Source organism: Xyrauchen texanus, chromosome 25 (assembly GCF_025860055.1).
Source record: "Xyrauchen texanus isolate HMW12.3.18 chromosome 25, RBS_HiC_50CHRs, whole genome shotgun sequence".
Lineage (NCBI taxonomy): Eukaryota > Metazoa > Chordata > Actinopteri > Cypriniformes > Catostomidae > Xyrauchen > Xyrauchen texanus.
Genome location: NC_068300.1, coordinates 17,452,077 through 17,577,605, shown reverse-complemented (window position 1 = coordinate 17,577,605; position 125,529 = coordinate 17,452,077). Strand labels below are relative to the sequence as shown.

The following is a 125,529-nucleotide window of genomic DNA, read 5'->3' as shown; positions in this document are numbered from 1 at the left end:
CACACCTCGAAACATTGTTCAGATGATGTGATTCTAGACGTTTGTCAAGTTTTTGTCATTAAAACGCTCTTGTATGTAGGACTAATTTCTTACGCATCTAATCCCATGCCTCCGTTGCTAATTCCAAAGCGTCATTTTAGAGTTAGTAACGGAGGTTTGAGCCACTGACAGCAGACTAATGCAGTTATTAGTGTAGTTATTAGAGAGACAGAGGTTGCAATAATGAGACAGAAAATCATGATGCGTCATATTATTTAATTTATTTATTAATTCATACGTTATAATTCATTCGTTAATTCGAACGAATTTATTTATTAAAATTAAACTGCACGTTAAACACATTGACAGCCCAAGCTGTTGTTTTTTGGTGTTTTCTTCATGTTTTTCAGCCCTCGAGTCGGTCTAGCTGTTCTTCGCTGATTGTTTTATGTCTTTTGTTGTTGCCGGCTGCCTTTGATGTCCTCTTCCGTTTATTTGTTTTTTCATCTGAGCTATCCAATACTGCGGTCGCCCAGTTGTTAAAATGTTTATGTTCACCATAAATATTAAAATTTACTTCCGGAAAATCAAAATAGTCTGTCATTTTTTTCCTCTTGAAGTTGAAGTGGATTTGTCGCTGTCACTTCTTGTTATGAATTGTATCCTATTTTCCGTTATTACAGTTGACTACGCGAAGTGATATGGAACTGTAATGCGGTCAAGACCTGCCTGGAACTACTTTAGCCGTGCGTTTCCCTGAAAATAATTGCACACCTTAGAACGTTCTCAACCAATCAGAATCAAGCATTCAACAGCCCTGTAGTATCATGCATATTAATGCACCCGTATTGTAAAGTGTTCAATATTCAATATTGAATGTATTTATTTGAGAATGGCATCATTAGCTGAGAAATATGCTAACATCATACTCTATTGTAATCAATTGTGAGTCACCTTTGCACTTCATGTGAACATTCCAAATCACTTATTAGGATCCACATCCAGTTAGGATGCTACCTTACAAGGGAGCTGCTAATGAGGGCAATAGACAGCAAAGCAGCTAAATAAGGTTTAAATAGAGCTATAGGGTCAAAAATGAAAATTCTTTAATTACTGTCATAATTTCACTCTATGTTATTCCAAACCTGTATGTTTTCTTCCATGAAAAATAAAAGGAGATCTTAGGCAGAATATTAGCCTCAGATACAATTTACTTTTATTGCATCTTTTTTTATGGTAAATGGTGACTGAGGCTAACATTCTACCCTAAAATATCTGTTTGTGTTCCATAGAAGAAATTAAGTCATAGGGGTTTAGAACAATATGGCAGTGAGTGAATGATGACAGAATCTTAATTTGGGGGGAACCATCCCTTTAATGAGGCTGAGAAAAACAATACAATTATCTTTGTTGGATGTTTTAGTCACTGTTTGTGTGTATTTTTATGCTTATCCACCTTTTTCCTGAATTGGGAAATATTCCACGATTCGCCTGTTTTCCATTTCTCCAGTGTTTCCGCTCCCATCGGCATATACATAATGGTGGTGCTTGCACAACACGAGGCTCAGCGTCTCTCCAGTTTTTGCAAATTAGTTATTATTTACCTAGTTATTTTCAGCTCAGTTGTTCATTACAACTCTACACTAACTTCATACAGCCGCCACACACTATTGGACATCAAACTTTGCTGCACAAACACCACAGTGGATACAAAATCAGACCTCCATTTGCTACCTCCAGAGTTACTCCGGTCCCCGGACTCTAGTGAGTCACCCAGTCCGATAGGAAATGCCTGTCGCCGGTGCTGTGAGCGTAAACAAAGACGGGGTTAGCGGGGCGCCCTGTGTGCTAAGCTAAAGCTGAATCCACATCGCCCAGTGCTACCGAGCATCTTTCTCGCTAATGTACAGTCTCTGGCAAATAAGATCGACGAACTACGGCTTCGGATTACTCAGCGAATGTTTTTGGACTGCAAGGTTATGGAACGTTTTCACGTAAACTTGGCTCAATAGCAACATTCCAACCATCTATGCAAACAGAACTTGGTGCACCGATGCTGTTATTACCAAATCCCACTGTTCTGCTGATATTGAGTACCTCTTTATCAAGTGCAGACCCTTTTACCTGCCCTGTGAATTTACATCTACCATAATCGCTGCAGTATATGTACCCCCGGATGCTCATGCTAAGCTAGCCATGAAGGAACTCTCTTCTGTTGTTAGTAAACTACAAACAACGCATCCTGCCGGAGCTTTTATCATTGCTGGCAATTTCAATCATGCCAATTTGAGGACAGCACTCCCCAAATTTTATTAAAATGTTTTTTGCCCTACAAGAGGAGACAACACTCTTGATCATGTTTATACAAACATCTGTGATGCCTGCAAAGCCACCCCCTCCCCCATGTTGAACAATCTGATCACTTATCCCTGTTCCTATTCCCCAAATACACCCCCATCATCAAACGTGTGAAACCCACAGTGAGGACTGTAAAAGTGTGGCTGGAAGGAGCAGACTATTCACTACAGCATGAGTTCCAGAACACAGACTGGAATGTGTTTGCTTCTCAGGCCAACCTGGACTCCCACACTGACATTAACAGCTACACAAATTCTGATCTGCAACACATCAACAGGTGTGTTGACATGGTAACCACCCATAAAACAATTAAAACATACCCCAATCAAAAACCCTGGATGAACAAGGAAGTCTGAATCCTGCTGAAGGCATGTGATGCTGCTTTCAGATCTGGTGACCGGGAAGCCTACACTTTATCCAGGGCCAATCTGAAGAGGGGAATTAAAGCAGCCATATACAACTACAAACTGCGGATTGAGGACAATTTTACGAACAATGACCCCCGACGTATGTGGACAGGCATCCATGACCTCACAAACTACAAACCAGCAAACAACACCCCCCAACCAGTAATGCCACCCTCCCAGACAAACTGAACACCTTTTATGCTTGCTTTGATCATGGAAACACAGAACAACCCATTAAAGCTGAGCTACCACCTGATGATCTGACACTCACTTTTACCTAGAGTGATGTGTGCTCCACCCTGAGCAGAATGAATGCACATAAAGCTGCTGGCCCTGATGGCATCCCGGTCCGAGTGCTCAGGGCCTGTGCAGAAAAGCTGGCTATTGTCTTCACCAACATTTTCAACCTCTCCTTGGCCCAGGCCATTGTCCCCACCTGCTTCAAAACAGCCACCATTGTACCAGTACCAAAACATGCTGCTGCAGTGGCCCTCAACGTCTTCCACCCCGTTGCTCTTACTCCCCTCATAGCAAAGTGTTTTGAGAGGCTGGTCCTCTCCCACCTGAAAACATGTCTGCCCCCAACACTGGACCAATATCAGTTTGTCTACAAACCCAACAGGTCAACTGAGGATGCTATCGCCTCAGCTCTTCACCCCGCCCTGACTCGCTTGGACAAAAATAACACATATGTCAGGATGCTATTCATTGATTCAATACTGTGATCCCATCCAAGCTGATCTCCAAGCTCACTGATCTTGGCATCATCCCCTCCCTCTGCAACTGGACCTTGGACTTTCTCACTAACAGACCACAGTCTGTTAGGATCAGCAACCACAAATCCTCCACCCTCACTTTGAACACTGGTGCACCACAGGGCTGTGTGCTGAGTCCAATCCTCTACTCCCTCTTCACCCTCGACTGCATACCTGAGCATGGAAAGGACACTTCCTTAGGAAGCTAAGCAAAGCTCACCTGTCCCCCCACATCCTGCTGAACTGTTACCGCTGCACTATTGAAAGCGTCTTACACCTCATCACAGTGTGGTATGGCAACTGCACTGTCTCAGACCAGACAGCACTCCAGCGGGTGGTGAAAACTGCCCAATACATCACTGGGGTCCAGCTACTCTCCATCAAAGACATTCACAATAAACGCTGCCTAATTTATCAAAGACACCTCTCACTCCAACCACGGTCTGTTTACTCCTCTGCCATCTGGGAGACGCTATAGGAGTCTTTGCTGTCGTACCAGCAGACTCAGGAACCGTTTCTTTCCTTCAGCTGTCAGCCTACTGAACTCTAAGCTCAGACCAGAAGGCACTCCAGCGGGTGGTGAAAGACTGTGAATCTCTGCACGCAACATCGGTACATCCTGTGGTTGGACCACAGATTGCAAAATGCAAAAGGAAGTTTTAAATAGCCTTTTTTATTGCCGTTGTCCACTTTAGTGAGGAGTACCTCCGACCTCAATGCACAAAGAGTAAGGCACACACCAAGTGTTTGTGAGCTCCACATGGACCCCAGAGAGGAATGGTGTGCTCCTCCAGACCTTGGTCTGTTGACGACAGCCAGGTCATAAAAACCATTCATCAAGGCGAAAATATTCTGGCTCTTCTGGAGGGGACCAGTCAAGACCGAGGTCTTCAATTGCCCTCGCGAGGACGCGAAGAATCTTCTTGTCCATGGAATGTGCATGCTCTTCACCCCTGCTGGGGAAAGAGGCAGCAACATCTCTCATTCCTGAAGATGTGAGTGATACAGCATCATCCTCATCCTCATCAGGGCCGCCAATCGTAATGAGGCTGTGCAATCCAATAAAGTGCCAGAACTTATCACACTCATGTTGCAGAAGCAAGGACATTAGATCGGAAATTCGGGAGCCTTGCAGAGCTTGTGCCGGAACGAGATCCTCCTCTAAGACTTCCAGCTCAACCTCACTTCCCCGCTGTGCCTCCTCATATGATTCCTCGGGATTTAACACAGAAGAGGCAGGTGGGAGAGCACGAGAGGCTGGACCTTTCCTCAGAACGAGGTGGATCTTAGAGTGCAACATACGGAGATCGCAGTGAGGGCAGTCTATCTCCATGTGAACGGCTTGTGTGTGGGCACGGCCCAGACAGCAAACCATAGAAAACATTTGCAGAATGATTTCTTTAGAAAGGCGTGTATATATATATATATACATATATATATATATAAATGTATATGTAAGGATACAGGAACTCCAGCCGGAGCACTGTGGGAAGCAGGTAGAAGTCTCTGCTGAAGCACCGCACTGATAAATGATGAGTACCTGAAGAGAGGAACCTGTTCACTCCGAGAATGTCTTCGACAACGATGTGGAGAACTCTTCACCAGAACACACAGGGGAGCGGAAAGCCTCTCTGTGCAGGTGCTGTGCACAGGCGACGTGTCATCCTGTCCATGTCTTGCTGAGGAGTTCCGTCTGCTGTAAGTGTATATCGATGGCAAAGCAGAAAGTGTTCCAAGACGAAGACGAAGTTTGCAGTCTTGAAGGAAGAAATTTCTGAAGAAGTAGTGACTGAGCTCCCGCTTATTTAAGCATATTGCGCACCTAAATGGGAGGGGCTCAGACACCATTGCTAATCAGAGGATTGGCGTGATTGTATAAGGATTTCAAAAAGGTTGTGTAAGGACATTTCCCCCCACAGTGCAATGTTGAGTGAAAAGAATCGATAGGGAACTGTGCAATAGAGTATCATGTCATTAGATTTATTGATTGCTCAGTTATTTGCAATCTGATGTAACATCAATTTCAGCTTTCATAAATGTATATTGGGTCCTATTTTATAGCAAAAACAGCTTTGAGCTTAATTAATTTAGTATGTTAATTACGTTCAGTAATTAGTTATTAGTAATTTCACTGTGAGTAGTAGTTTGAGCAGCTTTGGAAGTAACATTGCAGACTTTTTATTATTAATAACCTAATTAATAAGAAAATTACATGATCAGTGGTTACAAGATGTCAGTCAGTGGACAGAGCATAGTCAGTTTGAGCAAGACTCTACAGTATAAAGTAAAAGCAAGAGAAGACAGTGATACATAGGAAAAAATGGAGTGAGGATGAAGAGACAGGGCTTGTCCAGCTGAAGTCCCCGGTGAGGTTTTAAGTCGCTTGGCCTCCTGTCACATCTGACAGCCTGAAGAAAACATTCCCCTCATCTTCCATTCTCCCCTCCGAAAAGCCCACCACCCCGCTGCTCTCCCGCTTGGCCTGGGACTCAACAGCAGCCCAGTTGTCTGACTGAGCCCATAGAGGCTTCAGAAGAGGATGGGAGGAATACTAAGAGAGGGAGCATAGATTTTCTGCTGAAATGGGGGGGTGAAGTGGAGATTGAGCACGGCTTCCCACATCAAACCCTCCTCTTCTTTTGCTTCTCCTTCTTCCTCAGCCTGCACTCTAGAGGGACCCTCTGTTTGTCAGCCAACCAGTCGAGCGTCTCCCCCTAAACCCCCCTATTTTCAGCCTCTTTCTCTCTCTTTCTCACTCCTCCTGCCTTCATTCTTGTTTCAGTTAACAGAGGAAACAGCCTGTTGATAAAGCAGTAATGGAAAGGGAGTGAGAGAGGTTGCTTTGTAAGACGTGATGGAAGCTAAAGGCTCCTTAACGGCGTGAGCATCATCACTGCTTTGCAGTGCAATATAGAAACAGAAATGGGTGAAACTAATTGCACCAAAGAGATGTTCCTAATAAGACAGACAAAGGGTGCGCAGAATTCCAATGAGGTGGGTGATAGGGAGAGAGTGAGAGGAAATAAACAGGAGGGGCAATGGTTTAGCAAAAAGTAAAGGCACAGTATATGCTGTAATACATTAGAATTTGTAGAAATGAGACAAAAATGAAAATTCTGTCATCATTTATTTACATTTATTCATTTGGCAGACGCTTTTATCCAAAGCGACTTACAAAAGAGGAAAACATCAGCGAATCATCTTAAGGAGACAGTGGTACGAAAAGTGCCATATTACAAAGTTTCACTATCAACAAGAAATGTAAAAAAAAAAAAATTATAATTAGTTTTTTTTTTTAGTGACCGGTTTGTCACTTTAGTGCTTTTGGAAAAGATGTGTTTTTAGCCATTTTTTGAAGATAGAGAGTGAGTTAGCTTCCCTGATTGAGTTGGGAAGGTCATTCCACCACCGTAGTATGATGAAACTGAAAGTCCAGGAAAGTGTTTTGGTGCCTCTTTGTTTTGGTACAACAAGGTCACGTTCCTTAGCCGACCGCAGGCTTCTGGTGGGAAGGTAGCTCTGCATAAATGTTTTTAGGTATGCTGGAGCAGACCCAGTGACTGTTTTGTATGCCAGCATCAGGGCCTTGAATTTAGTACGTGCATGAACCGGCAGCCAGTGGAGAGAGACAAAGAGTGGTGTAACATGTGCTCTCTTAGGTTAATTAAAGACCAGACGTGCTGCTGCATTCTGGATCATTTGGAGAGGTCTAATAGCACATGCAGGAAGGCCTGCAATGAGAGCGTTACAGTAGTCCAGTCTAGTTATGACAAGTGACTGAATGAGCAGTTGTGTGGCATGTACAGAGAGGAAGGGTCTTATCTTCCTGATATTGTAGAGTGTAAATCTACATGATCTTGCAGTCTTTGAAATGTGGTCTGTGAAATTTAGCTCATCATCAATGGTTACCCCTAGATTTCTGACCGTTTTGGAAGGTGAAACTGTAGTTGGACCCAGCTGCACGGTGATTGTATACAGTCAATTGCAAATATTCCATTATAGTAAATAAGATGTTTTGCCAGTTACTGATTTTTATTGGAGGACTCCTAAATCTATTCAAATGTGCACAGTAAGAACTGGAAGGTATATTAAGTAATTATAACCGGTAAAGGACGGGCAAGGAGAAGGCGGGAACTGGCAGTCAACGTAACTTTTAAATGTCAAACATAACATTAAAACAACATAAAACATAAGATGAACACACACAGCCCGGCCGCGTGTCTCTCTCTCTCTCTCTCTCCCGACCCAGTGTCTCTGGCTGCCCCTTATCTCGCTCTCCTGCTGATCAGCTGATTCATTGCTGGCCATGCCCAATCACGGCCCGGCCATGCCCTCCTTCTCGTCACATTAATTAAATAGGATAAATCTTGATTTGTTGACATGTTGCTTTAAAGGGATGGTTCACCCAAAATTGAAAATTCTCTCATCATTTACTCACACTCATCCTAGATGTGTATGAATTTCTTTCTTCTGCTGAACACAAATTAAGATATTTTTGTAGAATATCTCCACTCTGTATGTCCTCACAATGCAATTTAATGGGTACCAAAATTCTGAAGGTCCAAAAAGTACATAGGCAGTGTTAAAGTTGTCCATATGATTCCAGTGGTTAAATCCATGTATTCAGAAGCTACACTGATCAGCCACAAGATTAAAACCACTGACAGGTGAAGTGAATAACATTGATTACATCGTTACTATGGCACCTGTCAAGGGGTGGGATATATTAGGCAGCAAGTGAACAGTCAGTTCTTGAATTTCATGTGTTGGAAGCAGGAAAAATGGGCAAACGTTAGAATCTGAGCGACTTTGACAAGGGCCAAATTGTGATGGCTAGATGACTGGGTCAGAGCATCTCCAAAATGGCAGGTCTTGTGAGGTGTTTCCGGTATGTAGTGGTTAGTACCTACCAAAAGTGGTCCAAGGAAAGACAACCAGTGAACCGGCGACAGGGTCATGGGTGCCCAAGGCTCATTAATGTGCATGGGGAGCGAAAGCTAGCCCATCTGGTCCGATCCCACAGAAGAGCTTCTGTAGCACAAATTGCTGAAAAACGTAATGCTGACTATGATAGAAAGGTGTCAGAACACACAGTGCATCGCAACATGCTGCGTATGGGGCTGCATAGCCGTAGACCGGTCAGAGTGCCCATGCTGAACCCTAGCCACTGGACCTTGCAGCAATGGAAGAAGGTGAGATCTATGGGATGTGCTGGACCAGCAAGTCCGATCCATGGAGGCCCCACCTCTCAAATGACAAGACTTAAAGGATCTGCTGCTAACGTCTTGGAGCCAGATACCACAGGACACCTTCAGAGGTCTTGTATGCCTCGACAGGTCAGAGCTTTTTTGGCGGCACGAGGGGGACCTACACAATATTTGGGAGGTGGTTATAATGTTGTAGCTGATCGGTATATATGATAAGTGTGGGAGATAAACAGATCAATATTTAAGTCCTTTTTTACTATAAATCTCCACTTTCACTTTCACATTCTTCTTTTGTTTTTTGGCGATTCACATTCTTTGTGCATATCCCCACATACTGGGCAGGGAGGAGAATTTATAGTAAAAAAGGACTTAAATAATGATCTGTTTCTCACTCACACCTATCATATTGCTTAAACCACTGGAATCTTATGTATATGTTTTACACTATGTGCTATTTAGAGCTTCAGAATGTTGGTACCTATTCACTTGCAATGTGAGGACCTACAGAGCAGAGATATTCTTCTAAAAATCTTCTTTTGTGTTCTGCAGGAGAAAGTTATACTCATCTGGGATGTCATGAGGGTGAGAGAATGATGAGAGAATTCTTGTTTTTGGGTGAACTATCCCTTTAATTTGGGAATTTTATCATCATGGATTAAACGTGTGTTCTGACACCTTAGGACACTGCACAATGACACTGATATGGGTTTTTTAATGGTTGCTTATTAAATTATTATAGGTCCCACAAAATCCTGAATCATCCTTGCTCTCAGCCTTATTTCAAGTTGCCTGTTCTGTTTCTCTGCTTTCCTCAACCTAGCATCTATCTTCTACCCTCCCTCTCTGGCTGATGCTCTAAACTGAGCATAAACGTGAATACCAATGCATCGGTACATACACATGTGTAGTAAATTATGGATCTGCACGGCTCTAAGACTCTGAGGTAATGCTTCAATGCCACTCCTTATTTATCTCTAACCAAAGTAATACATGCTCAGTATCAACTCAAATCAAGTCCACTGTTTTGTTGTGCACATTCACAAGTTTAAAGATTTACTGACTTCTGGCTAAATGTTTATTCTGAGTATTAGAAAGTCTGCAGTGTTCTTCCTAAATTGAAAACATAGGTGAAATCCAGATAAATCAATGATGTTACAGATGCTTTGGCTCAAAATGTACTTTACGCAACTCTATGTGTATACTATACAGTATGTTGATTTTGTGCACTGTTACCTTCCAAAATGTGTCAGACTACAAATTATCACTCAAAAATGCAGATCTGTTATAATGTAAACAGACTCCTGTTATGTCCTGTTTTCTGTTTTAAGGTTAACTGCTGTCATGGTGCAAATGTTGGTGCAAATCTGGTCACCATTCTTTTGCAGTGTATGGACAAACACACAACATATCTCCATTAAAATATCTTTCTTTGAGTTCTGTGGAAGAAAGAAAGTCATACTAGTTTGAGATGACATAAATGTTCATTCTTGAGTGAATTATTCCTTTAAGTGCTGAGGTTTATAACCACCAATGTATGTGTGCATCTTAAGTATGTTCAGCAGTGCTTAAATGCTTGTATGTGCTGGCATTTGTTTGTTTATCCACAATATTCCTGAGTCCCATGATGCTTTGCAGGCGGAACTTCCAGTTAAGCGTAAACAATCACTATGTTATGTACTAAAGCAGCAGTAAAAATGACAGAAACTTGAGAACAAATGATCACAGAATTATAGTGAGGAGATATTGTTCTTATCTGTTCATGGTTTGAGGGTGATGGCCAAATATCACAAGTAGAAACATTTTAGTCCTTTTGTTGAGTCTTTATCCATCGATGGGAGAACCTTTGCAGACTAACCCGAAAAGCTATGTAGCCTATTAGCACCTTCATAACTGTAGATTTGAACATGTTTTGATAACTGTAGATAATTATGTTTATTTGAAAGCATATATTGAGTCTAGTCAGAACCTGAAGAGTTTGTTTTACTGTACTTACTGCAGATACAGGGTGGTCCAGACAGCTGGATGCCTATTGCAGGACTCAGTCGATGATACTGTCATGCTGCTGTTTTTAGGATCAAATTATTTTGTGGGAGATGACTATGTAGTCAGCTCAATCTATCTTTATAATTGTTAGTTTCCATACATAATATCTGTATATAAATGCTATAACCTACATGAAATGTTTTAGTGTTGACTGAATAACTGATATTATAGATAGATTGAATTTATTGTTTTTGTGTAGGAAATAACGATGTATTAGCAGCCACACAATAAACTGTACCATACAAAAATAACTACATGCAATACAATTAAACATATTTATTTGGACATACATTATAAACTTTGTACACAAAAGTAAAATTTTCTCTGTAAAGCAACTGTAATACAACATGTATTATTAAAATCACTAGCTGTACAAATATGATTTAATTTATTCTGAATTAATGTCCACACTGTTTTCCAAATCACCTCTTCCCTTTAAGGGACGACAAGCACATTCTCCAAAGACACTCAAAAGAAAGTGAATTGTAGGCAGGAAAAATTTAGGGCAGAGGAAAATCAGAATACAGTTAATTTCAAACATGATAAAACATCTCACTACTGTGCATGTCTTACCTAATAATTATGGTCTTTAACTGTAGAATTTATCAATTTAGCATCACAGCATGAAAAGAGTTTTAAACATGGTCACTGCTCACAGACAGTTCAGGAAAAATACAGTTCCCTTTTATACTCAGTAATAATGCCATTTCAAAACATGTGAAGCATTCACACAAAAAAAGAAAAAAAAGATGCTAAATAGAAATGAACAAACTCTCAAAATATCTAATGAACTTTAAGCACATGTACACACACCTGTTAGCACAAAAAATGCTCTAGTTTATATGTAATTCATTGAGCTCAGTTTCTGGATGTCTATCATAGCCGAGCCATAATGGGGGATAACATAAGTAATCCCCACTGTTGACTTCCCAATAAAGTGAAAATAGCACACAAACCAATTATTCTAAAGCTTTTTCAAACAGATGTTCCTAAGTCAATCCTTCTGTAAGCAGCCGCTGGAAGAAGCGGCTTCTAGGACTGGAGCACTTTGCGTGAGGTTTCTGATCATAACATTGCTGTTTTAGATCAAACTTTAGTTTCTCTTGGTTATTAGGATAACCATTAATTGTCCAGGAAAATTTTAAGACATTTAAAAAGCAAGAATTTAACATGACATGACACGCAAACAAGCAGTGACCGGCTACACACATAACGCCAACCAATCGCACTTCCTCTAGCCAACCGGAAATTCCGCCCACCTTGTGAAATACAGTGGACTCACTGAGAATATTGTGGATATGGGTCCCCATTAGCTGCTAAGCTATTGCTGTTCCTGAGGGCTTCACATTTAAATCTCTTTGCTATCAGTTATTATTAGTTAAGGAAATTTGACAGACATGACTGTTTGAGAAGATTTTTGCTACATTATTATGAAGGCATTGAGGGATCAGGCATTCTTAAGGTAAAACCTGAGCAGTATGATCAAGGCCCGATATTTGTCATGAATTTCAAATTGAACCATTGGAATTCTGTCATGGTTTGATAAGCCACAGAACAGGCTTACTTGAGCCTGGTCCTTGAGGGTAGGAGTGTCTTAAGATTTTTCCTCCAGCAAATCTGCACACCACAGAGATCAATCAAAAATAATTTGGATAATACAACTCATCTAGCTGCATCTCCTTTTACACACAATATGAGACCTGTGACGTTGGTGGCATGGAAGTTTGAGAAGAGTGTGAATGCATGTGAAAGATCAAATATCTGCGTTCCTCACTGCCTTTAATACTGCCTTCAAGATTTGTCATAAATATCATAATTACGAGTTATATATATAAGTCAAGTCAATTTTATTTGTATAGCACCTTTCACAACACACATTATTTTAAAGCAGCTTTACAGAAGATAAAACTGTAATGTTTATAATGTCGATGAATCAATGTTCGATGAATAAAATACCATTGTTAATCGTGTTTAAAAATAAGTAATTAAATAATAATTGTATTAATAACCCCAGTGAGCAAGCTGAAGGTGACTGTGGCAAGGAACCAGGAATGATGGTTAATGGAGTAAAATAACCTTGGGAGAAACCAGGCTCACTGTGGGGGCCAGTTCCCTTCTAACATCATGAATATAATGCCAATATTACTTATGTATAGTGAAAGTCATGGATTAAAATTATAAAACTAAGTAAGTGTTAATGGTCAGTGTTTAAACATAGATTTTGTATGATAGCACATGATTGACCAAGCAAATTCATATTTAGAAACTGGACATTTTCAATAATACCAAGTTGTGACAATAAAAAGGAAGTATCCACCAGAAAGACAGTGGAAAGCAAGCCGTAGATGGTACAGTAGTCAAATTTAGATATTTTTTCTTTTAGTGCAATATATCAATAATATTAAGGTGTTGTGTATGACAGCGCTTATAGTTAAGCTAATAATATACCATTTGCAGTTTGCTTTGTGTAAATTAATTACTTGTTATATTGGCAATGCCAACAGGCATCTATTTTCAGTCATATAAGTACAGCTTAACTTACCTATTTCCACTAATATCAAAAAGATCTGACAACAATAAAAACCACTTGACTTGACTTTACTTGAAACAGTGGTACCATAATAATATATATATAAAAAAAACTAATTACTCCTGATTTTATGTGTTATGATTTTGAGATTTACATTATACACGTATATATATATATATATATATATATATATATATATATATATATATATATATATATATATATGCTGATCACTTTATTAAGAACAACTGTTCATCTACATATTTATGCAATTATCTAATCAGCCAATCATGTGGCAGCAGCGCAACGCATACATGCAGATGTGGGTCAGGAGCGTCAGTTAATGTTCACATCAACATCTAAATGGGGGGAAATTGGGATTGCAACGATTTCGACCAATTGGCGTTTCTGTCTGCAGAGCTGCCACTCACAGGATGTTTTTTTGTTTTTGGCACCATTCTGAGGAATGTTGTTCATGAAAATCCCAAGAGATCAGCAGTTACAGAAATACTCAAACCAGCCTATCTGGCACCAACAAGCATGCCACAGAAGTCAAAGGAGAATGGCCAGACTGGTTTGAGCTGACAGAAAGGCTACAGTAACTCAGATAACCACTCTGTACTATTGTAATGAGCAGAATAGCTTCTCAGAATACACAACATGTCGAACCTTGAGGCAGATGGGCTACAACAGCAGAAGACCATGTCGAGCACTTTAATAAAACCATAGTGTATCTAATAAAGTGCTAAGTGAGTGTATATAAACATTCTGTATACATTTCTCTAGAAACTCCTCACTCAATCATTGTTTTGAGGAATGAAGGCTATACGATGCTTGAAATTGCTAAAAAATTGATTTTCACACAAAGGTGTACACTACAGTTTTCAAACACAAAGGACAACTGGCTCTAACAAGGACAGAAAGAGATGTTGAAGGCCAGATGTACAACCAAACAAGAGGATAAGTACATCAGAGTCACTAGTTTGGGAAATAGAGACCACACATGTCCTCAGCTGACAGCTTCATCGAGTTCTACCCACTCAACACCAGTTTCATTTACAACAGTAAAGAGAAGACTCAGGGGTGCAAGTCTTATGGGAAGAATTGCAAAGAAAAAGACAGAGGGGAGCTCCCGTCAGGACATAGCAGAGTGGGCAGTGGGAGGGTTCCAGGGAGGCAAACAGGTCTACCTGTGCCTGGCCGAATCGACTCCAAATCGTGCAAGTTGCGACATTGGATGGGAGTGTAAACCGCCTTGGTGGTCAATTGATGCATAGCTACATATTTTACACACATTTTGAGGTCTTGACCACCAAAAAAGCTTTGAACATTTTCACCACTCATGTCCAAGAAAAGAAGAAACAGTTCATCGAACAAACCTTGACCCAATGACGGGGCATATTATCACACTATATGTGTTAAGTCCTCAAAATGGATAAAGCCACTAAACCAATGCCATATTTTTCATGTGAACATTGGGGGATGACGTGGGAATGTATCCCCACCATTAAAAAAATCTATGGCTCTATTTAAATAATATTTAAATATTTAAAGCCTGAATCTATACCCGAGTAGTTTGTTTATGTTCGCTTGTTTACCCAAGAGCTATTATAAAAATATGATGATAGTGAAATTTTACTTTGGAGGGTAGGATTCACAATAATGATTCAAATTTAAGATGGTATTTAAACTAGGTTTTTGAATCAAACATACAAAACTTCTGCTAGAGAAAAAACACATTTGTTCAATTTTACTTTTCACTCCAAATCTTATCATTACAAAGATATAGCTTTTGTGACAAATTCCCCATTTGACAACTAGCCCCAGTCTCGATATACAGACACATACTGTAATCATAACACAAACATGTTAAGCAATATGAATTCTCCCATTCATATATATACAGGTGTTCTGTCTCCTCCCCTTATAATGTCTCTGGTAAAAAAAAATATATAGGTCTATTCACTTCCCTTTTGCCATTGTTTATTATTAATTTATTTTGGCTACTTCTGTATTTTGTTTCCAAATTAAATGTGCGGCAGTGCCTAACACAAAAGTCTGAGCTTCCTAGATGCACTTGAAGGCAACAGCACATGCACATTGATTTCTCTAACACACTTTGCATTTGCAAGGTTTATATATTCAAATCTTCTCCTGTGGTCCCTCTCTCCCCATCAGCCTCACAGTTTCTCTGACAGGTTCTGTCCAAACCACAGGCACACACTGCCAACCTCCACCTTACTTCCACTCCCCTTCTCCAATCCAGCAACCCCTCCTGTCCATCTCTATTTCTCTCTCTCCCTCTCTCTCTCTCTCTCTCTCTCTCTCTCTCCTCCATACTTTCAGAGGCTGCGGGCTGTGTCCAGCCGCCCACTGCTCGCTCTACACATGTGTGTTTGGGGGGTGGGGGATTAGAGGCCTCGATCGATATCTGGAGCTGTTATATGACAAGTCAGGTCTCAGCACTGCCTGTTTACAGCATATTCGCAGCAAGCCTTCTCACTTCCAGCAATATCAGACAAATTGTTTGGTGTGTGTGTGTTTACCTTTGCTTCAAGGCATGCAAGTGTATTTTCACATTTAAAACCTGCTCTCCAAGGTTTAAGAATATTGCAGAATGTTTCAGATTTGTTATTTTACCTCTAATTGTGGCCAGTAAATAACTTCTGTGTTGTACCTGTGAGAATACAGCTAGACTTGAATTATGGTTATTTGCACATATGTGATTTGGAGGGGGTGAAGCACATGCCACCAGATTGGATTGGGTATGAGAACATACAGTTTGTGTTTTAAAGGAGTAGTGTGCAACAGGGCTATTTTAGCAAAAGCAGAGCGTCTTGAGGGACCCCAAAAGAAGCTTCTAGAGGCGTCCCCCAACTGTAGCAGGTGGATCATGGCAAGGGTGGTGGGGGCTTAATGTTATTTTTTCTCAAGCGTGCCTAGCTTGAGACCTGCTGCCATTACCCATACGCAACCCCCCACATACACCATTGTTTGAAGTGCCACAGCACTGAGACGTCAGCCAGACCGCTTTGGTGAAGATTAGAACTGACAATGTAGCTTACCCCTCTGCCTTGATCAATCAGCCAGTCAACAGATCAGATCTAATTCAGACTGAATGGCGTTGGCTTGAGTGAGTTGTTTGTACCATTCTTGTGGCAAAGGCACTCTGTTGTAAAAAGAATGCCTTTGCATACTCTGATTGAGAACATTAATCCTTTAATTTTGCATTAATTGTTTTATGCTCCCGCTTTTCCATTATTCATACTTAAAAAGGCCATGGGTAAACAAGCAATTAAAAAGTGGTGACAGATTAAAGGGAACCATTACAAAACCTTTTGGCATATTTCTCAGCCCATAGCACATCTGAATTGGAAAACTATAGCTGGACTGCAAGAGAGGAAGATCAGTCCTTTATTTCTACAATAACTTTCCCTCTTTCCTGCTGGCAGTCAAGTCAAGTCAAGTCAAGGCAGTGTGTTTTGCTCTCCACACACATCTGTTTTTCCAGCTCCTCACTGGGACTTACATGTAAAGTGCTTTTGATTGTCTGATTATCCTTATCAAAGTTGCCATGAATCTGTCATTGCAAATTTACCTTTGATCATTATAGCCCATATTCATAGTATTGTCATGATTGTTAGGGATGCACTCGCTGAGCACTTTATTAGGAACACCTTATTTATGTGATTATCTAATCAACCAATCTTCTGATAGCAGTGCAATGCATAAAATCATGCAAATACTGCTAGGGAGCTTCAGTTAATGTTCACATCAACCGTCAGAATGGGGAACATTTTTATTTTGTCCATGGCATGATTGTTGGTGCCATACAGGCTGGTTTGAGCATTTCTGTAACTGCTGATCTCCTGGGATTTTCACAAACAACACTCTGTAGATTTTACTTAGTATGGTGCCAAAAACAAAAAAACATCCAGTGAGTGGCAGTTCCGCGGAGTGAAAAGCCTTGCCTTAACTATTTAAGTAGACTAATCTCAAATGGTGATATCACATGAAACATCTATTTGCAAAAACAAAACAAAACATGAATAATACTACAAAAAAATCTTAATAACAAATATTAAATTCCTCCATTAGTAATCAATCATTTGCGTTATTAACACAAACACAAGTCTATGGATTTTTATGATAAATACGTTCAAGGAGTATTGATATTTGAGTTGAGAGCCCAAAAATTGTAATTTCAAGTGATTTTTCTAGTAATGACAGCATTAGTGTTTACAGTGTTAGATTTCAGGTCTGTTTATGGACTTTATGCATGATTTGATTTGAGAGTGAATAACCATCCATCCATCCATCCATCTTCAACCGCTTATCCGAAGTCGGGTTGCGGGGGCAGCTGCTCCAGCAGGGGGCCCCAAACTTCCCTATCCCGAGCTACATTAACCAACTCTGACTGGGGGACCCCGAGGCGTTCCCAGGCCAGTGTGGAGATGTAATCTCTCCACCTAGTCCTGGGTCTTCCCCGAGGCCTCCTCCCAGCTGGACATGCCTGAAACACCTCCCTAGGGAGGCGGCCAGGGGGCATCCTTACCAGATGCCCAAACCACCTCAACTGACTCCTTTCAACGCAAAGGAGCAGCGGCTCTACACCGAGCTCCTCACGGATGACTGAGCTCCTCACCCTATCTCTAAGGGAGAAGCCCGCCACCCTTCTGAGGAAGCCCATTTCGGCCGCTTGTACTCGCGACCTAGTTCTTTCGGTCATGACCCAACCTTCATGACCATAGGTGAGGGTAGGAACAAAAATTGACCGGTAGATCGAGAGCTTTGCCTTTTGGCTCAGCTCTCTTTTCGTGAAAACGGTGCGATAGAGCGAGTGCAATACCGCCCCCGCTGCCCCAATTTTCCGGCCAACCTCCTGCTCCATTGTCCCCTCACTCGTGAACAAGACCCCGAGGTACTTGAACTCCTTCACTTGGGGCAAAACCTCATTCCCTACCTGGAGTACGCACTCCATCGGTTTCCTGCTGAGAACCATGGCCTCAGATTTAGAGGTGCTAATCCTCATCCCAGCTGCTTCACACTCGACTGCCAAGCGATCCAGTGAGAGCTGAAGGTCACGGACCGTGAATAACCAGTTATTTATTATGTTTAAATTATGGTGTCTTTGTCTTACAAAGTGATTATATGCCTTCACAAGACTTGGTTTATGATGCATGAATCACATGGGCTACTTTTATGACACTCCTGAATGCTTGATTTAGCATTAGTTTAGCATTAGTCACTTTGTACTGCCATCGTACTGAATTCAGCCAATGGGACATTCAATCAATTATTTCCTTTAGTGTCATGACATGAAGTTGAGGAAATAATTACATAATTTTGGGGTGGACTACTCCTTTAAATGTGGCGCTACTCTTACTAAAGTCCATTGACCACAATAGTGACCTCCCACTTTTTAATTCCTTTTCTCTTTAGGGATTTTAAAAAGATCTTAAAAAAAGAGTTCTTGAACCAAACCAAAATGCATTTATCGTACGCAGAAGCATATATCATCATTTAACAACCACAAAGCTCATGATAAGTTTGTCTTGAAATGTTTATAACTAATAGTCACTTCCTGCACCCTACTGTACTGCTCTATTCTCTATTCTCGACATGAGCATATCAGTGAGGCCTGGTTTTATTCACAGCCAGTTCTACACCATCACTGGAGCTTACCAACTTATGGAATGGCTTCTGTCCCTCGCTTCAAGATCCCACACTACAGGATCAGAATAGATAATGTATTTGGATGGAGTGAAAAAAAAGCTCTCTATGCCTCTTAGTGTCCATCATGTGTCATGGCTGCTCCTGGGTTATATGTTCTGTCTGGCTAAATATCCTGCTCCAGTGGTTGCAGTTGCCTCTATGTACCTCAGAGGCAAAATGCTCCATAGCATTTTCAGTCCAGTTGTGCTCAGACCTACTTTTCTCCTGACACCTAACTCACCTCTCTTTTGTTGTCTCTCCTCTTGCAGGGCTCAGGTGTGGTTGAATGACATCTGTCCAGATCAGAGATGCCCAGAGGTGTTTGGACATGAGGTAGACATCTAACCTGAGAAGACCTCATCTTTTGTTTACTATTTTGAATGTGTTTTGTTTTTGGAATATATATATATATATATCCCTACTGTCAAACAATGGTTTGATATTTTTGTATGATTAAAAAATGACCTATTTATTCATAATTGTTTTTGTTTAATTTAGTTTTTCTGAATAGCCATTAAATAACCTCTGATACATTTTTAATATATATATAAACTGACAGCTAGAATGCCAAGAATCTGCAAAGCTATCATTGCTGCACATGGATGATTTCTTTGATGAGAACTCTTTAAAATAGTTTAAGAAGTAATTTAAAAAAAAGTCAAATTGTAATAGTTAGTTTTCATGTTATTAATGTCTTGACTATACTTTGTGATCAGTTGAATGCCACCTTCTGAATAAAGGTACTAATTTCTTTCTATAAGAGCAAAATCTGCACATTATTCCAAACTTTTGGCTGCCAGTGTATACTGTAAAATACGATACAGAAAGTGACTCCCAAAAATAACCCCACATATAAATACACTTTATTTCACACCAAACCTCACAGCCTTAAATTCACAGCTTAACACAATCCACTCAGTCTGGGCCCCTTTATTAAACTTGCAGTTAGCTTGCAGGCTTGTCCTAAATGTTATGCTATTGCTGACATTAAAATGGACACATTTGATATCTCTGGCTTGTTTGATTACCATGGGAACCAGCAAATTCAGACCGGCCCCTAAACAACCAGAGGCTGATGAAGACAAATGTGCAAACTCAGGTTGGCAGAATTGCTTTCTCGGTGAGTGTGATCGGCCACGCTCGAGAAGGCGGAACCAGGAGTTGTGATTTATCGTTTCGTGTTGTCCCCAGACCACCACTGTCTGCTACCTCTCCATGCCTTAATTACCCCAACCGTGTTTATTAGAATAGTCACACTACCTATAATACATCATCGACACTGAGGGGAGTGAGACAGGAAATAGCACTTCTCTGTGTGGTCTTTATATGCAAGCCGGGCAGCTATTTTGAATTTTAGACTAAAGGATACCAGAAGAGCAGATGTCAAAAGTAATAACAGTGAAAGTTCCACCTAAGTTCATGGGAGATGCTTGTTTTCATTGGCACGCATGTTCACGCAAGAACTTGCATTGTTTTTGAGCACATTTATGATTATATTGGGCCTGTTTTAAGCTTTAAACTGAGTCACCGGCATTGTATTGAAAAGACTGAGTGGGATATACACACAATGAGTACTTTATTAGGAACACTATGGTCCAAATAAAATGCCTGACGTGGTCACGTGCTGTTGTAGCCCATCCGCTTCAAGGTTCAACGTGTTGTGCATTCTGAGATGCTATTCGGATTACTACAATTGTTCAGAGTGGCTATCTGAGTTACCGTAGCTTTTCTGTCAGCTCAATCCAGTCTGGGCATTCACCATTGACCTTTCTCATCAACAAGGCATTTTCGTCTGTAGAACTGCCGCTCACTGGATGTTTTTTGTTTTTGGCACCATTCAGAGTAAATTCTAAAGTCTGTTGTGCATGAAAATCCCAGGAGATCAGCAGTTACAGAAATACCCAAACCAGCCCGTCTGGCACCAACCATCAAGTCATGGTCGAAATCACTGAGATCAAATTTTTCCCCATTCTGATGGTTGATGTGAACATTAACTGAAGCTCCTGATCTGTATCTGCATGAATTTTTGCATTGAACTGCTGCCACACAATTGCCTGATTAGATAACTGCATGAATAAGTAGGTGGACAGATGTTCCTAATAAAGTGATCAGTTAGAGTATATTAAAATTAATTTGTGTTCTGTGTAAGAATGAAAATCAACGGGGTTGAACGGCATGAGTAAATTATGACAGATTTTTCCCTTTTGGGTAAACTATTCCTTTAAACCTGCTACTTTTAACACATGTAATATTGATTATCAGTTAGCATTAGCATTACTCATTAATACAAACAAACTGAAAACACACATTAAAAAATATGACAATGTCAGTCTTTGAGGTGCACAGAATGGGGGCAGCAGGGGTGCAATTATTAAAACCTCGTAATAATCTCACGATAACAGTAATAATTTTTTTATGATGTTTCTTTGTAAATCGCGGGGTATTAAAGAATATTAAGTGGAGGTGCCTTTAACAGCGCACACAACAGTAGACCGGGGCGATGCCAGATTCCAATAGCAAGTGATCCTCCCTATGCCCTACTCACTCCAAAGTGCAGACCCCTTGAAGTATCTGAAGGGAACACGGAATTACTGTATGAATGTGACCTTCGTCTTGTGGAAGGGCCCATCCATTTTCTCACTTTCGTTTGGAACGAGCTTTCGAGTGGCGTCCCCTCCCGCAGAAGTGCCCTTTGAGGGGCAAAAACGTCGTTTTGAATTCGCCCCAAAGCATTGAAGTGGTGTCACGCATCAGCTGTTTTTTAATTCTGTTTGTGTTTCATGAGTTACAAGCGAAACACGACAGAAGATATCTGTTTACAGCATATAAACTCTAAAAGCTTTTTTCTCCAGGCCATTACATGATACTAATTTAATATGTGAGTGAAATAATATGTTGTTTTCTATTCGCAAACCTTCCGATTGGCACAAAGATTTGTACGTATGTTTGACAGTTTATGTAGAGTAATCTTATTTCTTAAGTTATGGAAACAGATCACTTCCAATTTGCAGACAAATTAAAAAGCATCTGGTAAGAATTTATTATATTGCCTAGGCCTGCATTGTACAGACTTTAAAACGACATCAATCTGGTGTTATTGGGGCCAGTAGTTATTCATTATTTTGATGATTTCTTTTTCAGCACGAAACGTCAAAAGTATGCCAAAACATGTTTATGTTTATTATTATTTAAGCGACTCAAGCATACAGTAATTTCCTCATTCATTTTTGGAGATATGAATAATAAATAATATGTAACTAAACGTGTTTACATAATTTGAACTCATTTTTAATGCTACAGTAATTTAATAAATATTTTGAATCCAGAAATGGCTTTTGTTTATTTATGAAACAGCATTGTGGCTGTGTACTCACAGAATGACGCAGACACATCAATGCAGAAATATATATGCAAACCAACACAGGTTAGATAAAATGTCCACTCAAGGCCCAGTTGTGTTGTAAGATCATCAACAGATTAATACTCGATTGCTACCGCATTTCCGACTTCACATGGCACACCTGCAGTGTAGACAGCATTATTATTTCTAATAATATACCTATATGCATAATGACCCCTATATGCATATTTATTTATCTTATTTAGCATTTACCGGTATCAAAATCAGTCAAAAGCACCGAGTGCTTATAGGGCGTAAGTAGTCTTACCGTGATATCTTTAGTAACTAAGAATGCAGTTGACACTTAGAAAGTAGGGTTCGAATGAACAGATATTTCCTTGTCAAATAAATAAAAATTGGTATCGCAAAGAAGCCATTTCATTAACATACACACTAGTAGTGCCCTCTGCTGTTCATAATTATATATATAAAAAATATATAAAAAATCAGCAGCTAATTCTGTTTTATTATGAATAGGAATACACATTAAATTAATAGTTCACCCAAAAATGAACAAAATATTTTCTCAGCCTCTTGTCACCCCAAACCTGCTTGTTAAGGAGATGTTAGGCAGAATGTTAGAATCAGTCACCATTCACAGTTATTATATGGAAAAAAAGATGCAATGAAAGTGAACAGTGACTGAGGCTAGCATTCTGCCTAACATATACTTTTGTAAGTAATACAGGTTTTGAACAACATGAGGGTGAGTAAATGATGACAGAATTTACAGGATGAACTATACTTTTAAGCCACCATAGCCTTATTGTTGAAGTTTAAACCATCTGTTTAACAGAAAGTTTTTTTCCACCAAATTTACATCCTGCAATTTTTTAAACAGCAATTTAAATTAGATTGACTTTTTGCAATAAAAACATTGAACTCAAACAACAAACAAAACAAAATGCATGTGCGACAAGTCCACATTGCCGTAAAATGCTTGACTTGTTTAAATTGCACAATAAGTAACCATCACAGTGTTTCTTTGTAGCTCTATTTGTCTCCACAGGAACAGCTGTCCTCTTTCCATTGGGCACTTACAACTATTGCAAAGGTATCTTTTTTCTTTTCATTTTTATATCACCACTTTAACAATATGTGAAAATACTGCCGGAATGTGACATCAGAACACTCAAGAGTTCAGTGGTCTGCACAGTATTAATAGTCCCTTTAGGAGATGGCAAAAGTTCCCAGCCCAGATATCGAAAGTGGCTTTTTTCGTCAAGGTGCCAATTTCAGTTAGTATTAATTATCTAGCTAGAGGTCAATGATGTGGTTGATATCTCGTTGACACTAATTGGCCTAGTTGAAGAGAGCTTTCATTATGCAACTTTCATTAAGAGTGGAGGGGTCAGGGAATGAGGTGGGCCATGGCAAACAGAGACAAAGACTAAATTACGATGGAGAGCAAAGCATACCGATAATATGTGTGGAGACAACTGCATGAGATGCAGAGGAAATAGGGTTGTGTACACAGAGCTCAGCTTATTAAAATCAGGCTGATGCAGCATCTTGGCTGAAGTTGTTTTATTTATTGGTATGGTTTATTTAAGTTGGGACAAGTAGTTGGATTATTTATTAGAGGATATGAGGGAATTTTTGTGGAAATGGAGGTATTGATTTTGTTAAAGAAAATCAGGATTCACAAACAGGTGCCACCAGAGTAGAAAGGAAGTTCTTCAGATTCTTTTACTAATACACAGAGTTAAATTGCAGGTCCTTGCATTTAAAGTAAGTATTACAAAACAGTGTCAAATATCATCCTGATAATCTTAATTTCAGAAAATATTCAGAAAATTCTAAACAGGCTTCCCAAAAACATTTGTGGCTAAATGTTGATAACCACCAAAAATAAATAAAACATCCACAAGCTAAAGCAAAGCAAAATTTGAGGTTATAGTGAGGCAGTTACAATGGAAGCGAATGGGGCCAATTTTTGTGTTTAAAGACAGAAATGTGAATCTTAATCATTCTGTTAAAACTTGAGTATTATTTGATCTGTATGGTTGTTTAAATCATAATTTTTGCAGTCGTTTTAGGGTTTACAGTGTTACGTCATCATGACACCGAACATTGTAAAATTGGATATTTCTTTACACAGAGAAATGTAAGCAATTTTATCACACTAAAATCATGTTTATACAAATATTGTTTACATCTTGTAGCTATACTTTTTAAATAATGAGTATTTAAAAAAATTAATTGGCCCCATTCACTTCCATTGTAAGTGACTCACTGTAACCCAGACTTGTCCTTTTTTAAAGAAAAGGAGGAACAAGTCAAAATATATTTTTCTAATAATCAACATTATGCGACAAATGCTGCCGATTGAGCTTAACTTGAGCTTAACCCCGGAATATTCTTTTGACATCAGACAAATAACGTACTTTAACTTTAAATAAATGGACCTTCCAAAGTCCTGTGACTCATTTTAAAATGAAGTTTCCTTTGCATATCAGTCCAGTAAATAATATAAACTGTTCTGTAGGTTTTTGAGTGGCTGGCCACCTGAAATGAGTAATGACTATTCACAGCTAAGCTTGTGTGCCAATGCATACTAATAATGTCGTCATGAATAACATTCAGTCATCTTAAAAGATACTTTCCCACTTATGGTGTGTAACCTGACAGATATTGAGCAAAAAGAAAATGATACATAGCAAGAAGAGACGAAAAGAAAAACAGTACATGTAAAACATTAGTCTACAATGTTTTCACAGTGAAGTAATTTTTTTATGAAAACCTTAATGATTTGTGTCATTCTAGACACTTTACTTTTATTGGTTTTAAACTAAATCAGAGCGAGTGTGTGTGTGTGTGTGTGTGTGTGTGTGTGTGTGTGTGTGTGTGTGTGTGTGTGTGTGTGTGTGTGTGTGTGTGTGTGTGTGTGTAGTCCAGTTGAAGTCAGCAGTGCTCAGTTCACAATGTACCTGAGGCTCACTGACATATCACTCTTGTGAAGAACTAACTTCTCTTGGCAGTTCTACAGCATGTCATTGGGCACCTTGATGTAGTGTTAATGGAAGTGCTTTTATCACATTTCTTTATTTAAACCCTTAAAAAATTGGCCCCATCCACTTCCGTTGTAAGTGCCTCAGCCCAAATATTTGCTTTTTTTTAAAAGAAAAGGAGGGACTAGACAAAATAATGTTTGTGCTAATGGTAAATGGTCTGCACTTATATAGCGCTTTTTTTAACCTTAGAGGTTACCAAAGCTCTTTGCACTGTGTCCCAATCACCCATTCATGCACACATTCACATTCACACACCAATGGCGGCAGAGCTGCCATGCAAGGCGCTAGCCTGCCATTGGGAGCAACTTGGGGTTCAGTGTCTTGCCCAAGGACACTTCGGCATGTGGAGTCATGTGGACCAGAAATCGAACCACAGGGATTGGCAGCCGACCCACTCTACCACCTGAGCCACAGCCACCCCAAATACCACAAATGCTGTTAATTGAGCTTAACTTGTATTGAACCAGGTGAATGCACTTAAACATGTACATGAAAATTTGTCTGTGCTTGTAATTTCCAGATGTTGTGGATTAAAATGTATGTGCAATCTGCCAAACAATGTGAAGTATGAATGCTATTTAATAGTGTATTACAACAACATGCTGTGTGTCATTGTATTAAAACACTTTTAAGGTGATGTTTTGTTGTAATGACGACCAGCTTAAACCACAGCAATACTCAGACCTAACCTCCTAATAGATGAGAGCAGTCTCTTTGTGTTGGGGCTATACTGGCAAACCAAAACATGTTAGCATGAAAGATTTTAAGTCAAATATATCTCAAGAATCTGATGGCATGATATACTGTATGTTTTACTTAAGTATAAAATGCTTTAATACATCATAAAAAGAACAAAATATGACACTAATAAAAACAGTGATTTAAAAAAAAAAAAAACTACAGCTACATAAAAAGATGTCAAAGATAATAATTGAGAAGCATCCAAAGAAGCACAATGTAAATGCTCAGAGAATCTGGTTTATTGTGCCAGTAAAATGTATCATGTTTCACGTTACATATCGGCCATGGCAGGACAATATTCATTGCCCCTACAGCAAATAAGGAGGAAGGGATGCAGAAACACTCACAGAGGTTTCCTCTTGCATCCCAACACTACTATAAAAAGGATCATCTCATACAGTGCTGAAATCACACTGGAATGTATAGTGAACAGAGAAACAATGATTACAAAAAGTTAAGACGCATGCTCATCTAAATTCAGAAATCAGTTTATGTACCATTGATATGCAAAGTTACAAATTGACTGTTCTAATAACACTTTCAAAGGTATATCTCAGCTGAGCAGAATCTGTAGAGAACAGCTCTCAAATGCCTTCAACTCTTTTTTACATTATCTGACATTAAGTGGGTATGTGTGGAGAAACAGAATTTGCTCAGTGATAGATATTTTATATTTATGACACCTGGTATGTATCTTTCACAAAACAGGAGACTCATGAGACGATGAAAGTTGCAGCCTACTGACCTACAGAAGCCAAAGATCCACCAGTAGATACTGCAGGCCCATTACTCAAACAGTAAGAACAGAGCCACAGAGTCACTGGCATGACACCCAATGGCTGCAAAGTTGCAGTAAAAAAAGAGAAAATCACTTCAAGGAGCTTCCCGTAGCAGTTACAAGTGTCATATCATAAACATTAAAACAACATTCAGTAACGACAAACTGCTAGCAAGTGTCATGGTCAGACATAAAAATGTCACTGGTAATGATTGTATTGATTAAAACTGCTCACAATTATTTATAGGCTAATGAAAGTAAAGCTATCAAGCAAGTCTGCTTTGCTATCGAATGACATCTATTGATTGAGTCTGCATTAATGATGACCACAGATAAGGATACACAGAAGGGCTTGATTGTTGTTGAACATAGAGACATTGGACTACAAAGAAAACATCTCCTTACCATTGTCCTCAACTGCATGGTATGAATGTTATTTGAATGTTGATTCACGCTCAGGTCCTAAAGACAAGCCAGAAGTCTGCTTGTCACTGGCATGTGAGGCTGAGGAAGACAGAAGAGGAAGAAACTAAAACAAAACAATAATGTAAATTATTTAACAATAGCTGTGATTAGAACAGACAGTGCAGAATATCTACAGGCTAACAACCCAGAATTGGGTCAGACAGGATCACATGCAATGCTGTGAGGTCTGTGACCATGCTGTAGCTGTACCACCCAAAGCTTCTGGTTTGATTGTGTGTTTTTGTGACGAATGTTGCGCATCATGAAAGCAATAACCTAAACACGCCAGTAAACTATTCAGTTGTTTCACCGCATAAACAATATTATCAAGTTGTAAACAAATGTATTGTATGAAGTCAAGTAAGTAACGAAGCGATATCGAGATAGCATTGTTAGCTAATCCTATGAAAACATGATCTAATCCTTAAAAAGCATATTTTTTACTTTAATTTACACTTGTGTAAATGAATAGCAATTGCAATAGGTGTATGCCTTTAAGAGAACGTGACTAGGTGGCAGATGTTCAGCTCCTGAGAAAGCGTTGTTGTTGTTGTCTGTGCTCCTTAAGAATATATGTTACTCTGTTCAGACCAGTGGTGTTCATCAGGATTATTACATGTGTCAGAAGCACTTGATAAGCACACAGCCTCGAAAGAATGGCTAAATATACTCCCCCTGAGTTTTTCAAAATTAGACAAAGACGGTGATGTTCAGGTCAGTTAATAAATAAATACCATGGGAAATGAAGCCGAACTCATTCAAATCATTCACTTTTAATGAGGAAGAAATTCGACGATGTGTTAAGAAAATACGATGAGTATTTCTTCCCCAAACGAAATGTGATTCACGAACGAGCCTGTTTCAGCGCCCTGTTGAAAAGGCTGAAACCATTATTAGAGCTCTATATGACTTATCAGAACACTGAGACTTTGGTGAACGCAGAGATGAACACATTCGGGATCGGATAGTTGTGGGCATACTTGATAGAGAACTGTCAGTTGATGTCTGATCTTACATAGCCCCAAACTATTCAGAGTGTACGTCAGTGTGAGGAGGTAGCGCTTCAAGTTCACCAGCAGGGGGAGGCGTGCGCTGCAGTACAGTAGGTAGCACAAGGAAAAGCAGCAGAAAGAAGGAAACCGAAATGGAATCCTAAAAGAAATAATGACAAGGAGCAATATCCAAAATGTGGAAGATGTGGGAAAATCAAACAGGAAATATGCCCAGCAATGAAATCCACATGCAATAAATGTAAAAAAAAAAAGTGGGTCACTGGGAAAAATTCACTATTACAAATTCACACAGAGATAATGAGCAATGGACTATTCAAATTTCCGTTGGAGAAACACCAGCCAATTTTAAAATTGATACTGATGCTGATGCAAACATCATGTGTGATCAAACATTCAGCATGCTAAATCCTGAGAGAGTGTTAGAGCAGTCAAATGTCACATTATGTAGTACTGGAGGTCGACTGGATTGCTTGGGAAAGTTTCAAGCCAGAACAAGATACAAAGGAAATTTGTACACATTCCCAGTTTATGTCATATGTTGACAAAGTGTGAACAATTTAATAAGCCGAACCACTCCAACCTCAATGGGGCTGGTTAAACGCATTGAAGAAGTTCACAATGCATTTGGTAAGCATGGAACTCTTAAAAAAGAGCCTGTTAAAATCCAGCTAAAGGACAATGCTCAGCCATACACGGTGCACACAGTGCGCAGAATTTCCTTGCCTCTCATACAAAAGGCAAAGGAGGAGCGGCAGCACATTGAAGAGAATGGGGTCATTGAGCCAATGACAGACCCGGACTGGTGTGCACCCATGGTGCCAGTGCCTAAACAGAATGGCAGGTTACACATCTGTGTGGACCATAAAAAGTTAAATGAAGCTGTAAAAAGAGAGAGGTATGTTCTTCAAACTATAGAGGAAATAATTGGAAAGCTGAGTGGTGCAACACTGTTTTCATCTTTGGATGCTGCCTCAGGCTTTTGGCAGATACCTTTACACCCAGAAAGTAGCAAATTGACCACATTAATATCACCTTTTGGAAGATACTCTTTTAAACATCTTACCTTTGGCATCACAAGTGCCCCAGAAATATTTCAGCGAAATATGACAGAAACTCTAAAATGGCTTGATGGAGTATCAGTGTACATGGATGATATATTGGTGTATGGAGACACCGTGGAACAACATGACCAGTGGCTTACCAAGGTATTGGAGAGGATTGAGTCTTCGGGTTTAAAGTTAAACTGTGAGAAGTGTCTGCTGAGACAAAGCCAACTCCACTTCCTTGGTCACCTAATTGACAAATCAGGTGTGAGACCCGATCCTGAAAAGGTCAAGGCTGTCCATGAGCTCCCACCACCATATAATGTTCAGGAGTTAAAACGTGTACTCGGAATGTTTAATTTCCTGGGAAAGTACATTCCTAACCTGTCAACAGTGGGCAAACCTTTGTATGACTTGCTGAAGTCGACAACTGTGTGGACATGGGCCCATCCTCAGGAGGAGGCATTTCAGTGTATCAAAGACATTCTTTCAACTTCTCCGGTCTTAAAGTTCTACAATGTGGCTCTACCTACTGCTGTTTCAGTTGATGCTAGCAGTTATGGCATAGGTGGCATTTTATTGCAGCTGCATGAAGGAGACTGGAAACCGGTGGCGTATTGCTCACGTACTCTATCTGAGGCTGAGACCAGATACATCCAGATTGAAAAAGAGTGTCTGGCGAGTGTCTGGGCTTGTGAAAAGTTTGAAAAGTACCTGATCGGCCTTGAGAACTTCAAATTAGTCACAGATCACAAACATCTAGTGCCCCTTATGAATAAGAAGTACTTGGACAATGTTCCATTGCATTGTCAGAGACTACTTATGAGGCTTATGAGATTCAAACTGACTGCAGAATATGCTCCAGGCAAGACTTTGCTGGTGGCTGGTACTCTATCACGAAGTCTACTAGCATGCAAGGAAAATTACATGAACACACTCAAATGTTGAGTGTTATATTGCAGCTGTGGTTGATGGTATGCCTGCAAGCTCACAACATGTGCCACGTTCATCTGATACCATTTGAATGTCTGCAAAAAGTGAAGGTTCATAAATTGTGCGTGCACGTCTGAAGTGTCTGCAGTGCGCATGCGTGAATCTGAGAGCTGCTGCTTCTTCTTCTATTTTACTCTTTTATGGTGGTTGCAATTGGTGCATTTTCCATCCCTACTGGTATGCAGTGTGGAGCATTGATATTATGGTAAATTAATGGTAAATATGGTAAAACGATAACCCTAACCCTATTATTAAATCCTGTTTTTCACATTGTCTTCAAATTTATTAGTAAAAATCTATATACTCATCAATCCATATTTAGTACACGTTTCAGTGAAAGCTGAGTAATATCAATAGATTTAATTGCTTCTATAAGCTTTGATCTTTCAATCTTATATGACAAACATTTTATTAGGACATGTTCAAATTCAGGAAGACCACATCTTATGCAACGACCAGATTCATGTTTGCCAATACCGAAAAGTAGGGCTGGGCGATATGGCCAAAACTGTTATCACGATAATCTTTTTCATATTGTTCGATATCGATATTTATCACAATATACATTTACACATTGCACTTTATTTTTTTTTATTTAAAAGATGACGGAAGAAAAGAAGAAAAATATGTATTCTAAACAGTCAAAATAGTCTCTACAGAACTGCACAGGGGGTCCAGAGACAGCCAAAGCAGTGGGGTCTGCAGGATCTTTTACCAATTTTACCGTCTTTTACCGTTTATCTATTGAAAATGAATGTAAAATGATCATGTGTTTGTTCTGAAACATTAACACAGCTAGCATTAGCAAGTTCATCCAGTCTGACTCTACGTTACCACTGGCGCTTTGTGAGCGAAGCTGAGAGCGTTTTCAATTAATTCCTATGAAAGCCGAGCGCCATGCTCGCAAGGTGGATCGTAGGATTGGCAGCGGTGCGGAGCAAGCTCTCTCCTAGCGGTGTGAGCGCCTTTGAGCGGATTTCGTCCGCCCCAGTGGAAACGCAGCCTGAGAAAGCAGAACTGCTTGTGTTTAAATATCGAAAATTCCTCAAAAGTTTATCATGGATTTTCTTTATCGTGATGTATATCGATATCGTTTTATCGCCCAGCCCTACCGAAAAGTGATTGATTTAATAAGGAATCCCCAATTCTGAGTAGAGATATTATGGTATCATCTCTTCTGTTTCCATAACTATTCCTCTCAAATCCAACAGCTCTTTGGATATTATATAAATTATGCCCCTTTATCTCTCGATCCCACTGACCTTGCCACATTTTTACTACAGCTGTTTTGATTATTCCTTTTACTTCCATATTACTCAATGATACACTAAAGTCTATATCATGATGTCTTACAGCTTGTTTAGCTATCTGTTCAACTTCCTAATTTCCTTCCACCCCCACATGAGCAGGTACCCTTAAAAAGGAAATTACTTCTTAATTACTGATGTATTACTTAATTACTGATGTATCCTATTCAGACTTTGAAGTATATCTAATAAAATATCCTGCCTTGAAGATGATTTTCCACTTTTTAAACTTGATAGAGCTGAGTATGAGTCAGAACATACCACCACTTCAGCTGGATGAACCTCTTCAACCCAATGAAGACCAGTTATTATAGCAAGCATTGCCTTAGTGTAAACTGATAGATGATTTGATGTTCTTGTTGCTATTTTGTTCTTGAAATAGCATTATCATTATCATTATATTGAAAAAAAAAAAAGGGACTACAAACACTACCTTGAGGAGTTCCATTGTCAATATTTTATATCTTAGAAAAGGAGGACTCCACTCTTACTTGAATAGTTCGATTAGCTAAAAAAAATCCATTAACCAACTGTATATTTTCCCATTAATAACCAGATTCTGAGAGAGCACGTGTCTGCGAGTGAGAGTGCATCTGCAGTCTGACCTTACTGCTTTATGTCGACATCTACTGGCAGGAGCTGCCCCCTCACGCCGACTTGTTTTTGTATGTTCTTGTAATGGAGATGAGGGCTTATGCCGTTTATGATTCATATTGCTGTCTGTGAATTTTTTGCTTGTCTGTGACAATAATAATGAAAGAGTAAACTTGTTTAAAAGTTTGTTTTTTTGTTTTTACTTGTTTAAAAGGTCAATTTAATATCTTGCCTCGAACTGTCCTCATTTTCCAAAAAAAACTATTTCTTTTAAAAACTGCAGCTCCATCTACTGGACTAGATCAACGACTACATGCCAAACTTGGATTCTCACTGGTATGCCTCCAACTGTGTTCTTTGTGGCAGATACACGAAGCACTCTGTATAATTTGTGATCATTTAAGTACAGAGAAAAAGAATACAAACTGTGAAAAGATGAACAATTCAACGCTGTTCAGCCTTTAACATGGAAATGAATTGAACTGTCACAGTTTAAAACATTGAGGCCCTTTGATCCAAAGGCTTTCTTAAAGGAATATTCCGGGTTCAGTAAAAGTTAAGCTCAGCATTTGTGGCATAATGTTGATAACCACAAAAAATAATTTCGACTTGTATGTCTTTTTCAAAGAAAAAAATTGAAGTAACTGTGCGGCACTTACAATGGAAGTAAATGGGGCTGATTTTTGGAGGGTTTAAAGAGCTTATATTAATTCTTCTGTTAAAACTAATTTGAGCTGTAAAGTTTTTAAATCATAATTTTTACAGTCATTTTAGGGTTTGTTGACTACATCATCACGGCAACAAAAAAGTTGTTATAAGCATTTTTTTCACACTAAAATCATGTGAACACACATATTGTTTATGTCTTGTGGTACTTTATCATTTATGGATTAGCCCCTTCCATTGACTTCCATTGTATGTACCTCACTGGAACCCAGGTTTTTTGTTTTTTTCAAAGAAAAGGAGAAGCAAGACCAAATACATTTTTGTAGTATATTACACTCTCAGAAAAAAAGGTTCCACATTTTACCTTTTTCGTTGCTGGGGTACAATATAGGGAACTGTTTTTTCATTTAGTTAATTTTTAAATGGTTGGGTACATACTGTTATTGTACCTATAAGGAACTATTGTGCATCTTAAAAGTACGATTGTGTATTTTTAAGGTGCATTTGTGTATTGTGTTCCTCTGGGAACAAAACTGTGTCTTAAAGATACACAATTGTTCCTTATAGGTACAATTATGTACTCAAAACGAGTTGAAAACTCTAATTAGAGGTACAAAAATGTCCCCTTATTGAGGGTACCAACTCAGCGACAGAAAAGGTACAGTTTGGAAACTTTTTTTCTGAGTGTGATTGCAGCAAATGCAGTCTGTTGAGCTTAACTTGTATTGAACCTGGAATACTCGTATAATTGCTTGGAATGATTTTTAGAAATGAATAAGATGTATATATGCATTTCTTTACAAATTAAACCCACAAAAAGAGCCTACAACAAGTGCCTAGCATATAATAATAATAATGTATTTATGTTGTTATTGTTATTATTATCTATGTAAATAATTGCATTTTTCTATAGCGCCTTTCTAAATCTCAAGGTCACTTTACAGATCCATAAAATGGGTAATCCTTCAAAATTGTTGGAAAAACACCCCAGGTGGCACCTCACATAGTCCTAGTTGATTAAGAGAATGCAAATTGTGTTCAAGACTGTGAAGCAAACTAGCTGTTTGCTAGTAAAATATAAGACCGTTTTAATTTGATAAACACATTTTGGCACTGCATAAACCCCATACTTCTATTTGTTTTGATGAGTTTACTATTATTCTAAAATGTGGAAAATAATAAATAATCAAAAAATAGGGTGTTTGTGTCCAAATTTTGACTGTATGGCCAAATGTTAAATGTCTTGTACCAAGTCCACTGTCTGACAAGCCTACAATATTATTTTTTAAACAATACAGCCATAACACTTTATGGAAAAGTACTTCTGAATACTACTAAATACTTAGATGCTGACTTATCAATTGCAAGCAATATGGACAGAATACATAGCTGGCTCTGGGGCTGTCTGAGGGTGAATCTCATCCTCTTCTTACAACTCACTGTCAGACTCAGAATTTAGACATTGGGTAGGCTAGGGCTAACAGAAAACACCTTAAGGAAAATTTTCTTTTTTTCTGGTCACAAAGTGCATTAAGATTTTTTTTAAATACATGTATTTTTATTGTTTAAAGATGTAGCAACATAATTAGCTTGAAAATAAATAACAATGGAAGGTTGTTTTGATAAAAAATAAAAATTAATGGTGGCAAGGGTGCCTTTTACCACACACCTTATAGTGATATTGTGCAAATATATTGGGAAAATAGTTATTGGACACAATTTGTCAACTTAGGCAAATAATTTTGAGAGGGCAGTTTGCTTTTTTGAGTGACAAATTAAGATAATGCTTATTAAAAATAACTACTTCAGAACAGGGTTAACCATTTTCTGTTAATTTCACATTTGGCATTTTATAACATCTTAAGTATTTAAAACGAACAAATTCCCACTGTGATTGTATCAGTAAATGTGACAACTGTGAACATTCTTCATAACAAACCTAACCCTCCTCACTATGGGCCGTTAGCCACTGCAACAGGAGGGCTTTATCTTTTCACTAATTGGATTTAATCTCCTTGAACAAAACTGAACATGACAAATAAGTATTGTGGCTCAAAATAATCTTGATAATTTCCAGGATTGTCTTTAGCTACATGAATTTGCAAGATTTAAAAAAAATATTCTATATTAGATCAAATTACCTCAAAATCTTTTATTTTTATTTTTTATTTAATTTATTATGAGTTACAAAAATTAGTCAGATACATACACAACACAAACAGAATTCAAAAAATTAACACATTTCTCATATCACAAACATATAAGTATAAAAAAAAATATATAAAGTATAAAGCATCTATCTATCTATCTATCTATCTATCTATCTATCTATCTATCTATCTATCTATCTATCTATCTATCTATCTATCTATCTATCTATCTATCTATCTATCTATCTATCTATCTGTCTATCTATCTATAGATAGATAGATAGATAGATAGATAGATAGATATCACATAAGCATACATATACAGTACAATTATTCAAGATAGATGAAATAAAAAAATAAAAAAAAATAAAAATAATTACCTCAAAATCAAACTTTAGACATTGCACGCAGTGATCTCATGGATCAGGAACATTTTGCAGTACATAATGTGCACTCAATAAAAGTGTGTTCTTTTACATGTTCTTAACAGATAAGGCAAGACCAATTAATTTCAGGTTGAACAAATCATTCATTGTATCACTATTCTCTCAGTTAACACTGAAAATTGGTCCCACAGACCCGAAACACCACACATAGGTTAAAGCTTTTGGTGTATCTGAAGCTTCAAGAGATCCACAAGGGGATTCGTGTCGGATCGAAAATGGATTGTACTCAATTGTATTCGATTATTCCGATGATATTTTTAGGATTCTGTCTGGGAACATATCACTCAAGGGGCCGGTCTGCGTGTCTGCAGCAGGTTACTATTGGTGAAGAGGAACCATACTGAAATATCGCGAGATGTACATCCCCACTCGCTGCTGTAAGATGGAGAAGTTATGTTGAGGCGCAATCGAGGTAAGAGCTTAAATTAGTCTTTGTTTGGCGTAGACGCATGTGGCTGACCCAGAGTGACCGTAAACAGAAACATACGGGTTTACTTGTGACTTGTGCGTGAACACTGTGGGTAAAATTAGTGTTTTGGTCGCAAAGACCGGGCACTTCACTGAAATAAACCGCCATTTTTAATTTGCGGTCGGACTGACGAGCATTGTGATGTGAGTGTCTATCCGCGCGCATCGATAATACACCAATGTATGGACATTATGTATGCAGGATCACTGTAAAAATGATAGATATGTATTGAGCGTGCGTGAAATTACATCTTAACACGGACTATAGGGGAAAGCGTTTTCCATCATGAGATCGCGACGTAAGAACAAGTGTGATAGCTGTGTGATAGCATGTGCTTATATGAAATGTAAAATCTCAGATTTTCTGCTGCATGTATGTGGTCGTATGATTGTGAGTTTTCAATCATCACGGCTCCAAAACCTTGAATGAGACCGTTATCTGTACTGATGCTCATACATATGCTTATGCTGGGTCGTCAAGTGAAGCATACTATAAAAGTCTTGACAAATCAATTCTTTTTATTTCGCTGTTTGGAATTAAAGACATTAGGTGGAAATGTAACGTGTACCCATTCTAATCTGTTTGGGACATAAATATAGGCCTACAGTATTCCGCGAGGGAAGAATTAGTTTTTTAGGATGTAAATGCACTCCCAGACAACTCATTTGCTTAGCATTTTTAATGCTATATTATGATAATATGGGTCTGTGTGGCTAAAATGGCCTAAAATGTAAACTAAACAAAGATTATAATGATGCTTCAGTTGTAAAACATTTTAGTGTCCACTTGAACAAAAGTCTCAGTAGTATTATCATAATAAAAATAGATTTCTCTACAGGTCTAATGATCTGGTTAAAGTAAAATTGGTAAAATTCTCTCATTTATTCACCCCATATCATCTAAGATGTGTATGACTTCCTTCTGCAGAACACAGACAAATATTTTTTAGAAGAACACCTCAGTGCTTTAGGTCAATGCAAGTGAATGGCACCAAATTTGGAAATGCATAAACTTTTCTTCTTTATCAGATCAGCTTAAGTTTATTCTATCATGTATAAACTTAAAACCCAAACATCAATAACTCTCATTTACTTATTTGGATTGATACTGGACAGATTATACAATATCAGTACGCATAAATACAGATTTTTCTCAATAAAGTAGACATCATGTGTGACGCCACGTTCGCCCCCAAATGTTGCTACGCACAATTGCAGCAGTAAAAAGTGAGAAATCGAGCCGTCTACTGGAAGTCAGTGTTAAGGTAGGCCCTAGTGGAGAATGATTCAGCGAGATATTCTGCGTTTCTCAGCTAACCCACCAAACCAGCGCATGCACCGCATTCTTATCACCCGCCGGCACTGTGCGCATCACCAGCTACATTTCATCCAGACAAATGCGTTGGCTGAAAATGCGTGAATAATACACGGTACAGTTGTGTCAGTGTGCGCGCGCTGTGACAGACGCAGTTTTTCTGAGCCGGAGATCTGAGCGGGTTTCCTGGAGCAGGCCGGTCTGAGCCGCGCTCTAGATTAGACCAGAGCATGTGTGCAGCCTTGAGGTAAAATATGGATCAGTGTAGCTTCGTTCCTGACATATACTTTGTCGGTCCATGGTTATATTAAGGACTTGGTGAATGTTTGTTTCAAGAAATGCTTTGGGTAAATGTTTTTTAACTGTGAGTTTAGGTTGTGCTGGTTTGTGTTGACATGTTGAACGGAATTGTGTGTTGCTCCTCAAAACTGTGTAGCTTCGCGAACTCCGAATCAAAGATGTCGCACGAGCGTCTAACGGTCAAATGTCCTCACTCAGCTTGGTGTTATTTATTTACATATTCGAAGACTGGCGACCGTTGTTTTATTCGTGCTATTTAAAAAAAAGTTCAAATATGTTTGTCCGCAATGACAGTGTTTATCTGCAAACCATAGCTTTGCTGACTGAGGTAGCTCATTAGCAAGGAAAAACTAGCTAGCATGTTAGCTGCATGTTGCCCTCCGTTTCTGTCGTGTTGTTATTAAAAGCAGTTGATTCATGTATTTTAATGGGTTTGTTGGTTGTTTTTACACTCACTCCCAGGGCATTGTTATTTGTTTACTGTATTGTACTTTCGTTAATGGGGAAAGATCTGGTTGGCTAATGTTATTGTAATTTTTGATATTCGGTAAGTAGCTGCTCAGTTAATGGCCATTGTGTTGATCTGTCGTTTGCATTATATTTAGGTTCTCTGCTAACAACTTAATTGTTGTGCTTGCACTAACATTATAAATGTAGAGCTAGATAAAGTTTTTGTTTAGGCTTTGTAATTTTAACGTGGCTTGTGTTCATTTTCCATGTCAGCTTCCTTGGTCACAGGCCAGTGCTTCTCATTGACCGGGTTCAAGGTCCTAAATCAATTTGGTTTCTCAGGATTAAACGTAACATTAACAGCTTGTTCCAGAAGGAGCAATTTAATTGTTTCGATTAACTAAGAACATGCTTGAGAAGAGAGATTGCGTGTGCCCAGTATCTGAACTAATGTGGGTTGTTCGTACCCAAGCTGTCATTATTCTTTGGCTCTTTGTCGGTCTTTACTTGGATTTCCCTAAGCCAGACTTAATTTTTAATTTGACTACTCCTTAGTGTAAAACTGTAGAGCATGTGTGTTTTCTTTGAGTTCTTCTGTTTACTGTTGGGGATCATTTCACTTTCATCTTTCTCTTTTGTTTTAGGTTTTGCACATGAAAAATGCCGTTAAGTTGGAATTGCCAAATCATATACAGTGAGTTCTTTTTTTAAATATTTTTGTGTTTTCAGGTTACCTTCCTAAACACATCGCACTGATGTATGTTTAGTGTGACATCAGTGTGTTTTCATTTGGGCCTAAATTTGGCTCCTTGTTTATTCATGATTGTGTAATTATTCCATGTTAGGCAGTGCTAAATTTGATTAAATGTCATGTGGTATGTCATTGAATATTATTCACTGTTCAGTTGACTAAGCTTGTATTATTCACATACACTAATTTCTGTTTTTCTCACAGGAACAGAGTGTAGAAATTGACCATGAAGGTCGACAGAAGCAAATTAAAGAAAACCCCTACTGAAGCGGTCAGTATGCAGGAATATCTACAGTGTATACATAGTGTTTGATTTTGTTTGTGTGCGTGCTGAAGGTTTTCGTCATTGTTGACATGCTCTTGTGCTCCTCCCTCCCAGCCTGCAGACTGTAGGACTCTCATAGAGAAGCTGAAGGGATGTAGCGATGAACAGTTGTTGCTGGAACTGCAGCAAATCAAGACATGGAACATTGGCAAGGTGAGAAATAAGACCATACAGTAGACCATACATCTGTGTCATCTTGGTACATTTTAGATCTCTTATTGCTGCTTATTTCTCTTGGCAGTGTGAGCTATACCACTGGGTGGACCTGCTGGACCGCTTTGATGGCATCCTCTGTGATGCGGGTCAGACAGTGGAGAACATGTCGTGGTTGTTGGTGTGCGACCGGCCAGAGAATGGGCAGCTGAAAGCCTTATTGCTGGCGGTGCTCAACTTCACTGCACTTTTGATCGAATACAGCTTTTCTAGACACCTGTACAGCTCTATAGAGGTACCACAACCCCATTCACTTCTGTTAGCCTTTAATGCTGCTTCAGGAGTTGACTGACCATTTCTTTTTTCTTTTGTGGCTGTAGCATTTGACCACCCTTCTAGCATCATGTGACATGCAGGTGGTTCTGTCTGTGCTGAATCTCCTGTATGTGTTCAGCAAACGTTCCAACTACATCACCAGACTGGGCTCAGATAAAAGGAGTCCATTGCTTGCTCGTCTGCAACATTTGGCTGAGGTATGAGAGATCTACTTATAGTCATGGCAAGTTTCGATCAATGAAGATTTAAAGATACTTGAAGGTGATTGATCTACCAGTTCAAAAAGCAGCTGCTAAATAAGAGGCTTTTGATATAAATTTTCTGTGACCACGTGCATATTTAAAAACACCCATTCTCATCTTTTGTCTAGTTGTCAGTTGTGATGTTTAAAGAATGGCATCTTTAATTTGAGTGTGCACTTTTGAGTTATTGTTGCAATTGTTTTAAGTGTTTTGAAGTGTTCTACCTGAAGCAGCAAAATTGACCTGGTTCTGTACAGACAGGTGCACTCATGATTTTAGTTAGGGATGTCCCGATCAAATTTTTGGCTCCTGATCTGATATTTAAATATTAAATATCTGCCGATACCGAGTCCCGATCCGATACTTGTATTTGCCTAGATAATGGAGCTGCAGACTGTTTTTTATTTGTTTACAAAAATAACTAAGTAAACAAATTAAAAGATGTCTTCAGCTTAATGCATTTAACTTATTTCAGCTTGCATTATTATAAAACTCACATATAAAATCAACTTCTACTTGGAATGGTGTAATAGCTTATTTTAACTTTAATATTTAGGTACAAAAATAAATCACAAATCCACTGAGTTCTGTATAGATGAATAGAAATCTTGCATACGCTTACAAATGGTGTAAACACCATTCACCATATCAATGACTTGAATAGTCACAACAAAAAAAATTATTCCGTTAAAAGGTATTCCAAATTTTGCAATTCCACTTAAACGTGGTGTAAACAGTTACACTTGAACAGGTTAGACAATAACGAAGTTAATAATTAATATCAAAATGCCATTGTGACATACTGACAACCAGTAAAAACCATGAACGCATCACACACCGCAGAGATGCATTAAAAAAAATAAACTCTAAAACTGCTTCAGTGAAAAACCATTAATATCTTTGGTCTGTTAGCTGTATTTGAGTTTTGCTGTAATACAAATCACTAATTATTAGGCAAATGCATGAAGACGCGGTGTCGTTATTGAAGTTTAAACGATTATATTTATTATTAGTGGTATTGTGACCAACTTTAATCTGATTTAAATTGGGATGAGTGACTGATGAAAGAGTGCTCATGTTAAAGAGAGTAACGCTAAAAGTGGTCATGATTGCTCAAACAGTCTCTATCACTTAACACAACGTCTGATTGTCACAACTTGTGTATCATGTATTTGCTTGTTTATTTGTTTTTAAATCTGTTAGCAGCCTCTGTCCTCTTCCTGTTCACTGTGGAACGAGTCAGAATAACTACCGTAACGACTCTAGAAAATGGGCAAATTAATGTTCTTACACATTTTTAAAAACAAACCAGCATATTCATCTCAATTAGATCATGTCTGAAAGTTTAATTTTGTGAATGCTTAGAATTGCCAACAACTCATCCTCCATAGTCCATTCTGTCATGCTTCAAGAGCTGAGAAAGCACAAATTCATTAGAGGAGCAGTGTATGTGTAATTGCCTGCATGCTGCAAAAAAGATCGGTCCTAAATATAGGCACGATCGGCCGATCACGGATTTAAGACTAATATCGGCCGATTTTGATCAGCAGCTGATCGATCAGGACATCTCTAATTTTAGTTCAGTGGCATATCAAGGCTGAGGGTTGTTGTCTTTCATTCTACACCTTTTCCTGATTCTTTTTTCCCTCTTTTAGAGCTGGGGTGGGAAAGAGAATGGCTTTGGTCTTGCTGAGTGCTGCAGAGACCTGCCGTTGTCGGTATGCTATTACTATTATATAAAATTCTCATTTATCCTGCTATGTAATTGTGTGAATGGGGGGGGGGGGGGAGGCTTGTTAGATTTACAGCTACTTTAACTATTTATGTCTTTTTTTTTTTAAAAGGGTTAGTTCACCCAAAAAAGAAAATTCTCACCATTTACTCACCCTCATGCCATCCCAGATGTGTGACTTTCTTCTGTAGAACACAAACAAAGATATTTAGAAGAATATCTCAGTTCTGTAGGTAGAAGTCTGCACGGCCCTTAAAATGAAACCGAACCCGACCTGTACCCGAGACCGTGTGGCCCGAATGAGACGAACGTCAGATTTTAAGCCAGAACCAAACCCGAAATTAACTATCTAATTTATTCCTAGACAGTATTGTTGCAATAGGCTATATTTTAAGTAAGCTTGTAGGCAACATTAATAAGAGAAACCGTAAACGGGTGCAAATATCAAAGACATTCATCCAGAATGTGTTTACATAGGGAATGGGAAAACAGAACAGACACGTGCAAAAACACATTTTGTGTGAAAAGCCCCTATCTCGTCCGTTCACGTGTCTGTGAGTGAGAGGGCGTGGCAATACAAATTCGGTAAGCCTGTTTATTTTTGCATTCATTACAAAAACTATCCAGACCCGAAGTCAAACTCCAGTGATTTAATTAATGTCTTCTGAAGCGAGCCATTTGGTTTTGGGTGAGAACGGACCAAAATGTACTTAAAAAAAATAAATAAAAAATAAATCATGATCGTGCCTAGAGACTGCAATGGCAAGATGCACAGTGAAAAGTACATCGATATTTTGGCCTGTTCTCACCCAAAGCCAACTGGATCACTTCAGAAGGCATTGATTAAACACCTGGGGTCTGATGGATTATGTTTATGCTGACTTTATCTCCTTTTTGGATCTTCAAAGGCCTGATCACATTCACTTGCATTGTATGGACCTATAGAGCTGAAATATTCTTCTAAAAATCTTTTAGTAGAAGAAAGTATTGAGGATGGCATGAGGGTGAGGAAATCAGTGAATTTTCATTTTTTAGTGAACTATCCCTTTAAGCCATTTCTAGTGTGTTTCTTCATTCTGTGATGACTCTTTGTTTATGCTGTGCAGAAGTATCCACCTAGTGCCACAACATTGCACTTTGAGTTCTATGCAGAACCCAACTCGGAGGTCAAAGTTGAGAAGAAAGTATGCATTGAGTCACTCTTCCCTTTATTTGAACACACTTTTTGGTTAAACAAAACAATTGTTTTTGTTCTAAGTTGTCTTTGTGTACTGCCTTCTAAACTTTTTGTTGTTGTAATTTCCCTCTCAACAGGCATGCAGCAACACACTACACTACATTCATATCGAACAACTTGATAAGGTGGGTTCTGGTGGTTGTTTTCATTGTGGAATAGTTAATAGAAGCACATTGGTCTTTAATAGTTATTGATTACACTTGAATCTAATTTGTGCTTTTTCCCGGTGCACTCTTAGATTTCAGAGAGTCCTTCTGAGATCATGCAGTCTCTGACGGCCATGTACAACATCCCTAAAGACAAACAAATATTGCTTTTCACACATATTCGTCTGGCCCATGGCTTCTCCAACCACAAGAGGAGGCTGCAGGCCGTGCAAGCCAGGCTACATGCCATCTCCATACTCGGTGAGTGGCTCCTGAGTTAGTGGCCAAAATTAGGACAGGCAGTTATTTTCATAAAACAGCCCTAGCTTATTACTGTCTATCTGCTGAGGGTGGTGTTTTTTGTAGATTTTATTTGTTTCTTTTTTTTTTTTTTTTTTTTTTGCAGTGTACTCCAATGCCCTCCAGGAGTCAGCCAACAGCATACTCTATAACGGGCTTATAGAGGAGCTAGTGGATGTGCTTCAGATCACAGACAGACAGCTGGTGGTGGGTAGTTTCTTCTCTGTTCTTCTCACTCTAGCACTATAATAAGGGCGGCTGTGGCTCAGGTGGTAGAGCGGGTCGGCTGCCAATCGCAGGGTTGGCGGTTCGAATCCCGGCCCACACCACTCCACATGCCGAAGTGTCCTTGGGCAAGACACTGAACCCCAAGTTGCTCCCAATGGTAGGCTAGCGCCTTGGTGAATGAATGTGTGTGTGAATGGGTGATTGGGACACAGTGTAAAGCGCTTTGGTAACCTCTGAGGTTAGAAAAAAGCGCTATATAAAAGCGCAGACCATTTACCATTTACCATTTATAATGCCATCTATAATTCCTGTTTATTGTTTAGAGTGCTTGCAAAGTTTACATTCACTTAAGTATTAATCATTCCTATGTACACTTCCCATAAAATCATAAAAATATGCATTAGATATGACTTTAATCTAATTGTACAAGTGCAGAGCCAATGAAATACAGTGGTAACATTTTAGATAATGTTTTTTAAAAATGAGAAAAGATGCTTTTAGATAAAATATTTTATTTTAAACCCAGTATGTTTTTGATGACCTCTCAAACATATTACATTGCAGGACATCAAGGCCGCATCTTTACGCACTTTGACGTCCATAGTCCACCTGGAGAGGACACCAAAGCTCTCTAACATTATCGATTGTACAGGAACAGCATCCTACCATGGATTTTTACCTGTGCTTGTCCGTAACTGTATACAGGCCATGATTGGTGAGAAAATATATTTTAGCTCTGTTTGATTCTGTTGTAATTAGCTCTTATCTTGGGTTTCTTGGTTTGTGACATTCTCATGTTTGATGGGGATTTCAGACCCACTGATGGAGCCGTATCCACACCAGTTTGCCACGGCCCTCTTCTCCTTCCTCTATCATCTGGCCAGTTATGATGCAGGTGGAGAGGCTTTAGTATCTTGTGGTATGATGGAGGCGTTGCTAAAGGTTGGTGCTTGCCTGTTTCTTCTCCACCTTCTGTATTTCCTCATTTATGCATCTGGATTCAGAGTCAGTGTTCTGTGAGGATATACCTTAAACCATATCACTTCCACTTTAGGTGATCAAGTTCCTTGGGGACGAGCAGGACCAGATCACCTTTGTAACAAGGGCAGTGAGAGTTGTGGATCTCATCACCAATCTGGACATGGCTGCTTTTCAGTCCCACAGCGGCCTCTCAATCTTTATCTGCAGACTAGAGGTACTGAAAGCCCCTACAGTACAGCTTGTTCAGTCACATGTTCATGCATAGACAATTCAGCTCTTTGCCCTCTGCCCTTTTGTTGATGGAATGTGATCCCAATGTTTTCTCTGCAGCATGAGGTTGACCTCTCCAGAAAAGAGTGCCCTTTTGTAATCAAACCAAAGATCCAGAGGCCCAACACAGCTAATGAGACAGAGGACATGGACACCGATATGGACAGTTAGTATCACCTCTGTCATGTTAACTACTTGTTGTACTGTTTAAAGTTATAGGAATAGTTCACCCAAAAAGAAAAATTATGTAATTGTTTACTCACCCTCGCGTATTTCCATACCTGCTGAACACAAAAAGAAAAAAATTGTCCTGCGTTGCTCTTTTCTATACTATAAAATAATGAATGGTGTCTGGAATGTCGAGCTTCAAAATGGTACAAATAAAGTATTCTGTAAGGCTCTTAATTTACTTTATATTAAGTGAAACCATGCAATCGCTTTTGCGAGGAACGGACCAGAATTTAAATGAATGAAAATTATTATCCGCTGAAAGTCTTTTTCTCCATTTTACCTCTTCAATCTCATTTGCACTATCATGTTCAAACTTGATGCATCATGTTCTATGAGCCGTATTTGAAGATATGCGAACAATTGGAATGGCATGAGGATGAGTAAATGAGGACAGAATTGTAACTTTTGTATGTTTTAAAATAATTTAATTTAGTTGTATTAAAGACATTGTATATGAGTAGACAGACTGTGTATGTGAATGGAGATTGAATTTGTTAATGTTTCAAAATGTAAATATTTTATATGATAATGCTGTTTGATATGAAAAGAAGCATGATCACTATGGCTATTAGGCTATTATTATCAGAGCTGTTCAGCTGCAGGTGAATATTTGAAACGGGTCTACTTCATATCATGCTCAAAGACCTGTTACATGTCTAATTTCTGGACCATACAGGTGTTTTTTTTTTTCTTTGTATATCAGTCAGTGTTGGTCTTGTTTGGGTTTTCTGACTAACTGTATTCCATGTGCTTATATGAGCAGGACAAAACAATATAAAAACTTGCACACCTTGACTGCTGAGACTTTAGTCTAATTTCTATGAAAGCTGCACAACTGATTACATCGAAACTGAAATCGTGGTATGATGTTGGATAGTTTATTCAAAATGATTGTGCTCCATTGCAATTGGTTTGACACAGAGGTGCGTGCTTGCTTGCTCAGTGTTTAACTGAGACTTGCTTGTGGTAAGAACAAACAGTTTTGCGAAATATGTAGCTAATTTTGAATTCATAACCTGTTTACATTATAAAACATAGTAAATAGCAGTGAAATGTAAGTAATGCGCTTGATAGAAACCACTCTCACACATCAAACAGCAGAAGCACTCTGTCAATGGTCCTGATGCAGCAACTGGTCCTCATTAAACTTATTATGATAGTGTTATAAAGTGCTCTCTTGTGCTGGACGGCTTGGGTTGTGTTTTTTCCGCTTCAAATTCAACCATTGTTTTTCAAGCGAGTTTCATATTGCAACACATTTTTCACTTGGCTGTGAAGTGTTGTCACTGATGGGGCTTCTCCGTGGTTACCGAAAATATCTAACTAATCGATAATCACATTTGTTTTTGTTTTCCATTATTGATATTTATTGAGTAGATGTTGCAGCCCTAGTTTAATGTAGTCACACTTAAAATATTTTGAAAGCTTACATATTTTATCCTGCATGTCTGTTACTTGCTGAAGTTATTCATAAATGCTCTTGTCACTGTAGTGTCAGAGGTTGCCATGGAGAGCAGTCCTGGCCCCTCCACTTCCTCTGGTTCCAGATCAGAGACAGACTCTAGAGCACAGAGCAATGCAGCCAGCACCCCTAGATCAGGTACAACAATTACACTTCCTTGCAAGTCTGTTATAATGTTATATACTTTTATATGTCATAATATACCTATTATAGGAAAAACTGGACTATTGGATGATAAAAATGTTTCTCTCGTGACAGGAGTGCAGTGCATCCCTCAGAGGGCAGCTCTGTTGAAATCTATGTTGAACTTCTTGAAGAAAGCCATTCAGGACCCTGCATTCTCTGACGGCATTCGTCATGGTATAAAACTCATAGTTGTTAATAGTACTATAATGGTCAAATATTGGTTAGCAGTGAGGTTTTTTTTTTCCATTTACTGAAATTAATCATGATGTTCATTGCCTCTGCACTCTCTTAATAGTAATGGATGGGTCCCTCCCTACCTCTCTGAAACACATCATCAGTAATGCAGAGTATTATGGACCCTCACTGTTTCTCCTTGGTAAGTACAAACAGAACAGTTGTTGCTGAAATAAGCTGTACTCCATATTAGGGTTAAAAAATATCATGTTATACGGTACTACACAATTACTATTATCAGTGAAAACAGAAGTTTTTTTTTTTTTTTTGAGCAAACACTTTATTATAATTGAAACTTGAAACCATTTATTTTAAGTATGTGTAAAAAAAAGTCTCCCTTTTGAAAATAAAATAAATGCTGACAGAATTATAACAATAAATTGAATTATAAACTTGATAAAAAAATAGCATGTAACTATAACATGTTATATAACTAAAGCATGTTAGTTTATATGATAAATTAACTACTAAATGAAAAATAACATCAGCTGTGTGAGCTTTTGAAGTAATGTCCTATGATTATTAACAGTTAACATATATTGTAAGCGCACGACAGCACAGCCAGACTACTCCTGTCTGTGGCTTTAACTCAGTGGTGCTCAACTGGTTTTGCTTCAGGACAGATTTTACATTGGACATCAAGTGGCGACCTGCCATAGATTAAAAATAACCTGTATTTAATGTATCTTGGGTTGCATTTCCTTTTATGTTGCATAGTTTTGTTAATGGATTTCCAGTACAAGGACATGCATCATGACATTATTTTTGTTGTTGATGTCAACGTTTGACTTTCATCACACAACTGAATAACACAGACTGCATGACTATGATAAATTAATACTGCAAGAATTAGATTAACATACAGGCGCGAAGGGACTTCAACATTTCTAAATTTCACAAAAAATAAATGCATATACTTATTTGTCTCTGGCTTGATTTTGCTCGCATGTCAATGATTACTCCTCCATGTGTCAATGATGCCGAGATCTACTTTTATCACTGAGAAGGTATTCCTGCAAAATTAGTTGCACCAAACATCACAAGCAGCCTAAAAAATGGACACCGTAGCTGTATAACACTTTTCCTTGAGCAGAATATTGCACTACAGATCGCTAAGTTTGTTCAAAGGGGAAAGCCAGATAGAAATAGCACACTCACATGCATGGTTGCCAGATTGCACAAAATAAGTATAACATTAGGCGGAATATTTCCATTTTGCGCAAGTATAAATCTCAAACTGGGGGTGTATCGTCTCTTATCTGCAACCATGAGCATGTTAAATGCTTGTGGAGACGCATGGCGTCCCAATGCAAGTTAACTGAAATATCCAATGAAAAATAAAAACGCTTTTTACGATAAATGAGCCTGATAAATTAGGCTGTAAATTTCCCATGTCTGCTTTAGCTGTTTGCGAGATTATCATTAAATCTGCTTCGGCAGTCTTAAATAGTCTATCACTGCCGAAATATCTTCAATGGGAGAACCATGGCATTGCTCTTTCCCTGCTGTCCGCAACCCAGACCGAATAAACCTGTGTGTGTGTGTGTGTGTGTGTGTGTGTGTGTGTGTGTGTGTGTGTGTGTGTGTGTGTGTGTGTGTCGCAAGTTGACAGGCAGACAAGGAGTAAAGGAGATGTGCGTGTGAGATTCTCTGTCTGGTTGCATTTTTTTTTCTCAATACCGTAGATAAGCAAATGTACATGGTATGATAACCGTCAATTTTCAAACCGTGGTATACCATGAAACCGGTATACCGCTGCAACCCTACTCCATATGTACAAACTTGTTTGGAACTACTTGCATAGTAGATGAATAGACAGCCACAAGAGCAGTGTTGATAGAACAGCCTTTTGAAATATTGTTCCAGTTACTTTACTCATAATTTTGTCTGATTTCTTTGCCTATTCTGTATACCTCTTTCTCATTTTCTCTCTCTCTCTTTCTCTTTTTTTAATTTTTTTAATTTTCTTTCAGCAACGGAGGTAGTGACAGTGTTTGTGTTCCAAGAGCCCTCTCTACTGTCCTCTTTGCAGGACAATGGTCTCACTGATGTCATGCTACACGCACTACTCATCAAAGATGTGAGTCTGCCATAACACCCCTCCCAATCTAATATACCTAGGGCCTTTCGCTTTCTCTCTTGCAATCTCAATATCTCTTTTAATTTAGTTTCATTTTTCACTTATGCCCACGCATGCTTTCCATTCAAAACTCATTTATTTTCTCTTTCAAGGACTGTTCTAGCATACATCATCTCTCACCACCCCCAGTTCTGTCCTGCTAGACCCTCTATGCCCCTTTTTCCTAATGTTCTTCTAATAACTTCTCCATTGCTCCCTCTTTCATAAACTGCCGTTTTTAGACTTCACCCTGTGCACACTTTAGTCTCCCTTGCTACTGTTATCTCCTTCCATTGCTGTACCATAATGATTTGTTTTGCTCAATTATTTTGTTTCTGCAGGTCCCTGCCACCAGAGAGGTGCTGGGATCCCTGCCTAATGTCTTCAGTGCCCTGTGTCTAAATGCACGGGGTCTGCACTCCTTTGTGCAATGCCAGCCCTTCGAGCGGCTGTTCAAGGTGCTGCTCTCACCAGATTACCTGCCCGCCATGCGCCGTAGACGTAGCTCTGACCCACTTGGTGAGTGGCCCCTGTGGGTGTACCTGTTGCTCTTCACAGCAATAACAAAAAATATTGCAAGCACATATGACTTATTTCTGTTGATCACGGGAGATGTTTAGCAGAATGCCCAAGCTCTTCAATACAATGAAAGTGAAAAGTGACCAGGGATAGCCTTGGTCACCATTCACTTTCATTGCATAGAAAAGTGTAGCTTAGACATTTTGCTAGATAAAACTTTTTGTGTTGCACAGATGAAGTTTGAAAGTTCCTTATAGCATTTGTGTTTGAAGATAATAGGAATGTGTTCAAAACAGTCAATGTGTTTATGTAACAGGTGACACTGCCTCTAACTTGGGCAGTGCTGTTGACGAGCTAATGCGACACCAGCCCACGCTGAAAACCGATGCTACAACAGCCATCATCAAGGTAAAGTGGCTAATGCTGAAACATTTTTCCATAATGTCTTTCTTATGCAATGTTATTTGCAATTTTTTAAATTACCTTTTAATTTCGTGTCCTAGAATTTGATTACTGTATTATTTTGAACTTCTAACAGTTGCTGGAGGAGATTTGCAACTTGGGCAGGTCGCCAGAGTACATCTGCCAGAAACCCTCCATACAGAAAGCAGATGGGACTGTCACTGTGCCTCCAGCTCGCTCCAACCATGCTGCAGAGGAGGCATCCAGTGAGGATGAGGAGGAGGAAGAGGCTCTACATACGTTTAGCCAACAGCAGGGCGAGCCAGAAAGCAACAGGCAGTTAGTCCATTCAACTATCTTATATATCTCGTAGATTTAACAAGGTGGTCAATGAAACATAATGTTCCTTGCTATCACTGTGTAATTTAGGAAGCTAAGCTGTTCTTATCTAAATGTGTGTGTGTGTGATCTATATTGATTCAGATGTTAGTAATTAGATTATATCTTTAACAAATTAATGTTTTTTACAGAGTTGTGGGCACAGAGGAGCGAATTCCCATCCCTCTTATGGATTACATCCTCAATGTGGTATGTGCTGACTCAAGTCCTCTGCATCCTGCTTCATTTATACACCGTCTTATCATTATTATGCCTCATTTATTACATTATTAGGAATTCAGGCTGGTTTCATTCCCAAGAACTAGAGTTCAAATAAAGTGTGTGTATATGTTTGCTCTAGATGAAATTTGTGGAGTCCATTCTGAGTAATAACACAACAGATGACCACTGTCAGGAGTTTGTCAATCAGAAAGGCCTCCTACCACTGGTGTCAATCCTTGGGCTGCCCAACTTGCCCATAGACTTCCCCACCTCTGCTGCCTGCCAAGCTGTAGCAGGTGTCTGCAAATCTATATTGGTGAGATAAATTGCAGTTTTGTCCTAAACATATCACTGACACTATAGAAAAATACCCTGGCAAATATATATCCTAGTTTTATTCACTTGATTTCTACCTGATTGATTTAAAGAACTTCAAAAGCCTTTTTTTTCTCACTGTGGTTTAGACTTTGTCCCATGAGCCGAAGGTTCTCCAGGAGGGTCTTTGTCAGTTGGACAGCATACTGTCTGCATTGGAGCCTCTCCATCGTCCCATTGAGGTCCCTGGTGGCTCTGTACTACTCAGAGAGCTTGCCAACGCTGGCCACGTCACAGATGCAACTCTGTCAGCTCGTGCCACCCCGCTGCTACATGCCCTCACTGCGGCACATGCGTACATCCTTATGTTTGTACATACCTGCAGAGTTGGACAGGTAAACAGGCTGCTATTTGTGAATATTCATAAGGTTTAAGTACAGAGTAGAGTCTGGAGGTGTAAATTGTCAGAGTGTGAGTAATAACAGTGACGATGACAGTGCCTCTCATTCCTCCTCTCTCAGAGTGAGATTCGTGCTATCTCAGTGAACCAGTGGGGCTCTCAGCTGGGTCTTAGTGTTCTGAACAAACTAAGTCAGCTCTACTGCTCTCTGGTGTGGGAGAGCACTGTGCTGCTCTCCCTCTGTACACCAAACAGGTTAGTACTGCTCTCATCTTACACCTAAAGCTGTTTTGGAAGGAAATTGGTACTTTAATTCACCAAAGTGGCATTCAGCTGATAACAAAGTATAGTCAGGACATTACTGATGTAAAAAAACAGCACCATCACAATTTGATAAATGAAATTTTTGATCAAATCTAGACAGACCCCATTTCCAGCAGCCATCACTCCAACACCTTATCCTTAAGTAATCATACTAAATAGCTAATTTGATACAAGAAATGTGCTTGCCATTATATTAAACACAGTTGAAAGCTATTTGGTTCATTAAATTAAGCTTAACATTATCTTTCTGTATTTGAGTTGCCACAGTATGCAACTGGCATGTCTTAAGGTCAATATTATGTCAAAAATGGCATAAAAGAAACTCTACAGTCAATCATTGTTTTAAAGAATTTAGGCTATACAATGTTTGAAACTGCCAAAAGAGAAGATTCATACAATTGGGTACGCTACAGTCTTCATAGACCAAGTTTTGGAAGACCAGATATACAACTATACAAGAGGATAAGTACATCAGAGTCTCTAGTTTGAGAAATAAATGCCACACATGTCTTCAGCTGACAGCTTCATTGAATTCTACCCACTCAACACCAGTTTCATGTAAAACAGTAAAGAGAAAACTCACGAGTGCAGGCCTTATGGGAAGAATTGCAGTGGGAAAAGAAACAGACATTGCACAACAGATAATTGGAAAAGTGTTATGGATCTTAAACCATTGAGGATGGGATCAGCTAGACTGTAAGGTGTGTGAGTAGTGATCGACATGACAGCCACATCTATGACAAGTGAAAGAAGAAAGCATGGTGTGAAATGTCACCTGAGCATCTGCACAAACTGACAGCATATATCATAATATCTATATATATGTCCATATGCATTTCTTATCATGAAGAAAAATGGCAAAATGCAGCTTTATTAATAAGAGAGCAGTTTGGAAATTGTTTTTTATTCATTCTATTGTATGCTTGTTTATTTAGGTTTTGTTTTTTAGTACTTGGTAAAAATTTAAATTAAAAGTTGCAAAAGTTGAAGCAAATCTTATAGAAGTGTTCAAAAATATTTTAAGCATACATTGTTCAGTTATGATTTGTTATAAATAGAAAATTATATATATAAATTAAAGTGTTGCTCAATGGCATATTTTTGTTCTTAGTTCTGCTGCTTATGTTTTGTTAACTTTGTTAATTAAGAGTGTTTTTCAGTAACCTGTTTTTGTGTTTTGCTTTGGTACCGAAAATGGTATCGAGTACCGTGAAATTTCACTGGTATTGGTACCGACTACGGAAATTTTGGTACCGTGACAACACTAGTCCTGACTATACATTGTGATCAGTTAAATGCCACTTTAATGAATAAAAGTAAAAATTTCTTTCCATAAGAGCAAAATCTGTAAATTATTCCAAACTTTTGGCTGTAAATTTGACATACACCTCATTATTGGTCTTTACAAATCCATTCCATGGTTAAAATAAAACTTTCAGAATTTGTACAGTACTGTACAGAATTAGGCCAAGTCTACGAAGCTGGTTGTCTTTGCTAATTGATACAGAATGTTCTTGTTCTTATTTGTGATATGTTTGTGTCTGTTTTGCAGTTTGCCTCCTGGCTGTGAGTTTGGTCAGGCTGACATGCAGAAACTTGTGCCCAAGGAGGACAAACCATCCAGCAGCACAGCAGCAGCTACTGGCAGAAGAACTGGTAAGAAAATAATTCTGCACTGTGTCAATTTTCTTAACATCTTTAGAAGACACTTTCTTTACCCTTTATTTGAAATAAGAAATGTACCTAACAAATTCTCTATTTAATTTGCGTGTTACTCCTCAGTGCCTTCTACAAGAACTTGTATGTCATGTCTTTTTTCCACTGGTGTGAAATGTTTTCTTCTCTAAACCCTTCTTTTTCTCCATCAGCTGAGACCGAGACCCTGTCTGTGTCTGTGGACCCCTCTGCTCAGGGTTTGCTAGAGGGAATGGGACTGGATGGAGACTCCCTCGCTCCCATGGAGACTGATGAGCCAACTGCCACTGACCCGAAATCCAAGTCCAAACTCACCCCTGCCATGGCAACACGCATAAAGCAAATCAAGCCTCTGCTCTCAGGTCAGAGCCAGTGTCTTAATTAAGCTTGAGAAAATGTATTAGCCACTATAGTTATTAAGAATACAAGAATATACAAGAATTAAGAACAATTATAATTTGTTAATTTTACAAAAATAAATTACAGTAATAAAATAATGAAGCTGATATTATTTTTTTTCTTTTTATATTTGGTTTGTCTCTTTCTCCCTGCAGCCTCATCTCGTTTGGGCAGGGCTTTGGCAGAGCTTTTTGGGCTACTGGTGAAACTTTGCGTGGGCTCACCTGTCCGTCAGCGACGCTCTCACCATACAACCAATACGGGCACCGCCCCAACACCGGCTGCTCGGGCCACCGCTTCTTCCCTTACTAAACTCCTCACAAAGGGCTTGAGCTGGCAGCCACCTCCTTACACGCCTACACCACGCTTCAGGTATGTTTTACCTGCAGCTTAATACCAAAGAGCTCTCTATAATGTAGATACTGTCTCGTAAGTATATTTAATGACGGTTTAGGAAATGTAGCTGCTATCAGGCTAGTGTAAACAGACATTTTAACTGAGCCCTGTCTTTACTGGAGGTTTATGAGAGTAATAAATATGAATGTCCTTTTCTTCCTTTATTCAGGTTGACATTCTTTATCTGCTCTGTCGGCTTCACCTCACCCATGCTGTTTGATGAGAGGAAGTATCCATACCATCTAATGCTGCAGAAGTTCTTCTGTTCTGGTGGCCATGATGCTTTGTTTGAGTGAGTGGAAAGGAGCCTATTTACTGTTTACTGGTACAGTGCATGATCATGGAAAAACCTGCAAAATTTATGGAATTTTACATTTTAAAGTTTTTGGCCTGAAAAAGCCATGTGAACTAATGAAAGCTTATCAAGACATGGAAACATCATGGAAATTTCTACATTGAGCAAAGTATTTCATTGGCATTGCTCCAAGTAAATAGTATACTTATTACAGTGTAATACAAAATAATTTGTGAAATTCATAACTCTGTTTCCCAATAATATTCTTTGTTTATCAGGACGTTTAACTGGGCGCTGTCCATGGGAGGAAAGGTGCCTGTGTCAGAGGGTCTGGAACATCTTGAACTGCCTGATGGGACAGGAGAGTTCCTAGATGCCTGGCTGATGTTGGTGGAGAAGATGGTGAACCCCAGCACAGTGCTGGACTCCCCACACTCTCTGCCTGCAAAAGTGCCTGGAGCAACTCTCAACACCCCACAATTCAGCGCCTTGCGCTTCCTCATCGTCACTCAGAAGGTACGAATGTAATTTGGTATCAGTCTAAATTACATATTGTAGTGATGCAGTTTTAACCAATTCAATGCAGTTGAATTATAACTTTTCCATGTCTTATTTAGGCTGCATTCACCTGTATCCGTAACCTGTGGAACCGTAAGCCCTTGAAGGTCTATGGTGGGCGCATGGCCGAATCCATGCTGGCCATTCTGTGCCACATCCTGCGAGGAGAACCCATCATCCAGGAGCGCCTGGCCAAAGAGAGGGAGGGCACTGCTCGACCTGATGAAGAAGGCAGCTCTTCTAGTGCTGGAGGAGCTACCGTGCCCTCCGTAACAGGGGGTGTAGTTGGAGAAGGAGTGTCTGCAGTTGCTAATGGAAGCACTGCAGGAGGCTCTGCAGAGGAGGTCACCAACTCGACAACCCGCAGAGAGCCACAAGTCAACCAGGCCCAGCTCACTCAGGTACCATCACGTCCTGTTGTTATCTGACAAGCCTTATTTGAGGTTAAAGAAATGGTACACTCTAAAATGAAAATTCTCATAATTTACTTACCCTTGTGTCATTCCAAAAGCACATGCTGTTCATTTTCCCTGGATCACAAAGAAAAGTATAATTACATACATGACAGTTCATTGTGACCACAGGCTGTCAAGTTCCAAAAAGGCCAAAAAAAGTCTATAAGACTGCACTATATATGGAGCTATACCACAGATTATTTGTTGTGAACAGACTATATATATATATATATATATATATATATATATATAATATTATTATTATTATTATTATTATTATTTTTTAACTGATAATCTTACATTCTGCTGCAGCTCTCAAATAAAAAACGGCACATGCAGGTTTTACATCATGACGTTTAAATACTTTTTATTTTTATTCTATGGCTTAAGAAGACATGGAATATAGCAAACAAGCCATTTAGACTACTTTGGGTCATTAAAAGGTATTAAATCAATTTGGTGAAAAATAAGGCTATTAAAAAGTTTTAAATTACAATACCTAGGTATTAATATTTTTTTTGTTTGAACTTTTCCCTCCTTGTGTCATAAGGTTGAATGGAAACCTTATGAATGAAAACCTTTCACGCCTTGCAGATAGCAGAGAATAGAATAAGCATGCGGTTTTCACATGTATGTTCAGTGCTTAAGTCTTTCTAGCAAGTCAGTCCACTGTTGGCCATTTTTGGAATGGTCTCAGGAGGCTATTTCCAGTCATGCCAGTGAAGCTCCCATCTACTTGAATGGAGAAAGACCGAAATCTCAGAAAGGTTTGGTCAAGATTACGATCAAAGAACATTTAAAATCAGCAATAAAATCTGACAATAATGGTATCATTAATTGTGATTCTTTACCTAAGATTACGCTAAAATAATTTTTATGAACTTGTATAACTAATGCGCATGTGCGTTTTAGAGTAGATTGACAGGTGATTTCTGTATCTAAAAGTTGTTTGGCTCTTTTAATTAAGGCGGGACTTCCTTTCTACATTTGTTGACCATTGGGTGCTCAGAGATCATTGGTTGAGTGTTTCAATTTGTCACATTCCTTTTAATAGAAGTTGTCCATCTCTGGTTCAGTTTTGGGGCTGCACGATTTGGGGAAAATGTCATATTGCAATTATTGAGGTTAATATTGCGATATGCGATTGCGATATAATAAACAAATAGTATCATGAGTCAACTTGCTTGGTTGTCAAGGAAAATGCACAAATAGATTACTGATAATGCTGAAATGTACAAACTAGCAACAACAACAACAACTATAAATGCACAGTATTTTCAAATTAAAATAGATTACAAAATTAAATAATATCTTTGCATTACTGCAAACTTGTTATTTTCTCAATATTACACCTAAATAAAATAGAAAAATAAATAAGAACATATACATTTTCACTAAAATAAGATTGTCCAAACAAACAGGGACATTTAAACAGGTTGTAAGATTTACTTTGTAGAAACTCTTTTGAAAAGGAAACTGGATATAAAAGTGTGGTTCACTCAAACCACTAAAACAGTTGTTGTATATATATATATATATATATATATATATATATATATATATATATATATATATATATATACACACACACACTCACCTAAAGGATTATTAGGAACACCATACTAATACTGTGTTTGACCCCTTTCAGCCTTCAGAACTGCCTTAATTCTACGTGGCATTGATTCAACAAGGTGCTGAAAGCATTCTTTAGAAATGTTGGCGCATATTGATAGGATAGCATCTTGCAGTTGATGGAGATTTGTGGGATGCACATCCAGGGCACGAAGCTCCCGTTCCACCACATCCCAAAGATGCTCTATTGGGTTGAGATCTGGTGACTGTGGGGGCAATTTTAGTACAGTGAACTTATTGTCATGTTCAAGAAACCAATTTGAAATGATTCGAGCTTTGTGACATGGTGCATTATCCTGCTGGAAGTAGCCATCAGAGGAGGGGTACATGGTGGCCATAAAGGGATGGACATGGTCAGAAACAATGCCCAGGTAGGCCGTGGCGGCATTTAAACAATGCCCAGGTAGGCCTTGGCATTTAAACAATGCCCAATTGGCACTAAGGGGCCTAAAGTGTGCCAAGAAAACATCCCCCACACCATTACACCACCACCACCTGCCTGCACAGTGGTAACAAGGCATGATGGATCCATGTTCTCATTCTGTTTACGCCAAATTCTGACTCTACCATCTGAATGTCTCAACAGAAATCGAGACTCATCAGACCAAGCAACATTTTTCCAGTCTTCAACTGTCCAATTTTGGTGAGCTCTTGCAAATTGTAGCCTCTTTTTCCTATTTGTAGTGGAGATGAGTGGTACCCGGTGGGGTCTTCTGCTGTGGTAGCCCATCCGCCTCAAGGTTGTGCGTGTTGTTGCTTCACAAATGCTTTGCTGCATACCTCGGTTGTAACGAGTGGTTATTTCAGGCAAAGTTGCTCTTCTATCAGCTTGAATCAGTCGGCCCATTCTCCTCTGACCTCTAGCATCAACAAGGCATTTTCGGCCACAGGACTGCCGCACACTGGATGTTTTTCCTTTTTCACACCATTCTTTGTAAACCCTAGAAATGGTTGTGCGTGAAAATCCTAGTAACTGAGCAGATTGTGAAATACTCAGACCGGCCCGTCTGGCACCAACAACCATGCCACGCTCAAAATTGCTTTAAATCACCTTTCTTTCCCATTCTGACATTCAATTTGGAGTTCAGGAGATTGTCTTGACCAGAACCACACCCCTAAATGCATTGAAGCAACTGCCATGTGATTGGTTGATTAGATAATTGCATTTATGAGAAATTGAACAGGCGTTCCTAATAATCCTTTAGGTGAGCATGTATGTGTGTGTGTGTGTGTGTGTGTATATATATATATATATATATATATAAAAACACACATTTTATTGTTGTTGTAATTTTAATGTTATTTTTCACATAAGATTGATCTTATGATTATTTCATCAATGATGCAAGCTGCAGACAGTGGGGGTGAGAGACTAGGGTTAAAGTTCCGCCGGTGCATCAGCCGGCGGAACTTTAAATCTCTCCCGGTCTCAACTCCCTCTCAGATTTGGTCTCTTCTGCGACTGGCTGAAGCGGCTCTGACTGCACAGAGAAAACAGACAGTTTTGGAGTTTGTGTTTATTTACATGTCACACTCCCATATTATATGAACTTTATTGATGAAATAAAGACAATTAGCCAAGCTGTGATCTGTGTTTCTGTGATATTTTTTTCTGACCACCAGTTCAGTGTCGGTCTGCTCTGCATCCATCTTCACCTGATTTCCACACTGCACACCGGAAACTCACATGACCACACGTGCCACTCCCTAAACTGAGACTGACTGGTCATCTTTTTATTAGCGGTGTAGAAAATGGGCAAACATCTCTCGGAGAGAATGGGCTGTCACGTCCACACATGCACTTAATTATTTAATAAAATCGCAGCATTTGCCGTCATATAATCGCACAGGCTGACATTGTGATTACGATATGATTAATTGTGCAGCACTATTCAGTATACATATGCGCTGGTCCTGTGAGTGCTACGCCGGGGCCTGAAATATTCCCCATTCATTTTCTCAATTGTCTGTTCAACATTAGCAGACTGGGCTATTAAATGAGAGGAGACACATTTCAGTAATGTTGTGCCGTATAGAGTTTCATTCATGTTTTTTCATGCTATAAGTTGGAGAGAAAGAGTGTTGTTCCCCTCTCTGTTTGAATGGCCAGCTACTGCAATCTGTCACAGGCAACATTTAAAGAGTATAAATACAACATTTATTGTTTGAATTTTGAGATAACAGTGACATCATTTAAAGCTTAAACTAAAATCGTGTTTCTCCCAAAAATTACATCTGACTCAAATAATGGAGCATGCCACATTTTGTGCATTTGTAGCTGTAACCGGCACTCTACTGTGCTTTCAATCTGCATTGGTTTGTGTGTGGATGAGGAGGAGATGCCGGTGACATAAGTTTTCAAAATAAAAGTCCCACGTTGAATTAGAGATGTCTTGATCGATCGGCCGCCGATCAAAATCGGCGTGCCTAGATTTAGGGCCGATCTTTTTTGCAGCATGCAGGCAATCACACATACACTGCTCCTCTAACGTATTAGTGCTTTCTCAGCCCTTGAAGCATGACAGAATGGCCTTTGGAGGGGGAGATGTTGGTAGTACTAAGCATTGACTAATTTAAACTTTCAGACGTGATGTATTTGAGATGAATATGCTAGTTTGAGTTCATACACATGTGTATGAATATTAATTTGCTCATTTTCTAGAGTCGTTACGGTAGTTATTCGGACTCGTTGCACAGTGAACAGGAAGAGGACATAAAGGCTGCTAACAGGTTTAAAAACAAATTAAACAACAAAGAAACATGCAAATACATGAGGTGAGTTGAGACAATCAGATGTTGTGTTGAGTGATAGAGACTAGTTTGAGCTATTATGAACGCTTTTAGCTTTACTCTCTTTAACATGAGCGCTCCGTGTCAATCAAAGACGTGCATTCTTCAGGTGCTCTCAATATATCATCATCAGTCACTCATCCCAATTTAAATCAGATTAATGTTGGTCACAACCTTCAATAACGACACTACGTCTTCATGCATTTGCTAAATAATTAGTGATTTGTGTTACAGAAAAACTCAAATACACTTAACAGACAAAAGATATTAATGATTTTTCACTGAAGCAGTTTGAGCTTGTTATGAATATATTTTTCTTATTTTTGAATTCATCTCTGCGGTGTGTGATGCTTTCATGGTTTTTACTGGTTGTCAGTATGTCACAATGGCATTTTGATATTGACAACAGAACTATTAATAACGGTTTCATTATTGTTGAACATGGGCCTGTTCAAGTGTAACTGTTTACGCCACTTAAGTGGAATTGGGAAATTTTTAATGAGTTTTTATAGAATACATTTTTTGTTGTGACTATTGTAGGGTATCTAGGTTCAGGTTTGGGGAATGTACGACTAATATTAATGATCGTAATCAATGATTAATCATACGGTTTTGACTAGATAACGATACATACAAAAACGCCCCAAAAAGGGCTTATATAGTCCAAGAGTCTGCTTCAAATATATAAAGATAATTAAACACACCGAATTATAATTAATTAGGAATATACATCATATGCAGACAGGCTATATTAATTTTAATAACACCTTAATGGAATTGACCCGTAGGCTATCGCAACCAACCAGTTCGTCCAGCGAACCTCTTTGCTAAATACTCTTTGATCAATTCTCAAGAAGATTTATTCTTAGTTAAAAGCTTACTCATCAAAGCACGTTAACTTACTTTGATAATATCAGCTCGTAGCTTTAGATCGCACATTAACCCTCTGGGGTCTGAGGGTGTTTTGGGCCCTGGAGAAGTTTTGACATGCCTTGACAATTGTGCTTTTTTCAGTTGCTTAAAAACATATTAATGGCTAAAGTCTGATAACACTGTATTCAGCACAAACTGGGCTACAATAATATGTGAGCAACATGTATGTACAGGTTTGTATTTTTGAGAAAATAACGTTTATGCATGGTTTTTGAAAAAACGAAAATTTTAAGTCACTGAAATAAGGCCGTATAACACATACTAAACATTTGTCCACAAGACTTTTGAGAACTGGATCTTGTAGCCTAGAGTTTTTGCTACAAAATGATGTGAAAAATCATCCTGATCACTCATTCATACAAAACAATATAGTCATTTAACTTTTGTGTGACAATTTCAGTGCTGAATGGTAATATGCGAGGAGGCGTGAACTATCATGAATATTTATGTGATTCACACCTGAGGACACAAAGACCACTCCCCTGGGCCTATCAATGAGGAATGTGACAAAGAGAATGAATGTGAGGAGATTTAATGATCAAAATCAAGTTTTAAGTTAAAAGAAGTAATCTGACTATATATTTTCTTTACATATAAAGACTTTACTTAATTTTAGACCTACACTACCATTAACCCTTTCCCCGCCAAACACGGAATTTTCCGTGTTTTATGAAAAAACGCTTCCCCGCCAAACACGGAATTTTCCGTGTTTCCGTGTTTTAGGTGTTATACGGTAAGGAAGACCCCTGCGCATGTTTTGAAAGAGTACGCAACTCTTTGATCAAAGAAACAGACTGCGATCGTCTCAAACATGAAGAAGTGGAGTATGAGAAGCTCAAAATATCAGACATAAACATGCCTTTTTCTCAGCTTTTTGTCTGAAATGTTGTTTTTTGACAAAACCTACCTCTGTTCAAGTCGCAATAAAAAAAGAACAAATGAAGATAAAATAAAATCTTTTTTTTTGCCTAAAAGCAGAGGCCCAGATCTTTATTTTGATAGCATCTTCATATATTCATGGAAGAAAATATTCTGCGGGCCATTAAAGTTTAGCGAAAATCGTCAAAAACCCTGGCGGTGGCTGGCAACTTTTTTTTAAAAACGCTGGCGGGGAAAGAGTTAAAAGAAGTCTCTTCTGCTCACCAAGACTGCATTTATTTGATCCAAAATACATATGATAATATGCTGATTTTCTAATATGGGCATATTTAAAGTGTATTTTACTCATTTAACCTAAACACATATTTGCAAGCACAAGCTTTGTTGATGATAACGAGGCAGCATAAACACATTAAAATATAATCTAACATTCATATTATTTTTATATCATATTACATATCATATTTATATCATACAGCATACAATGTAAATAACAACATTTACATGTAACTAAAACTTGCATATTAGGACATGTCAGTACTTTGAATGTCAAATGTCAGTACTTTGAATCCTGTCTGGAAACAGTCCCACTAGTAAAATATGTACTTGTTTATATAAAATAGCATGTCAGCTAATGAAAACTAAATTACTTACTCGTCTGAAATTGTATCCTCTGCTGGATCAAGTCTCTCTTCAAAATACAAATGTTCATCGGAGTCCCGCTCTTCTGAAAAATGTTAACTCATTCTTACATCCAGGAGTATCATTACAAACGTGCTGAAAAGTTGAGTTGTGTTGTGTTTACATCAAATCTCGCAGTCGGGGGCGTTTACCATTTACCTTGATCGCCTCAGCACATTAGCGTATGAATGGCGCGCTCTGCTGGTGGGTGGGATCACATTAGAGATAATGAAGCTGTGCCAGGAAAACCGTACATCGCTTTGTTTCATACAGATTACATTGCAGGACAATATTTGTTTAAATTTGAATTGTTTTATTTAAAAGTAGACATTTTAAGCATTCTTTAGACATATGTTTCATGTTTGTGTGAGAAGAATTCGCGGAGTTTAAGTTAATTTTAGTGACGTGTTTCTGAAATATGATCGTGAACACAGAGACTGCTGAAAGCTCAACCTTTTTATTTTATTTATTTAAAAAAAAAAACAAGGTTTTGATGTTAATATGAGTGTGCACAAAAAAAGAAGACCCTCTATAGTTTATAATCATGTATTGATTTTATTTATATGACCATAAATGACGGAGTATTTTAAGTCTATGTTGCTGCTATGTGAAAAAAAAACAGCAAAACGCGCCGGCGCGTTTGCCGACCCCAGAGGGTTAAAGAGGCTTTGTTTTATGACCAAAAAACACAGACAATCAAGCGTATAATTGGGTTTAATACAAGGAACTAGGATATATCACTACACTTAACAAACACACATTTAACATAGAACAAACATAAAATAAACAAAGTACACACAGTAAGGGACAATAAAGAATTAGAGGTATAGCAAACTATTTCAACAGTTAACCCTTGAGAGCCAGCACGGAAGTTACACACTGTAACGCATTTGAATTTCAATGAAATAATACTTGCACAATGGACCTTTGTGTCGCTGAGCAAGACTGCGTGTATGTCGTGTCCTCGTGGCGTCCGTGAGATGGGCTTTCTGTCGGTGCTCCCAGAGCTCCCAGAGGGTTGCTCGCGGGGAGTTCAAAGCGTCTTAGAGGGTAACTGTTGAAGAGTCGACGGGTGTTCCGGAGGGTTGCAGGGTGTTCAGGGGAGTCCGAGGGAGGGGAAGAGAGAGAGTTGAAGGGTTGTTCCGAAGAGGTCCAGAAGAACGGGGGAAGAGTGCAGAAGAGAAGAGAGGGTCAAGAGATGCAAGAGGCCGATTCAATGCTGGGGCCGGACTTTTATGGTAGAGAGGTCACCCCTCCTTTTGGAGAAGTGACCCAATGAGACTCCTCCATTTTGGGCGCGAGTTTGCTCCCTTTGTCTTGTCAAGGCTCATTTGCATATCATTTGCATAATTTATGACTCGGTCAGGACTTTGGTTGAATTACTCAAAAGGCAGTAAAAACCTAGCAGAATACAATTTTAAAGTAATCTTATATTTATATTCAGCTAGGACAAGTCGTAAGGTTTAATTTGATACCAAGAAACGTGTATTTAGTACACTTAAAAGTGGATATACATACTCAGGCTTTTATTTAAAGCTTCAGAGTTTAACTAACACAACTAAACAAATTTTAACTAGTTTGAAGTCAATCAGAAATACACAAACATACGGGGATTAAACATATTTCCTTAAAAATAAGCACTTCTAGGTTTTAAATGAAAGACACACATTTTTACGTTCAAAGTCTCCCCTTCCTTTTCCACATGGTAAGGCACGAGGGTGTAGATTTGAGTCACATGGGTAGGGGGTTTTGGAAGGCACGAGGATTCTCTGTCAATAGCGCATTGTACTTCACAGAGTAGCTGGCGCCATTTCAGTGATCTTACAGGGGTTCTTTGTATTCAGAATCGATGAGTCCACTGATTCTCCGTCATACTTTACACTATTCAAGTCCAATCTGTTTATACCATTTGTAAGTGCATGTAAGATTCCTATTCGTCCATACAGTGGATTTGTGATTTATTTTTGTACCTAAATTTTAAAGTTAAAATAAGCTATTACACCATTCCAAGTAGAAGTTTTATTTGTGAGTTTTATAAAAATGCTAGCTGCACCAAGTTAAATGCATTAAGCTGAAGATATCTTTTAATTTGTTTACTTATTTATTCTTGTAAACAAACCAAAAAAAAAAAAAAAAAACAGTCTGCTGCTCCATTATATATATCTATCCATTATTATTAATATTTAAATATCGGATTGGGGGCCAAAAATGCTGATCGGGACATCCCTAGTTGAAATAACAAATTTTTAAATGAATTACATACATGAATTAATGGAAAAAGATTGGAAAATATTTTACAAAACAGATTATTTTAGGATATCACACGATATGGTGAAATTAACTGTATATTCATAAGCTTTTTATAAAAAAAATACAAATAATAAAGATTAGTATTAATATCAGTTACATAGATAATGGTAAAACTGTACATATTAAAGTCTATATGCCATTTGGAAGAAAATACAGCCATGTTTGTGATATCTGGAGAATATATCTGATATCTGGTGGACCGAGATTATGAATGATCTGAAGAGCGACTTTGTTACCCGTTGCATTGGATCCACCAGGTGTCGCTCATTCTTAGATGGCAGGGATCGAGAGGGTACATAGACCTGGAGGAGTGAATTAAAGAGGGGTGCTGTTCCATTGGCTGTTCTGAAGGCCAGTGTCAAAGCCAAGTTATTATACAAATCCAAAAATGTGATGCTGTATCACAAAAAAGATGACATCGTTTAACAAGATTTAAAATGAGGAACAATGTAAACTGAAATAAACACTGCCCTAGTCGTGAAAAAAAAAAAAAAAAAAGCTGCCAAAATAAAATACTACAGAAATATATTGCTATTGTATAAAAACAAACATAATCCTCAATTATAATAATTCCATTTTATATTATAATAAAAAACTTGAAAGTAACAAAATGATAATATTATTAATAATATAATAAAATAATATTCAAATTGTTTCCAAAGTGAGTGAAATTGTACTGCAATTTTTGCAAGTAAATACTACTTTTTATTAGGCCACCTGAATTGCTGTATTGGTGCAAACAAATAAACAGCAACTTATTAATTGCAGTCTGAAGTTATGTGGTGTTTCAGAACAGTGGTAAAGCACCACTCATTCAGGTTGAATGAAGATATTTGCCAGCTTTTTCAAGCAATGTTCCCCAATATAGCAAAATATAGCTCCGATAAAGCAAAAAGTTTCACGTGTGGCATGACAGTATAATTTGATTTGGCCTAGTTCAAGGAGAAGTTTGTTCGTAGTGTCAAAATGCAGGGCCATTTGTGCTCATGTTTTGGAAGAGCCTCAATGAGTGCACTGAAAAATAAAAACAAATGGATATTTATGTAAGATTTTTGGAGTGAGTACCTTGTGTATAGTACTGAACATAAGCATAAGTAATTAACTTTAATAACTTCTGGAAATACTCTCTTTACTCTCGCATTAGCAACGTGGCATTTTAATTTGCGACTTCACATTGCATCTAGTTTTGAGTAATTATATGCATTAACCCTGATAGTGATTGATATAACTAGCAAGTCTCAAATATTTTTGAAAATGGTATTAAGTATTAAATTGGATGAGCTGATACCTTTTAGATAACTCTATAAATGCACCATAAATTATAGGGTTTTTCATTACCCCATGGTCACTATTGTCCAGTGTTTCCTGCACTGCTGTTTATCGCTGAACCTATAGCATCGTTGTATGGAAAAGATTCTTCAAAATTCTCAATTTGTGTTCCACAGTAAAGAAAATTCATAAAACATTTGCAGGATCAATAATGACTTTTTTTTTTTTTTTTTTTTATCATTTTTTGGGTGAACTTTTTCTTTTAGGTCCTTGTTTTGTTACTATCAAATGAACCAATATTGTCCACTGAGATTGTCTTTGTCCCCTTTGCAGCTAATGGACATGGGCTTTTCCAGAGAGCATGCGATGGAAGCTCTGCTGAACACCAGTACTATGGAACAGGCCACAGAGTACCTGCTCACGCACCCTCCACCACTGCTCAGCGCAGCTGTCAGGGTAAGAGCTTAACAGAGTCGCAGTCTAGTCTGTTGGCAAAACTCTCACACGCACCCACACACAGTCAGGATACACACAAGTAGGCCCTGAAGGAATCTCGATACTTGTTTCCCTTTATCTGTTGATTTTAAGGGAAAATCTGTGGAATTCTGAGTAAGGATCTAAATATGGTATAATAGGTTGAACGGAGAGTGCCCCAAAAAATTATGAAATAAACTTAAGGTGTTGGGTAATGTCGAACTTTAGCTTGGATTTTGTAGGCACAGATTTTGTTCAGGCCTAGTTATGAGCTAGTGTAGTCACTGTGAGCTTTGTTTCTGTAGGAGTTCACCATGTCTGAAGAAGACCAGATGATGCGGGCCATTGCCATGTCTCTAGGTCAAGAAGTTAGCATGGAGCAGCGCTCAGACTCACCTGAGGTGGGCAAACAAACACACCTTTTTCTTGCACACCGAAGCAGGATTTACCGAGTAGCACAGTATAGGTCTAATCTCGCCTGTCTACTTCACATCTTAGACAGAAGTTCTCTGGTCTTTCTGTGGACCCATGAGTGACCCCCTTGTTGCTTTGTGTCTGCAGGAAGCAGCTCGCCGACGTGAGGAAGATGAGAGGAGAGCGAGGGAGCGGGTAGAAGAGGAAGAGGCACGCTGTCTGGAGCGCTTCTTGGAAGCTGAGCCTCTTGACACCACAGAGTTACATGCCTTCACAGACTCTATGCTTCCTGGCTGCTTCCACCTGCTGGATGAGTTGCCAGACACTGTCTACCGTCTCTGTGATCTACTTATGACTGCCATCAAAAGAAATGGCTCTGAATACAGAGACCTCATCCTTAGACAAGTGGTCAATCAGGTCAGTACACCAGCCTTCATTTCTGCCCTGACCGCTAATTGTTATCATGATAGACTAAGGGTGGCTTGCACCAATAAGGATTAAATTAAGCAGAGTTTGGAGCTAATCCAGAGTTTGTTGATCCAAGTTTTAATTAAAGTTGTATTGCGCCACTTAATTTTAAATTCGGTTTAACAAATCAGAGATTAAGCTTTAAACCTGTCATTTAAAACGGTCACCTGTGATACATTTTGTCCACCATGATGGATTCTGAATTTAGCAGCTTTAGATCAGCTGGAAGTTTAAAGTTAATCCCAAACTGAGATTTAAATAAGAGTTTAAAATATTGGAGCTACAGGATTAAAGTTAATTCAGATTTACTTTAAAAATGTACATCAGGATCAAATCGATGATTAAAATGTAACCCTGATTATTTTTAAACAAGGTTTAAAATTTGGTGCAACAAAATGATCAGATAAACCTTGATTTAATCAAAATTTAAGATTAATCCTTGTCGGTGCAACCCACCCTAAGACTAAGATTACTAAAAGTTACTCAAAATGTATTCTGTTCCTGAAAGCTGATTAGTGTGAATACAGCATTCCACCCATGTTTAAAGGAATATTCCATGTTAAATACAAGTTATAGGGTTAATTTTTTCTGAAAATTCTCTGTTTACTCACCCCCATGCCATCCCAGATGTGTATGACTTTTTCACCTGCAGAACACAAATACAGATTTTTTAGAAGAATGTTTCGAGTTCTGTAGGTCCACACAATGCAAGTAAACGTGATCAGGCCTTTGAAGCTCTAAAAAGGAGATAAAGTTACCCACAAAACTCCAATGGATTAATATATTTCTTCTCAAGCACTCCAGTTTGTTTTGGGTGAGAACAGACCAAAATATAACTTCTTTTTCACTGTACATCTTGCCTTTGCAGGAGAAAGTCATACACATCTGGGATGGCATGAGGGTGAATAAATGTGTGGTATTATGTTGATTACCGCAAAAAATAATTTTGCCTTATCCCTCATTTTCTTTTTGATAAAAGGGTTTCTCATTTTAGGGTTTGTTAACATTACACGTCATGGCAACAAAGTTGTAAAATTGGCTATAAGTTTACACAGAAAAGGTTAAGTGCTTTTATCACACTGAAATTATGCAGTGTGTTTGTGTCTTGTGGCTATACTTTTGAAATTTTAACATTTATGGTTTGGTCCAATTAACTTCCATTGTAAGTGCCTAGCTGTAAACCAGATTTCTGCTTTTTTTTTTTTTTTAAGGAGATGCAAGTCAAAATAAATGTTTGCAATAATCAAAATTATGCTACAAATGCTGTCGATTGAGCTTAACTTAAATGCTGTCGATTGAGCTTAACTTGTGTTGAACCTGTAATATTCCTTTAAATACATGATATACAAGAGTACAAGTATATCATATACAGGTCCTTCTCAAAAAATTAGCATATTGTGATAAAGGTCATTATTTTCCATAATGTAATGATAAAAATTAAACTTTCATATATTTTAGATTCATTGCACACCAACTGAAATATTTCAGGTCTTTTATTGTTTTAATACTGATGATTTTGGCATACAGCTCATGAAAACCCAAAATTCCTATCTCAAAAAATTAGCATATCATGAAAAGGGTCTCTAAACGAGCTATTAACCTAATCATCTGAATCAACTAATTAACTCTAAACACCTGCAAAAGATTCCTGAGGCTTTTAAAAACTCCCAGCCTGTTTCATTACTCAAAACCGCAATCATGGGTAAGACTGCTCGACCTGACTGCTGTCCAGAAGGCCATCATTGACACCCTCAAGCAAGAGGGTAAGACACAAAGAAATTTCTGAACAAATAGGCTGTTCCCAGAGTGCTGTATCAAGGCACCTCAGTGGGAAGTCTGTGGGAAGGAAAAAGTGTGGCAAAAACGCTGCACAACGAGAAGAGGTGACCGGACCCTGAGGAAGATTGTGGAGAAGGACCGATTCCAGACCTTGGGGACCTGCGGAAGCAGTGGACTGAGTCTGGAGTAGAAACATCCAGAGCCACCGTGCACAGGCGTGTGCAGGAAATGGGCTACAGGTGCCGCATTCCCCAGGTCAAGCCACTTTTGAACCAGAAACTGCGGCAGAAGCGCCTGACCTGGGCTACAGAGAAGCAGCACTGGACTGTTGCTCAGTGGTCCAAAGTACTTTTTTCGGATCTAAAGCAAATTTTGCATGTCATTCGAAATCAAGGTGCCAGAGTCTGGAGGAAGACTGGGGAGAAGGAAATGCCAAAATGCCTGAAGTCCAGTGTCAAGTACCCACAGTCAGTGATGGTCTGGGGTGCCATGTCAGCTGCTGGTGTTGGTCCACTGTGTTTTATCAAGGGCAGGGTCAATGCAGCTAGCTACCAGGAGATTTTGGAGCACTTCATGCTTCCATCTGCTGAAAAGCTTCATGGAGATGAAGATTTCATTTTTCAGCACGACCTGGCACCTGCTCACAGTGCCAAAACCACTGGTAAATGGTTTACTGACCATGGTATTGCTGTGCTCAATTGGCCTGCCAACTCTCCTGACCTGAACCCCATAGAGAATCTGTGGGATATTGTGAAGAGAAAGTTGAGAGACGCAAGACCCAACACTCTGGATGAGCTTAACACTCTGGCCGCTATCGAAGCATCCTGGGCCTCCATAACACCTCAGCAGTGCCACAGGCTGATTGCCTCCATGCCACGCCGCATTGAAGCAGTCATTTCTGCAAAAGGATTCCCGACCAAGTATTGAGTGCATAACTGAACATAATTATTTGAAGGTTGACTTTTTTTGTATTAAAAACACTTCTTTTATTGGTCGGATGAAATATGCAAATTTTTTGAGATAGGAATTTTGGGTTTTCATGAGCTGTATGCCAAAATCATCAGTATTAAAACAATAAAAGACCTGAAATATTTCAGTTGGTGTGCAATGAATCTAAAATATATGAAAGTTTAATTTTTATCATTACATTATGGAAAATAATGACCTTTATCACAATATGCTAATTTTTTGAGAAGGACCTGTACGTTCAAATTAGGGTTGGAAACTTTACGAAACGTTCTAAATCCCCGATTGTTAACGTTAATGAATGAAAATAGATTAATCATTAACCAAATTCCTTATTGTTGAAGGAAACGTGAAAACATGAAACATCCACTGAAGTATCTGTATGTAGCCTACTGTTTAAATATAATTTAAATGAATTAGAGGTCGACTCAGCCGATTTTTTTTGCATTTTTTACATAATCGGCATCGGCCAATATCCACGCATGTCAAGCCGATTATTAGGCAGGCACATCTGTGGGCAGCCTAGTGTTGTTGTGGAACATGTGTTCGACGCACACTGCCCCTAGAGTCATTTTCCAGCAGAGTGAGCAGACCTAAGGAAGGAGCTAAGTTCCTTGGAGAAAACAGTAAGGGTTAAATTTGTATAACTTCTTTAGATTTAATTAAAAACTTTTGATATGTTACTGCCAACTTCAAGAAAAAACATGACAAACACGATAGTTGACATGACGTTCGGCTACTTTGGATATTGATAGCGTAGTTGAAGTTGCATTATCACAGCAGAAGGGTTGCTATCATGTCACAATAAGTAAGCAAGAATTTTGCAATTACAGACAGTGAATCTGAGACTTTTATTTGTTCTGTTTGTGTGTCTTATATTTGAGAGTGTTGTCACTCAATGCAGAGAAATAAGTAATAAAAATATACCAACACCGTATAGGCTATTGAAGGACTGGCTTTGGTAAGCTCGGACGTTATCGGTTCTGCTGTCGGTACTGGAGAAATTAAGAAAATACATTCTTTATTGCTATAAAGAGAAAGTTATTTTATCTCGCCAGCCATTTCTATGTATAATAATATGAAACCATTTGTCTGTGATGCAATTGAGCTATTCGCAGTGAGAGAGAGAGAGAGAGAGAACTCGCTCACGCGGTGCCACAGCGAGCACAAAACGAGCCCTGTTAATGAGTGACGACGGAGGACAGAACTAAACATTCAGACATAGCCTGGTTTAGATCTGTGATTATTAGTCTGATTTTATTTTAGATTTCGCCTTCCAAAGATTACAAAAAGAATAGTTATACATAAGCCCCATTCTGTCTAGCACAACTTCCTTCCCTTCACAGCGGTGCACTGACATTTCTCCCTAAAACTCAAACTTAACGTCAGAATCACCACGATCGGTGATTGTTGTAAAATGCTACTGTTGCTAAATTGCGGGACGCGTTTAATAATAAAAAGAGCGCAAGAGAAACCGTTCCCAAGGCAGCGCACGCTCTGAAACACACCGCAACGAGACAAGCAAAGTATAGGCTACTTTGGGTTTCATGTGCCCGTCTAAACGATCAAATATACACAAAAATATGTCAAAACGACCGGCTTGGAGATTCACTTAAACACAGTTTATGTCTTAAATGGACGTAGTTATGGAAATAGTTGGGGAGAAAATATGCTGCATCAGGAGCCTATTTGATCTGAACTCGGTCTTAAAGGGGAAGCTGTCTATTAAACATGTGACGATTGAGCCATTACTGCGAATCAAACAACAAAAGGCAAAGAGAAAACCACTTACAGCTCTTGAATGAATAACTTAAGCATTAATCTATCTATGATAAACTATGCAGTGTTATTTTACAATTGATTACTTTATTAGATTTCTTTTTAGACCACACCTGAACAGTAATGTTAGTAGACCTTCCTGAAATTAAATCACTGTGCCTATATAACGTTATATTTGTGTAATATATATATATATATATATATAACAAAAAGAACTGTTAAGAATACCGTTAAAGTACCGGATCGATAAACAGTATCGGTAAGATGGTAATACCATTAAAACCTTAACGATACCCATCCCTAGTTATGCCTGTGCTTCTCTTGGATGCTCTGAATATTGGATTACGTGTCTGGATTGCCCCTTAATTAAAGCTGCATTTGGATCTCAACCTATGTGTCTCGGAGCAGTTCGTAACACCTGCTTTGTTTATGTAATATATTTGTTATACATTATTTATACAATATGTTTTTACATTTATACATTTTTAATTTTAAGTGTACAAGTGCAGATTGGTCAAGTGTTCAATAAATGTATTTGTTGAGAAATGTTGTCTATCTTAAGTAATTATTTGTGTTACATTTTATCTTTCAAATAAAAGGTTCAAATAAGAGGTTAAAAACAAGCACATATCGGCCAAATATCGGCCAAAATAAATCGGAAGCATTAATCGGCCGGCCCGGATTTCAAAAGATCGGCATCGGCCTGAAAAAACCAATATCGGTCGACCTCTAAAATGAATACTCGGAGCATCCTGTGCTTCTCTTGGATGCTCTGAATATTGGATTACGTGTCTGGATTGCCCCTTAATTAAAGCTGCATTTGGATCTCAACCTACGTGTCTCGGAGCAGTTTGTAACACCTGCTTTGTTTATTTAATATATTTGTTATACATTATTTATACAATATGTTTTTACATTTATACATTTTTAATTTTAAGTGTACAAGTGCAGATTGGTCAAGTGTTCAATAAATGTATTTGTTGAGAAATGTTGTCTATCTTAAGTAATTATTTGTGTTACATTTTATCTTTCAAATAAAAGGTTCAAAGAAGAGGTTAAAAACAAGCACATATCGGCCAAAATAAATCGGCAGCATTAATCGGCCGGCCCGGATTTCAAAAGATCGGCATCGGCCTGAAAAAAACAATATCGGTCGACCTCTAAAATGAATACACTTAAGAAATGCATGAATGTGTGAAGAGTTTACTGTTAGTAATAACTTGAATATTAGGCACAGTTTTGAGTTCATTAACTTCACATTAAAACTTTTTTATTTTAAATTAAGTCAAATAATAAAACGCTGTGTGAATACAGTTAACAACATATGCATCGTGCCCTCTAGTGGCGGATGACTATGTAGACAGTCTTTTCTAGCTGCTTACTAAATGCATTTGTGCTAAAATGAATTAATCCATAATCTAAGTTTAATCGATAAATTATTATTGATAAATAATCCATCGTTTATTCATGAACATCCAAAGTACAAATAATTGGTATACAAGAGTAAAGATTGCACTTAATAAATTTGCTTAAATTAAGTTTATTGAAAAGTTGTGTCCTTAATATTGCATTATGTAGAAATATTTTATTATATAGGAAAGGCAATGCTGCACTCTATATATTGAGTATAGTCACAGCTGAAGGGGATAAAAGCACTCAAATTAGAGTTGTTTCTGACAACACCTGTTAAACATGGCTATATTTAGAATAGGTCACGAATAAATGTTGAACTAAGCATTTGAATGTGGCCATAAAGGCTGTCTAGGTCATGTACGTTTTCAGATACAGCCATGGTGTGCTTTAGACTCTATCTTCAACTGTATATATGTTTTTTGTATTTACCAGGTGTGGGAGGCAGCAGATGTGTTGATAAAGGCTGCTGTGCCGCTTACCACCAGCGACACAAAGACTGTGTCTGAGTGGACCAGACAGATGGCCACCCTCCCCCAGGCTTCCAACCTAGCCACCCGCATCCTGCTGCTCACGCTGATCTTTGAGGTACACAGTCTTCCAGAGCTTATTGATACACACTCTAAAAGTACTTGAATATATCATCCCAGCTCTGCATATATAAGACACCCACTGAGTCGCTCTGATGGAAGTGCGTCTTGCTCTGTTCTGCAGGAGCTGAAGCTCTCATGTGCGCGGGTGGTGGAGAGCAGTGGCGTCTTGACTGTGCTGATTAAGCTGCTGGAGGTGGTTCAGCCCTGTCTGCAGGCTGCCAAAGAGCAGAAGGACATCCAGACACCCAAGTGAGTCGCTGTCCTTCCCCTGCCTGCATGACTGATCAGTCACTGAGTTCACTCTAAGACATCAGCATTCCTAGAAAGCACTGCTGACTCTAGCATTGTAGAAACTACAATAGTGTGTGTGTGTGTGTACACACACAGTACTGTGCAAAAGTTTTCGGCACTTGTGAAAAATGTTGCATAGTGAGGTCTTCAAAAATAAATGCATAAATAGTTTTCATTTGTCAATTAACATCATACAAAGTCCAGTTAACATAAAATAGCTAAATCAATATTTGGTGTGGCCACCTTTGCCTCTAAAACAGCCCCAATTCTCCTAGGTACACCTGGACACAGTTTTTTCTGGTTATTGGCAGATAGGATGTACCAAGCTTCTTGGAGAATTCAACACAGTTCTGTCTATTTAGGCTGTCTTAATTGCTTCTGTCTCTTCATCCCAGACTGACTCGATGTTTAGTGGGGGGGGGGCTCTGTGGGGGCAATGCCTTCTCTTGCAGAGTGCCCTGTTCTTCTATTCTAAAGTTTTCTATTTGCAAAAGTAATGTTTGGGAGTCTAAAAGTATTTTTAGACCGATTGCCACTGGTTTCCCACTGACTTGTAAGCTGTGCCCTAATAATCTCATGACGTGTTTGGGTGTTCAACATCTGAGAGAGGCTCTCACAGACCCGTGTCTGCACTGCAGTCTTTTACCTATGTCGGAACGGTGGCTCCGTCTTGCTGAAATATACCCCAATTCAGCGGTGAAACTCGCAGTTGGACATTGCCCCTTCTCGCACTTTCGTCTGCGGCAGCCGGCGCTCCCCTTCCATCTAAGAGGAGGGCCACATCGCTATGTGATGAACATTCGAGGACAATTCACTTTCTAAGACTTTTTCTGTGCTTTCTTCAGGCGGAGCAGAAACGCCTGCTTCACTTGCTTCAGCCTGTCACATCTGCTACACCTGTGAAGATGACACAGGAGGATGAGAATGTTCAGAATCGTGGAACTGGGGCAAAGTCTCTTGATTCCCCTCATTTTTCACATTTGACTTGCATGTGCTTTCTACGATTGCTTCTGATTATTTTTTTCATGATCATGGGAATGCTGTGGATGTTGCGGCACAACCATCACCTCAGGATGTTTTCACTGGTTTTCCATCAGCAGAGGGGCCTAGTCATTTGGACAGGCCCAGCTCTCTTCTGATGATACTTTGGCTGTGCTTTTGAATGGCACTTGCTCGTCTAGGACTTGATGAGTCACCTGTCCAATCTGCCCAAACCAATGTCTTTTTCAGGCAGACCACAGCTGCGAATTTTTTTGCCATGCCACCATGTAAAGATTTTGTAGCTGAATTTTCAAATGCCCTCACAGGTTCTGGTCTGCCTAAACCCTCCCCTCTGGCGGTCATCCGGAATTCACAGAACCACAGTTACATGTGTAACTAACATTCTGGCATGTTGTTTAGGACATCTACTTTGTGCATGACACTAGTAATTTTTCAAAAAATTGTATCACTTCTAATTGACTATCACAATTCCATTGAGTCAGAAGTTTATATACACCAAGTTAACTGTTCCTTTAGCAGCTTGGAAAATTCCAGAAAATGTCAAGCCTTTAACCTGTTGATACGCAATTCCCCCACACACATTGGTGACGTCACTCTGCTTACATTTAATATATAATTTACCGTCTATAAATGTAATTCATGTTAACAAATTATAAATCTTTTCAAAAGTCTATGTGTTCAGCATTGATATCCGATCTCCGTTTCATGATAGCAATGCTCCAGAAACAGCAATTTAGTTATTTGTGCCAGGAGTACAAATGAAAACATGCAATATCAAAACGGGACTTCATACCTTTGATATGAAAACACTATCGCCAGATGAATCCAGTTCTCCACACTTGGGTCAATTGTCCATGACAAGCGTTCATTGAAAAATATCCAATAGCACTTTTTGTCCATAAAAGTGATAAATCTGAGAGATATTGATATATTTTCAATTTTTTTACATGAGATCTCACCTGAAAGAATTACCCTTTGTCATCGTTCTTCAACAAACTATGCAATCTGAGCAGCATTTATGTTGTAAAACTGTATATTATCTTATATATTAGAGTCTTGTAAACAAAATTAGCCTGTCTCCAAAGTCTATTTTTAAAGATGGGGCATAGATTTATTCATAATAGACAAGCAGTGCAGTCAGATTTTGTGCATCTGCTGTCAGTAAATACAACCATTTAAGTAAAAAATAAATTTAAAAAAAGTGTAATTGCGTGCTTATACATCTCCGGGAAAAATTAAGAGACCACTGTACAGTTTCTCTGGACTTTTTGTGTGGGTTTAAGTAAAATTAATATTATAGAGCATTTGCAGAAAATGAAAACTGGTCAAAATATCAGTGTTTTCAGACCTCAAATAATGCAAAGACAACAAGTTCATATTCATTTTTACACAACACAATAATATGTTTTAACTTGGGTAGAGTTCAGAAATCAGTATTTGTTGGAATAAACCTGGTTTTCGATCACAGCTTTCATGCGTCTAGGCATGCTCTCTACCAGTCTTTCACATTACTGTTTTGTGATTTTTGCCACTCCTTGCACAACAATTCAAGCAGCTCAGCTTTGATTGATGGCTTGTGGCCATCCATCTTCCTCTTGATCACATTCCAGAGGTTTTCAATGGGGCTCAGGGCTGGAGATTGGGCTGGCCATGGCAAGATCTTGATCCAGTAGTCCTCCATCTACACTTTGATTGACCTGGCTGTGTGGCATGGAGCATTGTCCTGCTGGAAAAATCCTCAGAGTTGGGGAACATTGTCAGAGCAGTGGCTTGAATCATGCGTCCTTCACATAGACCAATCTGCCTGATTCCAGCCTTGCTGAAGCACACCCAGATCATCACTGATCCTCCATGATCAGGGTTATTCCACCAAATTTATATTTCTGAACTCTTCCTAAGTTAAAACATTAGTAATGTGTTGTTTAAAAATGAATATGAGCTTGTTTTCTTTTGCATTATTTGAGGTTTGAAAACACTGCATCTTTTTTTGTTATTTGTTGTCTTTTTCTGCAAGAAATGCTCTAAATGACTTTATTTGGAAGAAATGTTGTCAGTACTTTATAGAATAAAACAAATGTTAATTTTACTCAAACCATACATAAATCCAGAGAAACTGATACTTTTGCTGTGGTCACTTTTTTTGTGTGTGTGCGCGCTGGGTTTTTCCTTGCTCAAAATGAGGCAGAGGTGGTACCATCCTGATCATGTGCACACACACTTGTACCATGCCTTCCACTGTCTGAAACAAACACTTACAAGCAACATATTTTAGGTGTTCTAATAATTAGATGATTGAAAAAAAATGAAAATTATTAACTTATAGCATATTTAATTAAAAAAGCTAACCTGTTCTATATGAAATTAATCAAAAACCACATAACAGTTAATGTGTTCATTTATAGCTAACAAACAGCAAACTTGATTAACCTCTTAAACCAATAATAAAATAATCTCTGATATCAGGAATATGGGTGGGTATGGTGAGAAGGGACGACGTGTAGAGACCAATTGGCCACTCTTTTTACAGGTTGGATTGGACTGATTGCTTGGATTGACAGGTCTTGATTTACCATGCGCACAACTTAAACAGTTCTGGACCTTATTAATTGTTACTTATTTCATGTAATTATGTGTCTGGTTTATTGTGGCATTTATAAAAGTAGTTCTTGGGTTCAGTAAAACCCTGAGATCACTTATTTGGAGAGTTTTTTGGATTTTTTTACCTTGGTTCTGAATGCCATAACTTGTTTTAAGATAACAATAAACATTTTGCCCAGGTAGAGTTGACATGATTTTAGTTATCATGTCAAGCATGAATAATTAACTAAATGAATAAATAAACTGCATCACTTTCTCAGCAGTGTTGTAACATGTATTTTTGAGAAAATCAAGATTATGCATGGTTGGTAATTTTAAAGTCACTGAAATGAGGACATGAAACAAACAATAGATTTTGTACAGCTGTGGCCAAAAGTATTGGCAGTGACATACATGCTTCAGTTGGTGTGGTGTTTATTCATATTGTTTCTAGACTATTGTGCAGAGTGATCAGATGCATTTTAAATAATTGCAAAAAGCAACTATCACAAAAACCCAAATTTCACTGTTTTTGGCCCTGGCACAAATGACCAGCTAAAATAATTTCACTAATCATATCAGCAGCACCTGGGAAAGTGCGAACAAGTGCTAGTCAGGTGAGATCACTCTGTCATTCTTATTGGATTATAAGAGCAGACTTATTGCTGTAAAAGGAGGGAATGTGTGCTTCCAAGCATTGTGTTCTTGTTAGCAATGTTTACCTCTAAAGAAAGATGTGCAGCCATCATTGCTTTGCATCACAATGGTCTCACACGCAAGGAAATTGCTGCAAAGAATATTGCACCTGAAAGAACCATTTACCGGATCATCAAGAACTTCAAGGAGAGAGGTTCAACTGCAGTGAAGAAGGCTTCAGAATGTCCCAGAGTGTCCAGCAATTGCCAGGACCATCTCCTCCTGAGTCGGCTACGGAATCGTGTCACCACCAGTGCAGAGCTTGCTCAATATTGGCAGCAGGTTGGTGTGAGTGCATCTGCACGGACAGTGAGGCAAAGACTTTTGGACAATGGCCTAGTTGTCAAGAAGGGCAGCAAAGAAGCCACTTCTCTCCAAGAAAAACATCAAGGACAGAATGAAATTCTTCAGGAAGTACAAGGATTGGACAGCAGAAGACTGGTGCAAAGTTATTTTCTCTGATAAAGCCCCCTTCTGACTGTTTGGGACATCTGGAAAATCGATAGTCTGAAAAGGTGGTCGCTACCATGAGTCCTGTGTCGTGCTAAAAGTGAAGCATGCTGTGTCCTGTGTCGCGCTAACAGTGAAGCATGCTGAGACCATCCTTGTGTGGGGTTTATTTTCATCCAATGGAGTGGGCTCTCTCACAATTCTGCCCAAAACACTGCCATGAATAAAGAATGCTATCAAAACGTCCTGCAAGAGCAACTTCTCTCAACAATCCAGGAGCAATTTGGTGATGATCCGTGCATTTTCCAGCATGATGGAGCACCATGTCACAAGGCAAGAGTGATAATGAGGTGGCACGGAGATCATTACATTGAAATTTTGGATCCGTGGCCAGGCAACTCCCCGCATCTTAATCCCATAGAGAACCTGTGGTCAGTCCTCAAAAGGCGAGTGGACAAGCAGAAGCCCACAAATTGTGATAAACTCCAAGCACTAATAAGGCAAGAATGGATCGTCATCAGTTAGGATTTGACCCAGAAGCTGATATCCAGCATGCCAGAGCAAATTACAGAAGTTATGAAGAACAAGGGTCAACACTGTAAATATTGACTCTTTGCATATATTGAATGTTTTTACCAATAAAAGCCTTTCAAACTTATGAAATGCTTATCATTATTTTCCAGTATACCATAGAAACATGTCCATATCAGATCGCGTGTCGTCTTCCAAAAACGACAATGAGCTCAAACGGTAAAGACTGTACCTCTCGTTAATTTAATATGGATTACACTATCAGAGAATATTTGTTTTCTATTTAAATTGGTTCATTTAAATGTAGACAATTCAAGCTTTCTGTAGACATATTTCTCATGTCAGCGAGGAAGTATACGCTGAGTTTTGGTTCATTTTCTTGACGCGCTCCAGACAGAAGTTCATGGAGACCAAGGTGGCAGAAAGCGCATCCTGTATGATTTCTTTATTTTACAAAACCACAATGTTTTGCTGTTATTGTGAGTGTACACAAATAAAAGTAAACCCTTTATGGTTTCGAATGGGTTACTAAAATTATGGAGTATTTCTTTCTGATGTTATCAGAGAAAAAGTCACCAGTGCCTCCGGTGACCACAGAGAATTTACTATGTAATCAATAAAAAAAAACAACTCAAACAGGAACAAATCAAATACTGAGCCAACACTGCCTTTTAGGGCAGTGGTGGCTCAATGGTCTTTTAGGGCAGTGGTGGCTCAGCGGTTAAGGCTCTGGGTTACTGACCAGATGGTCAAAGGTTCAAGCCCCAACACCACCAAGACACCCCTGTTGGACCCTTGAGCAAGGCCCTTGAACCTATCTGCTCCAGGGGCGCCGTATCATGGCTGACCCTTCACTCTGACCCCAGCTTAGCTGGGATATGTGAAAAATAAATAATTTCACCATGTATATGCAGAAATGTATGTATAATGTGTGACAATTGATCAATTTATTTATTTATTTTATTGAATTTTGGGAGCATTTCCGACCCTGCACGACGCTATTTTGAGCCAATGCCTGATTCGCTTGCTTTTTGTGAAGCTTAATGGAGGGCTAATGCCTAAATTCTTCTGGCACTATGGAGATTTTGTTATAGTGGTTTAATTTCAAAGTAGTGGCAAACATTATCCTTAACTGGCTGTCACAAATGAAGGCTGGTCAGGTTAGGTAGACTTCGATGTTGCTCCTCAGGTCGCTCGTTCTGCGTGCGTTAACTGTGTGGAAGCTGTGACAAAGAATGTCAAAGAGGGTGAGGGGCAGGGGAAGACTAAGGTGGGAGATTAAATATGTGCATGTTAAAGTGTGTCTACATAGTAGATTGAACTCATTTAAAAAGGATGTCATTTTCCATGATATATCTCCAACATTACCCTGTTGTGTTTTTTCTTTAGATGGATAACTCCTGTGCTCCTGCTTATTGACTTCTATGAGAAAATGGCTGTTTCATCCAAACGAAGGGCCCAGATGAACAAGGTTGATAATCTGCTGCAATCCTATACTGTGAATATGGCAGTGTAGACATTGAATATGACATTCTGTATCTTAACAGAATCTTTTTAACATAATTCTCATTTTCATTTTAGTACCTGCAGCCTAATGGGAATAATTGGCGCTGGTTTGATGACCGTTCTGGCCGATGGTGTAGCTATAGTGCTAGCAACAACAGTACAATAGACTCCGCCTGGAGGGCAGGAGAGACCAGTGTCCGCTTCACTGCTGGCCGAAGGAGATACACTGTCCAGTTCAACACCATGGTGCAGGTAATGGCTATAACTTGTAGCTACACAGTACACGCTTTGGATCAGTTGGAAAATTAAATAAGTTTAGATATGCTAATAACCAAGAATCATACGTAACAGACCTTAATCTTGTCTCCCACTCATCTTCAGGTGAATGAGGAGACTGGGAACAGACGTCCAGTTATGTTGACAGTGCAGAGGGTGCTGCGAATACCCAAGACCTCTAAATCTGGTAGTGTTACTGACACAGAGAGAGAGGAAGGAGAACAGCGAGCCAAGACAGAGGAAACACAGAAAGACACCGGTGAGGACGCAACAAGCCCTTTCACAGATACAGCACCTTTTTCAGGCATTTTTGCAGGCGTAGATTTTTTTTTTTTCCCTTTAGAATTCTTTTCATTTGCTCATACTTTCAATTTGAGTTTATTTGTGTTTTAATGTGAAGGATGTTTAGGAGTTCATTCAGTTTGCTTCCCTGCTTCTTCAGATTCCACTTCTGTGGCTGTGGAGATGGGGCCCCCTAAAGAGGAGTCTGAGCAGAAGGATTCGAACACAGCTGCTCCCTCCACTCTTCAGGACCCCACTGGCTCCAGCAGCATTGTTGTGCAGGGGATGACAGAGGAGATGATCACCGTTTTGATCCGTGCCTGTGTCAGCATGATCAGTGTTCCTGTGGACCCGGACACTTTGCACGCTACCTTGCGGCTCTGTCTGCGTCTCACACGTACTCACCATTACGCCATGATGTTTGCAGAGCTTAAGAGCACACGTATGATCCTGAATTTAACGCAGAGCTCTGGTTTCAATGGCTTCACCCCACTGGTCACGCTTCTATTCCGACACATCATAGAGGACCCAGCCACACTACGTCACACCATGGAGAAGGTGATCTGTTTTATTCACCTGAAGGCAAAACTTTTCTTTTGAAATTGGTTGTGAGCATTATTTCTTGGTGAAATTAAGGGGGCATCCACAGGACTCATTCTTGTGTAATTTGTTTTTCACTCTTCTTCCATCTTTTCTCAGGTGGTGCGGTCTGCAGTCACCAGTGGTGCAGGAAGCACTACTTCAGGTGTGGTGTCAGGTAGTCTGGGCTCCAGGGAAATCAATTACATCTTGCGTGTTCTTGGCCCAGCGGCCTGCCGCAACCCAGAGTGTTTTACAGAAACTGCCAAGAGTTGCATCCGAATTGCTCTACCAGCCCCAAGAGGTGCTGGGACTGGTATGACAAAATCTCCATAAAAGCCATATATCTCCCACGTATCAGCAAATTTACTGTTATTTATAAGTCAATTCATGTTTAACTTTCTCTGTTCATTACTCAGCCTCAGATGATGAATTTGAGAACTTCAGAATTAAGGGTCCAAATGCTGTCCAGTTAGTGAAGACCACACCCCTGAAGCTGTCACCATTGCCCTCTATACCGGAGACGATTAAAGAGGTCATCTGTGACATGCTGAATGCCCTAGCAGCATATCATGCACTAGAGGAGGGTAAGAGATCCATGTAGAATCCAGAAAAATTAGAGCTTGCTTGCATCTAGATCTTTCCAACTGTCATCTCTCACAAACCTATCTCATGGGGTCCCTACATTTTATTTGTAGCAGAAAAAGGAGAAGAGCGGGCAGTGGCAGTACCGGGGAGCCAGGACCTGTGTCAAATCCTGCAGGATGTTGGTGATGATGTCTACCAGCAGTACAGACTCACCAGACAGGGCAGTGATTTTGACTCACAGTCTGCCTTCCACATAAATGTAAGAGTCTACATGTATATGCTGTGTGTGTAAACTATTCATTTGATATATATTGTGTAATCTTTGTGCTATAAAATATTTGCATGTTATAAGTAATTTTTGTGTGTTATCAATTTACATAGACATGAGCTATAACCATTTTAAACAATCAAAGCAAAGTTTTACCAACAGATGATAAAATGTGAAAAAAAAAAAATAAATAAATCCCTGAGACTTGCTTTTGAAAAGAAGCCACACACAGACAGAAATAGGGTCATAATACAGATTTAAGGGTGGGCTCTTCTGATTTGGCAAAGGAACTATTGCTCCTGTATGAAAAATCTCAGTAGCCCCAATTGTATGTGAATTATAATGGACACTGTAGTGTTGGACTATCGTTAACTGTGGATTTTAATTATACTCATTATTAGACTCAGGTGTTTGCTGCAGATGGTGCTGTTGCAGAATCCTCCCAGTCTGGAACTCCACAGGGAGAAGGTGTGAACCGCACACACACACACACACACTCACACTTGCTCTCTCTCACACTTGCGCTCTCTCTCTGTCTCTTTCTCTCTCTGATTGCCTTGGGTCACTAAGCTTTTTATTCACTCTGTGACCACTAGGACTGGGGAGAATATGAATTTTCGGATGCATCGCAATCTTCGTTTGATCAACGATGATTAGCCACTGGCTAGTAAATGTTCAGATTTCACTGACCAGTCATTGAGTAGTATATTGGAGAATTTATTTGCACAGAGGTGCTTTCACTGCATGTTGAGAGTAAAACTTTGGTTTAACTCATTCTGTGTGTATCCAAAGACGAGATCCACAGATTAATTCTAATCGCACATGGATGCACTAAAGAAATTACGCATGTCTTCTCTTGTGATATGCGCTTACTGGCTGATTGCCACTAGTCTTAAAGAGACAGAATTTATGTTTTATTTATCAATGTAAATATTTGTAAAAGTACAAATGAAAGTGCAACATGCAAGTGTAATATAAATATAGATATGCAATTTCAAGACATTAATTCATACAAAGCTAAAATGTGACCAATTTGATAAACTAATGATAAAATATCATTAGTAAAATAAATAATTTAGAATTGTGCCTAGAAGGCTTGTCTAGAACAGTGTTTTCCAACCTTTTTTCTGCCATGGCACACTTTTTACGACTAAAACAATTCTACTGCACACCACTATCCCACATAGGCTAACCATTGTCAATATTTTTCCTTTTCAAGAACTCGTCCATGTTTTCTGTCCATCTTAGTAGCGTGTTATAGGTCGGCTATGCTGTGTGAGGTCACAGGTGGCAAGAGCGCTTAATGGGTGATGAAAAAACAACAAATTTCCTTTTCTAATTTGTACATTATTTTTCATCCAATAATTGTAAGTTTCATCCTTAACATCCTTAACTTTCCCTTTATTAACTTGCATGGCTACAAATCTACTGACTTCACGTGACAGGAGTTGCAGAAAGCGTCACAGAGGGTCTATTTTATGAGTTTGCCACGTATAAAAGCAGGAGTTGTGCACAATAAACATTGAGAACGTGTAGTTGCAAGAGAGGAAAAAAGCTTGCAGTTGCTTTGATGGCAGAAAGTAATAAAATGACTATATTTAGGTCTAAGCGTTTTCTTGGTGAATTTAAATTAGTTCAATAACTGGGGTCTCTGATATTCGTAAACGATAAGGTAATATTTAATTAAAAGAAATTGAGACATTCAATGTCTTCACAAATTTGGACAGTTTTTAAATATTTATTATTGCTTGGTACTCCCAAAGACATTATTGGTGAAGCAAAAACGTGTGTGTGAAAAACACTTTGTGTAAAGTGGCGTCACTTCATAGACTTCAGTGTATTCTGCAGCGCTTATGCGAGTCATGTGAAAGACCCTTAATGCGTATAAATATCACTCACTTTTGCACATTAATCATTGTTCTTCACAATCACAAAAGTGACCTATTATTGTTTCAAAATGGTGAATTTCTCCAAAAGGTGAGTAGTTTGGATCCCTGAAATCTTTTTATTTTTCATGCATTAATATATTTTGTGGAATTTAATACATTTTCCACGGCACACCTGACAATCTTTCAAGGCAGGGAATCACTGGTCTAGAAGGTTCTTTTTTTTTTAAGTAAGAGCATTAGCTGAGAGAGAATTTATTTTATATGTAAGCAAAATGGACATTATAACAGAAATGTACCCATATGAATCAAGATCGGAATCAAATTTACAGCTTTTGGAATTGGAATCGAATCTGGAAATCTGTACCAAGACCCAGCCCTAATGACCATATTGAATGACTTATGTTGGTTCATTTACTTGCCATTTGACTTCTTTATTCTCCTTGTTCCCTCTCCGTCCTTAGCCTCTACGCCTGAGGAAATGCGTGAAGAGAAGAAGGAACAGGAGGGAGAGAAGGGAGCTTCTTCAGAGGAGAACCGAGCTGCTAAAGCCAAGGCCAGCAAACCCCTTATGCCCACTTCTACCATTCTGAGACTGCTGGCAGAGCTTGTGCGCTCCTACGTTGGCATTGCCACTCTCATAACCTCCTACAACTATACTGCTGGCCAATCAGAGCTCATCAAGGAGGTGGGTTATATTAGATTTCACTTGCAAACAAAGATGCATCAGTGTTTCTGGTCAAATTCATCACTTTTTTTTTACAACACTAATTAAGTCCTCTGGTTCAATATGGTAAAACAAAAAAATTGTAAATAAAAAACACTTGGAAAAGCTTCCAAGGTGCAGAATACCTTCTTGTTCTCTTTTGAAGAAGTTGCCTGGACTCTGAGAAATGGTTGATTATTGTAGTGCATGTGCAGTCTCTAGTTGTTTCAGCTCTTCAAACCTTATCATTTATTGTATTGTTTTTCACCCTGTGTATGTGCATAGGATTGCAGTGTGCTGGCATTTGTTTTGGACCACTTGCTCCCTCACACCCAGAACTCAGAAGACAAGGACACACCTGCCCTTGCACGCCTTTTCCTGGCCAGTCTCGCTGCAGCTGGCACAGGCACTGATGCCCAAGCGGCCCTGGTCAATGAGGTTAAAGCTGCTCTGAGCCGGGCTTTGGGAATGGCAGAGGGCACAGAGAAGCATGCCCGGTATTTATCTGTATTGCAAATAGCACTTAATCCAGGGTTTCCGCGGGGTATTTAAAAAAACATTAAAAGTCATTAAATGGATTTTGCTAGCTAAATTTTTTGATAGTTTTGAAAAAATTATATTACCAATTTATTTTGAATATAGCCTTCACAATTAATAACTTTGATTTGCTGTCGCAAAATATGTACATTGGTGTGATAAACATGCGGATCCAGTTTGATAATTGCCTCCGGCCGTTGCAAAATTGACATGACGCCGGATATTTGGACAGCGGCGGGCTGGGACCTGGAGGAGTTAGAACAGAGAATGTAAATTTAGTAAAGTTGCAAAGAAATGGGTGCCAATTCCAGCAAAAGTGGCTTGAAGACAAAGAATTTAGGACATGGTTGCTTACATGGTTGGTTGTCAACATGGAGCCGTTAAATCTCATATGCATTCCGATTGCCACAAATCGGCTGTAAAAGGCAGACAGCAATTAACTATTAATTTACTTCATGTTCTAACGTTTAGAGTAACAGAAGTGCTCTGAGTTCGGTTCCATTAACTTGCATGCGCCAAACGCTTTATTTACACTAACCCGGCCCGTCCTGCGTGAAGCGGTTTTTATTTTTGTCTGCGGTAGCAGCATCTCCGTCTCCACAAGGCCCATGTATCATAATAATAACGCAGATTACAAGATGGGGTATAATTCAAAAGTCTTTATTAAATGATTGTTGAGCAAACAGCATTAACAGAAACACCTGTAGAGTCCAGAAACATCTCTTTATTCTCCTGTCATTTGTTTACCTCACAAGAGAGCGTGTCGCCTTTATTACACTCCCCGCGGAAACAATTGAAAGCGGAACTAATATTTCCAACATCCAACAAAATGAAAAGGAAGGAACATACATATAATAAATCTATATCAGATATTTAGTTACTATAATGCATTGCTAAATTTTGTATAATAAAATAATGAATACAAATAATTTAATTAAGTAGTGCCAAACTATCCAAAATTTTCACTTTAAATGTAATTACACCAATGGGTTATCAGTTCAACTTCAGTTTGACATTAAGCCTCATTCTTTAGGACTATCTTATATACAGTAAATAATAGTTTGTATAAGCCTACTAGTTTTTAAGCCCTAGAATAAGGAATAAAATGTATATTTTAAAATGGTATGTTGTGTAGACTGAATTATTTAATCAACCAACATTATTTTTGACAGCAAAAACTAGGCAACAACTATGGTTTTACCAACATGAAAATGTAGGTAACAGTGACATTGAGCAGAAAGTTTACATATAACCAGTTTTGACAGCTGCTGATAAAAAGTTATATGATCAGCATTGATGAGATGAAAAGAAAACTGGAAATCGGTATCGGATGTTAAATTGCTGATTGGAGCATCCCTAATATTCAAGGGTGACTCTAAAAAACTAATGATGATGATTAGTGGGCTGAGATCCTGTCACAAAATGGACAAATTAGGTACACTGAGGGATGGTAACATTTGGATATGAAGAAGACTTTGTTTCACTGTTTATATGTTTATTTGTTTGTGGTTGAACGAAAAAAAAGGTCTCAGTTCTTTTCTTTTTTTTTTTTTAAGAGGGCTCAAGTGCGAAAATCCCAGTAGCATTTTTGCAGTTGAACATGTGGAAAACATAACCATCGTAATCGCAGTTCAAATCGCAATCCCAATATTTTTCAAAATAATCGCAATATGACTTCTTGTCCAAATCGTGCAGCCCTAGTATATATGTGTGTGTGTATATGTATGTGTATGTGTGTATATATATATATATATATATATATATATATATATATATATATATATATACACACACACACACATATATATATATGTATATATATATATATATATACACACACACACACACATATATACTAGGGCTGCACGATTTGGACAAGAAGTCATATTGCGATTATTTTGAAAAATATTGGGATTGCGATCCCAATGTGTGTGTATGTATGTGTGTGTGTGTATGTATGTATGTATGTATATATATATACATACACACACACACACACACACACACACACACACACACGTGGTTAGTCATTTGTCATGTATGGCATTAAAAAAAGCATTACATTAGATTTGATGATACCGGCAGAAACCCTGTTAATCAGTGTTTCCGCGTGTCTTAAAAAGGTGCACACTTTGTCATCCTCTCAGTCAGCACAAGTAGAAATGCACCAATTAAATTTTTTTTTAACAACAAACTGAAAGAAGCCGAACCATTTCTTTGTGCAGCACATGAATATGAAAGAGTATTTTTCTGTAATGTTCATTTCCCCACGAGCATGGAGGTAAATCAGACAATGTCACATTTAGACAGCTACACTGCACTGTTTACGTAGTACAAGCACTTATATATTCAGATGTGTGGGTTGTATTTTGAATTTTTGGCTACAATGTTTTGAATTTTTGTCATTTCATAATTACAGGGAATAGGCTACAAGGAATTTGTACATTTAAAAAAACAAAAAAGTGGTTAAATCGTGTGAAAACTAAATCTAAAATAAAATAAAAATGTTCACAAACTATAGAGCCTATGGAGTTATGTGCAGAAGTTTGCATAACCCTTTTGCTTTTATAAGTTTCCACACCTCTTTCAAAATGTATACAAATAGCATATAAGAGATTATATTTTTTTATTTAGTACTGCCCTTCAAAAGCTACTTAACACAAAATTATTTGTGTAAATCTTATTTACACAAATCATACAGTTTAAAAGTTTGCACCCCTTGGTTCTTATTTTGCCTTCTTGAGCGTCAATAATTGTTTGCACCTTTTGTAATAGTTGTGTATTAGTCCCTCAATTGTCAATCTGGACCTCATATATACCCACTGTTGGGAAGAAGTAAAATGTGCAGAAGATGCTGAGAATCCAAATAATTTTACTGTAGTTGGGGTTTTTCCTTCACTGCTCAGGACAAAGCAAGGATTCATGAACAATTATTACACAAACAGTCATTGATCATCGAGAAAGCAACACACCATATTATAAACCAACTTCTTAACAGGATCATTTGTGTAAATTCAGTTACCATTTTGTCGTGTGGATTACATGTGAGGATGTGATATGTCAAATAGCTTCATAGGGACAGTACTAAAAAAAAATGCTATTTTTATGATCACACACATTGATTCCTTACATTTTCTTTAGTTGGTCTTAAAAAGGTCTTAAAGTCTTAAATTTAGATTCATAAAACCTGCAGAAACCCTGTTAATGTACAAAGATGAAATCAGAGGTGAAACTGAAGTGAACACAGATTTCTCTTTGCAGCTTGCAGGCAGTGATGTGCATCATCAGCACCATTATGGAGTCATGCCCTTCCACCTCCAGCTTCTACAGCACTGCCACAGCCAAGACCCAGCATAATGGAATGAACAATATCATCCGCCTCTTCTTGAAGAAAGGCCTTGTTAATGACCTCGCCCGTGTGCCTCACAGCCTCGATCTATCCAGGTAGTACCTCACACTGTCTCCCTATGTAAGTTTTGGCTTCAAGACCTCATGAATTGGCTTGGCAAGCACAGTTTTCTTTCTTGTGTTGATTTATTTACTACTTAAAAAGGAATTTGGGTGGGACAGGATTTCTCTTCTTTTTTTTTGGTTCAGCCGTGAACTATGATTTGCTACTTGCAATTGCTAGTCAAAGGCAAGTGGTATTGGGGGAAGTTAATTTTGTAAAAATGTAGGGGTACATTAACATGGCCTCAAATCTAAAAGACATGGAAAAAAAGGCACAACTCAGATTTTAATTTCATGGGATCGTTAATGTATAAATGTACCGTAAGTGAAATTTTAAATAAAATCAATTAGCTTTTTCGTTCATTTTAAATTTGTTTGATTTTGTGAATAACCAAAGTAATGAATCCCACACACTGCTGTTACTTGCAATCGTTTCGGTCATGCAGCCTTCATCAGGCATTGTTTTAATGGTTTAAATTGGTTGATTTTAAAATGTAGTCCTTTTTCTTTCCCTCTAAAAAAACTATGTTTCTTATTGATTTGCCTGATTTACTATAGTCCCAACATGGCAAACACAGTAAATGCTGCCCTTAAGCCTTTGGAGACTTTGTCACGAATCGTGAACCAGCCCAGCAGCCTCTTTGGGGGTAAAGGGGGATCCAGCAAGAACAAGACAGAGCATGACACTGTCGGCACAGTCAGGGACAGCAACAGCAGCACACTGGATCAGGGTAACTCTTATATCACTCATCATTTTAACTCCTTGCTTAATAAGGTCTAATGATTAATATATTCTACAGGAGAGGCAGGTGAGTCAGAGCCAGTTGAGAACCGTGACCGTGGTCAAACAACAGATGCAGACCTGATGGATGGTGAAACCGAAGGAGACACTGTGGTCATTGCTGGACAGCCTGAGGTGCTGAGCACTCAGGCCATGCAGGTTAGAAACACACCAGTTTATGAAACCGTTCTCAGTAGATGAAAGTGAAAATCCTCCCACTGTTTGACTCACATAAATGTTTATTCATGTGCATTTGTAGGTGGAGAATGAGTTGGTGGATTTGATAGATGAACTTTTAGAAAGAGACGCAGGGACTGTCAATAGTACCATCATCGGTAAGTGGTCAAATATGGAATCAAAGCAGTTCAAAGTTGGATAAGTGATTTGGTTGTGATTGGTATTTGTTTTTAAATAGTGGGTCGCTCTGGAGAGGATGAGTCTCAAGAGGACGTGCTGATGGATGAAGCTCCTTCTAATATGAGTCAGGCCTCAACCCTGCAGGCCAATAGAGAGGGTATGATGTGAATCTCATCTCTAGTTACACTTGGAACTACAACTGAAGTCTATCTAAAAGACATGGGAAAACACCAGTCCAAACATATGTTCTTGATTTTTAATCAAACATTCTGTTTCGACCAAAACAGAGTTTTCAATGGTTTGTGCCGAAACTAGGGAGTAGATTGGCAGGTGGCTAATGTTTGTAATGGAGGCTAATACAGTTTCATTTTACCAATTGAGACGTACATGCATACTACAAATTTTTTACAATGTATTTAATCAATTCACAATGAAAAATCTATTGGCAAGGCTATAGAAACTGACACAAGGGAGAGCTAATATCTCAGTTATTTTGCCAAAATGGTAAAATATCACTATCATCTATACTGCAAGGTTTTGTTTGTAAATGTACCTCTTAACCATCAAATTGTAACCTCTATCTTGGGAAGACTCACTCATTTGTTCTTTTTGCTGATTTAGACTCAATGAACATCTTGGAACCAGAGGATGAAGAGCACACACAGGAGGAAGACTCCAGTGGCAGCAATGAGGATGAGGACAGTCAGGATGAGGAGGAAGAGGAGGAGGAAGAAGAGGAAGAGGATCAGGTAATGGTGATTTAAAAAGCCAAGATGGTGATCTCCATTTATTTTTTTCCACACTGGAGGGTAAAATTGTCTTCATTATGTTCTGTGATCTCTACTTTGCTTACTTGCCCTGCCTATTATCCTCAGGATGATGAAGAGGGAGATGAGGATGATGATGATGAAGGCTCTGAGATGGAACTGGATGAAGATTTTCCTGATATTAATGCTGCCCCACACATCCGTTTTGAGAGATTTGATCGAGATGATGACCTCATCATAGAGTTTGATAACATGTTCTCCACATCTGGTAAGTCATTTGCGTTTAGATTAAAACATATCTAAACTACTATGAATAAATAAAAAATAAAAATTGGAACAGTGTCACCCTGAGGAGGTTGGATATAAGAATACATGTGACATTTATTTTCTGTTTTTTACCTTTTAGCTGACATTCCTCCCTCGCCAGGAAATATCCCCAGCTCCCACCCTCTGATGGTGCGTCACGCTGACCATGGCTCGCTGACACTTGGGGGATCAGGCACCAGCAGTAGATTGGCTCAGGGCATGGGACGCAGCCAACGCTCTCTCCGCCAGCTCACAGCCAACACGGGGCACACTATCCATGTTCATTACCCTGGCAACCGTCAACCCAACCCTCCACTCATCCTGCAGAGGTAAGTTGCTCTTTAATGAGCAGTATTTCATCTTCATCATTTAAATTCATTGATAGTGTTTGGGCATCATTCTTTGGTTCTGCTTGTGCCACAAAAATTTGGAGTGCAGCTTTAACTGATGTATTTATTGTGTGTATTTGTCTCAGATTATTGGGCCCTAGTGCTGCGGCTGATATCTTGCAGCTGTCTAGCTCTTTGCCCCTGCAGTCCCGTGGGCGTGCCCGTCTCCTTGTGGGAAACGAGGATGTGCACATTATCGCCCGTTCGGATGATGAGCTGCTGGATGACTTCTTCCATGAGCAGAGCAGCACTGGAGGACAAGCTGGTTAGTCACCCAAACACGCTGCTCTAAATGAACAGTTACATATATACCTGCTAAACCTTTCTGTTTTACAGGCACCCTTTCAAGTATCCCAACTGCCTTAACCAGATGGACTGATGAGTGTAAAGTTCTGGATGCTGAGAGCATGCATGACTGTGTGGCAGGTGAGACCATCTCACAATTAATCTATTTTCATGGCTTAACAATAAGGATTTTTTTTTCTGCTGGCCTGGTTTGGCCAGTATTTCAGATTTTTACTTGCCCTGCTAACATTGATACATTTATAGTCGATTTCTTTCTTTTTTGGAAAACGATCTGTGTTAGCAAGCTAGATTTTCCTGGTGACATGACTAAATCAGAAGATTTCACAGCAACAGTGTTTGGTACACTGAAAACTTCAAATGTTTAAGTTTTCAAGGCATTAAAATGAAGACCCCAATTCAACCTGGTATTGTGATGCGTCTCGGGTGATCCGATCACATGTGGTCAGGTAAGACACATGGCTGTTTACACCTGGTCACTTAAATGCATTTCCTATGACCACTTGTGTTCGGATTCGGAAGGGAGGGTCTCTGTTTCGACAACATGACGACATGCATCGGTCACTAGTGTGTTACTGCATGATATTGAAGCAAGTGTTTTTAGCACTGTGGTTGATTGACAGGTGAGGGCTCGTGCTTCATGGCTGCCAGGATGCATACAAGATGGATTAGTGTTTACACCTCAAATGTGATGTGGTCATATGCGTTTTTGACCACATTCTTATGTGATCCAATCACAAAACGTTTAGAACCAGTTTAGACCTGTGTTTAGTGCTGACCACATGTGATTGGATCACCAGAAACGCATCTTAATACCATGTGGAAACTGTGTCTAAACTGTCAAAATTAATCCGTTAACACAGGCGATTAATAACGCAGTAATTTTCTTAATCACAATTAACACATTTACCAATTTTGTTGGTAAAATTTGATGGTTAAATTTTCTGACATTTTATTCAGCTCCGTTTGAGTTCTAAACACTCGTTACAGTAGGGTGGAATCTTTGATGATATATGCAAAGCTTGTTGTTCTCCCATGGAAGATTTGTCGATTATCTGCTTAGTTAATTTAATTTCAACTTTGTACTCATTGCCACTGAGCTTTTGAAGCATCAGTTAATGATTGCAGGAGACGTTGGTCATTTTTATAATACATACTGCCAATACATGTACACAATAAATGGAAGATGTTGTAACAATGCAATACTGGCCTTGGGCAATCTGTATTTTCTTATGTATACAAAGCATGTCTAATGGTAAGGCTTGTGCTTTGGTCTCTCAGTGGTGAAGGTCCCCATCCTGCAGCACCTGGAGAGTTTGCGAGATGAGGAGCTGGAGGAACGCAGAGAGAAAAGGAGGAGACAGTTGGCAGAAGAGGAGACTGCTAAACAGAATGAGAGTTCTTCAGCTGGGGAGGAGACCCGTGAACGGAGTCTGCAGGTAAGATAGATATGTGTAGAATGAGAAAGTAGAGAAAATAAGGAAATTTGAGTTAAAGCATGAATTAGATGTAATCAGTAATGAATTAGGGCAGGGCCAATTAATGTGTTTTATTGAACTGATGATTTTATTTCCCACAGGGCTCTGGGATTGGAACAGTCAATGGAGCTGGAGAGAATGCTGCAGGTAAGAGTATATGTTCGTGCTTTTACTGGTGAAATTAATATTGAATGCTATATTTTGTGTTTTAGTGCAAGTTTTATTGAGCTCAGTAAAAAATCTGAAAATTGTGGAATCAGAAATGTGAAAATATTAATTTCCACATGGTGAAGAATCTGGGTTCTTCTCTGGGGTGAGAATCTGGGACAAGTTCTTCTGCAGGCTGTGGAATGAGGTAGTAGTTTGTATAGTTTTAAGATCACACCAGATCTGGGAGATAACTATACAGTCTACTGTCTTTCCCACGGTAACTGCTCAACAACTGGATGATCTTCTTTGCTCCTTCCATCACTGCGACAGCAGCTGATCAATCAACCAGTAGTTACTAGGCAATTGCTCAGTTATGAATATCAACTTTATGAGTAGAAAGGTTCAATCTATATTATTGCATTCATCACATTAATGTCAATATTAACATATACAGTGTATTATTTGGTTATTATTTTTCCCATGCATGTAATAATGTGTAAATATCAACATTGTCTCTGGTAGATGATACCTCAGGGAGCTTGTTTGGCAGGCTGTGTTGCGGTGAGGTAGTAAGTTGTGTTGTTGTTGGGGATCAGTATAGTGTGGCCCTCGAAGGAGATAACTATACAATTTACTGCCTTCCTCACTGCAGACCTTTAATCACACATGCATCTGGAGATTCATTGCCTTCTCCCAAAGATGTGTAATTCTTTTTATGCCAATCTCCACCAATAGGCATTCCTTACTCATCTTCATTCTTTTATCTGGTCAGAAGGAGAACAGGATCAGAGCGGGGGTTCATCCTGTCTGGACCCACCGCGCACCTCTGAGGGTTTCCTCACAGCACCTCCTTCAGGAGAAGTCACCCCAACCACCCCTACCCCCCACGAGCAAGCCCTCGTGTCCTTGGAAACAGCTATCAGCCAGCAGGTTCACCAACCAATCACAGAGCTGCTGCTGGCTGACTCCAATCCTGATTCTCATGGCCCTGCCTTGGCAGGGGCAGTGCTACCCCAGCTTTCAGCACCTGATAGGTTGAATTGTGAGGCAGAAGCATCTCAGATGGAGATGTCACCTGCACCCACTATTGGTGAGAGAGGAGAAGGAGCACCATTGGATGCAGTCAGGGAAGGTAGATTAAATTGAAATACTGTAATTTTACACACTGGTAAAGTGGAGGAACATTCACTTTCAAGTGGATACCACTTCTACCTTAATATGCCACTAAGTAAAGCACTTAGTTTCTACAAAGTTATTGAGTCTTTATCAGAATTGTTGGATGATCCCACTGCATTCTCCATGCAATTACTGCATGAGATATATACAGTATATCATCTTTTTACTTTGCATATGTTGAAGTGTCTAGCAGGTTGAGTTTGTATTGACAGAGGCATGTCTTGCCTACTTTCTATGCCTCAGCTTCTCTCAGTCCAGATATAGCTGAGAGTTCAGAGCCTGTGCCAGTGGGTGTGTCTCAACTTGAAGGATCACCCATGGATACAAGCAGTCCTGCCTCAGGAATGCAGGAAGAGCCAGTCGCCAGCTCGGCCCCACCCAATCACATGTCTCAGGAACTGTCAGGATGTGGTGTCAGTGGGCTCACAGACAGGCAGACAGATGCAGAAACTGGGTGAGCATTTTAATCATAGTTATTACATAAATATGTTAGGAGCTTGTTACTTCCAATCACATTAAGAGATACATTTACTTCAGAACATGAATACTTGATAAGAGGTGTCTATATCCTTGTTCAATTAAATGTGCGGTCCTTAGGTAGTGAACAAATCCGATATTAAACTAATAAGAATTAATCAGTACACTTAACCCTTTCCAGCCTGACCCAAAATTCCGAAAATTCCATTCTGTGCCTGAATATGGTATTCATATCCATATTCATATTCATATAACATCACACACCTGAACTCTATATACCATTTTGAAGAGAACTTTATATAATATTTCAAATTATATAAATATATGTATGTTTATTTAAGGCTAATCATCCTTTATCAATAAGATTTCACATAGCAATTTTTACAAAAATCTTCTCCAGCCAACATACTTCATCAGACAACTGCATTTTGAACCATTTTAATTACAAATTAGAGGGAAACTTGGAGTGTATGAAATATACATCATTTTGTGGTCAGTTTTACAATAGCAGACAGATTAGAAATATAATCTATTGTTTCAAAGATGACCATTCTAGTGATTAGTGGGAAAACGGAATAAAACAAACATTTAGAATGTTAAGAAACATTTCACATGACCACTCCTCAAATACTCTTTTTGAGCACCTGTAATAATAAATTGAGATTACATCTGAAATTGAAGGACACAAACACTGAAATATAAATTTTATGTGTTTAATAAAACACTTTATTTCATTTGAACATTAGAATTACACACGAATTACACAGCAAAACATACAAAATCAAACTCTCGAACTTTCTACAGTAAATACATTTATACTAAAGAGTGCAGGAACAGAATATATATATAAATTCATAAATACTCAACAACTGCAATACCTGTGGAGAGAAGAGAGGGTGAAAGGAGGGGAGAACAAAACCAGTAAACGCAGCCCAACCTAGGCCTCTTTGCAAAACATTCCGGCTTGCAACAAGCTACTTTATTTGAATTTTCAGTCCTACTTTTCCAATAGCATAGCCAAAATCTCTTAGAGGCCTCTTCAAATGTAGGGACATGGGCTGTGTGGAGTTATGATGAAGGAGGGACTACAAGCTTTAGTGTTTGCAAAGGGAAACTTGCGTGAATATCGATACCTCCCAGCTGACGAGCCAGGTTTTCTCTGAAATCTATCTAGGTTAAGTTCAACGGTCTATGCTCATCCCCTGGTGCCGCATGAATGTGTTGCCATTCCTTAAACAATATGAAACTATTGACGACGGCAATGTCTGTGAAGTGAAAAAAAAAAAAAGTCTTCCAGCACTTCTGAGTTTTTGTAGGATGTCGTAAGATTTTATCATTTGGTCTGACCTATCAACACCGCCCATGTTTTTGTTATAATCGCTGATGACAGTGGGCTGGAGGGCTACTTTTGTCCAGTCGCCATCATTTTTTACAAACCTAGTAATTTCGGTTGAGCCATTCACATTGTGGAAATTGAAGAGGCATGTAACGGCACGTGTGTCCTTCCGCTGAATAACAAGTATATTCCCCTCAATCCTACACCACCTCATATCCCCACAAGCTGTCTTGAGTTCCCATATTTTGATGTCTTTAAATTCTGCTGGAAACAGTTTAGGATTACAATTTACAGACCCTGTATGTCTCACAGGCATTTATTCCCATTTCTAACACCTTACCATAAGAGCTGGGGATGTGTAAAAGTTGTCAAACCAAACATTGTGGCCCTGGTCTTTGAATGGCTACAGTAACAATTCAACTACATTGGTGGCCAAGTCAGTGACATGCCCATCATGACTACTGTGTAAACATTAAAGTCGAGAGTATACCCTGAGTCTGATGTTGCAATGAACCATAATTTAAAACCCCACTGAGTAGGCTTGCCCTTCATGTATTGTTTAAATCCTGACCGAGCTTTATACTTGACCATACGTTCATCTATTGCGAGATTTTGGTTAGGCTTAAAGAGCTGCTGGCATTTTTGTTTGAGGTGGTCCATAAGATAACGCAACTTCCTAAGGCAATCCTGATTATCCTCTGCAGTAGGATCTACTACATGCTAAAAGAGCCTTGTAGCGGTCATGTGACATCCCCTCGCCCACGAGCACTGAAGTGACTTGGTTCCCCAATGACGATGGGAATCAGGGAGAACTGAAAACCCTATGTAAACGAGCAACCCAAGAAATTTGTAAAATTAATTGGGGATCACCTCCATCCAAGCTCCTTGGTAGCTAGAATATGACGGACGGTTAAGTATGAGCTCCCACCCTTGACTGTTTGTAAAGCTGCATATGTCAGCAAATACAGCCAGAGTAAAAAAACAGCATGAAAAAGTAAATTTCTCAACATCATATTGGAGGTTGACCATGCTACATAAGTCAATACTGAATGGACGGCTAGGCTTAAATTGGAGAGGTTTTGGTGTCTGTGAATCGATAGCCTTACCCATCCATCACACAGTAAAATATATATATATATATATATATTTTTAATCAGGCCAGTTTTTTCACAAGCAAAAAAAAAAAAAAATTAATTGATTATTTAGTTGAACATTTACAGAGTATTGCTAGCTAATGTTTATTTAGCAAGTGTCACAAAAACTGCCAAATGGCTCTTCGATGACGGTCACTTTTTTTTCCAGAAGAAACTACTAAAGCAGCCCTACTACAAATAAATTCTTCGTAACTAAAGCATTTTGACTTTCAATTGACAATATTGAATACACATGTTAAATAACTTGTCTTACCATGAAATATCGCCTCAGTTTTCAATTTGAAGCAGTAAATCCAACACTGGAGGTAATCTCCAGTGACACCCTCTCTGGCTCCGCTCAGGCAAATGGAGGATGACGCAGATGACGATACATTTATTATTCACTCCCAGTAACCCCTTAACCAATCAAATGTGTCTTTAGCTTATATTGTCATGAGTATCTGGCAGTTTTCAGAAATAGAATCTGTGATTGGACGGCGAAGATATTGAGAAAGGAACCATGGGAATAATTGTTCCCAAATTTGAACGCTCTGGCTGGAAAGGATTAAGATTAGCCAAAAACATAAGCTTCTACTGTACAATCATAGAGCGATATCAGAGAATTGTAGAGTTGGGTTTTACTGGCCTGGAATTAAAATGTATGGTCTTAAAGTCATGGAATAATTTTTTTTTATTGTAAATGCATATAAATATTTTTAGTCACGTTCAGATAAAAAAAATATTTCAGCGCTAGAAATTGCTCTTGTAAGTGTAATCGCTATAAAGTGATGTTAAAAAAAAAAACCACTACCACAGTTTTCCAGTAATCACAAAAGTAATGGAAAGGTCATGTGAATTAAATGGTCAAAAGGAGTGGGAACCCTGGAGTACAACAAATTGGTTTATTGACTATATTTTAGATGATTGTGTAGCAATCTTTTTTGTGATATGTTTCAGCTTAACTTCAGTTTCTTCTGCTGGAGAGACCATCCCCCGGAGTGAGAGTGCAGATAGCCAATCCCAGGCCATCCAAGAGGAACCCCTCCCATCTACCAGCAATGAGGAGGAAGACCCTCTGGCAGGTCAGTGTCTCAGCGGATGTTGATGAAAGATAACCTTTTCTATGCACAATGCAGCACTAAACCATTATTAAATGTTTTTTTGTCACTGCCATGCAGGCATCAGTCTACCCGAAGGTGTTGACCCATCTTTCTTGGCTGCACTGCCTGAGGACATCCGTCGGGAGGTGCTGCAGAACCAGCTGGGAATCAGACCCCCTTCTCGCCCTCCTGTCGCCTCCACGCTGGCATCTACAGCTAGCTCTGTACTGGCTGGAGGGCCAGGTCTGACGGAGGTCAGCCCAGAGTTCCTGGCTGCTCTGCCACCTGCCATTCAGGAGGAGGTATGATTAAACAACTGCACTTGTCTTTTTGTTTTGGACAGAGGTCTTCAACTTTTTTTATGATGAAGGACCTCTTGATGTGGATTGAGAGATGGAGCAGGGACCCCCTGTTACAGTGTATAAAATTTAGTTTATGCATTTTGAGCTTGGCCTACAATAACATGTATGGTACTATATTAATGTATTTAATTTATGATGCTTTCATTGCATGGCTCAAATATACTCATCATTATGTGTTTTATCTTGTTTTACTTATTACATTTTAATATATGTGCGACTGCAACACTTAGCTTAATTTTAGCTTTGGTTGAAGATTATTGTATTTATATTTAACAGATCATATAAATGTTTTCCCAAAATCTGTGCTGAAGCCGAAAGCATGGTTTTGCCTGCATATTTTTTGCTGTTCAAATATTATGGTACAGTTAGTAAGTTACTTGTGTACACTATATTATATTGGTTAATTGTAAACTTAAATACTTCCAAAAATGTGATGTATGCATGATAGTTTTCTTGTGATTGGTCACTAGGTTTTGGCCCAGCAGCGGGCAGAGCAGCAGCGGCGAGAGTTATCCCAGCAACCCACACAGGGTGATCAACCTCTGGACCCTGTCACGTTCATCCAGACCTTGCCCTCTGAGCTTCGGCGGTCTGTGCTGGAGGACATGGAAGACAGTGTGTTGGCAGTCATGCCCCCAGACATTGCAGCAGAGGCTGCAGCACTGCGCAGGGAACAGGAGGCCAGGCAGAGGCAACTGATGCACGAGAGGTTGTTCGGTCACAGTTCCTCTTCAGCCCTTTCCGCCATCTTGCGCTCACCTGCTTTCACTAGCCGCCTGGGTGGCAACCGCGGGGTGCAGTACACCCGGCTGGCAGTGCAAAGAGGCGGCACATTTCAAATGGGAGGGAGCACCAACAACAGCCGGTGAGTTTGAGGATTGAACCAAAATAGCAACATAAATGTGAAATATGTTATCTCCATTGATAGGATAGTTCACTCAAAATAAAATTGTCAACATTTAATTAACTTAGGTTGAACCAAACCTGTATGACTTTCTTTTCTCTGTGGAACATAAGAATATGACAGACAGAATCTGAGGGACTGACTGCTTTAATTTTTAATTAACTAATCTCTTTAAAGGTGCACTCAGTGATTTTTATTCATTTTTCCCTCCAGTAAAAAAGTTTTTCTCTTAAGAAATCAGTTGGTAGGTGGGCATGAGTAGCTAAGTAATGACGCTGACTTCCACACCTGGAGTCGCAAGTTCGAATACAGGGTGTGCTGAGTGACTCCAGTCAGACTTCCTAAGCAACCAGTTGACCTGGTTGCTAGGTTGGGTAGAGTCACGTTGGGTTTACCACCTCGTTGTCGCTATAATATGTTTCTCGCTCTCAGTGGGGCACGTGGTGAGATGTGCATGGATGCCATGGAGAATTGTGTGAAGCCTCCACACGAACTAGGTCTCCATTGTAACTTGCTCAACAAGCCACATTATAAGATGTGTGGATTGACTGTCTCCGACACTGAGGCAACTGAGATTCATCCTCTGCCACTCGGATTAAGTGTGTTGAGTGATCACTACGCCACCACAAGGACTTAAAGTACATTGGGAATTGGGCATTCCAAATTGGGGAGAAAAGGGAGAAAATCCAAAGGAAAAAGAAATCAGTTGTAATTTTGAAACGTAAATCGTATATACACTACATAAAGAGGGTCTCTCCCTCTTGGGGGTTGTCATGTTAGAATCACATGACCAGTTTAATATTACTCTCTTAATCTCAGTAACCACCCTGTTATTGGATACTTTAACATGGCTGACTGTGAAAAGTGAATTTAGACAATGGCATCTGTGACTGAAAACTACTGATTTTGAATGATTCTGCATCTGTGTCATCCAAATTTACACAACTTTCTGAATGCACCTTTAAATAAAAGATGATTTGGTTGTTATTTTTGAAGCATAGTCCAATAATGGTTGTATGGTTACAATTCCAGTATCTGTTATTTATCTTTTGTTTTCTTTAAATAATAGCCCATCTAGTTCTAATGTGGATTCTCTCCTACGCTTGCGGGGGCGTCTCCTTCTGGACCATGAGGCCTTGTCCTGCCTTCTAGTGCTGCTTTTTGTGGATGAGCCCAAGTTAAACACCAGCCGTCTCCACAGAGTTTTGCGTAACTTGTGTTACCACTCACAGACACGAGGCTGGGTCATTCGCAGTCTGCTGTCCATCCTGCAGCGCAGCAGCGAGAGCGAGCTCTGCCTTGAGACCACACGCCTGGAAGAGTCTCGTGGCAAGCGATCGCTTGGCCAGGGCTCTTCCAGCGGAGGCAAGGGCTCCTCTTCATCCCCGCAGGCTGCTGTAGCCTCTTCAGCGTCCTCTTCCTCATCTTCCTCTCTTGAGCTGTTGAACAGAGTAGAGTCACGTAGTTCCAGTCAGCTCTCCTGGCTGTCTGTATCGATGGATGCAGCTCTGGGATGCAGGACCAACATCTTTCAGATCCAGCGGGCATCGGGCAGGAAACACGTGGAAAGGCATTCAGGAGGGGGCATGAGCTCAGGAGGGCTTGTAGGTGGAGTTTCAGGAACAGGAGTGGCCTGTTCAGGGGGAGGAGGTGGATCAACTGTTCACATTCACCCACAAGCAGCTCCAGTTGTCTGTCGACATGTACTGGATACCCTCATCCAACTGGCCAAGGTACGAGAGCATCCCTTGAGTCAAAGAGCTCAAAAATACAATACTGTATGCAAATAATAAAATTTATCTGTCCATATAGTCATGCCTAATTAGGATTGCAAAATAAACGGGCTTATCATGTTGTTGAGGTCAAAGGTTGTCCATCCAATCAAACTAGTATTTTGGATCAAATGAATTTGCCCTCTGTAGTTGCTAGCCAAATTAGGCAGATTGCTAAAATGTCCTTTTAACCTGTTGATACGTAATTCCCCTGCACGCTGTAGTAACGTCACTCTGCTTACATTTAATATATAATTTACCATCTATAAATGTAATGTTAACAAATTATACATATTTTCGAAGGTCTAAGGGATATCCGATCTCTGTTTCACAATAGCAATGCTCCAGAAACAGCAATTTAGTTATTTGTGCCAGGAGAACAAATTAAAACATGCAATATCAAAACGGGACTTCATATCTTTATGTAAACGCGATCACCAGATGAATCCAGTTCGCCACACTTCGCCACATGTTTTTCAAGCGTTCGTTGAAAAACATCTAATATCACTTTTTGTCCATAAAAGTGATAAATCTGAGAAATATTTATATATTCTCCATTGTTTACATGAGATCTTGCCTGAAAGAATTACCCTTCGTCGTTCTTCTACAAACTATGCAATCTGAGCAGCATTCATGTTGTAAAACTGTATCTTATATATTAGAGTCTTGTAAACAAAACGAGCCTGTCTCCAAATTCTATTTTTAAAGATGGGGTACAGTTTTATTCATAATAGCCAAGCAGTGCAGTCAGATTTTTTTGTCGTCTTGAAAGGCGGAGCCTTTATTTTACTCTGTACTCCCCGCCCAACAATTTTACAGAAATAAAAGCTTGCGGGAACCTCTTTTTTTGTTAGATGTTCTTCAAATTTGAAACTTAACTTCTTTAGACTTTGGCTTTGAGAACATTGTATTTCTGGGTTGTGTTGGTTCTTTTATTATAGTTTTTTTAGATTATATAAACATGTTCAGCACAAAATATTTCCATTACTATAAACTTCAGATATAACTGAAGTTAAGAAATAAAGCCCAAAGTGTCTTCTTTCAAAAGATACTTCAACTGTGTCCATACTCAAAAGGGTCCAGTAAATACAACCATTTAAGTTCAGGTACCGTAATTTCTGGACTATTGAGCGCACCTGAATATAAGCCGCACCCACTGATTTTTAAATAAAATATTATTTTGAACATAAATAAGCCGCACCTGTCTATAAGCCGCAGGTGCCTACCGGTACATTGAAACAAATTAACTTTACACAGGCTTTAACGAAACACGGCTTGTAACAAAAATAAATAGGCTTTAACGAAACACGGTGTGGCAGAGGGGGCGTAGTCAAGCGCCCGTCCGGGAGAGAAAAGCGGTAAGGACGCTTACACCTGAGCTAAATTATGTCTAACACCGGTGTCTAATTTCAGTAAGCATGGGGAGAGCGGCATAAAAATGCAGCAGCCACAGAGCTGAGAAAGTGACACACGTCAGTCTAGTGTTGGCGCATAGAAGAATTGAGAAACTTTATAAAATTGATTGTAAACATTGCTGTGGCCATTAAAAGCCTTACTTGGAACGTCAAGTGCCCTGCTGAAAACTGTCACACTGGTGCCTGTGTGACAGTTTTCCCAAGAAGGACACATGAAGCAGGGCACTTGAAATTAGACACCGGTGTTAGACATAATTTAGCGCAGGTGTAAGCGCCCTTACAGCTTTTCTCTCCCGGACGGGCGCTTGACCACGCCCCCGCTGCCACACACGGCTTGTAATAAAACATTTGCAGTAAACAGTAGCCTACCAAGAAAGTCATTGGTCACTATCTTCCTCCTCTTGTGCACATGAAACCACTGAAGTCATCTCCTTCGATTGTCGGAGTTGAATAGCCTCAGATTTAGTTGTCTTTTTGCACTGAGTCAATTCCTCACGCTGCTGTTTCCAACGTCTTATCATCGACTCATTAAGACCAAGCTCCCGTGCAGCAGCCAGATCAATCGCCTTCAACTTGAAAGCAGCATCATATGCGTTTCTCCATGTCTTTGCCATGGTGAGGGTGACAAAATTACTACCGTAATCAGAATGATGGGAAGTTTGAGCGCGCTCGATTTAATCTAAACAGTAAACAAAAAAAGTTGTTTTGACCTTAACCCGTTCGGCAATTTCATTGGTCTAATGAAAGCTTCATGCCGCCAAAAAACTGAGCATGTCACAGAATGTTTTTTTTTTTTATATAAAATTTGAAAGCGGGAAAAATCCATATATTAGCCGCGTCATTGTATAAGCCGCGAGGTTCAAAGCGTGGGAAAAAAGTTGCGGCTTATAGTCCGGAAATTACGGTATGTCATTTTCATGGTTTGTGCTCAAAAAGGGGGTGCGTATCAACAGGTTAAATAAAACATTGAAATGTTTGATTAAAAGGACATTTTTGTGTACTTGAGTGCAAGAATAGTCACTTGTTGTCCAGTGTAAAATCTGGGTCCTAAAGCAAATGCAGTTGAGAAACCACTGCTCTAAAGGCCCTGGTATGCTTTGTTTTTGCACGTTCCAGATTGCCTCGTGCCCGGTCGACCATGTTGCCTTTGAGTATACTTTTCTGACCACAAACAATGCATGTGCACTACAACTGCTTTGTAACACTCTTTTAGTACAGTCAATGACCAGAATATTCAAAGACGAGGACCGCGTGCACGAGTCAAGAAAATCTAGGCAGTGTGCTGTCAAGGCACACGGCTGTGCTGATGACTTAATTTGCATCACACATACTGTGCACAAAGGGATCTGTAACAAGCATACCCAAAGTATACTTTGGCCTTAAAGCATTTGCAAGTTAATTATTTTGAAGTCCCTGAATCTGTCTCTTATTTTCTGCAGGTATTCCCTAGTCACTTTACTCAGCAGCGGTGTAAGGACCCTCTGTCCTCCTCCTTATCGGAGTTAGACTCTCGTCTTTGTGCCAGCTCAACACCATCTGCGAGTGGAAGCTTCCGGTCAGGTGGCACCAGCCAGAGTAATTCCTCAGCTACCCTAAGCAATCCCTCTTCTACCTATAATTCTCTGAGCACCTGCTCAGGTACACCACAGTCCCTCGGCATCTCCACTGATTTTTGGGATCTCCTGGTTAAGCTGGACAACATGAATGTGAGCCGCAAGGGCAAGGCCTCCATGAAGACTGTGCCCCTAGGGGGTGCTGGTGAGACAGAGGGGCTACTGTTTAGCCTAGAGGCATCTCCGCTGGGTCAGCTGATGAACATGCTGTCCCACCCAGTGATCCGTCGTAGTTCTGTACTCACTGAGAAACTGCTCCGCCTGCTCTCTCTGATCTCCATTGCTCTGCCTGACAACAAGGCAACGGAGGTTCCGGCCAGCCATTCAGTGCCTCAGGCTCCCACTGCCACCCCCTCTGCCTCGGTCACTCAAGCCACAGCGGGTTCAGGGACCATCCCAGCAGTGGCAGGTACGGGCTCCACACAGGGATCATTGGTCCACACACCCACTCAGCCAGTCACTACAACAGCTACTGCTGTTGGCGGCAGCATCACCACCTCTGGCAGTTTCATTGGTAAGCCACTTTTACATGTATCTTGTCAACAATGTTTTTGGGAATACAATTATTGAATAAAAATATTCAATAACACCAACTGTTTTTTGTTGCCATACTTTAAAAATGTAATTGTTACCAGTGAGATGATTTTTCTCTGAGAAGTAATGAACCTGAATTGATAATGTACATGACAATGTATAGGAACTTCTTCAGTTAATCCAGGGTGAACTTCAAAGACATTAGTCATTCATCTTACAGTTATTACAAAATCATTGTTTAAACACTGGCACTTAACACTTAGTTTAATAATTTTAGACCATGACTTGCACTGCACATAAAATAAGTAATTTTGACATTATATTCATGCTGTTAGTCAGAGAGGAAATGGCCCCCACAAGGAGGAATCCCAAGGTCATTTTTGGCTTGCTCACTGGGTTTCTAAATACTATTATTATTTAATTATTTTTATACACACTTCATAGTCGTATTTAATGAAATTACACAATGATGATTCTAAGACTTTAATAGATATTACGGTTTCATTTTCTGTTAATGCATGATTTTCTGTAAAGCTGCTTTAAACGTTGTGTGTTGTGATAGGCGCTATTCAAATGAAATTGGCTTGACTACAACAGCTGGTCATTATCATTATTTTGGCCATCTGACTGTTCATTATCCTCATTTTTACATGGTTACTTGCCAAGTAAATAAATGAACTTGAAATATTTATTTGAGGAACTTGTTTTATTATGTGAGAAGAGATTGATTCAATAGATTTCCATGTAACAAATCTTTTGACTGGGCAATGGTCAATTATACAGTGAAGCGGTCATAATACATAAATATTTGACAACAGAATGCTGTTATTGACCTATATCATAATTGCTGATAATCTGCAAGCATATTTATTTTTCTTTTAAGGTTTTTAAATAAAGACAGATTCATGTTTTAGCCAGGCTCTCGTTTTGGAATGGACCACTGTTTTTGTCTCTGGTGATGCAGTGCATCAGTAAATCTGTTCCTTGCATCTCACTTTTAGCAGGAAAACAGAAGGCAGCAGTGAGCATCACTGACAATGAAACCAAACTAGCCTCTGCTGGACTAACTGAGAAACAGCTGCAGCTCTCTGTGGAGGTATTTAATATACATGCACATATGTTGCCTCATGTCCCGTTCTCTTAACTTAGGGGTCTTTTGACTCAGCAGTGTGAATAACCCCCCATGGTTTGTGCCTAGGTGCTGACATCCCACTCATGTTCAGAGGAAGGTTTAGAGGATGCAGCCAACATCCTGCTGCAGCTGTCCAGAGGGGACGGGCAGACCCGAGACACTGTCCTCAGACTGCTTCTTAGTGGGGCCCATCATCTTGGATACACTCTTTGCAAACAAATCGGTCAGTACCACATCACTAGAGAATTTTGAATATTTTAGGAATGAATTCAGTTGTATACCTTTGGCGAGGGGTGGCACGGTATACCTGTACTAACTAAATATCGCTATAACAAAACATTTTAAACTGTATAATATCACCTTTTTGCTAATTCTGGTGTCATACTGCAATGGGTTGCTATTATCAATTTTTACAGGGTTTAAAAAAAAATCTTTTATGAAATCAATGACAATTAAACAACTTCAAAACTCGAAATGGCCAAATGTGATAACTAAATGGCAAAAAGGATGTCATTTAAATAATATAGGGTCTACATGTGTTCATTGTGCTGCACACTTCAGAATGGACAAGAGGTGCGCTGGGCTCACTGCTCACACAAAGCGAGAGATTGATCGATCGCACGTGATTCTCGTGTGTGTTTAGTATATGAGTGCTTATGAACACTCACATAAACTCCTCCAGTGCAGCTCAGAGATTTCAGCTTGAAAATATTTCATCATTTCATTTTGAATGGGGAGTTTATTAAAAACAACCATCAAAAACAGGAAGAACACAAAGGTCTGCCAAAATAAATGTTCAGCAAAAATAAAATGTTCAACCAGATGTATGAAATTTAAGACATTGCGGCAGAAAAATATTACTACTGTATAAAAAATAATTAATATTCATATTAGCAATAATACTACTAATACCAATTATTTAATATATTGAAAAACTTGTTTGCCTTGTTCTCTGTAGACATACTTTTTTCAAAACATATGACCTCTTTAAACTTTTTCTTTCTTCGCACATGTTCATTTTCCTTTATTTGTAGGCAATTTAATGGCGGAGTTGAGGGAGTATAACCTGGAGCAGCAGAGAAGAGCCCGTGCTGAGGCTCAGTCTCCTGAAGCTTCTCATGAGGACCCATCCATCAGCACACGCCCCAAGGGCAAGATGACAAGCAGGTGAGGAAAGACGGTTTCGGCCTACCTCAGGAGTTTGATTTAGGTTGCTTTGGATAAAAGCTTCTGCTAAACAAATAATACAAATGTAGGATAATTTATGGCTGCTGCAGGACTTAACCTACCTATCTCTCTTCTGCATGTAAAGGTTAATTACAATAACAGCACTTGTCTTTTTTCTTGGGTCCATTTGGGGTCACAGGTTTGACGGGTCAGAGAGCGTGGTTATTGTGGCTGCTCAGAAGCGCACTCTAGGTGGCCGTGAGCTGCAACTGCCCTGCATGAGCTCACTCACGTCCAAGACCTCCACACAGAAGTTCTTCCTGCGTGTTCTGCAGGTCATCATTCAGCTTCGAGAAGACACACGGCGCGCTAACAAGAAAGCCAAGCAGACAGGAGGAAGACTAAGTATGTCACACAGATACTCTTCACCCAAAAATGAAAATACTGTAATTTGCTCACCCTCTTGTTCCAAACAAAATGACTTGACTTTTTTCCATGAAACACAAGAGGAGATTTTAAGCAGAATGTTAAAAGACTGGCTGCCTTATTCTGCATTCACTTTCAATAAATGGAAAGATACACTGTGTCAGCAGTCTTAAAATTTCTCGTACAGGTTTGGAATGATATAAAGGTTTGGGTAAATGAAGACAGAATTTTCCTTTTTTGGTGGCAGTCTGTCCCTTTTTGCAAAGACGCATCCTCTAATCCTTAAAGAACATTTTCACATGACACATTTAAGCTTTTAGTTAAGTGGATTTTATGTTTACTGGTCTGTCTCTGCATTATTATCTCACTGTTTCTGTGTCTAATTTTTGCAGGTTCAACAAGTCTGGGATCAGCCAGCAGTATCCAGGCTGCAGTCCGTCAGCTAGAGGCTGAAGCGGACGCCATCATTCAGATGGTGAGAGAGGGGCAGAGGGCACGCCGTTTACAGCAGGCCCCCCCACCCTCTTCATCTGCATCCTCTTCTGTTGCTGCTGCTTCTGCTGCATCCGCTGCTGTGGCTGGATCATCCGCTCCCAGTACCTCTGCAACCAACAACCCCCCTGCTGGCACGCTCAGCGCAGCCACGGTTAGCATGGGCCGCACTGACAGCAGGCAGACTGCTACCAACTTTACTTGCCTACACACACATTGATGTTCATAATACCCTAAAATGTGTTTCTTTTGTACATATATCACATAGAATAAGACCGTTGACTTATGGCTCATAATAATGTTTCTCAGTTTACTCAGAGAATTAATGCATTAAACATAGGGCTGGGTGATGTCATTAAATAATTGATATCCCAATTTTTTTGATGATATACATCTCTGTTTTAAAACTGATACATTGAAATGGAAAGTTTAGAAGAACGGATTCAGGAATTAATTCAGACTTCTCAACTCTGCCTCTTTTTTATTTAATTTTACTTTGTCTTAGTAGTCCTATTCCTTAGTAGTGGGTAGCTCCGTGAGTATTGACGCTGACAACCACCCCTGGAGTCACGAGTTCGAATCCAGTGTGTGTTTGGTGACTCTAGCCAGGTCTCCTAAACAACAAAAGTCGCCTGGTTGCTAGGGAGGTTAGAGTCACATGGGGTAACCTCCTCGTGGTCGTGATTAGTGTTTCTCGCTCTCAGAGGGGCGCATGGTAAATTATGCGTGGATCGCATAGAATTTTATGAGTCTCCACGGTGTCGTGCACAATGAGTACAAGTCACGTGACAAGATGCGCTGGGCTGACTATCTCAGAAGCGAAGGAAACTGATATTTTTCCTCCGCCACCTGGATTGAGGGGAGTAACCGTGCCACCACAAGGACGTAGTAAGCGAATTGGGTATGCCGAAAAGGGGATAAAAAAATAAAAAAGTCCTAGAAGCAATGGTGATAAAGGTTAAATGGGTTTAATCCAAAAACCCTATTAAAATATTTGTCTTGTGTGGACATAATCGCAAAAGCAAGAAAAGGAAGAACAAAATTATCCCACTGACAAGATCTTTAGGAAATGTAATGGCCAAATAATTAGCACATTAAAATCACAGTGATATTAGCAATGTTGCTTATTTTATTTTAGCCAACATAATTGTAAATAAAAAAACTAGCCAACTCTAATTTCACATCAAATGTCATGATACCAGAAAATCGCATTTGATTTCTCATTTGCTTGTAATTCAGATCAAAGCTATGCAGCCTTGAAAATCTCCACATTGATTCTCTAATGATCAGACACCTGATCACAATTTGAAAAATTGCTAAACTGATACTGAGCCCACAAATATTCTCCAGTGACAACCCAAGCTATTCTATCACAAAACCTACCAATGATTCTTTTCTAATCCCCAGCTCTCTTTATTCCACCACTCCACTTCTCTGCCTTTCACTGCATTGTACTGTTTAATATGAAAAGCCTGTTTTTGTACTCTATATTGTACAATATTTGATATTTTTAAATGTTGCACCAGCACCTGATTCTCTCTGCTCTGGCTTGTCTCTTTGTGTGTGGTTTGATTTTGGCTGGCTGTCAAGGCTTCTGTGCTTAAGCTCTTCCAAAGCCCCCTTTTGGTGCATGGTGCTTTTTCTGTAGCACTGCTTCTGGTTTCAGTCTATAACCACCTCATCATCTTTTTTTGTCCCCACATTACACACAAACACACTGTTGTCGCTCTTCCTTTGTCTGGGGTTTTGTCATGAATCTCACCTTGTTCCTTGGTTCCTCTGGTCCAGTCTGAGGTGCACTCTGTTGCCGAGTCCCCAGCAGCCCAAAGGGATGATTCACCCATGGATGTGGACCAGCCCTCACCCCAAGAACAGGACCAGGTAGCACTAGGTGAGGTCTTGAAAAATGTCTATACCTTATAAAAGGCCATACTTCAGTTAGAAGATTTAGTCCTCATGTAAAAAATGTTTAGTATTTGGCCTCTATGGGTTCTAAAATATACACCATAACTAGGGTGTTTTGCATTTTATTTGTTGCTGTGTTGTGTATTTTAGCACTGCAGGAATGCTGTATTGACCAATCAGCACCCAGGACTGGAAATGTCCTTTTTTTATAACACAATATACACTGTGCATCTAGTTTGTGTAAGAGGAAAGTGGGGAGGAGTACAAAGATTTTATAGTTCCAACTAAATTATAAACGGCACTAGTAGATGTTAAAAAGGTGTGTTTGTATGTGTGTTTTTAGGTGAAGAGAGCAGCAGTCAGCAAGAACAGGAGGAGCGTTTGCCTGACCTGCCACTGTTAAGTGAGCAGCTCTTATTGGATGAGCTGTGGGACATGCTGGGAGAGTGTCTGAAAGAACTCGAGGAGTCTCATGACCAGCATGCTGTTTTAGGTACGATACATCTCAAAAGATTTTAATTTAAATATTTAAGCTGAGATTAGTAAATTGTTCTATGTTAAAACACTTTCTCAAATCTCCACTTAATATGCAGAGAAAACTATAATTGAGCCATTTGTATGTTGATTTCCTCAGTGTAAACACTGGCTCTGTGGTGCAATATAAATATTGCTCTGTTTGAGCGGCCAACTGCTCGACTCAACCAATGGTGCTAGTTTGGGGTGGGACTGTTTTTTCCATCAATGGCAGATTGGGGGGAGCATTCGGGAAAGCTGTTTGAAAACTGCATTTATTTTTGCAGTTCCTTTTGGGTGTGCTAATGTTGCAGAAATTACACACTTAAGCTTTTAATATATTTCTTTTCATGTTTTGAGAAATAAGATAATTATTTCATACTAACAGAATCTCTTATGTCGTACTACAGTACTGCAGCCAGCAGTTGAGGCCTTTTTTCTGGTGCATGCCACCGAGCGTGAAAGCAAACCTCCAGTTCGAGACACACGGGAGAGTCAGCTGTCGCACATTAAGGACGAGCCTCCTCCGCTGTCCCCTGCCCCTCTCACTCCTGCTACCCCCTCCTCCCTGGATCCCTTCTTTTCCCGAGAGCCCTCCTCTATGCATATTTCCTCCAACTTGCCTCCAGACACACAGAAGTTCCTGCGTTTTGCAGGTAAGTCAATCGTTCAGAAGCTGTTCCCTGGGCCCTAATGAAGGTTCAAACGGTTGAGAGGAGGAGTGGATGTTGAATACTGATGAAGGTTAGCCAAAAAATGTACTCTGTCTCTTTAACAGAGACCCACCGCACAGTGTTGAATCAGATCCTGCGTCAGTCCACCACTCATCTGGCAGATGGGCCATTCGCTGTATTGGTTGACTACATCCGCATCTTGGACTTTGATGTCAAGCGCAAGTAAGACCTGTTGACTGCCTGTTAACCTGCCTGTCGACATGAAATCAAAATGTACCCTATGTAATCTTAATATACGTTACATGTCTTATTGTGCACAATTTATCGTTGCATGTTATTCTAGTGAAAGAAATGTTTCATAATCTTTCATTCAAATGTAATAAATTGCTCCTCCCCTGAAACAACTGTCTTTTTCGGCTGACTGAATATATCCTCACTCAGAAAAACATGTCTATGGAGTGCAAACGCTGTTTCATTTTGATCTCACATTTTTGAGTATTACCTCTTCCCTTTTCCCCTCTCACACTGTAATGTTTTCAGGTATGTATATTTATTCTCTCCTGTATTAATTTGGGTTGAGTATTTATCTAAGTGTGCCTCTTAGGTATTTCCGTCAGGAGTTGGAGCGTCTAGATGAAGGGCTGAGGAAAGAGGATATGGCCGTCCATGTGAGGAGAGACCACGTCTTTGAAGATTCTTACAGAGAGCTGCACCGCAAAAGCCCAGAGGACATGAAAAACAGACTGTAATCTCTCACTCTTTCTCACTGTGTCTTACCACAGACACACAACCTTTCAATCATTTACAGATATTTTTGTATGAATATGTTCGCATATTTTGTTTGACAGACGCACCACACAGACCAGAAATCTATGCACAACCCAAAGCAAACACACATTGTCAACATTACAGTAAAACAACAAAGTATTGAACCTTATGTAAAATATATTACAGTATAGATATTGAGAAATTAGCAGAAAATGCTTGCAGACTGTCCAAAAGTCATAAGCACTGATCATTTCACAGACAGATAACCACAGAGTATACTGTTCTGCTCCTGGAAATCAAGTCTACTTGCAGTGAAGTACTTAAAACTAAACTCACATTGGCCATAATCTGGCAAATATCCTCATGGCCTTGTCCTAAAACCCACCTTTAATACGCTGCCATGGTGCCAACATCCACACCCTGCCCATTTCACCATCGAGAGGGAAACTCAAGCTGTTATATCAAACTCTGGAAACTAGCTAGCCCTCAATGTACACATTTGTTCTGTGCCCACAATTTATAAAAATTCTCTCAAGCTTGTTCCATTGTGCGCTGGAGACACAACTTGTCAAGTTTAGCGACAATCTACTTAATCACGTCTTCGTTCAGCAGACGCCCTCGATCTGGCATTGCACATCATCCCAAATATTCAGAAAAACCTAATTTCATCTACTGACGATTCTCCGGTCTCTGTTGATCTGTTAAGTTTGTTGCTGATGTGAAAATTGGGGAATGAGTATCTTGGTTGGGAAACCTCTGACCTGACTAAACAAAACTACTCCTTTGACATCAATCCTGCCTCAATCCCCAGTTGGCCTTCTTTGGGCCAAGGGTAATCAACGGGCAAGGCGCTTTACCGTTCGCCCCAGAGGAAGCCCCAAAGAGACACGAAGAAGCCCCTTAAGTGACTGTGGGAACGTAACTGGCCCTGGCATGCACTAGCTTGCCGTCATTTGGCCCAATAGTGGAAACGTGGCTAGTGTCTTCCAAAGATGCCACTTAGTGGCCAGTCCAGTGATTAAATTCTCCTCAAAAGTAAACCTTTTAAACTTGATTTGTTTTTCTAGAACTGGTGCATCCCAACTCCCATAACAGCTAGCCAATCATTGTCTCTGCCTCTCTGTCCCTCTACAGGTATATAGTATTTGAAGGGGAGGAGGGTCAGGATGCAGGTGGTCTATTGAGAGAGTGGTACATGATCATCTCCAGAGAGATGTTTAACCCCATGTACGCCCTGTTCCGCACCTCGCCCGGCGATCGGGTCACCTACACAATCAACCCCTCTTCCCACTGCAATCCCAACCACCTCAGCTATTTCAAGTTTGTGGGGCGTGTGGTGGCTAAGGCCGTCTATGACAACAGGCTACTAGAGTGCTACTTCACACGCAGTTTCTACAAGCACATTCTGGGCAAGAGTGTCAGGTAACTGCCTGGGGTATTCTCATCAAAACTGCAAAAGAAAAATGTATTTTTGCCAATGGAGCTGCAATGTTTAAAGTCTGCAATGTATAAAGACTGAACTGGATCTTAAATATGTGCTACAGGTATACAGACATGGAAAGCGAGGACTATCCCTTTTTCCAGGGTCTGGTCTACTTGTTGGAGAATGATGTGTCCACTCTGGGCTACGAGCTGACATTCAGCACAGAGGTCAATTTGAATTTTAACAACTTGTAGATAAGGATGCACTCATAAACTTGTCTGATACTGATAGCCAAAATAACTGATACTATGACTTGTATATTGTGCATCCCTATTTACAGAGGTATTTATTTGAGCATTCAGTTTATTTAGAAGGGATTTAGCATTTTAGAATTAGGATTGGTAACCGCTACCTCATGTGCTCGCAGGTCCAGGAGTTTGGCGTCTGTGAGGTGAGAGATCTGAAGGCCAATGGTGCCAACATCATTGTCACAGAGGAGAATAAGAAGGAATATGTGCATCTGGTCTGCCAAATGAAGATGACAGGTGAGCGTACACCAACTGAGGTGAGGAACTGGGGGGGTCATAGAGCTTGTCTCCCAGGAGACTGAAGCATCTCTGTGTTTTACAGGTGCAATCCGTAAGCAGCTGGCCGCCTTCTTGGAGGGCTTCTATGAGATAATCCCCAAGAGACTGATTTCCATCTTTACGGAGCAGGAGCTGGAGCTTCTCATCTCCGGCCTACCCACCATTGACATCGACGACCTCAAGGCCAATACAGAATACCACAAATACCAATCCAGTTCTATCCAGGTAGATAAATTATATGCATACACTCACAAACGCTTTTTATTTAAACGATCTGATATGAGTGATATTGATCAATAACATTTAAGTTAAATTATATAAGTGTTATTTAGAATTCTGTAATAGACAAATGGCTTTTTGTTTAAGGGAAAGTATAATCTTATTTTGCACCATATTTAATCATTATCTAGCTTTTTTCAGTTCACTTAAATAGCCCTTGGGTGTGAAATGATTTTGTTTAAAGTAAAATATTCCATGTGGGCTTTTAAATAATATGAGGTCATAAAAACAGCATGGTTAATAATATTACAAGAAATGATAAAATATTTTTAGAATAGATTTTATTAATAGTGTTATTTTAAAGTATTGCATGTAACACTTGCAGAACACTGCTGTCATTGCTTGACATGACAACTACCCAGTTACATTACACATGAAATCTTCTAATTCTGCTGTTATGACACATCATTCATGTTTTGTCTCTGCCCTGTCTGCTAGTGTCTTGTTTCTGGTTGTCAACCCAGATTTGATTTTATGTCCTCTTTTTCTGCACAGATTCAGTGGTTCTGGCGTGCATTACGATCTTTTGACCAGGCTGACCGGGCTAAATTCCTGCAGTTCGTTACTGGCACATCAAAGGTGCCACTACAGGGCTTTGCTGCACTGGAGGGAATGAACGGTATTCAGAAGTTCCAGATCCATCGAGATGACCGCTCCACTGACCGGCTGCCCTCTGCACACACTTGGTAAATTAATACTGGTGCTTTGTTCACCAAACATAGTTTAAATGTTTAGTTGTTATAATGTTCAAAGTTGCTACAATGCCCTTCAACCGTAAATCAGGACTATACAATTTTCATAGTAAATTTGTAATGATTTTGCTGCCGAAAAATAAAAAATTTGATATCACTGATTATTTGAATACACTTTTTGTATTTGGCAATTAAGTTTCCTAAAGAGTGCCGTGTCAGACTTTTGATTTGCAATATGAGGAATCCAGAGCATTAATAGTGGCTCTGATGTATACTTAAGTAGCACAAATGCTGATTAGCTCAATCTCAATTAATTCAAAACAGTGTGGAAAATATGCCTTGATTTCTCTGAATCACCCTTTTAAGCCATTTCAGAGCAAATAAATAAATATATGTAAATGTCAAGATATATGGATAATATTGTGGAAAGGCTAAATTATAGAGATTTGTTTTTGCTAGATAGTAAATAGCCAACAGTAAAGGGGTGCACCACAGTTAAATGCAGTTGTTTGTTTCTCTCTCTCTCCCTCTCCCCCAGCTTTAACCAGTTGGACCTTCCAGCATATGAGAGCTATGAGAAGTTAAGACACATGCTGCTGCTGGCCATTCAGGAATGTTCTGAAGGCTTTGGATTGGCCTAGAGACTCTCCTAACCCCCCCACACACACACACACAGATATAGACTTACATGTTAACTTATGACACACACATGCATATTTACACCATCATACACATGGCCAAGACCTACTTCTAATCCACATTAAACAGACAGATGGACGAGTGAAAGAGATCAATGTGTATTGACATTGCCTACTACACACAGAGCCTCTCTTTGACACACCGAACTGTATTTTGTATATGTGTGTGTCTCACCTCCCTATTAAAATTACAGAGCTGGAGAGAGGATTGAGGATATCTGAGGACTAATATAAAGAAATTTTCTCTATTTAGTTTGGTTTCTATGTACAAAAGGTTTGGGAGTTTATTATGTTTAATCTTTTTTGTTCTTCTCTGGCTGTTAAAAAAAAGACGAGGGTTGTTTGTGAGTGTAAAGAGGATGGTTGTAACCCTATGTGGGGGGGGGGGGGGTTGTGATTGTCCTCTGTTGCTAATGTGTGACCTCACTAGCTTTGCAAATGGGAACTTTCATTTGGGGAGGGGAAGTCATGGGGGAGGGAGAGAACATGAAATGAGGTTTGGTGAAATTGCAGAAGTGCAGGGATTTTCAGAAGGGGGACATTTTTAGGCAACTTTTGTGGTATTTTTGGAGAGGATCACACAGATTTGAGAAGTGAAGGACAGAGACATGAACCGCAGGTGTTCAGACATGTGCGGCTGTTACCCAACTGCTGACGCAGCCTCTCAGCAGCTAATCGGAAAGTAAATTGCTACATAAATAAATGCATAAAATTGAGCCCACTGTGTCCTCCAGAGTCGTTTCAATGTATGCCTTACATCATTTGCACTAACAAGAGCAAATATCATTTATATGTTGACAGAAAATGTATAAAATACTGATGGAGGTCCGTGAAAACTAACTTGACACACGTGATGTGGGGTCAAAGTATCAAAAGCTCTATTCTTTTCTATCTGTGTAATGTTTGAGAAAATCTGTCCAGTTATTGATCACGTGTATGAATCTAAATTTATGGTTATGGATTGTTTTATTGGGCATTTGAAGGAACGGTTAACCTTAAAATAAAAAAAATCTTTCCTTATTTACACTACCTCATTTTGTTCCAAACTCAAGTGCTGTTATGTATTAACACACAAATAATGTTGAAGATTCTTCATTCAAGTCTTTTCTATACAATGACAATTGATAGTTACTATTGCTTTTGAGCTCCAAAAAATAAAGAACACAAAAAAAGCACCATTTAAGTAGTCCATATGACTCTGGTGCTATATTCCAAGTCTTCTGAAGTCATATGATGTTTAAAAGTATCAAAGATAAGATTGTTCTTTTCAATGAACTGGTTAACAAATCTAGACTATTTTCACTAATCTGGCACTAGTTTATGGAAGAGGAAGATTATCAGTGAATTGACTTCATTTTGTCTGGTGTGCATAATGCTATCGTATGGATTCAGAAGACTGTGTGTATATAGCACATGAGTATTATGGACAACTTTATACTGCCTTTTTTTGTCCTTTTGAGTTTGGAATGACATGAATGTGAGTAAATGATGACAGAAGTTTCATTTTAGGTGAACACTTCTTTTAAGAGATGAGCTTTTTCGCTTCTGTTCTTGCCCTCCTCACTCCCTTTGCGTAAGCTGGTGTGATGTATAAAGAAGTTGCAGTTTCTCAGACCATCTGGACACTCCAGCAAAGTCCATGCTGGGCATCAGTGCTGTCAGGATATACTTTCTTCACCAGCTCTCTTCTCCTCACCATAGACAGCAGGACTACACTTGGCTAGACCAGCGTCTCTTAGCATAAAATGCAGGATCAAAGGTGAGAGAGGATATTGGAGCTAAAAGTGCATTACTTTAATAATTTCAGCTTTGAAGTCATTACCTGTTTTCAGAAATCTCTAATGTGTCTTTTTTTTCTTGACTGTGTGTCCGCTTTGTACATTATGGTCTGTTTCAATTAAACCATTAGAATGTGCCTACAGTTTATTGCTATGCATCCCAAAAAGATAAAAGTTTTTTTTCCTCCCATGTTCAAATGTCATTATTCCAGCACCAGCTGCAATGGAAATTTGATGCAGATAATGTGCAACTAAAAGGACTGGTTTCAGAGTATTTTGTCTAGGTCAAATTAAATGGCCCATAACAGATGTTTGTGACATCGCTTTTTATGCCAATCCTCCACTTTGCAGAGATGTATGGGTTAATATTAACTGACAAAAGAAAAAACAATCACGCTGAATATGTTTCAAAAATTATTTTCTTTTTGTACAGAATATACTTGTTTGTCTCAGTTCTTTGATTAGTAATGGCTTGGGAGTTGGCCAGTAGGGGGAGTAGGGTCATCTGCAGTTGTTAAATGCGCAGAAACTTCTTTGACATCTAGTATGTTAAATACATGTTAAAATGTATTGGTTATGGTGACCAAATATCATGAGTGCATGATATTTGATAAACTTTGCTGTATCCTCGCAAATAATGCAGTAATTTCATCTAATTTGAACATTATTATTATTATTTATAATGCAAGGCAAACGAAGTTTTTGCAAACATTTTTTTTTTCTGGAATCTTTGCTTTCACCTCATTTGTTTTCTAAGATGGACTGTTTCAGATTTGTCCAGAAAAGCAAATTTGTCCCTAAAATATCATTAAAATATGTGTATTGTAAATAATATAATGATATAGTCTTAAAATAATTGTTTAAGAAATAAAATACAAATGCAAACGGGGCAACAACAAAAAAACCCTTGGTGTCCCCTTCAAAAATTGCTCTTGAGAATTGTTGTTTATTGTCGTCGTCCCCCAAGGCACAAGTTCAGTTCATTAATGAAGTGTATTTTTTTTAAGTGCAGCCAGGCCACTTTTAGAGTAACATGGTATGCTGAGCTTGGCATAAATCAGCCCTATTATTGACTACCAGAGAAATACTGAAGGGAATAAATGGACTACTTCTATTCTGAGTGTGACTAAAAGGCCATTAACTTCATACTCTTAATAAATGGGAATATTTATTTTAACTTTTATGGTGGTGATATTTTACATCCAATTCTGTGAATATCTTTATTATGAGATCAAGCAGAGCATGTTATTGATAGATAATTATGAGATTTGTTTTAGCCCAATAGGCTTGTGTAATAAGCAGTGGTGGTAAATGTACTCAATTTGCATACTTAAATTTTGTGTGGTGTCTGTACTTTTACTTATTACTTAAGACCAGTCATCTGGTCTTTAATGAACCACTCTTTGTCATTCTCCACTGACTTCCGGTTGATGCAAGTATCAAATTCAAGGCTCTGATGCTGGCATACAAAACAGTCACTGGGTCTGCTCCAGCATACCTAAAATCATTTCTGCAGAACAACACGCCCACCAGAACCTTGCTGTCTGCAATGTCGCCTTGTTGTACCAACACAAAGAAGCACCAAAACACTTTCCTGGACTTTCAGTTTCATCATACCACATGGAATGTCCTTCCCAACTCCATCCGTGAAGCTGACTCACTCTGTCTTCAAAATACGACAAAATACATCTTTTCCATGAGCACTTAACCAGTCACAAAAAAAAAAAATAAATATTGCAATTGAATCTGTTTTGTATACTATTCTGATGCTAGTGAAACTTTGTAGTATGACACTTTTCCTGCCACTGTCTCCTTAAGATGATTCACTTGTGTTTTCCTCTTTTGTAATTTGCATCGGATAAAAGCATCTGCCAAATGAGCAAATGTAAATGCATTAAAATACAAAGGTAAAAAGTACCTCGTACTTTTAAATCCTGCCAATTCAAATACATTCATCCTAAAAAAAAAAAATTGTCCCATTTGTGTTATTTTTAAAGCCTAATAATTGAGTCTCATAATTGACTATAAATTGTAGTTTAGTGTAATTAGTAAAGCTTAGTCAGGTGGATAAGGACTGGGCATTTAATTCAGAAAATGTAGTAAGCTTATAGTCCATGGAAATTAAACTTAATTAGTTCAAATAATATCAACCATTTTATTAAAGGTGAGAAAGTGATAATGAAATATTGTGATATTTGTCCTTGTGATATTGTATGGATATTTGCATGCCAAGTATCTATATTATTATTTACATTTGTCACATTATGGTGATTTGAATTTGTTTTTCTCTTTGCCAAATTGATCTAGTAAATCAACAACAGTCCCTTAGAATGTGCTATTATCATGCTTTACACAATCACCCACCGTTACTAAAATGTATTACAGTTTTACATAACTGCGATATTATGACAAAAATGTTAGTATCATATTGATAACCTTGGCGAAAATCCATTATACTTTGTGTATTGAAACTGTGTTGAAATAATTATTTTAAATGGTTTATGCTAGGCTACTATTGTGTTCATTCATAGACTAGCATTGACTTAATAACCACAGAAATAAGGACTCACTTGCATGCTTATGGCTTTGTATTGCATGGATATTAGGAAATAAACAGGCCTTGTTTTGTAAACTGGCCCATTTATAATAATTTAAGAATGCTTTTGGTGATTTGGTAACAGCTCTCTGAAGTCCAATGAAGACGAATGAGAAACATTGAGTGAAATATCGCAATTTATCCCCATATTTTATAATGTAGGCTATAAGTTTAACATGTTTAGGCCTACTTGTTTTGTTCCTGAGCAATTTTGAGTGGAAGCTACTCTATAAAAACATTGTTACTACACTACAAGCTATTAACAATAGGTCCTAACTACACTTAAGTATTATCTTTATTATAAAATATATAAATATCAGTAATAAACAGTATTTGAAAAGATCATGTAAACGTATATGTAGATAGCCTAATGTATGAAAATAAATTAGTCAGTGAACAGCAGAATTTAACTAAATATTCGATAATAAAAAAGTAGGGTAAAAATAAGGTATTCTGTGAGAACTCAAATGAATCGTCCTATACGGTTCATGTAAATGAATCCTCCGAACAAAACCGATTGAATCGAACTTCTCAATGCTTCATATGAGAGGGAGAGAACGGTTTTGGAGAGCTTCATACACATGAGTTGTCCAAACGAACCGACTCACTAAAATAAATCGGACTTTCTAGAGATTGAGAGATCGGTTTAGCAAAGCATGTTTGATCAGTCCTCAACGAGTGTTCATATATGCACTATGGGTACATTTTAAAGATTGGAATTGTATTTTTTCAGAACAGACAGACAAAAACCGGGACGATCCCGAGAAATAGTGGGAGGGTGCAACTTTACATGACACACGCATATGGCAAGCTGTCTTGATATTTATTCCTTAACTTACTAGTATCTATTTATATGTTACTAGTACTTTTTTAGTGACAAGTAACTATTCCATTAGTTACTAATACTTATCAGAAGGTGGCTGTGGCTCAGGTGGTAGAGTGGGTTGGATGCCAATCGTAGGGTTGGTGGTTCCACACCACATTTCGAAGTGTCCTTGGGTAAGACACTGCACCCCTTGCATGGCAGCTCTTGCATGTATGAGTGTGAATGGGTGATTGGGACATAGTGCTTTGGTAACCTCTAAGGTTTAAAAAAAAGCACTATATAATGCAGACCATTTACAATTCAATGATACTATTTCTTATTAAATATATACTAGTACATATTTATTAGATACTAATACTTATTCATTAGATACTAGTAGGCCGTTTGCCTGTAGTATCAATGCACCAAATTTGAAATTTTTTGACCTGTGACTTTTTGAGATATCGGGTGCAATGAGAAGAGGAATAATAAAACCGTCAATAACAATAGATTTCCTCCTACCAGAGGAATCTAACTAGAATGTGAATGGGGATATGTTCATTTTGATATATTTTTTTAGATATTTATTAGATACTAGTAATTATTTCATTAGATCAGGGGTGGGGAACATCAGATCATTTTACCTGGCCCGCAAGGCCGTTTGAGAGATAATTTGAAAAGCAAAAATGGGCTTTGATTCAATTAATCTGAAAAAAAAAAAAAATGTCCTTTCAAATAATGTTTACAAATAATTTTAAATGATAACAGTGGCAAATTCTCAGGGCCATTTAAAATATGTAAAAATATTTATTTGGCTGGCCTAACATGCAAAATAAATACATATTTTTCATCCTTTCATTCTCAATCACCTTTTTGCCTATATATTTTTAATTCCTTTTCACTCTTAATTAATTTACAAACAAATAGAGATAAACAAAAAGTTTATACAGAAACTGATTCCTTGATCCTTACAAGCGAAGTATGACAACTGTTTCACAAATCGCATGTCCGAGCTTGTTAGCGGAATTAGTATGCTATTTTGAGCTCCACCCCCTCAGGCCTGCAGAATTTCCACAGAATCCCTCAAATGTGTAAATGAATGAGCAACTAAAGTCAGATTCATCAGCCAATCAGTTTGATTTATTTGTTCTTGGTGGGTGTAATCTTTAGGATATGTCCCGGTCAGGGCCTTCTAGCTGGCTTTGAGTGACACAGTCAAAATTTTTTTAATTTAATTTGAAAGTGAAGAGCATGAGATTGTCATAATTGCCACTATCACCATTGAGAAAGAGATCCTTATGGATTTAAAAACACGAGCATGACTGTGTGATTGCTTAATTTATTAAACAGGAAATGAGGACTGATTTTCACTTCAAGTAAATTGGTATGTGCTTTTTGCATTGTTATAGTACTTATTCAATATATACTAGTATTTATTCAATAAATACTAGTACTTATTCAATATATACTAGTATTTATCCAATAGATACTAGTACTTATTCAAGGTATACTACTTATTGAATATGTATTAGTATTATTCACTAAACACTACTTATTCAGAATGTTACTAGTAAGATTGTTTAATCTACACTGCATTCGCCATTCTGACTAGTCATTGTATTTGATGGGTAAAAAAAACAATTGTTACTATTAAGATACAAAATGTTACTAGTAACAAGAAAATACACTAGTGTCTAATAAACAGGCACTAGTATCTAATTAATAAGTACTAGTATCTAATAAATAAGCACTAGTATTCACTATCGGAATACATACTAGTCAAAAGTGAATAGTTGATATCAAAAGCAAAATAAGGACTAGTATCTGAAATTTGGAGATATCTCCAACAACAAACGGAAATATAGCTGCAAGCAGCAATGCGGATTCCTCCTCAAAATGGCAAATTTTTAAAAAAATTGATCAGTAGATGGTTGGGGTTAAACCCTCCCGATGGAGGAATCCTTCAGTCTTTCTGTTTGAAACCTAAGTGCAAAGTTATATCTGTGGCTGGATTTGAACCTCTGATCCTTCACTTACCAGCACACCATCTTAGCCAAGTTAGCTATTCACATTGCTGAGTGTTTCTGCTCTCAGTTTCTGTATAAAAAAGAACCAGTGGCTAGCATTGTCAGATTTGGCCCAAGTTCAAACGGCTGTAATTCAGTCATGTTTTGACATATCAAGGTGAAATTTTGCACAGTACTTCAGAGTGATGTCATCTTGAAACATGCTAGGTTTGAAAATTACATTTGATTTATTGACATATATATATTGAGGCAATGTGGACATTTACATAAATATGCCCTTTCAGCCATTTTGTATTGTATTAATGTTTGCTAAGTTTCAGATTGAAAGACATCAATTCTACACATGGGTACCAAATTTCAAGTCAATTGGATCTACGGTTCAAGAGAACAAGTCCATCATGGTAAACGTTATAGGTCCTTGAGGCTTTTTTGTTCCCCATGAGAAATGAGGCATATGCACCAAGTTTCAGAAGAATTGGACAAATGGGGTGGAAATACCATCACTTTGAAAATGGGACATTTGGGCTTGGCCTGCAGAGCCCCCTAAGGGCAAATGTGGGCCAGTCTTGGTGTGGGTGTTCCCGTTGGCCTGTAATATCAATGTACCAAATTTGAAATTTTGTGACCTGTGACTTTTTGAGATATTGGGGCGCAAGGAGAAGAGGAATAATAACAATAAAACCATCAAGAACAATTGATTTCCTCCTACCAGAGGAATCTAACTAGTAAGAATGTGAATGGGGATATCTTCATTCAAATTGATCATTGAATAAACATGAGAACCTTTCAGCTATTAACATATTTGTGTTATTTTACATGGATTTACCACAACTATATTACCATATAGACTAAATGGATTGTTTTAATATGATTATAGCTAATCTGCTCTAGGAATGTTAGCATAGCATCAATGAAAACACAAAGAATGTTTGTTGCATCACTTATATCATGTGTATGTTAGAATGTACACCCCCAAGTGTTGTCTTAATGGCGAAGTGTGTGTAAAGATGGTGATGATTATTTATGATGAAGCAGATAATTTTTTTATTATTTATTTATTTGCCATGTAAACCTTTTTTTTTTAAAGTACAAGGGAATACATTATCATAATGCACTTACAGTCTTATACCACAAATGTTACATTTTATACAATTATATATAAAAACATTTCAAATCAATGTTGTATGACGCAGAAGTCCTGGGTTGGATTCCTTACTTTTCCCCATCCTGTTTCCTGTCTGTACACTTTATATTACCTTTAATACTAAAAATGAATATAAATGTTGACTGCCTCACAGTGAAGGTACCATGGTAATATATGGATACTGCTGTAAAACATTGGTTAATTTTAGTAAGGTTAAATTTAGGTTTTAGGGTAGGGGATGGTGTGGGACTCTACTCTACTGCATGTTAGTAATGAATTGGGAGTGCAAATTATATCTAACACTATTTACACTTAATGCAAAGAAGTGTCACATTTTGTATAGATGAGGCTAGAGAGAGCAGGATAAGAATTTTAAATAATCTACACAAATGCACATTTTCTTTAGACAGCTGCATCTGCTGTTGGCTTTACATGATTCTGAGGCAAATTTGTCTCTCCTATTGGGGGTGGAGGGACCAGAGAGAGAGAGAGAATTAGGCAAGCATCCACTAATTATAAAAAAACAAAAAACGGCAATTCAATTCTGGAAGCATCTAAAACTCAGTGACCCCCACTCATACCATTATAAAGGCCTGCACCAGTATCTACTAACCCTCATCACACTGAAGATCTGGACCAG

The 125,529-nt window shown here is 38.9% G+C and overlaps 1 protein-coding gene across 5 annotated transcripts; it reads left to right on the top strand.

Annotated features, from left to right (window-relative positions):
- The first annotated feature begins 35,983 nt into the window (after positions 1-35,983).
- LOC127618638 (E3 ubiquitin-protein ligase HUWE1-like) lies at positions 35,984-117,256 on the top strand. 5 transcript variants are annotated; one of them, XM_052091208.1, is made up of 82 exons: positions 35,984-36,016; positions 38,782-38,831; positions 39,093-39,159; positions 39,268-39,366; positions 39,455-39,661; positions 39,747-39,899; positions 41,600-41,662; positions 42,783-42,860; positions 42,991-43,038; positions 43,152-43,320; positions 43,466-43,566; positions 44,152-44,302; positions 44,402-44,529; positions 44,642-44,782; positions 44,899-45,004; positions 46,562-46,669; positions 46,790-46,891; positions 47,013-47,093; positions 48,925-49,031; positions 49,412-49,589; positions 49,906-49,997; positions 50,128-50,330; positions 50,522-50,579; positions 50,731-50,907; positions 51,056-51,301; positions 51,428-51,561; positions 53,183-53,286; positions 53,499-53,687; positions 53,880-54,096; positions 54,290-54,412; positions 54,694-54,931; positions 55,033-55,374; positions 66,256-66,378; positions 66,702-66,797; positions 66,958-67,227; positions 73,648-73,800; positions 73,927-74,054; positions 80,742-80,823; positions 80,934-81,110; positions 81,240-81,393; positions 81,577-81,974; positions 82,116-82,311; positions 82,415-82,582; positions 82,697-82,842; positions 83,253-83,319; positions 85,202-85,425; positions 85,729-85,940; positions 89,242-89,424; positions 89,989-90,161; positions 90,231-90,370; positions 90,471-90,546; positions 90,627-90,725; positions 91,190-91,317; positions 91,444-91,603; positions 91,742-91,970; positions 92,117-92,295; positions 92,367-92,456; positions 93,615-93,772; positions 93,913-93,958; positions 94,734-95,093; positions 95,381-95,591; positions 99,041-99,165; positions 99,262-99,485; positions 100,016-100,410; positions 101,519-102,182; positions 105,076-105,763; positions 106,785-106,879; positions 106,982-107,138; positions 107,950-108,082; positions 108,282-108,487; positions 108,901-109,154; positions 110,789-110,891; positions 111,249-111,398; positions 111,829-112,074; positions 112,197-112,314; positions 112,697-112,837; positions 113,995-114,282; positions 114,405-114,510; positions 114,711-114,828; positions 114,914-115,095; positions 115,645-115,835; positions 116,380-117,256. In XM_052091208.1, the coding sequence occupies exons 3-82, from the start codon at positions 39,115-39,117 to the stop codon at positions 116,480-116,482; spliced, it is 13,701 nt and encodes a 4,566-aa protein (XP_051947168.1). In that variant the 5' UTR covers positions 35,984-36,016; positions 38,782-38,831; positions 39,093-39,114; the 3' UTR covers positions 116,483-117,256. The 5 variants fall into 5 exon arrangements, with proteins under 5 accessions (XP_051947168.1, XP_051947170.1, XP_051947166.1 ...); XM_052091210.1 differs by having other exon boundaries at positions 82,694-82,842; positions 108,901-108,983; XM_052091206.1 differs by having other exon boundaries at positions 82,694-82,842.
- The last annotated feature ends 8,273 nt before the right edge of the window (positions 117,257-125,529 follow it).

Coding starts and splice junctions, on each gene's coding strand:
- LOC127618638 (XM_052091206.1), top strand. CDS start 39,115: ATGAAGGTCGACAGAAGCAAATTAAAGAAAACCCCTACTGAAGCG. Junction 90,726..91,189: donor CCTGCAGGCCAATAGAGAGG/GTATGATGTGAA, acceptor TTGCTGATTTAG/ACTCAATGAACATCTTGGAA. Junction 93,773..93,912: donor CCCGTGAACGGAGTCTGCAG/GTAAGATAGATA, acceptor TATTTCCCACAG/GGCTCTGGGATTGGAACAGT.